The sequence below is a fragment of the Takifugu flavidus genome, chromosome 20, assembly GCF_003711565.1.
Source record: "Takifugu flavidus isolate HTHZ2018 chromosome 20, ASM371156v2, whole genome shotgun sequence".
Taxonomy (NCBI): Eukaryota; Metazoa; Chordata; class Actinopteri; order Tetraodontiformes; family Tetraodontidae; genus Takifugu; species Takifugu flavidus.
In genome coordinates, this window is record NC_079539.1 from 2,149,768 (window position 1) to 2,283,712 (window position 133,945).

The 133,945-nt window shown below is 43.1% G+C and overlaps 18 protein-coding genes, 2 long non-coding RNA genes and 2 other non-coding genes across 37 annotated transcripts in view; 10 read left to right on the forward strand and 12 right to left on the reverse strand.

Annotated features, from left to right (window-relative positions):
• Positions 1 to 6,216: 6,216 nt before the first annotated feature.
• Positions 6,217 to 12,402, reverse strand: actr1b (actin related protein 1B). The gene is made up of 11 exons (XM_057019123.1): positions 12,171 to 12,402; positions 11,175 to 11,239; positions 10,765 to 10,840; positions 10,221 to 10,346; positions 10,000 to 10,124; positions 8,774 to 8,990; positions 8,604 to 8,696; positions 8,344 to 8,518; positions 8,169 to 8,230; positions 7,977 to 8,017; positions 6,217 to 7,897 (listed from the first exon to the last, which is right to left on the reverse strand). The coding sequence occupies exons 1-11, from the start codon at positions 12,216 to 12,218 to the stop codon at positions 7,795 to 7,797; spliced, it is 1,131 nt and encodes a 376-aa protein (XP_056875103.1). The 5' UTR covers positions 12,219 to 12,402; the 3' UTR covers positions 6,217 to 7,794.
• A 342-nt stretch (positions 12,403 to 12,744) lies between these two features.
• marchf5l (membrane-associated ring finger (C3HC4) 5, like) lies at positions 12,745 to 16,527 on the forward strand. The gene is made up of 7 exons (XM_057019136.1): positions 12,745 to 12,880; positions 13,395 to 13,486; positions 13,956 to 14,158; positions 14,243 to 14,373; positions 14,455 to 14,615; positions 14,935 to 15,097; positions 15,420 to 16,527. The coding sequence occupies exons 2-7, from the start codon at positions 13,458 to 13,460 to the stop codon at positions 15,606 to 15,608; spliced, it is 876 nt and encodes a 291-aa protein (XP_056875116.1). The 5' UTR covers positions 12,745 to 12,880; positions 13,395 to 13,457; the 3' UTR covers positions 15,609 to 16,527.
• A 290-nt stretch (positions 16,528 to 16,817) lies between these two features.
• On the forward strand, positions 16,818 to 21,476 carry kctd9b (potassium channel tetramerization domain containing 9b). Its single transcript, XM_057019135.1, has 12 exons — positions 16,818 to 16,987; positions 17,168 to 17,289; positions 17,569 to 17,612; positions 17,873 to 17,966; positions 18,046 to 18,104; positions 18,184 to 18,312; positions 19,085 to 19,152; positions 19,243 to 19,338; positions 19,557 to 19,706; positions 19,789 to 19,894; positions 19,992 to 20,125; positions 20,209 to 21,476. Exons 1-12 carry the CDS (start codon positions 16,940 to 16,942, stop codon positions 20,323 to 20,325), a joined length of 1,167 nt encoding a protein of 388 aa, XP_056875115.1. The 5' UTR covers positions 16,818 to 16,939; the 3' UTR covers positions 20,326 to 21,476.
• Positions 21,477 to 25,546: 4,070 nt separating this feature from the next.
• On the forward strand, positions 25,547 to 36,708 carry LOC130517404 (fibroblast growth factor receptor 1-A-like). Of its 3 annotated transcripts, none has more exons than XM_057019252.1 (18): positions 25,547 to 25,774; positions 26,033 to 26,138; positions 29,939 to 30,092; positions 32,151 to 32,252; positions 32,361 to 32,533; positions 32,606 to 32,729; positions 32,812 to 33,002; positions 33,663 to 33,807; positions 33,905 to 34,095; positions 34,176 to 34,321; positions 34,431 to 34,552; positions 34,651 to 34,761; positions 34,836 to 35,026; positions 35,117 to 35,239; positions 35,332 to 35,402; positions 35,475 to 35,612; positions 35,736 to 35,841; positions 35,920 to 36,708. In XM_057019252.1, the coding sequence occupies exons 3-18, from the start codon at positions 29,984 to 29,986 to the stop codon at positions 36,001 to 36,003; spliced, it is 2,127 nt and encodes a 708-aa protein (XP_056875232.1). In that variant the 5' UTR covers positions 25,547 to 25,774; positions 26,033 to 26,138; positions 29,939 to 29,983; the 3' UTR covers positions 36,004 to 36,708. The 3 variants fall into 3 exon arrangements, with proteins under 3 accessions (XP_056875232.1, XP_056875233.1, XP_056875231.1); XM_057019253.1 differs by having other exon boundaries at positions 25,550 to 25,774; positions 25,950 to 26,138; XM_057019251.1 differs by lacking the exons at positions 25,547 to 25,774; positions 26,033 to 26,138 and adding an exon at positions 27,103 to 27,437.
• Positions 26,186 to 26,259, forward strand: trnai-aau (transfer RNA isoleucine (anticodon AAU)). Its single transcript has one exon. It is a non-coding gene; the product is annotated as a tRNA-Ile (tRNA).
• On the reverse strand, positions 26,471 to 26,544 carry trnai-aau (transfer RNA isoleucine (anticodon AAU)). Its single transcript has one exon. It is a non-coding gene; the product is annotated as a tRNA-Ile (tRNA).
• A 2,047-nt stretch (positions 36,709 to 38,755) lies between the features above and the next one.
• Positions 38,756 to 40,965, reverse strand: LOC130517241 (stanniocalcin-like). The gene is made up of 5 exons (XM_057019023.1): positions 40,767 to 40,965; positions 39,965 to 40,107; positions 39,775 to 39,882; positions 39,594 to 39,697; positions 38,756 to 39,454 (listed from the first exon to the last, which is right to left on the reverse strand). Exons 1-5 carry the CDS (start codon positions 40,882 to 40,884, stop codon positions 39,163 to 39,165), a joined length of 765 nt encoding a protein of 254 aa, XP_056875003.1. The 5' UTR covers positions 40,885 to 40,965; the 3' UTR covers positions 38,756 to 39,162.
• Positions 40,966 to 41,588: 623 nt separating this feature from the next.
• Positions 41,589 to 51,264, reverse strand: LOC130517212 (cGMP-dependent protein kinase 1-like). Its single transcript, XM_057018967.1, has 21 exons — positions 51,060 to 51,264; positions 50,521 to 50,746; positions 49,945 to 50,080; positions 49,798 to 49,864; positions 49,627 to 49,726; positions 48,666 to 48,779; positions 46,468 to 46,573; positions 46,332 to 46,395; positions 46,089 to 46,166; positions 44,858 to 44,952; positions 44,717 to 44,782; positions 44,507 to 44,581; positions 44,321 to 44,417; positions 44,109 to 44,248; positions 43,801 to 43,890; positions 43,591 to 43,732; positions 43,353 to 43,516; positions 43,153 to 43,275; positions 43,011 to 43,073; positions 42,872 to 42,938; positions 41,589 to 42,807 (listed from the first exon to the last, which is right to left on the reverse strand). Exons 2-21 carry the CDS (start codon positions 50,735 to 50,737, stop codon positions 42,709 to 42,711), a joined length of 2,103 nt encoding a protein of 700 aa, XP_056874947.1. The 5' UTR covers positions 50,738 to 50,746; positions 51,060 to 51,264; the 3' UTR covers positions 41,589 to 42,708.
• Positions 48,280 to 49,875, forward strand: LOC130517263 (uncharacterized). The gene is made up of 3 exons (XR_008947669.1): positions 48,280 to 49,073; positions 49,300 to 49,383; positions 49,611 to 49,875. It is a non-coding gene; the product is annotated as an uncharacterized LOC130517263 (long non-coding RNA).
• LOC130517257 (EKC/KEOPS complex subunit LAGE3) lies at positions 50,973 to 52,875 on the forward strand. Its single transcript, XM_057019040.1, has 4 exons — positions 50,973 to 50,988; positions 51,700 to 51,842; positions 52,233 to 52,361; positions 52,442 to 52,875. The coding sequence occupies exons 2-4, from the start codon at positions 51,793 to 51,795 to the stop codon at positions 52,554 to 52,556; spliced, it is 294 nt and encodes a 97-aa protein (XP_056875020.1). The 5' UTR covers positions 50,973 to 50,988; positions 51,700 to 51,792; the 3' UTR covers positions 52,557 to 52,875.
• Positions 52,876 to 52,879: 4 nt separating this feature from the next.
• LOC130517246 (dual specificity protein phosphatase 26) lies at positions 52,880 to 57,293 on the reverse strand. 2 transcript variants are annotated; one of them, XM_057019028.1, is made up of 5 exons: positions 56,998 to 57,293; positions 56,614 to 56,794; positions 56,088 to 56,299; positions 55,772 to 55,960; positions 52,880 to 55,361 (listed from the first exon to the last, which is right to left on the reverse strand). In XM_057019028.1, the coding sequence occupies exons 2-5, from the start codon at positions 56,790 to 56,792 to the stop codon at positions 55,300 to 55,302; spliced, it is 642 nt and encodes a 213-aa protein (XP_056875008.1). In that variant the 5' UTR covers positions 56,793 to 56,794; positions 56,998 to 57,293; the 3' UTR covers positions 52,880 to 55,299. The 2 variants fall into 2 exon arrangements, with proteins under 2 accessions (XP_056875008.1, XP_056875007.1); XM_057019027.1 differs by having other exon boundaries at positions 56,614 to 56,797; positions 56,998 to 57,292.
• Positions 57,294 to 57,664: 371 nt separating this feature from the next.
• On the forward strand, positions 57,665 to 61,687 carry ddx56 (DEAD (Asp-Glu-Ala-Asp) box helicase 56). Its single transcript, XM_057018973.1, is given in 15 exon segments — positions 57,665 to 57,807; positions 58,227 to 58,388; positions 58,538 to 58,692; positions 58,778 to 58,948; positions 59,158 to 59,248; positions 59,447 to 59,688; positions 59,788 to 59,940; positions 60,119 to 60,159; positions 60,162 to 60,231; positions 60,333 to 60,427; positions 60,530 to 60,603; positions 60,733 to 60,822; positions 60,903 to 61,008; positions 61,089 to 61,189; positions 61,354 to 61,687. Coding segments are annotated over 15 exon segments (1,689 nt in total). The 5' UTR covers positions 57,665 to 57,750; the 3' UTR covers positions 61,435 to 61,687.
• An 86-nt stretch (positions 61,688 to 61,773) lies between these two features.
• aebp1a (AE binding protein 1a) lies at positions 61,774 to 69,733 on the reverse strand. Its single transcript, XM_057018948.1, has 21 exons — positions 69,405 to 69,733; positions 69,087 to 69,332; positions 66,969 to 67,208; positions 66,747 to 66,812; positions 66,550 to 66,603; positions 66,397 to 66,456; positions 66,232 to 66,291; positions 65,866 to 65,943; positions 65,681 to 65,790; positions 65,413 to 65,552; positions 65,227 to 65,311; positions 65,005 to 65,149; positions 64,846 to 64,925; positions 64,644 to 64,767; positions 64,269 to 64,465; positions 63,899 to 64,072; positions 63,694 to 63,819; positions 63,366 to 63,612; positions 63,123 to 63,262; positions 62,793 to 62,892; positions 61,774 to 62,662 (listed from the first exon to the last, which is right to left on the reverse strand). The coding sequence occupies exons 2-21, from the start codon at positions 69,313 to 69,315 to the stop codon at positions 62,103 to 62,105; spliced, it is 3,015 nt and encodes a 1,004-aa protein (XP_056874928.1). The 5' UTR covers positions 69,316 to 69,332; positions 69,405 to 69,733; the 3' UTR covers positions 61,774 to 62,102.
• Positions 69,734 to 72,586: 2,853 nt separating this feature from the next.
• On the reverse strand, positions 72,587 to 73,597 carry pnx (posterior neuron-specific homeobox). Its single transcript, XM_057019024.1, has 2 exons — positions 73,275 to 73,597; positions 72,587 to 73,178 (listed from the first exon to the last, which is right to left on the reverse strand). The coding sequence occupies exons 1-2, from the start codon at positions 73,483 to 73,485 to the stop codon at positions 72,667 to 72,669; spliced, it is 723 nt and encodes a 240-aa protein (XP_056875004.1). The 5' UTR covers positions 73,486 to 73,597; the 3' UTR covers positions 72,587 to 72,666.
• Positions 73,598 to 74,595: 998 nt separating this feature from the next.
• On the forward strand, positions 74,596 to 82,180 carry ash2l (ash2 like, histone lysine methyltransferase complex subunit). Of its 2 annotated transcripts, XM_057018969.1 has the most exons (18): positions 74,596 to 74,619; positions 76,392 to 76,450; positions 76,912 to 76,978; positions 77,064 to 77,209; positions 77,312 to 77,400; positions 77,477 to 77,571; positions 77,873 to 77,968; positions 78,063 to 78,158; positions 78,228 to 78,303; positions 78,501 to 78,518; positions 79,769 to 79,868; positions 79,980 to 80,197; positions 80,273 to 80,440; positions 80,876 to 81,069; positions 81,147 to 81,239; positions 81,321 to 81,419; positions 81,483 to 81,542; positions 81,624 to 82,180. In XM_057018969.1, exons 1-18 carry the CDS (start codon positions 74,611 to 74,613, stop codon positions 81,729 to 81,731), a joined length of 1,791 nt encoding a protein of 596 aa, XP_056874949.1. In that variant the 5' UTR covers positions 74,596 to 74,610; the 3' UTR covers positions 81,732 to 82,180. The 2 variants fall into 2 exon arrangements, with proteins under 2 accessions (XP_056874949.1, XP_056874950.1); XM_057018970.1 differs by lacking the exon at positions 78,501 to 78,518.
• A 341-nt stretch (positions 82,181 to 82,521) lies between these two features.
• grk5 (G protein-coupled receptor kinase 5) lies at positions 82,522 to 88,091 on the reverse strand. Of its 2 annotated transcripts, none has more exons than XM_057018972.1 (16): positions 87,860 to 88,091; positions 86,928 to 87,017; positions 86,739 to 86,851; positions 86,107 to 86,184; positions 85,702 to 85,799; positions 85,513 to 85,605; positions 85,356 to 85,419; positions 85,145 to 85,285; positions 84,683 to 84,873; positions 84,552 to 84,589; positions 84,046 to 84,135; positions 83,764 to 83,972; positions 83,551 to 83,688; positions 83,285 to 83,422; positions 83,092 to 83,223; positions 82,522 to 83,014 (listed from the first exon to the last, which is right to left on the reverse strand). In XM_057018972.1, the coding sequence occupies exons 1-16, from the start codon at positions 87,909 to 87,911 to the stop codon at positions 82,952 to 82,954; spliced, it is 1,728 nt and encodes a 575-aa protein (XP_056874952.1). In that variant the 5' UTR covers positions 87,912 to 88,091; the 3' UTR covers positions 82,522 to 82,951. The 2 variants fall into 2 exon arrangements, 1 of the variants encoding a protein (XP_056874952.1); XR_008947660.1 differs by having other exon boundaries at positions 82,991 to 83,014; positions 83,285 to 83,417.
• A 4,010-nt stretch (positions 88,092 to 92,101) lies between these two features.
• scarb1 (scavenger receptor class B, member 1) lies at positions 92,102 to 102,458 on the forward strand. Of its 4 annotated transcripts, none has more exons than XM_057018991.1 (14): positions 92,102 to 92,308; positions 93,929 to 94,089; positions 95,103 to 95,244; positions 95,327 to 95,530; positions 95,707 to 95,802; positions 95,884 to 95,999; positions 96,080 to 96,246; positions 96,327 to 96,445; positions 98,746 to 98,819; positions 98,897 to 98,948; positions 99,126 to 99,272; positions 99,835 to 99,882; positions 101,043 to 101,115; positions 101,588 to 102,458. In XM_057018991.1, exons 1-14 carry the CDS (start codon positions 92,189 to 92,191, stop codon positions 101,593 to 101,595), a joined length of 1,527 nt encoding a protein of 508 aa, XP_056874971.1. In that variant the 5' UTR covers positions 92,102 to 92,188; the 3' UTR covers positions 101,596 to 102,458. The 4 variants fall into 4 exon arrangements, with proteins under 4 accessions (XP_056874971.1, XP_056874970.1, XP_056874973.1 ...); XM_057018990.1 differs by lacking the exon at positions 92,102 to 92,308 and adding an exon at positions 92,791 to 93,121; XM_057018993.1 differs by lacking the exons at positions 92,102 to 92,308; positions 99,835 to 99,882 and adding an exon at positions 92,792 to 93,121.
• An 844-nt stretch (positions 102,459 to 103,302) lies between these two features.
• Positions 103,303 to 108,228, reverse strand: LOC130517230 (substance-P receptor-like). 4 transcript variants are annotated; one of them, XM_057019006.1, is made up of 8 exons: positions 107,806 to 108,227; positions 106,810 to 106,985; positions 106,502 to 106,696; positions 105,896 to 106,046; positions 105,522 to 105,718; positions 105,272 to 105,368; positions 105,123 to 105,196; positions 104,660 to 104,779 (listed from the first exon to the last, which is right to left on the reverse strand). In XM_057019006.1, exons 1-7 carry the CDS (start codon positions 108,028 to 108,030, stop codon positions 105,131 to 105,133), a joined length of 1,107 nt encoding a protein of 368 aa, XP_056874986.1. In that variant the 5' UTR covers positions 108,031 to 108,227; the 3' UTR covers positions 104,660 to 104,779; positions 105,123 to 105,130. The 4 variants fall into 4 exon arrangements, with proteins under 4 accessions (XP_056874983.1, XP_056874985.1, XP_056874986.1 ...); XM_057019003.1 differs by lacking the exon at positions 105,123 to 105,196 and having other exon boundaries at positions 103,303 to 104,779; positions 107,806 to 108,226; XM_057019005.1 differs by having other exon boundaries at positions 104,652 to 105,196.
• On the forward strand, positions 106,705 to 126,114 carry slc4a5b (solute carrier family 4 member 5b). Of its 4 annotated transcripts, none has more exons than XM_057018940.1 (28): positions 106,705 to 106,996; positions 110,387 to 110,437; positions 111,713 to 111,827; positions 112,246 to 112,464; positions 115,222 to 115,351; positions 115,447 to 115,607; positions 115,708 to 115,863; positions 116,024 to 116,131; positions 117,449 to 117,504; positions 118,057 to 118,214; positions 118,290 to 118,377; positions 118,451 to 118,605; positions 119,038 to 119,163; positions 119,242 to 119,416; positions 119,506 to 119,639; positions 119,710 to 119,890; positions 120,051 to 120,141; positions 120,550 to 120,608; positions 120,873 to 121,058; positions 121,682 to 121,795; positions 122,486 to 122,647; positions 122,735 to 122,913; positions 122,991 to 123,063; positions 123,236 to 123,304; positions 123,457 to 123,630; positions 123,954 to 124,115; positions 124,919 to 125,019; positions 125,458 to 126,114. In XM_057018940.1, exons 3-27 carry the CDS (start codon positions 111,761 to 111,763, stop codon positions 125,015 to 125,017), a joined length of 3,282 nt encoding a protein of 1,093 aa, XP_056874920.1. In that variant the 5' UTR covers positions 106,705 to 106,996; positions 110,387 to 110,437; positions 111,713 to 111,760; the 3' UTR covers positions 125,018 to 125,019; positions 125,458 to 126,114. The 4 variants fall into 4 exon arrangements, with proteins under 4 accessions (XP_056874920.1, XP_056874919.1, XP_056874921.1 ...); XM_057018939.1 differs by lacking the exon at positions 121,682 to 121,795 and adding an exon at positions 122,053 to 122,166; XM_057018941.1 differs by lacking the exons at positions 106,705 to 106,996; positions 110,387 to 110,437; positions 121,682 to 121,795 and adding exons at positions 110,494 to 110,659; positions 122,053 to 122,166.
• A 1,657-nt stretch (positions 126,115 to 127,771) lies between these two features.
• Positions 127,772 to 130,490, reverse strand: LOC130517232 (polyubiquitin-B-like). Its single transcript, XM_057019009.1, has 3 exons — positions 130,215 to 130,490; positions 129,127 to 129,199; positions 127,772 to 129,005 (listed from the first exon to the last, which is right to left on the reverse strand). The coding sequence occupies exons 1-3, from the start codon at positions 130,297 to 130,299 to the stop codon at positions 128,015 to 128,017; spliced, it is 1,149 nt and encodes a 382-aa protein (XP_056874989.1). The 5' UTR covers positions 130,300 to 130,490; the 3' UTR covers positions 127,772 to 128,014.
• A 938-nt stretch (positions 130,491 to 131,428) lies between these two features.
• On the reverse strand, positions 131,429 to 132,100 carry LOC130517264 (uncharacterized). The gene is made up of 2 exons (XR_008947670.1): positions 131,983 to 132,100; positions 131,429 to 131,698 (listed from the first exon to the last, which is right to left on the reverse strand). It is a non-coding gene; the product is annotated as an uncharacterized LOC130517264 (long non-coding RNA).
• A 932-nt stretch (positions 132,101 to 133,032) lies between these two features.
• Positions 133,033 to 133,945, reverse strand: part of LOC130517207 (seizure 6-like protein) — a 31,581-nt gene continuing 30,668 nt past the window's right edge. For both annotated transcript variants that reach the window (XM_057018952.1, XM_057018951.1), the window contains one exon: positions 133,033 to 133,945. This exon is cut by the window's right edge and continues 1,253 nt beyond it. The gene's annotated coding sequence lies outside the window, so the exon portion shown is untranslated.

Here is a 133,945-nt window from a genome sequence, read left to right on the forward strand (position 1 = left end):
GACTCCCAAGGAACGAGACCTTCAACCTGCTAAATGTTCCATGACTTGCAGCAGCTCCCCTGTGAAAGTGGTTCCACTAAAATACCGATGAGAAAGAACCAACCGACTGAAGCCGTAGCTGTGGAACAAAGTCCACTCTTAATGTCCATCAAAGGAAGCAGAGCTGCAGCCAACGAGTTGATGCGAGTTCCTTTACTATCAAAGACATTTTTGATGCTAAATCTAAATCACTGCTGCATACAAACCGACCGAGTCGGTTTGTATGCAGAATCTAAATATCAAGGGAGTGAAAAAGGAAGTGATGTAATGTTTCCTTGTGTTTCCTGCTGTCAGACGTCTCCTCTCTTTCTGTCACACCCCACGGCTACACAAACACTGAGAGAAACAGAATGTCATCACCATTAAAGAAAATGTCATGGTCAATCAATGGCAGCCGCCGGTGTACCAGGGAGAGCAGAGTAGCATTAAACACTTCCACTTAGATCAGCGTGTGTCCGCGCTGATGAACCGACTCTTTCACGTAATGAAGCGATGGAGCCTGTAACACCACACTCAGGTGGCAAATTGAAATTGTGAGATCAAAAGGAGTAAAAGACAAAAGCCTGAATGATACCGAGAAAAAAGTAGACATTTTATTTATTGCTGTTTTCTTGTGTTTTCGTCAGTTTTTTGTCTGCTTTTGTCTCTCATGTCTTCCCTCCAGCTTTCTGCTTATTGTCCTTCTGCTCTGTCAATGGGAGCACTGGGAATACTTTAGAAGGTGGAAACTTCGCCACGCCCTGAAGGCCGGCGTTATTCAGATTTGTGAGGGGCAGAAACAATGAGGCCCAGAGTTATCAGGCCATTCAGCCAGAAAATTCCATTCAGCTTCATTTATAAAGTGTCTGTTGCAGCTAGGAGTTTAGAGATGGTTTAAATAAACCCAGAGCCTGACTCCCTGAGCAACAGTGAGGAAGAAAGAAAAGTTCTGCCTTTAACAGGGAGAAACCTTGTACAGGACCATGTGGTTCGTCCTGGTGATGCCCAACCAGATGAGAGGAGGTCTGATATTATGGAACCTAAACAAAGAAGCAACTAAACCAAAGTAATAAAACAAATACAATACCAAAGCGACTCCATATCAACCAAACTGAGCTTGGATCCTTCCGCCTTTTAGCTTCACAAACTAGTTCCTCACAGTTGCTTTCAAGTCCCATCATCTGCTAGCAGGTGCCTCTTTCCCTCTTAGACAGATTTTAATGCGACACTGGATGAGAATCCCCAGTCGGCCCCGGTAGGACCACAGGCGCTGAACCGCTGAACACAAACCAAACAGGGTCTACACGGATGTTGTCAGGGGCTTACAGGGACAAGAAATCGCTGCAAGATAACTTGTTTTTCTCCTCTCAACAGTCTTTCCAAAATGAAAAGCATTCATGGCTGATACTTAGATGCAATGTTGAGGTTTTAATGAATTTGAACCCACTTCTTGCACCAACAATGTTTGTTTGAAGAGCAATCGCATCCTAGAGGTCAAAAAAAGCTGTTTCACCTCAGCATTTATTATTCCTCACATTCTCTTTCCATATCACATTAAAAAGCTCTCCATCTTTTTTTATTTTTTTTTATTTTTGTGAAAATTGAGTTTCATTTTGACAGATAGGGCCGCTGACCGGGCTGATATTTTTGACACGCTGAAAATGAGTCGGTCACCACAACAACTATCTGATATATTTCTGTCAACAGAGCCATTACTCTGACAGCAACGCAGGCGCCTCTAATGAAGGACTGAGCACTCCAGCGGTAGAGATCTCCCTCGTCGCTGTCGTGAGGATGTGCCTCTTCGCTGAGGTTCTTTGTTTGCCCATCTTCCACGGTTGAGGGAAGTGCACGCTGACATTAAAATGTAGCTCCTCTAATGCGCACCCCTTTTTTCCCTCTGGTTGAATAAAATATTTTCATTACTGAGCTGAAGACCGCCGTGCGCACACACACACATGTGTGCACAGAAAACACGGAGAGTCTTAGAAAGCCAATTTAAGATGGAGGAGCAGAAAGTAATGATGAGTGATAATCAGAAGCAGGTCCCAGAAGGCCGAATATCTCACCAGGAACTGAACCCTCTGAAGAGCCTCAAGAGATCCTTGTAGAACTCTATTCCTAATATATTTCAAGTAGAATTAATTCAATGTTGAATTATGATGATAATTAGAACAATTTTTATGCAATGTTATTTTCGATGGAAACAGGTTGTTCTCCTTTTAAGCAATGAAGCTCACAGCAGCACCCAGCACATCGTGTCCGTTAGCCTCCCACAGCTACAAGTCATTCTTTCCCCTTCGTAAAGTTGTATCTCTTGTTGAGTTTGCACCATTGAATGTTCCGGTACATCCTGAAACTGCACAATTTAATGAGGGGTTAGTTGTCTCACAAAGTGCAACAATGGGAATGATTTCTTTTTTGGTGTTTGACAGTGTGTTTTATTTTTCTTAAAGAACTTGAACTGGAGGTTAAATTTTGCAAATCCACTTAAACCAAAGGTTCTATTATCTTACGATAATCCCTGTTCTACAACTACAGATGGAGCCTGACAACGGTGGCCTTGAAGTACACAAACCACTTAAGCCTTTCAGAAGGAGACTGCTGTGGGGCATCTCACCTTTGGAATCCATCAAACCGAGCCTGGAAGCTGTTGAATACCTCATAAATGCACAAATGCAGGATAAATAAAAGCCAGCAAACTGAAAACATGGCTCGAATTGATCATGTGGAATCTGCACATCATTTCCCTTTATTCTACTATTTCAAGCAGGATGAGGTGTATAGTTCGAAGAGATCTGAGGGATAATGAGGAACAGGATCGCGACCTTTGTGGGAGGAGTTTGCAGGAGACGGGATTTGACTGGGAGCCAGCGAGTGATGACGATGGTCGGGGTTGATGTGCTGCAGGCTTTGGATGAGAACTCTCGCTTCAGAATTCTTGGCTTTGCTGGAACTGCCAGGCAGGATTCAGCTGCAGTGTTCGAGGTCAGAGGTGGAAGCCATCTGAGATGCACAATTGGAGTCTGGAGATGTTCTCGAGGTGAAAGAAGGCACTTGTTCTTGATGTGAGGCTGGCAAATGTGGGCGGAATCATCTTCAATCGACTTTAAGGGATGAGGTAATTGAACAGCCATCGACATCTAATGATGGCCGGCTCCATATTATTATCTTTTTTTATTCTACTTTCCTTTTAATTTTCAGTTTATGGTGCACTCAATCTTGCTCACTCTTATCACCCTCACATATCATCATGCACAAGGTCAATTTATGCCATTACATTTGTCCAGGAAAGGGGATTTTTCTTCAGAGAACGACATCTCAATTCCACAAAATGACAGAGCAAATTTGCTAAATGCGTTAAAAAACACATATTGAGCTCCTTTATCCTGCAGTTGCAGCACCTTTGGCAGCACTTGCAGCCTCCAGTCTGCTGGGATGTGATGCCATGAGCTCAGATTGGGGAATATTTTCTTCTCTGCGGAGCCTGAGTCTGTCAGGTTGGACGGTTAGGGTTTGAGGCTGAAACTGTAGCAAACGGGGAAATGGTGAAGTTGTCTCTACTCTTTCTGCACTTATACACGCTGTAAAATCAATTCTCAGGGAGCATGAAGAAGCATCAGCTTAACCTTTAACCTTCACCTTTTATATGCTTTCGAAACAGCACTTTACAAATGACTTTGTCCTTCCTGAAAACATGCGTGATTATTCTGAAAAGGGTTTTTATCATGCGGCTTTGGTCCATTTCAGTCTTTTCTGACCTCAATTTGTGTCAATAAGCCACTCAGGCTGCTTAGAAAACCTTTGTCGTCCTCCTTTTCTCTCTTTTTTACCGCTCAGTCAGTGCTGTCTCTCTCTCTTTTCCACGAACTGAATGGCCCATGACGGAGACGCTCTCAGTCCTCTTCATTCGGCTCAGGCTTAACAGAGTAACAGCGTTGTTTGCCTTCTATTGGAAACGAGACGCTCAGTTAATTGCTAATGCCACAACTGGGGATGAATGTGTACGTGCTGATGAGTGCACTCTCATTTACGTTACAGACACACACACACACACACACACGCACACACAGCTATTACTTTAACCTCTGTGAGGAATTCCATTGGCATAATGCGTTAACCAGCTCTTTACCCTAACCCCAACCATCCCAACGACATCTTAACCCTAACTTGACCTTGACTTGGTGCTCATTTTTTAACAAAAACACACACACACACTCCTAATGCCTAATTTGGGTCCTCTGTAAGGGAGCATTCTAGTCACAGAGGATTTTAGTGAACACCATGACTGAGTGTTTTTAAAGCTCTGCAGAAGTATTTGCCTAGAAGCCCTTTGCTGCCTGCACTACCTGTGGCACAGTGAAGCATCCGTGGCTTGTGCCTGTGTGGTTCGTTTAGGGTTTTCAAGGCCGTGACGCATTGCATCTTTGCACTACTTTATCTTCAGTGGCTGCGTGGGACTTTGGGAATCCATTTGAGGATATATTTATCAGTTATCATTTATCTGCAGAGCTGCCAGGTTTCAAGGGCGCGCCTCCAGGTGTGATAAGACAGCCGCGTCATGGTCAACATGCCAACCCATATCCGATCAAGTCTACACACTGTATGATAAAATATTGACACAGTGGAACTTATTAAACATCTATCTCGGGGCATGTGTGTGCTGACCTGCTGACCTTCTGAGCTCACCTGTCTTTCTCACCAGGCCTCATGGGTTACCTGGAGCCTGTGGTTATTCCTTACAGATTCTACTATTCATCTCTGCACATATCCATAATTCATCTCATTGTTTTACCCTGTAAAATAGCAGCAGTAAATGTACTTAATATTCCACCAGAAAACCCAAGACAGAATCTGAAATCAGCCTGTGGTGACATTCTTTAATCAATGACCTCAGAATTCCTTTGTTGAATATAAGCAGTTGGTTCACTGATGCAGCATCGTCCTTAAATACACTCAGAGTTCAACTCTTGGGAGAAAATCATGCAGAAATATTTCTGAGGGATGAGGTAGAATCCCCACAGATTTGGAATTTCATGAAGGCTGTTGTCAGGTCACATAGGATAACACTGGTTTATTCCCTCACAAAATACAGAGATTAGACTGTAACATTTTGACAGCCATTTTTGTGTTTTTGTTTTGTATTTACGGGAAACATGTTCACGGCTCAATTAGCCTAATTTAGCACCCGTGAGGTGAAAAGCTAAACCAAAAAGGGCCGACGTGTCACCCAGTTTGCTTTATACGTAAAGGATGAGGGCATAAGTGTCAAATCAAAAGTGGAGGCAGAGCATTAGATGTACACATAGAAATCAGAGGATTAATGGAGTTACTGTCAAAGTGATTCTGGATTAACGCTGAGGAGCCTCGAACAAATGTGGGAGCTTATTCTCAGTTTTTGTTCTGTCATGACTTTTTTTTGGTCACACTTGACAGAGATCCCAATACACTGTAAGTTTTGATGTCAAATTAAGGTCAACTCAACAATAACAGCCAGTTAATATGGCCCGGCTTCTGTACTGGTCGGCTGCTCTTATACCCTTGGAGCGATGTCTCAGTTTAACAAGACTCACAACATCATACATTGAGTCTCAGTAAAGTCAGAGATTATACATGGCATGCTGTGTATTTCTACTGAGTCATATGGTTGTAATCATAAATCTGATTATTAGAAGAGACACTGTGGGTTGGGCTGCCTAAAAACGTTGATTAGACTGACATCTAGCGGCCGACGTGCATATCGCAGCCTATTAAAGGATCTGTTTAACTGACTGCGGCCTGTTGGGATTTGCTATCACGCGCTATCACAAATAATATTAGAGATTGCTTTCAAATTATCTGCCTTCTGTATGTTTAAACTGTTTTCCCAAGCCATGGGTCAAAGGTTTTTTCTCACCACAGCTTCATTCCCACCCTTTGCTTATGAATGCAGTACCTCAGAAGCATTTATACATTTTAAAAAGTCCCCCCAACCCATGAACATCACTCATTTCAGTGTACAAGCTTCCCAAAACAGCACCTTATGGAAACTATGAATACAATAGTTTCTATCATAGCTCTTCTTGAATTCACTCAAACTCAGCAGTGATCAATGATTCAAATGCCTTCAAGGGTTTGATAATTAAATAACAAAATTAAGGTTAACAATTGATAATGTTTTTTTGTTTTGTTTTTTAAAAGGAGAGACCCCAGCACGGCAGCCATTAACTTATTTATTATACTGAATTTACGAAAAGTAAAAGCAAACACTTGATAAACAATATAGTACAGTTTTTTTTAGTCTGTTATTCTGTTGCAACGTGGTGGTTGTTTCTTGAAAAGCATTCCACTGTACACAAGGCTGATGACATTTTACAACTTGTTTCCTTCAACAACAACAAAAAAAAGAGCAGACAGGGACGCCCCAGCGCTGACGCTCTGGAGTAAGGCTGCAACGAGTGTGGACACGACCCTTCACTGTCAGTGAGAAGCAGGAAAATTAGATTTGCTATGAAAGAGAGGAGGAGGGGATGCAGAGAAGATCATCTGAACTCAGCCTCCGTGGAGGGTGGAGATCTCTGCAGGGAGCTGACTGACATGCGTCTGGGTCAGGAGTGGGGCTATTTTATCATGACGTGTGAATATATTCAATAAAAAAGTTCTATTTTCAAAGAATTTTATATTCGCATGACTGAATAGAGCATAACTCACAGATCTTTTTAAACTTTGTACAACTCTAAATCTCTAAATTTGACAGTGATCAACCACTTCCTTTTGGCTTTGTGTGCAATTTCATTACCTAACAGTAGAATTTAGAAGCACATTTCAGTATATCTGGAATAACAACATCTGGGAGTGGCTTTTTTTATCCCCATTTAACTGTTTAAAAGCCAAAGGAGAGAATTTCTTAGCTGATGTGGAAATGAGAAAGCAGTTATTGGAGCTTATTTTAAAACTGGCATCTTATTTTGAAAAGGTTTTGGAGCCGGTTTCCTGTGATGTATGCCGCTGTGGGTGATGCCAATCACACAATGGCAGACAAACACAACACATTTCCAATCAAATGCAGAAAAAGGGGTTTATAAAAACAGAAAGAAAAATAAAATTCAAGGCATTTCTTCTTACTTTAATGATGTCTACTGACACAGAGCTGATGGGCGTAAAAGCATCGGTGACAACAGGTCAATCAGCTGAAGGATAAATAAATTTACTCTTACAGTAAATGTGCAGTTTGGGCCAGATATATAACACAGTGGTTAAATTAACCTTTGCACCTGCTAAAAGATGCTAGCAGTGTGCGTTAACCCTCTGTCCTGTACGGGATGATTCCCGCCAGAAACAGCAAAGAAATCAACAAGTGGACATTAAATAAAAACTATTCGGTCTGGAATGGAAACGGTGACAGTATCAAAAGAAAAAAAAAACTTTTTACACCTTGCAGGGCTTTTGTAGGCAAGAGAGCAAAACCAATACTTCACTGTGGACTAATTAAAGACGCGTCGTTGTCCACGGTGCCAACCACTGCCCTCTCACACGTCCTGACGGCCCCCTGCATGTGTTTTTGGAGTCGGTTGGGTGGGTGATGTCCTACATCGGTGGGGGGAGGGGATAAAAAGGAGGCTATCATGGAAACTGACACACACGTTAAGTGTGAGTTTCTGAAGTGTGAGAAGAAAAGCAGAAGGCTGACAGGAAGTTGATGACGCAGAGGTACCCGGACATGACAGGGGCAGGAGTCTCCGACAACGGTGGGGGCGGGGGCGTTTGAGGACAGTCCTGGGGGAGTTCTGTCCCCGACTAGAAGGTCTTCCTGTGGATGGCACGTGCTCTGTCTTCTTCATATTCCCGCTTTGACACCCACATCTTCTTAAAGGTGTCCAGTGACGCCAGGATGGAGCCGCTGCAGAGAGGACAGTCGGCTCAATCACACCTTTCTTCACACATTCTGCTCAAACAAGCCGGGACAAATGAATTCTTACCCGATCCATGTGGAGTAGACCCTCTCTTGGGGAGCAGAAATCTAAGTGACAGAAGAAAAAAAGGAACAAAATAAAGTAAAACCATTCTCCACATTTAAAATTTACAGTCTGTTGCCTGTTTCGAATGGAGTAAATAATTTTAGACATCGGCAGAGTGAACGATGGACGGACAGATCTCCTAACTCAACCTACCTTGATCTTCACGTCTTTGGGTGCCAGCTTCTTGACTTCTGTTAGTAGTCTTTCCCCAAAACCTAGAAGAAAGAGGGTAAATTGAGCAGATTGACACCAGAGATAAAATCCCTAGAGGATAAAGAAAAACCTCTCGTATCCGAAAAAACCTATGAAAAGATGCAGAGCCACCGACCTTTGATAAGGGTCGATCCCCCACATAATACAATGGTCGAGAAGAGTGTGCGGCGAAGGTCCATGTCTGACTTCTGGATGGCGTAAGCTAGAACCTCGTGGATGCCCGAGCTTTCGTCTCCTATCAGGTCAGGTCTGAACAGCAGCTCCGGAGCCCGGAATCTGGCTGGACCGATCTGAAAATGGAAGAAAATCGGAATTTGTGCCAGGAGAACAACAGGAAAACACAGAGCATGTGTCCAATCCCTCCTTTGACCTTACATTTAAAGTGCTTCCATCTGGGAGGACATACTGAGCCTTCTCAGTTTCTAAAGTCTCATCCTTTTGTGGGTTGAGAGAGAGGTAACAGGCTCTCTGCAATGAGAGACAGACTTATTATTTATTAGATAAAGGAACGACTGTTGTAACAAACAGTCCTTCAGCACTCTCACCTCTTTGATGGTACGAACGACCTCAAACTCAGCTGAGGTGTTGAAGTTGTAACCTTCCTTACGCAGCAGCAGACGCAGGTACCGCGAGACGTCTCGTCCCGCAATGTCCACGCGCATGATGGAGTGTGGGATGGCAAAACCTTCGTAGATGGGCACGATGTGGGTCACGCCGTCCCCGGAGTCCAACACCACGCCGGTGGTGCGACCTGTGGCGTACCTGCAGAAAACAGAGGCCGGGGAAATTTCATTTACAGGCCAGCATCCAGCTTCTCTGAATTTTGTCGCTAATCTTCTGTGTATAAAAATATATCAAAATAAATATGTCCCACTCCTAAGGGATGGCCGTAAAGCACATAAACTTCTATCAGGTTTTAAAAGCTAAAGGAGAACAGAAAGGCCTCTTAGATGGCTGCTGTGTCCAAGTTACAAGGATAATTCATTAGAATATTTGCACTTTTATGCTATGATGCTTTGTCATCTGTCTTTTTCGAACCTCACACACTTTGCCAACAACCACAGAACCTCCTGACATCTGATTGCAACTGTAAACAAGTGGATCACTGTGTCTGAACCGGGGATACAACATCTCTCCTTTATACTCGAGCACCAGAACAGACAGCAACAGAAACATACAAAACAAAGATATGGAATCAGTGCTAAGGAGGACCCCCGGGGAGGCCCCCAGGAAGACCCAGGACACGTTGAAGAGACTATGTCTCTCGACTGGTCTGGGAACGCCTGGGGATCCCCCGGATGAGCTGGAAGAAGTAGCTGGGGAGAGGGAAGTCTGGGTTTCTCTCCTTAGGCTGCTGCCCCCGCGACCCAACCCCGGATAAGCGGTGGATGGATGGATGGATGGATGGATGGATGGATGGATGGATGGATGGATGGATGGATGGATGGATGGATGGATAGATGGATGGATGGATGGATGGATGGATGGATGGATGGATGGATGGATGGATGGATGGATGGATGGATGGATTCAGTGCTAAACTATATCTCCTCGCGGTAATAAACACCCAGATCTCAAAATCCAAAGCAGAAACTCTTGCTTTCTTCTTGGTGCATGTCCCACATTGCAGCTATTTCTGGCACCGTCACAATAATAACCAGCTAACAAGAAGAGGAATTTCACTATTTGGAGCAGAAAAAGCCACCAGCTGATATCAAAGAGGAGCAGGGAGAGAGGATCAATTACTCAACACAGATTGAGATGTACTTACAAGCTTAGGACAGCCTGCATGGAGATGAAGAGAGCAGGAACGTTGAAGGTCTCAAAGAAAATCTCAGCAGCCTTTTCCCTGTTCTTGCTGGGGTTCAGCGGCGCTTCAGTCAGCAGCACGGGATGCTACCAAAGGAGGAGCAGGGTTCATAGGAGTAGTGCTGATCAAAAAAGGAATAACGTCTAATGCCAACATCATGAGGGCGGATGAAAGGAGCTCACCTCCTCTGAGAACGTCTGCAGTTGCTCTTTGGAGTAAACGTACTGCCAAATTCTCTCCATGTCGTTCCAGTCGTTCACAATCCCGTGCTCCATCGGGTAGCGAACCGACAACAAGCCCCTGTGCTCCTAATCACCAGAGGTTGAGTTAGAGATGATAGGATTTCGATGTTTTAGCGTCGACATAGATGGCTGCCAGTTTCTGCTTCATCGCTCAATAAGGTCACATGTTAACCAGACTGCTGTCTTAGTGTAAAAAAAAACTGTAAAGCAAACCTCAATTGTCTGTGTGTAACAGCTGTCTATGCCAGAAAAAGTGGCAAAAACAGCTACTACTTTTAAAAAAAACTTGACACATCAGCTACTTATTTGCCTGTTTCAAAAGAGTAGTCTACACACGACACACTCTGAGACACCGTAAACACAGGTCAGAGCAGTGGCACATGGGGGAGCTGCATTTCTCTAACTTTATGTGTAATAAACCCCTGTATACCATCCTGGAATAAAGATCTCAAGAGCTTCCAGGAGACCCAGAAATGTGTCTCACCTCTGCCTTAGGTCCAATGAAGAGGTCTCCCTCTAGAGCACCAGCCATCACACGGACATGTTTGGGACGACCGACGCTGTAACAAAAGCAAAGGAATATGTTCATACAAGTGAAGGACCAAAAATGTAATAAAACCTGGATTTTTTTCTGCAAGTTTCAGAAGTCTCATTCAACTGATTCAGTCCTTGATCAAAATATTGAAAAAATAATTCCTAAGCTGCATTTTTAGTGAATAGATGTGCATACATGATTGTTCCAAATTCCTAATAGGTTATTCTTCTATTCGTAAATGCAAGGTGAAAACAGACTTAATAAGTGGTCAAGGATGACCAGAAAAGTATGCTATAAATCCAGTACATAAAAATCCCCTTTATTCAAACACTAGAGGATAAGGTTATGGGAATACTTACTAGTTAGGGAAGCAATATTTTGGGATCTGGTCACCTGCAAATCCAGCCTTGATAACCCCTGAACCCTGGAGAAAAGAGATAAAGTATTTAGACCCAACACTATGTTGTTGATGAATTACAGTCTGCAACCTTTAAGCAATGTGCGTTTAAAAGGGAAAGGGTGATCATGAGACACAGCCTGGAGCCACCAGCAGTCATCTGCTAATAAACCAGTCCATAAATGCCATAATCCAGTCCATTTTCTGCCTGAAAAACTACTGTCCAAAACTGAGACAGCTGGGAAGCCAATAAAAGTCCCCAAAGTACTTATTATATCATATTTCCCCCGATGTGTGAAATATATATATTTATATATGCAGGCTTGTATATACTTTGTGAATGGATTACAATTCATCATTTGGATCTTACAAGATATGAATTAACTGCAACAGCGGAATGGCATACAATTGTAATACGTGTTTATAACGAATCAAAACCGTTATTATCCTAAAACTCAGTTATTCGAATTCGGCACTGACAAAGTCGGTGATGTCCTGTTTGTATGCAATGCTAAGGCTAAAGCACCGGCGCCGTTTGTGATATAAAGGAGGAGGCAAATACTGCAGATATAATCGCTCCTTATCTTACTAAAGCCGACAGCTCAATCCACTGCGTTAGCTACTTAGCATTGCGACCTACATGCTAAAGTGAAATGATACAGCTACAGTCTCAAAGACAGTTCATGAATAAGATCGTGCAAGACACAGCTAGCCGGTTAGCTCCGTAGCTAGCTAGATGTAGCTAGCATTTGCCTGGGTTTTAATAAAAGAGAGAGTGTGGATATAGTAACTAGTACAATACAATTAAGCATATGCAGTAACCCGTGCCAATTTAATATCAGCGACCATGTTCTGAAAACATTATCTGTGACACAAGTGTTAACCAAGCTAGGAATTAGCAAACGTTCTCGACAGCGGCCTTGGTTTGGGTGTGGATGAATGACATCATCATACTCACATTATCAATCACAACGGGCTGATTAGCTAAAATGTCATAGGACTCCATGACGGACTGAGTATCTAAAGATTGCTTCTATAAAACCGTATATGTTTTCCTCACGGTGTAGTGTTTTAATCATGAAAAAGATAACGCCCTGTCACTGTGCACCCTGCCGACTCGACGCCGCCACCGCTCCGTCCGTGTTGCTGCCGCTGCAGACGGTTGGCCCGCCTCCCGGCAATAACAACAATGCGGAATTGGTTTGACAAGCAGAAGAATCAACCAATCACGATGGCTAATTTTAACAGACTGATCACCTGACAATTCACAGTCCACCGAGTAGCCACGCGTTTTAGGACACTGCTTCTGTCATGTGAAAAAGCAGCGGCTCTTAAACCCATTGTAAGAGCAATGATTCGTTTATGGGTTTTCGTGTGCTTAAAAATAAACAAAATCAAAACATAAATAAAACACATGTGTAGGATGGTGTAAATGACCAAAATAACGAACGCTGATCGACGTGAAATCGTCGTCTTTATATGTTTTCCAGCTGGTGCTCTGGTTTCCTACAACTCCAAACGCAGCAAATAGCGTCACACTTATTAACCAATCACGGTGCCGTTAGCCTCTTCTCCTAGCCATAATGACAACTACATAAGTGAAACGAAACATTTTGAGGCGAGTAGAGGAGTAAAAACAATCTTTTCATCGATATATAACCATTCTAGGTAAGTTAACGTATTAAAGCGCCACTTTATGGTGTCTTTTGTCTGACTGACACTCAACCAAATGACATATTGTTCCTTATATCGTTGCCTTTGCTGCTGTTACTAGCTTGACGTGAGGTTGATTTCCAAGTGCATAGACGCTCAAATACACATGTGCACGAACGACCTCAATATTAGTTAAATTAAGAGCCATTATTCTAATCCCAATTGTGACATTTCGTAGCCTTTACCAGTAGATATCAATACGAGGCAGGTGGATCTGTGGGAAATGTAAAGGCAGTAAACATTTTGGGGGTAAACTTATAACGTCCGTCTTCAAGGCCCAGATGGTGATACTCTTTAGTTACAGCTTTAGCCCATGACAAAATAAGTCAAAAGTTGTAGAACTATGAATGATACAGATGATATAGGGTATAATGTTTTTATTTAGTGTATAGGTGAAAGCACTCTGTTGTCAAGCTCATATGTTCGAATTTCTCTGTTGACTCAGTTGATCATTAAATGCTAATTTTAGGTCCCCCGCACGGTTCTGATGTCCACATGAGAGGTTTCAGCAGAAAATAGCCTTTTCATCACAATGGCACTTGTAGAAGAGCAGCCTGAGAAGTAAGAACACACCTGACTTCCTCCATGTCTTCTGTTATTATTAAAATTCTAAATCAGAGTTATTTGTATAACTACCTCCTGTTATATTTCAATTTTTTTAGCATCTATGTTGCCACAGAGTCTGGGTAAAGGAGTAAACTCCTTAATTACTCATCACACCGCACCTTCCTGCTGTCCCCAGGCACATACTTTTACATAGAATCAGAACTTCTCCTGTTCTCTTTGTGCCAACACACCGTCTAGTCAGGTGTCCAACAACCATGGTGTGATTGGTCACAAATTGGAAGTGGGTATGGTTATTGCAGAAAAGCTGAAATGTTAATATCAATCCGGCTTTGCACGGGTATGAACATTGTATGTCAGTGGATAGTTTAGGGAAACACCTGGCCAAGGTAGTAAGGAAGTACAATATTTCTGTACAGTACAGTGGAAGTCGACTGTTAATCCTTTGTACATATACACTCTTTAGACACTGTTGGGTATGCTTTGCTACTGAGAGAGATGACTACAGCGCAGAATGGGTGAGTCCATGCAGGTGTAAAGGTTGCACTAAATGGATCCACCAGTCCTGTCTACAGCGCTGGCTGGATGAGAAGCAGAAGGGAAACAGCGAAGGTGCAGTCAGTTGTCCACAGTGTGGCACTGAATATCAAATCACCTTCCCCAAGATGGGTAATAATTCTAGATTATTAATACAATGAGTGAAATCAGTCAAACGTAGATGTGAATGTAACCTTTAGTCTTTTTGTTCCTCAGGCCCATTGGTGCATTTTCTCCAGCAGGTAGACGGAGCCCTATCACGAGCCAGTCCCTTCGCTGCTGTGGGAGTGGTGGTTGGGACTGTCTACTGGTCCGCAGTCACATACGGAGCTGTAACTGTCATGCAGGTCTGGTTATCTACGGACAATAGTTGTTAAAATGGAGTCAGCAAGACCCAGACCTTTAGCTCTGTCTGTCTTCGTTTTTAGGTTGTAGGACATAAGAAGGGTCTGTATGTGATGGAGCGAGCGGACCCTCTCTTTCTGCTGATGGGTCTCCCTGCCATTCCTGTTGTTTTGGTCCTTGGAAAGATGATCCACTGGGAGGATTATATTGTGAGACTGTGGCAGAAACTCTACTACAGAGGAAAGTTCCCTCTTGTTGCCCATTGGTTTTCTCCCTCGCTGCATCTCTTATCCCTCCATCCACTTCTAAATGTATAGAACTTATTATATAATGTTGTGGCTGTATTGAACACACAAGTATCAGTGATAAACTTCTGTGTAAATAATATCAAATTGCAGAACATTTATGTATTTAAATGACTTATTTACATACACAAGTTTTATATAGGTTTATAGTAGTGAGAGCTACCTGATTTGTACATTTGATATAATCATATCTTTGTTTTACAGATTTTGATGGATATTATTAAATTATTTTTCCATTCTATACTTTCCTGCAGGTAGTGGTGGTTATCTGCCACGCGTAGCTGGAGATGGGCGTATCGCAAGGGATCACTTCCCTGTGTCCAGGACCCTGTGCGGCGCTCTCATCTTCCCCTCCATCGCCAGCCTGGTAGGGCGTCTGCTCTTTAGACAGATGCCCTCGAATCTTCAGCGCACTATACTGGTGAGTGTACGTTACAGCCCCATTTAAATGTAGAGTACTGGATTCTCATATTGGCTGATAACGGGACCAGGTTCATAAAAATAAGGAATTTCCTTGTTTGTTGTTATCATTACTGCCATTCTGTTGGTTAAAAACACGTATTTACAGTAGTTAGATGGCGCACTTGTAACTCTTACGTCTGTGCAGCTCGAACTAGAGCTTATTTCATTTGATGATATCACAAATACATGAAATAGTTTGAGCTTCTTCTGCAGGATTTCTGATGTCAGGTTAAGAGGCCAGCGCACCTCTAACTGCATCTCGTTCCCTTCTGTCTCTACAGGGTGGCATCGCATTTGTTTTGATGAAAGGAGCACTGAAGGTGTATTTCAAACAGCAGCAGTTCATCAGTCAGGTCAACCGGCAGATTCTAAACTACCCAGAGAGAAGGGGAGACGGTGAGAGTGATGATGGAGAGATGGATATGGAGGACAGTGGGAATGAATACGATAGATTTATTAACTTGAACTGAGGCAACAAAAAAGAGAATGTGAGCGGAGGTGCTGGTGTGACAAATGTTAACCTTACTCTGCTGCAGTGTGGGTGTTTGACATGAGATGAGTGCCTAACAATGTTCAAATGTTGGAATGATCTGTCCTTAACATGAACAATATTAATTGAGGATTTCCAGAACACGGTATGTTTCATCTTGACTTAAACAATGCTGGGATGGTGAACCTCTGCAGTCACATTTTGTTGATAAAGTTCTCGGGGTATCCTGGAGTCAAAGAGCCTGTTAAAGCAAAGAGTCAATGAAATCTCTCCAGCACTCTTAAATATGAAGCCTTAACTTGGTGAAAATCACTGTCTTCCTCGTCATGTGCCTTATTTAAATCACCTCTGCAAAATCATTAACACGTTTTGGTTCATGCGCAGGTCAAATGTTTCCTCTTTCAGTTCTCCAGTTATGATCCCTCCAAAATGATCAATTATGATTTGATACACAGACTGTTTCCCATTGCTTAAATTCACCTGCTGTCTTTTTCATGCAAATCATTTTCACATATTAATTCTAATGGATGGGGAACAGGTTTCTTATTTACGTTGTTGGCGGTTTCATTTTAGTTTTGTGTTTTATTCTGCCATTACTTCAACACTTTTGAGATGCAGCGTCCTCCAGATAACAATCAAGGCATTTCGATGATGGTTTTCACCTGTTGTACAGTAAAATTATATTTGTGAGTATATTTGAAAAAGATTATATGTTGAGATTATCTGTTTCTTTTAAAAAATGTAAAGGAGCTGAATAGATTGTTTAAATGTCGGCATTAAAATAGAGATTAGATTAAAATTTTGCTTTTGAAACCTGTTTCTTTGGAATTGTAATGTTTGTTAAGGATTGTTTTTAATTTTTGGTGAAAATTAGTAAAATAAATGTCTTTATGAAACAAGTACCGATTCTTTATTCTATTTTTTTAAAATATTTTTTACAGTAGTAATTATTTGCTGTGCTCCAAGCATGCAGAAATTGGAAAATAAATTCAAATAAATTATTATTTGCATCATGCAGATACTTGTACAACAACAGACGACATAGGAATGACTGAAATTAACCTGAAATACCAAATAAACCAACATAAATGTATTTCTTTAAATTCAAAGTTGTAGTGTGACGTCGTAGCCCCGCCTTTCCTTGTCGTTGATTGGCCACTGTCTTTCTTCCGACCAGCTGATTGGCTGATTTCGCCTCCCTCGGGTTTCAGCGGTGTCAGGAAAAAGAAAGGAAATGGGTTGTAGCCAAAGACCTTAATGTCATTTTATGATATTAAACTCGACAAAAGACGTGACTGAGGGCGTTTTATCATGCGAAGAGTTACGCTGTTTGTCAACGGAACCACCACGAACGGAAGGGTAGGAGGAGATGCGACTGACTGTGTGTCTGGAAGCATGTTGTGTTGGTGCTAAGATAAAGGGCTAATTAAGGTTGCTCACCTTCGCTATTGTTCCGAGCTCATGTCCTATTTATTATTTATGTATAGAAGTTAATCTCTTACACTGTGAGCTGGTGTGTTTTGATGTGTTATCATACAGGTGGTGGCTGTGTACGGTTCTCTAGACGATTTACTGTCTGTGGCCAGTTCCAAACTGGGAATAAGAGCCTCTAGTGTTTATAACGGGAACGGCGGCCTCATCGACGACATTTCATTAATCAGGTGAAAAACGGAGAGATTTTTACTTTTTATCTGCGGAATTTTATGGGCTGATGTGCAGTTGCATGTACTTAGAAGAGCAGGAGCTCCCCTTCGAGTTTAGCATCTTTACTGGTAAATTTCTCATGTGATTTACTTGAATTCTTAAAATATAGACTATCAGTAGTTCACTATCAGCTATTAAGGGGTCTGGAAATATTTTAAGCCCATTTAGCTTAATAAATAAAGTTATTCTTTTGCACCATCAGACATGAATCATGAAATCTGAATTTTTACCTGCAGGGATGATGATGTGCTGTTCATATCAGAAGGAGAGTTATGTGAGGGTAAGTTTGAGGCATTAGTGGAGATACAGTATTACGATTGTTTTTGTCAAAAAATAAAGCATTTATGGTCTGGTAGTCATGTGTGAATGTGGCTGGAACGAAACCTGTGGTGGGTGCTGTTTTTAGCCACAGCAGTAGAGGATTTATCTGTTGTACAGTCCGATTATTTTCCTCATTACCTAAAATCCATAAGTAGAGATGAACAATCAGTTGACAATCCAAATGTAAAGTCATTTTAAAACTGTATCATCTTTGTTCAGAGCCCCAGGAAGACCTCAGTGGCCCTGAGAAGAGCCAGACACACACTGATTGGCTGACGCTTAATGTTGGCGGCCGTTGCTTCACCACCACAAGGTACACCTGACACGTCGTAGCTCACAAAATTGCACAAATAAGCAGCCGAGGACTGAATTTGCAAGATTTTTTTTTGTAGGAGCACGCTGGTCAGTCAAGAGCCTGAAAGTATGCTGGCTCACATGTTCAAAGAAAAAGGTGACAAAACTCCAAACCAAAATTCTCATGAATGCAGTAGGTTGTTCCTGACCGCTAATTCATATCATATTTAACTCAGATGTTTGGGGGAACAAGCAGGACTCTCAGGGGGCTTATCTGATCGACCGGAGTCCAGATTACTTTGAACCCATTCTGAATTATCTGAGACACGGTCAGCTGATCATCAACGAAGGGATCAACCCTCTGGGTGAGATAAAAACCTTCAAGGGTGTGTACAGTGATCCCTCGTTATCGCGGAGTTACGTTCCAAAAGTAACACGCGAAAAGGGAAATCCGCGAAGTAGCAACTTTATTTTTTTAAATTTTTTACAATGCAATACGAACAGTAGAATGAAACCAAACATCAAAACATGTTTTAAAGACCAAACTTTGTTTAAAACAATAATTTTAATATAGTAATACTGTACAAGATTGGAAACATTGTCACTCGCGTATTTCCCAGTCCCAGCTGTGCCTCTTCGTCCTGACTCCGCTCCGCTGGAGCGTCTGTTTCTACGGAAGGCGCAGGAGTCTTTCTCCGAGAGAAGAACATTGTTATAGGCAGTTGTTGGCGCTCTTTCTTTTTCTGGGCAAGAAGATTTTTATAAACGGATATGCCACCTTCAATTATATTTGAGAACTGCAATGAACGCTCATCAAAGGGTCCCATTCTTGTGCCGTGCGCTGAAGTTCAGTGGCCATTCTCACCATGGTTGCTAAGCGACCAAGTGCAAACGTAAAGTTGGCAGAATGTACAGAAACGAAAACTGTTGACAAGTGAAAAATCAATACAGTACAGCGTCAATTTTTATTTCTAGACAACAGTAAAGCCCCTGAGCCAATCAGGATTCAGAGGCACTGTAAAAAAAAAAAAAAAAAAAATCCGCGAAGCCGCGAAAGATGAACCGCGATATAGCGAGGGATCACTGTACAGCAAAACCAACCTCACACATTGTCCTGACAGTCGGTCTCCTCTGTAGGCGTGCTGGAAGAGGCTCGTTTCTTCGGTATAGAACAACTCGCCGAACAACTGGAGACTCTCATAAAGGTGCACAAGAAACAGACTGTATTGGTCTGGTCCCATCATGAGTTTTTTGTGTCTGTCATATATATTGTCATATTTATTTGCATTGTTCAGTCCTCTCAGCCCCCCGATGATCATTCCCCTTTGACTCGGAAGGAGTTTATTCGATTTCTGTTGGCCACCACAACCAAGTCAGAGCTGCGTTGTCAGGTATGAAACACAAACTCATTAACCCACTAAATATGCTTTAGATTTAGTGGACAATGCAATAACAGTCAGCCATTATTATTTTGAAATAATTACTTATATACTGCAAAAGAAATGAGATTATGAAATAAAGACTTCATCTCAATATAGAAACTTCTTCTACCACATGCATAGAATATGACATAATAAATGTCTTTTACATGGAATTTGGTGTTTTTCAGGGTCTCAACTTTACTGGTGCAGATTTGTCTCGCCTGGATCTGCGCTACATCAACTTTAAGATGGCCAACCTGAGAGGAGCGAACCTGAGCCACGCTAACCTGAGTGGGGCCAACCTGGAGAGGGCAGACCTGTCCATGGCGTGTCTGGATGTCAGCTCGGTTTTTAGTCATCTCCAAATTTCTGAACGCATAGAAAGACGATTCAAGTAACCTTTTCCCGCTCGTCTCTCAGGCAGCTAACCTGCAGGGTGTGAAGATGCTGTGCACCAATGCAGAAGGAGCCTCCCTGAGAGGTTGTAATTTTGAAGATCCTGCTGGAATCAAAGCCAATTTGGAGGGTGAAAAGCTGATCTTATTACTTTAAACCAGCCTTTAAGGGTGTGCTTATTGTAAAAACTCATATTAAAGTGTGTGTGTGTGTGTGTGTGTGTGTAGGAGCCAATCTTAAGGGTGTGGACATGGAGGGAAGTCAGATGACAGGAATCAACCTGAGAGTGGCCACGTTGAAAAACGCCAAACTGAAGAACTGCAACCTGAGAGGGGCCACGCTCGCTGGCACAGACCTGGAGGTGCGTCCACACCGAGTCGTGCTGACCTACCTTAGTCAGCCTGCAAACCTGTGATACATTCCCGTGTTGTTTGTTTTTCCCAGAACTGTGACCTTTCAGGATGCGACCTTCAGGAGGCCAACCTGAGGGGCTCCAATGTGAAGGGGGCCATATTTGAGGAGATGCTGACTCCCCTGCACATGTCTCAGAGCGTGCGGTAAAAAAACAAACTAGCATCCTCCATCTATTTTTTCCTCTGTATTGACCAGTGCAGCAGTGAAATAATCCACAGGACAAATCCCTCACTTGCTCTGCTGCTCTTGTGACTTGTGCATGACTGATGCCTCATAATGGCCCAGTTCTGTTCCGGGCTGGGTCGAGTGTTTCATTCCTGGCCTTCTCCGCATGCCTCCAGCTCTTTAATTATAATAGAACAAACACGTAACAGTAATTTTATAATGAACCTTTTGCAGTCTGATCATTTCAGTTGGTGAACAGTTTGTCTTTCTAAATATGTGTGATATTTATACGCCTTATCTTAAAACAGATTTTTCATCAGTATTGTGACCTAGTCTCTGTCATAATGACAAATGCCAAACTTTTTTTCAACCAAATGTAAGAACTACCTTTTTTCAAACCCGTGTCGTTGGGAGTAAACAAGCAACAAATTGATTGTGCAGAAAGGGTTTTTTCTGTTTAGGATGAACACTTTATTGACATTCATAAGTTATTTTTGGTTACTTTTCAAATAGACTGCAGGAAAATAATGAGCGCAAACTGCTGAGGAGAAGGGAAACTATATTATCAGAGATTGAAATGCACGCAGTTAAAAACCGAAAGGAGGATATAATAACAGACACCTAAAGTGTCCATGGGCAAATAAAGGTTGGTTAGAAGCACTTTCAGCTTTTGTTTTGTTTGAGTTCAACATGGTTAAAAAATATATTTTTAAAATTTCAGTTGATTTCCTTCAACAAGATTAATCAAATGGATGTAAATACGTACTAAACCAATAACTTGAACATGTACATTTGTGGTCTTTGGCACAAGTTCCACCTCAGTCGTATTACCTCTGGTCAGAGTTTTACTGATGTTCTACCTGAGTAACGGTCTCAGATCCATCGCTCACAGACAAAAGGGAACTGCATCTTTACAGTATAGAAGTAAAAATGGCTGTACTCCTGTTTTACTGCTGTAATCTTTGGGCTTTGTAATGTATTAGCAGCAGGGAAATGTATTTTTCGTAAATGTGGTGAATATCATGTTGCATGCAAACTGATGTGACGTGAAGTCTCTGGTGCTGAATCTGATCTGTCTCTTCTGCTGTGTAGACCTATTTTATGATGTAAAATAAATGTCTTTTTAATATATATATATATATATATATGTTTGAGTGTAGTATTTATTATGTAACAATTCATATTACTTCATTTTCTACTTTATTGCTTGAGTTTCAGGATTTTCACTCCACCGTGAAAACATTGTAGGTTAATACCCTGATATGGTAATGATCATTGATATCATAATATGATTTAGTGGTGTTTAGTAACAACTGAATGTAACGTTTTTGAAATTTTGAAAAGCGCTGTTCTGTTAATGATTCACTAGGGGGCGATGTTGGCTTAAATTGAGTTAATGTCCTGCCATGAGATTTCACTATTTAACGTGTCAATATTTAAACTCTATTTAAATTCTGATCACTGCAGCGATTTCCCCTGTAGCTGTATCCCTGGCAGCCAGCACTGTGGTTGTGAGGAGCAGGCATAAACATACTGGTTTGGAGTCCACAAATGGTCCCACTCTTTTCCGCTCTAGTGTTGATAGAAAAGACCACAGTGGATTTACATCCAAACCTCCAGATCCAAAAGCTGATATCAAGACCATCATTTCATTTGTAACTTGGGAGATGGACATCCTCCTGCGGGCTGGACTTGCACACACACACCCTGGACTGTAAACACCAGAACATAAAATAGCCAACCCCCCCCCCCCCCCCAAAACACACCAACGTATGTCAACAGTCACCCTGAGCTCCTCAGTTAAAGGTCATGATGGATCTGTTTGCATTGTTCAGCCATATCTGTTATCTTTTAGGTGGCCATAATGGTGTGGTGTGTTTAACGAGGCTGTGGGTGGAGGGGCTTGATTGGTGGCTTGCGGTTAAGCAGCAACATTATTTTTGAAACAGTCATCATCCTGTTCCTCCTGTGGAAGTGGGCTCATCATCACTGTCCCATGTGAACGACCCCTATTTTGGACTATCCCATCATCCTAATCGACTGTGAGCTGTGCTGTGACTTGGCCGATGTGCACGTCCCAGCAGCAGCCAATTACAACACTTCCGTGCTTTACTCACTAATAGGAAACCGGTGGGTGTATGTTCCAACACGCTTCACTTCTTCAGTGGTCAGGCTGAGGTCTGGTCTCCAAAGGAGGGAAAAAATACACGACTGTGGGCTGTAAGTGTTTATGCTGAAGCGGCCGGTCTCTGCACACCTTACGGCTGTGTGTTTCAACACTGCAGGGTTTTCAGGCGCTCTGGTGTTTGCAGAGACCAGTTTGTATTACCGGCGGAGAAAAATACACATCCTGTTATAAAAAATAGTTTAGAGTTTCAAACCAGTATGCTTCCCACTTCTAACAAACGAGCTCTGAAAGCACGACATTATATACTGTATGTGTTGCCCACTTGAGAAGAGAGTCCACGACAGCTGTTATCATGAGGCATTAAAGATACGGAAAGACAATTCCCGCAAACTCCGAGTGAACCAAAACCACACTCAGGTGTCCATCTTGCCTGGTTCTGTAACTGATACAGCCTCCACACTGACTCAGTGTTCACATCTGCTCTCCTGACGTCACAGGAACTGATACTAAAACTGCGTCAACAAGAATAATCTGATCATATTTAACTCACAAGAGTAACACAGCTGAAGCCGTCTGCCCCCTGTATTACTGAACATTAAAATATTTAATAGTGACCCGAAGATTCGCCTTTTCTTTGTCTTCATGGAAGCACAGACACATGCATGACTCTACCACATGCATCCATGTGAGGAAGACCCCCATTAATGATCTCTGCAGATCTCCCAGAAAACTTTGCTTCATCCTGCACATCCACTGTAAAATAATAAATCTTAATTACAGCCGGTTTTAATTTAGACGTATGATTTGTGAGTGGGTGTTTTACGAGTTGTACTCTTTAAGTGGGTGTGTGTCTGTGTGTGAGTGTGGGATGTGGCTTTCTGAAGTCAATGGGGAGGCGTTTTTCTTCATGCCGAATAAAACGGCCTATGTAAAGGCCGCATTCCTGAGTTTGTGGTGTTGCTGTCTCAGACTCGCTCTTTCTTTTATGGAGGGAGGAGACGGAGACAGTGGAGGACCAGGGATCGACAGTGAGGTTCACACACACGCACAAACACACACTCTGCTTACTTCTTCTTCTTCTGTTTTGAGCATCATTGACAGTCACGTGCACTAACCATGACACGCAACAAAACTGTCGGATTTGTGAAAATACAGCATTCCCCTGCTCTTTGTTCCGCCCAGGAACCCTGAAAACCGCTGACCGGCTCCACAAGTGTCCCTGTGGCTGCAACCTCTTTGACCCCGTCAGTGATGCGTTCATCACGCACACTAAAAAGACACGGTGCGCGTGCATGCAGATGTGCAAGAGCAGGCATGTGTGCACCAAAAGGCTCCACAGGATGTTGTAGCCCTTTAGAGTATTGATTAGAAGCAGGTCTTTTGCACACATGCGGCATCAGACTGTATTATCGTATCACCCAGACTGGTGCATTAGAGAGCAGCTTAGGTCCCTAAATTACACACTTTCCTTGCTGAAAGCCTTCAGGATGTTCCTGTGCAGTGGGGTGTAACCCTGGCGAGGAAACAGAAAAGGACACAAAGGGAGGAGACGCAGAGGGTCATGGCCTTCAGGTCATGTCAGCTTCAGTTTGCTTCAAGGTTTTCTGCTGTTTAAGTAGCGTCTAAAGGCTACAAAAAGGCCAAAAGGGTCAGACTGACGGTTATTTATTCCGGTTGTTAAATGTATGCCGAATGCAGTCCGTGATGGATCTACTTGTTTGCCTGCTGCCAGGACCTTGATGAGAAGACAAAGAATGTGCTCTTCTCTGACTCCAGCTCTCTGTTTGTTCTGCTCTTCTCTACCATCTGTCCAGAATATGGGGTTTGGCTGTGGCTCCAGGTTTGGGTGGTTCCAGACTGGTCTGACTGTGCGGTTGAACTGGGTCAATAGTTAGTTGGGCTGGGGCTGGGGCCCTCTGTGGCTCACCAAGTCACAGAGACCTCTGCTTTTAAAAAGGAACCCTCAAAATGACAAACTAGGACTTGAAATCACGTCCGTATATGCTGTAAATTGGTAAATAAGCAGGCCAGGCTTTCATGTCAATAACATGTGTGTCAAAGATGTTTTTGAGATGTTTTCTGTGTTATGCTTTCTGCTTTTCATCTAAAGTTGCACCACTTTTTTATGCACATACTTATACATGTAGTAACAATTTGTCGACCTTTCTTTTATAATTGGCATCTTAAGATCACAAGAGCAGGGCCACTCTGTGCTGTTGATTGCTTTATATGGTTTCACTGAATGTGCTATATTTACTTTTACGTTACATTTATTGTGCATTTTTGCTAATAACAGGACAAATACCAGCATAAAACATGTTATTTAAACATGCTATCAACCTTGTGTTGTAGAATAACTTAATGCAGAAAATAATAAGTCATTTGCAGTCCTAATTAAAGGGCAGCCACTGCTGTCTAACTACAATGTCTTCACAAGTAGAAGAGAAGCATAAAACATGTCTCTGCCTTCTTATTGAGGAAAGTGGAGATGCCTTCAGCTGCACAAGACCGAAAGCTGTTGAAAAATAACACAGAGCAACGGCAGAAGCCAGAGTTAACAGGAAACGAGCCCACATCCTCGTGGACAACAGCATGTTTTTTATCATCCACTGATTCACCACAGTGATGAAATAATATTCCCAGTATTAAATACAGCCTTTACTTCAGAGTGACGGAACAATCGCTGACTTTGACCTTTTCGTGGCGTCTCTCAGTGCCCTTTCCGGCATGTAACATTTACAGATTCCTCAAAGTTCCTAAAACCTCACTTACAGTTGTCGACAGCAGAATTATAATTTTGTATAAAACAGTGGGGGGCGGCAATTAACGCTTCAATTTGTATTATTAGAGTTCCCCATAAGTTTGCTGTGTTTCAACATTTGGCTAAATGAAAGATTAACAAGACAAAAGCGTCTGTTTGATGCCACTAAAGCGAACAATAGGCGTCTTGTCTCAGCCCTCTGAGGACAACCACATACCCCAGATCCAGATAGGAACATTCAGATGCATTGTTCACACTATGCTAATGTCTCTCTCTACGTGCATGTTACGTATTGAGGGCCAGAATATGCGCTTCTTCTGTGAGGAAAAAGACATTTTTGGGAAGTGAGGACACTTTGGTCGTCACACTGTTGATGAGGCTTTTGAGGATTAAGACTTAATATTTTAGGATTGGAAGGTTTTAAGATTAATGTTATGTTTGTGTTTTAGTTAAAGATAGGGTAAGAGTCAGGGTGAGGGGTAGTTGGAAGACGAAGAAGTGGAGACTGATGAGGTTTTTGGTCTAAAAAAGGACAAATAAGGGTGAGGACATCCAGATCAAACTCGGTACTCAGCTCTAATATAAGCTTTATATTTCAGGAAATGTAGTGGATCTTTATTGTAACTATTGTATGTCTCATTAGACCATTGTAATATAATCTGAAGACCAAAATGTTAACTATTCCAAATGTTTATCCGCTCCATATTTGCACTTAAGGACCTGCACATCCAATACTGATGTATGAATGTGTGAAGAACATTGGAGCAGAATTAAAAATACTTTTTGGTGATCTTCACCAGGGTGAAAGTTCTGAAGATCGAAACTGCTGAAAAAGTACCAGAGTGTGGAGAAGAAGCAAGTGGAGGTGGTGCAGGAGCTACTGGTGGGAGGCGGATCAGCTTCAGAGTGAGTATCACCCATCAACTGAGAGACGGGGGTATACTGAGTCCCACGGCCGGTTAGCTCAGTTGGTTAGAGCGTGGTGCTAATAACGCCAAGGTCGCGGGTTCGATCCCCGTACGGGCCAGGTCAAGTTTTTGGCAGCATTTTATCCAAATGACACCTTTATCTTTAAATATCTATCCAAGATAAAGGTTTCTCGCTCCTTCTCTCTCAAATCATTGAAGAGCTTCAACTGTCCATAAAGTAACTTTTAATGTGCCTTGACGACAAGAATTTTAACCTGTTGAAGAAGCGTTTTTCGGATGCTTGACGTCGACAGAACGAAAAAAACCAAGTGGCCCGTACGGGGATCGAACCCGCGACCTTGGCGTTATTAGCACCACGCTCTAACCAACTGAGCTAACCGGCCACGAGTGCCCCGACGCCGAGTATTTAGCCACTTCCGGTTTGTGGACCCATCGCTAATGGGTTATTTTGTATGATTCAGTACCAACTCTTTTAGAGATAATTAATGTTTTGACTGCAACGTGAAATGATGAACGCGATCCGACTGGACAAAATGTACCGTCATGAAACACAAAATCTTTCATTCTCAGTGTTGAGCTTTAATAATTCATGGTGTAAAAACCTGAGGGAACAGATCTTTATTTTGATCTTTGATTTTGAGTACATGTCCACTGTAGAGATTTAACGTAAATAGCTCAGCTGGTTAAAAAACAAAATCTATTTTTTGATGATTGTGGATCACATTGATGGAAAAGATAGTTTTCGAAAAACAATTTGGAACAGTTAAGTTCATCAGACCATGAAGATCCTGCACAGAGAGGAAATCGGTGAGATAAAGAGGGGGAGGTGAATACACACACACACACACACACACACACACCACACACACCACACACACCACACACACCACACACACACACACACACACACACACACCACACACACACACACTCTCCTGGGGGAGGTCCTGGCATGCAGCTTGATTGCTCTAACTGAGGAAACTGGAGTGATTGTCGGCGCAGAGAGACGGGGGTATTAATGGAAAGGGGGGGCACTTTTCCCAAGTTTTTTCTGAGACTCTTGTTGGAGTCCTGCAGGAGTGCAGTAGTTTCGGGAACCCGAGCGAGTTTAAAAGGCTGACTCCTAAATGGTAAATGTCTGGGGGCTGGTGCAGTTGTTGAGACAGGAGGAGAGAAGAAAAGTTTCCCTCAGTCTGGGAGTCTGAACCCAGCCAGCAGCAGAACCGCTAACGCTGTTAGCCAACCTTAGATTCCTGGATAAAAGAGCCAGACTGAGGTATGGACACACTTACCTTCAGATTCACCTCCAATGTCATGTTTGTGCTACAGTTGCATGACTTTTGCTGGTGTTTTAACCTGCAAGGATGTGCGTGTTTGCGGCAGGGACTGCTTTATGTCTTGGATTGCTGTGTCTTTTGTTGCCTACAATTTACAAGTATTCTTCCAGGCTAGGCTAACTTACTGAGAGCTAAGAGGCTAAGCTAGGAAATTAAACCAAATATGTGATTACGAGTCAATACCGCAAGTTTATTTAATGTCAAAGTACAGAAAGCGACATGTTCTTCGGAATTTGGAAGGTAATTAACTTTAAAACATAAACAGGTTTTATTATTTTGTATTTAATGCACATTATCTAAGTTTCTACAATATATTATGCTGGAAGAATCCAGTAATCAGTAAGATACGTATATAATCTTTAATGTTTATATCATGTTACCAAAGCAGCATGTGTCCATCAAATATACAGTTGGAAAAACTGCATTGAACGTTTGGTTAAAGCCCAAGAACTACTGAAGCATTTTGATTTTATTTCTTGCTACAAAAAACAATGTAAAGCACATTTTCACAGTGTAGAACACCTGTCATATGGTCTAATGTAAACAGGTTTGGGCAGTTCAAAACCACACTCTTCAAAATCAGCGCTGAGCAATTGAATAGTCAATTCAAAATACACGGTTTCATAATATCAACCCCCCATAATAACCACCCACTGATCATCGTTTGTCCCTCTTATTTGCTGCACCTTTTGCTTGCAGGATTCCTTAATAAGCAATAAAACAATAACCAGTAATAGATTGCTTTGGAGTTAATTAACAGTTTATGGCTGCTGTGACTGCAGGATGATTCTCTAAGTTCAGTTAATATGTGCTTACTCAGACATCACAGCACTGCAGTCCCTTTAGCCCTTACTTCACATTTATTTTCCTCGCGCTTACCTCCGAATCAGCACGGTACCTTCCTGTTTGGAACTGGCTGAATGTTGTTTTCCAGCTCAGATGGGAGACTGGTTGCTGAATCAGGCCTGTAGTTGCTGTGTCGGTATAACAGCTATTTGGAGTTTGCATAATCTGGTGTGTAGGTAGCTCGGGATGTTCAAGAGCAGGAGGGGAATTAGATTTTCCAACGGCGGTGGTTGATCTTCAGAAATAATAGAAAATAATTTCCACAACGTTCCAACGCATCTCCCGAGTGGTCAGAGCGACGCTGTGAGCTGACATGATTCATGGCAATGGAAACACTGGATCATTGTTGCTCGAGTGATGGGTCCCTGTCAACCAGTCCGGGCTCACTGTGACATGCCAACAGTCCTGGTACACACAGAAGTGTGTGTGTTAAACTAAAACTGCTACTTAGTTAAAAATCTGAACACTTGACAGACTGCAGCGAGTACATTAGCATGCAAAATCTACTGTCTTCAAAGTACATGTTGATGAATTATGGGAGATTTTACATTCAAATCTCAGCAGAGTCCCAGAAAAGTATAAGAAAGTGCAAGTTAGTGTCGTCACCGCACCACAAATGTCAACATTGTGTGTTTGTGTGTTAATGTGTGGGAGGGAAGAGAATTTTCCACCTTTCCCTTTCAATGTGCTCTTCACTTTTGAGCCCGAGCGAAAAACGTTTTCAAGGTTTGGAGTGGAGCGTTTCACAGCAATCCATCGAGCCATCAAACGCTCGTATAAAAGCTAATAAAAAAGCTGCCTGAGTAATAAACACATATTAATCACGATATCATAAAAAGGTTTTACATGCATCATTTGTATGCAGTGGTGCCGCCTCCTGCGTCCTCCTCACGTGCTTAAATGTGCAGAGTGAAGCTGAAGGACAGACTGGTGTCGATGGTTGACGATGATTTCAGGGTTTTAGTGGCAGCTCACCGAGTCCTTGACTTAATGAAGCTGGTGTATATCTCCTTTATGAAGTTAGCATGATGAGGAGTGACCTGCTGGAATGAATGTCCTTACGGCTCCCCCGTGACTAAGTTAACCATCTATGAATGCGATCGTTATATTTATATGCATGGCAATTGCCAAAAATTCCTCATCCCCCCGACCAGAGATAATGCGTTTACCAGTCAGAGTAGTTTAACAGTGCTGTGGGGACACATGCAGCAAATGGTGTTTGGTTTAGGGTGTGTGTGCGTGTGTGTGAGACCGAGAGAGGGATTTAATAGATGTGCTGCTTTGTTTGGCACTTGACAGATATTTAGCAGGCACAGGTGAACTGGGGGGTGGAGGTCAGGAGGTGCTAAAAGCTGATGGATGGTTCTTCAGCCCCACATTCTCACCTACGCTGACAAACAGCTGCACGAGTGTGTGAGAGAGTGTTGGCCTCCAACTGCTGCTCTTCTTCATCCACACCGCATTTGAATATGCTGACCGAGGCGAATTCAGGGTGACAAAACTGGGAATATTTGTGTTGTGATTGTCATAAGAGGGAGAAATCTAAAAAGGATTGATGGAATCCCCCACGTCTGATTTTCTTCTTCATTTCCAGGGTGATCTAAGTCGAAGTTGCCGTGAATTTTCCAGCCAGGACGCCATGTTTCCCTTCCGCCGCTCCCAGCTGCTGCTGTCGTGCATCCTGCTGGTTGCGCTGGTCCAGCTTCCTCGGTCTGAGTCCAGGCCGGCCACAGAGAGGACAGACACTGGTGAGACACTTCACAGATGTCGGCCAATAAAACTGGCCGGCGAAAATATTAAAATGTGGTTTTTGGTCACCGCCACAGTCCTGATTTAAAAAAGAAAAGCCCTCTGAACAAAACCAGATGTCTACAGATTCTGGAGCATCTGATGGGGCTTAGTTCACTTCAGGATTTAATATATGTGAGCTCTGGGTTGCTGTTTAGATGAGTCAGGAATCCAAAGACGTCACCTGGGCTTGTGTGTGTACACAGATGTCACCACACTTGCTCGAAGCCGTGTTTCCTGTGTACTCGTACAAATGGCAGACCAGGACTGTGGTCACAGCAGGACACCGTTGGAGGATGTCTTACTGAAACGGATCGATTTTCAGTCAAAAATGTGCATGTTTACGGAGTGAATCTCACCGGTGCATGGTTTTGGACCATTCCATCACGACCGTTTGGCTAACTGAAACACTGTATTTGCCTGAAATGAGTAAATCGGGTTATATTTATATTTGAATTTCTTCACCTAAACGGCGTTGAGGCAGAGATGGGGTCTCTAATCCAGCTGTAGACATTTTAGATAATTGCGCTACACAATGGTTGATTAGGTGACTTCACGCTAGAACCAAAAGAAAAAAATTTAGTAGCTTTCAGTTGAGTTTTCTTACAAAACCGTGAAAAATCAGTAGCTCAATATTTTCAAGCGAAAGCGTCTTTCTGTCCTTTCTGTTCCGTTTGTCCCTCTGCCTCTGTAGACAGTTAAATACAGTTCCAAGCGTTTTGGGCTCTTTTTTTTCAAATTGGCACGTCTGGGTCAGGCTTTTCTTCTGCTCTTTTGTTTCAGAACACTTTCATGTCTGTGGTTATGATGTTTCAGGCCCCTGAGCTATATAAAAACGCTTATAAAAGCGTCCAATTACTAAATGTCTTTAATAGGAAAGTGACTTTTTCGAGGCTTGATGCTTTTCAAACATCTGAAACTGGTTAAAGCGAGTTTCATGGCGTAACCAAAGCGTTGGCTCCGAGGGCGCTGGTTACGGTCTGTGTATCCTGTCCAGACGCTGCAACACAGTCTGCAGTGTTACAGCGGCAGCTCAAGAAAGCAACGCGTTCGCACTCATTCCTGTTTATCTTTACATGCACAGGTGTGTATATATTCCATAGCTGCTTGTGCCAGACACTCATCTATACGCTGTGGTTATTTCCAGCCATCTGGACAGCAGCTGAGCATATGTGATACTGCTGTATTGGAGCCCATAAATTCTTGTTGTTTTTTTTTCCCTCAACAAAGAGCACATTAAAATTAGCCTTTCTTTTCATAAACAAAGGCTGCTTTCAATTTCCCACCAGGCCGTTGTATTCTTTCAAGCGATGGTCTTTGGGAAGCAAACCGCTCCCTTCTTGTAGGCTCTCGCCGTCTGAGGAGAAAACCAGTTAAATACTCCTGTGAGTGCCAGTTCTTGTAAAAACCCTGCCCTGTCTAACGAGACAACATAGTCTGTCCACAAATGTAGAAGAATATTAAACTTTCATTTGTTACTTAAAATTTAGAGCTATATTTATGTAGAGAAATACTCAGAATTCCTCCGCCAGGCCTTGTAGATACCATTTAATAATGAATGGTGTTTTTTTTAGGACAGAAGATATTCTAATGATGAATTATTATGTAGCTTGTTACTCCGAGTCTATAATAAAAGGGATTATTTTGGTAATAGCTGGGATTTTTCCTTTCACAATTGTTCAAAGGAAAAGCAGCCCGCTTGTCAGAAACTAAAGGGGGGGTGGGGGGGGTACGCGTGTGGTGTTTGCATGCTGTTAATAACTGCGGCAGAGAGGGAGGAGGTCTCTGAAGTTCAGGAAGTGGTTGCATGGCGCAGCGCTGTGGCGACGGCTCCTCTCTGCCTGGCAGCGGAGTCGGACTCAACGGCAGAGCCGGGGTCAGGCGTCAGAGGTTAATCCACTAACCGGTTAAATGTCTGCCAAAGGGGAAGCTGAGACTCCCATTAAGAAGATCTGACATCCTGTGTGCACACAACTGGGTTTGCGCCACAGCTTTAAAACATCTGACTTCTTTCGCAGCTGATGTAGTTAAATCCTCGGAAGATGAAGACGACGATGAGTCATCCTCGGAGGAAAATAAATTATCCAGCGAGCTGTCGACCAGCAATGAAAAGCTCAACTGTAAGCCTCTGTTGCCTTTTCGGCATGTTTATTTCTTTTGCTGCTGCCTTGATTAAAGGCCCTGCAGGAAGAACATACACTAACTCTGATCTTCGCCTCATTCACCAGCTCCGGCGCTGCAGTGGGTGATGCCGGAAAAGATGGAAAAGCAACTCCACGCCGTTCCTGTCGGTAAGACCGTAAAATTAAGATGCCAGGCCATCGGAAGCCCCGTCCCCTCTCTGCGCTGGTACAAGAATGGAAAAGAGTTCAGGAAGGACCAGAGAATTGGAGGTTTCAAGGTGCGATTTTATCTAAACCAAGAGACCCCCCCCATCAAACTAGATGTTTTAATTTAATTTTGTGCCTTTCAGGTCAGAGGCCAAACTTGGACTCTAATAATGGAGTCAGTGATTCCTTCTGATAAAGGGAACTACACCTGCGTGGTGGAGAATGAGTACGGGAGACTGCAGCACACCTACGTGCTGGACGTAGTCGGTAAGAAAACGACCTCGTTAATAAAAGCAAACACGGCTTCCACGCAGACGTGGACCTCAGGTGTTTATTCTTGGTCTTCCAGAGCGCTCTCCTCACAGGCCGTTCCTGCAGTTCGGTCTGCCCGCCAACCAAACCGCAGTCGTTGGCAGCGATGTGGCGTTTGTGTGCCGCGTGTTCAGCGACGCGCAGCCGCACATCCAGTGGCTCAAACACATCACGGTCAATGGCAGCACAGTGGGACCAGACGGACTCCCACATATCCATGTTCTCAAGGTTTGTGCACGTGAATCTTTGCACTAGTTATAACATAAGTTGGTCACTTTTACACTTAACAGCCGGCTGTGGATCAACAGCTGCTAGATTTTCTTCATTTATTAGCTTTCTTGGTCGCAGTTCCATGGACATGTTATTATTGGACCCCACAGAATTCTTAAATTGGCAAAGTGTGCGTACTTCATCCTTGTTCTCATTAGCATGCATCCATGTGTTTTAATAGCAACTCTGTGCCATATAAAATCTGTTTTTATTCAGCGAGCGCACTGATCTTCCTGTTTGAAGCAGTCCCTGTTTGTTCCCTGTCCGACAGAGGAAAAACACATCTGTGATGTATTATTGCACCATGATGAAAGACACGGGCTCTGCGCTCCGTCACGTCTGGAGTGGAGCCACAAGCCATTCATCTATTACCTGAATACAGTTCGGTGTACTTGAATCTCAGTTATTCACCAACATAGATATTGGACGGTCTAGATATGAGTTTACGTGGCATAGAACACAGTTGCCTACAGACATTAATGAATCTCTCTACAAATGGACTCCTGTATTTGGTTGGTCATTTTAACGTTTATGTCCTCGCTAGAAACCAAAGAACCAGACCACAGAAATGTGACCGGAAAGAGTGTTTCTGATTTCTCCTCCCAATTCTCTGTTCAGACGGCAGGCTTGAACACCACAGACAAAGACATGGAAGTATTGACGCTGAGGAACGTGTCTCTGAACGATTCCGGGGAGTACACCTGCCTGGCTGGGAACTCCATCGGAGTCTCTCATCATTCTGCCTGGCTCACCGTGGTCGACGGTGCGTTACATTTTCATTTCGTCCTCTCCAGTATGAGAGTGAGACCAAGAGCGTGACCCTGTCCTGGTCCTAACTGTGCTCTCATGTCTTGCCCCAGATGCTCCGCCCTCTGTGCTGCCCTCTCAGACATACTTGGAGATCTTCATCTACTGCCTTGGCTTTTTCCTTGTGATGATCCTCACAGCCACAGCTGTCCTCTGCAGACTCTGTTGTGCCCCAAAGAAGAGTGACTTTAGCAGCCAGATCGCTGTGCAGAAGCTAGCTAAGAGTATTCCTCTAAAGAGACAGGTAACCAGTTATTGATCAGATGATGCTCTATAATGACCCTATAAAGAAACACAGCTCATATGGTTGTTCTTCGTTTGTAGGTGTCAGTTGAGTCCTCTTCCTCTCTTCAGTCTGGGGCGTGTTTGATTCGCCAGTCTCGTCTTCCCAGTGCAGCCACCACCATCCTGATGGGAGTGTCTGAGTGCGAACTTCCCTACGATCCGATTTGGGAGCTGCCACGTGAAAGGTAGCCATTTTGAGACAGAGCTCTGTTGCTCAGCATACTTGTAGTGGTGTAGCTAAGAGTGCAAACGCTGTTGGTAATCGTGACCGTCTGCTGCTTGTGCAAACGTCAGGCTGACGCTGGGGAAGCCTCTCGGGGAAGGGTGCTTCGGCCAGGTGGTTCTGGCCGAGGCTGTTGGGCTCGACAAAAACAAACCCACACGTCTCACAAAGGTGGCTGTAAAAATGCTCAAAGGTGAGAAACAAAGAACCCCCCCCCAACTTATTTTTCCTGCTAATGTACCACAATAAAACATTCGTATGAAGCTGATGTCATGTGACCTTGTTGTGCAGCGGATGCCACAGAGAAGGACCGGGCTGACCTCATCTCTGAAATGGAAATGATGAAGATGATCGGCAAACATAAGAACATCATTAACCTGCTGGGAGCGTGCACACAGGATGGTGAGCCGGTCACGTGCGTGTGCGGCGGCAGCCGTGCGGGATGAGCAGACGCTAACCCTCACCTGTGTCTCCAGGGCCCCTGTATGTGCTTGTGGAGTACGCCTCAAAGGGGAACCTGCGGGATTACCTCCGCGCTCGTAGACCAGCCGGGCTGGAGTACTGGAGCAGCTCCAGGCCAGTTTCTCTGGCCAGTTTGGAGATCATGGAGCTGGTTTCTGCTGCTTACCAGGTGGCCAGAGGAATGGCTTACCTAGCATCAAAGAAGGTCCGCTTCCATGTCTGATTCTGCCGCAGCCGGTCGTTCAGCATCACTGATGCATGTTGCAAGTTGACGTGCACCTTCTTTGTTGTGCAGTGCATCCACAGAGACCTGGCAGCCAGGAACGTGCTGGTCACAGAAGATAATGTGATGAAGATCGCCGACTTCGGTCTGGCCCGGGATGTCCACCACATCGACTACTACAAGAAGACCACAAATGTGAAATATGGGCTTATACAAAAAAGATTATAAATTCCAAACATGGACTCGGGCATGTTGTTGGTCTGACTGACATTTCCATGCTGCCGCAGGGTCGTCTGCCTGTGAAGTGGATGGCACCAGAAGCTTTATTCGACCGCATCTACACCCACCAGAGTGATGTGTGAGTGTTCAGCATTGGTGTGCAGCCATTTTGTGATTCATCACTAATCTGAGAATGCTGATCATGTTGCAGATGGTCATTTGGGGTTTTGCTGTGGGAGATCTTTACCCTTGGGGGGTCCCCATACCCCGGAGTCCCTGTGGAGGAACTGTTCAAGCTGCTAAAAGAGGGACATCGCATGGAAAAACCTGCCACCTCCACTCAGGAATTGTGAGTAAATCAACACACTCCAATTTAATCTACCGGTAATCTCCCATCCAATCAGAATCTTGATGATGATGTTCTGTACTGAATAACTTATCTTGCTTAACCTCTAACGTTGTGTCTGATCAGGTACCTGATGATGAGGGACTGCTGGCATGCTGTTCCATCCCGCAGACCAACGTTCCAGCAGCTGGTTGAAGATTTAGACCGCATGCTTTCTCTCATGGCTAACCAGGTAAAGGCATTTTAGAATTTAGATTCAATTGTTTGTTATATTTGAATGGCCTCTCTGAGCCTCTGTCGTCCTTTTCAGGAGTACCTGGACCTGGCCGTTCCCATGGTTCAGTACTCAGAGGTCAACCCCTCTGCTTCGGTTGGTTTTTTCAACACCACATAGACGGGCCCAGGACCTGTTCTGTCACTTTCTTCCTGTTTCCTCTCCCGATGGCAGTCGCAGATGCAGCCGGGCTCTCGGAGACGAGCAGCTTTACCCTCGTCTGTCAGCAACGGCCTGATGTTAGAAACAGCTGGACTGGGCTGGACTCCGCAGCAAGGCTTCGTTCAGCAAGCTGCTTATCTAGCGTTGCGCCCATTTAGGGCGTGAAGATTGAGTTCACCCACTGACAGAGACTGTGAGAGGGATTCACTTCTTTTGGAATGTTAATATGTGAATATTGTAAATAAGATACATACTGAATACAAAGCTGGACTTAAGAGGGAAATATGGAACGAACAACAAAGGAAAAATCGACAACAATCTCTAAATACAACGATAAACGTGCGAAAGAAACCACATTCATGTTAATGTTACCCGCAGTCTTTTATTGCTCCGAGGGAAACATATTTATAGATATTTTTTTTTGCATTTTATTCATGTATTTATTTTCATTACCCATCCTTGATTTGTATATTTGTATATTTCTCAGTCCACTTATGTCCTTAGTCCTTTAGTAATGTTTTGCTGCCAAAAACTCTACCAGTGTACAGTTTTAACATTGCACTTATTCTGCTGCTTACAGCCAACCGGTTGCAAAAAAAGCTTTCAGTTGAATGTGTAAAACAACTGTTTAACAGTATTAAATCTCTTTTTTCATACTTTTAATCTAGTATTTGACGTTTTGTGAGGTTTAAAGCGGCGATTTGAAATAATCGGAGGTGGAATTTGGGCCATAAAGTCCACTGAGAGAAAAAGTTGAGTGAACAAAACATGAGGCCGAAGTATGTCTTGTATTTCCAACCACATCAGCCTTCACAGCATATAAAACTAAGAAAAAAGAGTGGTTAAAGAGGTATAAATAGAAAGAGAAGTCTCCAAACTAAACAGAAATCACATGTTCACGATCCTGTGTATTAATTATGTGGATTAATGTCCCAGAGTTTATTCATGCGCCACAGGTTTCGCTCAAATGCATCATCCTGAACCAAAGATGGAGAAATAAGCCTCAGAAACATGTCAACTTTTAATATTGCTCCTCGATGGTGGCATGTCTCCAGCAGGAAACATCCGCTTGTTGCATCGTCCTGAATGAAAAATGGTGGGAAGAGAAATCCCAATGCTCCATTTATAACACACACACACAGACACACACAGGCTGGTGTTTTTCTACAACACTTTCTTCCCACAGAGAGGAAATGTTGCATTAAGTCTGATGTTCCATACCCCATGTGTTTCTGTCCTGGACATTTTATTCCCCGTGTAGCCGCTGGCTGACTTTACATCACCGGGGCTTTGGTGTATTTCGTTGCTCAGTAATACCATCTGTTTCCCCCAGAGAGATCTCTGACATTCCGTGAGCTCTTTTTTTTTCTTTCCAGGAAATCTTCCTCCTGCAGATACACTCTGAACAGGCTGGGTAAAAGTCCCCAGAAACTTTTCCAACAGCAGCAATAATGATGTGAGCTCGCTGGTCTGTTGACATTTGCTCTAAAACTGCTCGTTGAGCTTTTTCTGTGAGCTGCAGAGTCAGAACACCTCGTTGGTTTTTGCAGATTCGGATGCGCTCACAGAAAACAGCTGTAATTCATTGGGGATGGGGGTCTTTCACACCTGCCCACTCAGCTGTCAGCAGGGACAACCCCGGTGCCTGCTGGAGATAAACAACCCTGAAGCGGGGGAAGCTGAGCATCCCTCTGTCAGTGCCTGATGGGAGTTAATGGGTCATAACGCAGAGGTGAGGAGCCGTTGTGGGTCAGTCTACGTGGTGACAGATGGCCGGGTGAGGAGTTATTGTGGTGTCACCTATCACCTCCACCTCAGAGCCAACAAGCCCGGACAAACACAGGACAAACACAGGACAAACACAGGACAGTGATGAAGTGTTCTGCTTTTCTTTCCAGCTCTGCACAGTGAGGGAGAAGTTCCCCAGCAGAAATATGTGATGTACCGTGGCCACACTGTGCTCTCCTTGTTGCCTAAACATGTGATTTCTTTTCCTAAATCTAAGCAATTTGTTAGTGTCGTATCATTAATATTTATGATAGATGGATGAATGATGGATGATGTAAACAAAAAGAAAATGTGAAGCAGTTATGACTGTAGCAATACAGTAATAAATGAGAAAATTAGTATTTAACATATTCAAAGAGGCAAACATAAGTAGAATCAAACTTCTTGATGCGATCTGCACAAAAGCTCCATTGATGTTTCCCATACTGGCATTTTTAAGGAGGGGCTCCTCAGTGATGTCAATAAAACAAACAGTATGTGCAGCTCCATGCACACACTGAATTTGCACGATAAACCATAAGTGCACAGATATGCAAACTCTGTACCAGTGTTAATAACATATGAATGACTGAAATGTAATAACGAGGATACAATCTGGACTTTGTGTGTGCCAAACCCTCAGATTTTAACTTTAGTTGGTTCTTTATCGCCACCTAGTGGCATTTTATATTTTATTGCGTGTAAGTATTATTTACTGCACTATTTACTATTAATTTTAGTGGAAGAGAGTAATATTACATTACATCAGTGCTATATGATCTAAGGCTACCAAAGGGTTATTTCAATGTTATATCATTAACAGAATTGTTTCATTTGCAGTTTATTTTTAACATTTCAGTTCCATCGATTAAACTTTAGCCGTTTTACTTGAACGATTCTCATTGCGGACTTTATTGAAAAAAGAAATACACCAAACCCCAAATCAGCCATGTAACATTTATTCTTTACAGCACATTTAAATTTAAGACGCCGTCTAATAAAGTGATCTCAAACCAGTAACATGGCCCTGAACAGGAGTCACAAAATGCTCCATGACCAGCATAGAAGCACCTTGGGTCCTCCACAATCTGCTCTTCATACACTATATTAAATATAGCAGCATGTCTGCTGCATAAATTAACTAATTTCTTTCATCACTAAATAAATATATCATATTCAATCATATTGTTTTTAACAGGTTTCTACATAAATATTGTTGGAGTTTCAGGCTGATCAAATGATTATTATAACAAGCCTAAATTTCAGAACTTAAAATCATCTAAAGCTTTTGCTGCCAGTGTTCATTTGTGGAAAAGTGATAAAAGGTTGCGTGTCTCCATCTATACGTGTCTAGTTCTCAGATTTGAACCCTTTCTCCACGTCATCCACGGACCTCCTGGCAAACAAGTGGGTGGGGTCTCGGCCTCTGAAGCCGGGCTGGATGTTAAACACGGGCATGTTTCTCCAGCTGGCTGGGTTGTCGTACGTGTTGGAGCCGGAGTCGGCATTGCAGGGTTTGTTCTGGACGAGCTGGAGGAAGGTCTCCATGTCGGGCCCCAGCCTGGCGACCAGGCCAGCCCTCACGGCCGCCACCGTCTGCTCATCGCAGCCCTGAAGGGTCTGCAGCAGGGTGCTGTAATACCTTCAGAGACAGGATACAGGTGTTTTAAAAGGCTGCGTCTGTTTCCGTTCGGTCTGAGCTAAGATTATGCTTGTGCTAATTAGCAACGATTAGCACAGCATCAATACAGTGGTATCATGATGCTCAGGATGTTCCTGACCTGTTGGGGAAGTGTGTGGGCACCTGCACCACATCTCCGATGGTGTCGGGGTTGGTCCGTGCCACGGTGCAGATGTCGAGGCTGGTGTAACACTCTTCCTGCACCTTTAAACGGGGCAGAGAGCCGTGAGTACGAGAACGTCAACGGAGCAACCTGCTGCGGGTCGGTCTCCGATACTGACCTCCGCGATCATCCTCTGGAAGATGTTGCAGCGGCGGATGGTCTGGAAAACCTTCGAGGAGATTCCCTGCGAGATGCACTGCAGGCTTCTCTTCACAAAGGTCTTTCCCTGCAGAGGAACAGCACAGTGGGACGCCGAAGGGGGGAAAGAGATGGGCCGTTTGGGCCGATGGACAGAACGCGGCACTCACCTCAGTGTTGAAAGTAGCAGCCGTGTGCAGGAAGAGTTCGCAGATTTCGTGCATTCCGTCGGTGTCGCAGGTTGAGTTTTCCAGGCAGGAGAAAAATCCGCAGCCCACGGCCACGGCGCCATTCAAACATCTGGCCACATCAGCTGCACACAAACACAAAACATTTGCAAATGTGGAGCCAGGAAGTGCGTTTATTAGCTCCTCCATCCCTGCAATAATTGATTAAGTGATAAATCTTTTTAACCCGGAGCAAAATCCAATATTTGTGGGTTTTAGGGGAGGCCCAAGAGGGAACAAATGTACAGTTCTACAGAGTAACTCCTCAAGAACAGATGTGTTGGTCTGGAGTCAAAAATCTAATCCTGCACAACTCGTGTCAGATTGATTTCACAGTATGGGATATTATTTGCAGAACTCATTCTACATTTTACTTAACGGACTCAGAATGTTCCTTGTATCCAGCGACATCTGTTGCATTGAATAGTAAAAAAAACAAAAACAAACCAATCGTTTTTATACATGAATATAAATCCTGGCTGGTATTTTGAAAATGATAGTATGAGTTTGCTAAGCAGCATTTTATTTTTTTTAAAAGAATAAAAAAAATCTCAGAGTCAGTTGAATACAGAAGCTTGCTGTAAATGAATAATACTAGTGCACAGTGTGAAATATAACATATCTTCAAATTAATTGTAAACAACTATTTGATACAATTCATTACTTTTCACAGTGAACAGTAAAAGAAAGCAAGTAAAGTTTAAAATACTAAAAGAGATTTTGATGACCTGGAACCAGAACTCACTCGGGCTGTTGGCAGAGAATCGTGCCCGGCGGGGGGCGCCTTCCTCCGGCGGCAGCTCGAAGCAGGCGGCGGTGCTGAGGCCGAGGAGCAGGAGGAGCGGAGCGGAGCCTGGCAGCATGACGTCTCTCTGGGCTGGAGGTGGATGGATGGATGAGGTGGCTCTGGTTCGGGAGGTCACGGCTCGGGTCTGTCCTTCCGCCCAGTCCTCACCTGCTATTTCAATCAATCCTGGCCAATCAGAGGGCGCCTCGCGCTCATGGTTTATTCATGATGTCATTAAGGTGCGCGGCTAATTAAATGTTTCCACGCGCACTTGCACGCGTGGAATTTCCGACTTTTCATCAGACCGTGTCTTTTTGGTTGTTAAATCACGAAGATTCCAGACTACCGTAACCTAAAGTTGTATTTAATATGCGGTGAGTCACGAAGAACATATGTTACTTTTATTTTGTTTCCTTTCTTTTCTTGCCTTGATAATGCTTTTTTCTTGTTACCATGACCAGTTTTCTAAAAATAGTCAAACAATGAAAACGAGATGAACTCATTTACAATTCTAGTCACGACTGATGTTTGAAGTGGTTCAGTAGATGACAAAGAAGGTGGTGAGAAACACACACGCGCACATACACGCGCGCACACACAGGAAATAAAGGTAGCATGTTTTCTTCGCGATTCACTGGATATTCATTAGTTCTTATTTTTTCTGAGAAGAAAAATCTGAAGCAACTGTTTAATTAAACATGAATCTATATTTAAAGAACAGTCTTCAGAGATTTATCTGGCAGAAATTGCAGAATTATAACTGATAAGAAGCACTTTGGAGCCAGTTTTCATTGATTTATTCACATTATTTACAGCAGTAATCAGGTTTACACAGGAAGAGTGATGACCTTGCAAATAAAATGCTGTTAACGTACAAATCACTACAACTACTAACACATCATCAATATCCTATTAATTAACCAATAAAGCATTTAACACAGCAAGATTGATTCAATAATAAATATCATTAGTAATTATTGTACATGAACCAGATAAGCATTCCCATCAACCCACTGAATAATTAGGCTAATGTTAGCTCAGATCCTTCCGCCCTCTGGTATTTTTGCAGGAAGTGTGGGAAGAATCTGTGTTTCTTATCTGGACGTCAGTCAGCAGAGGCAATGGACAGCGGAGGCAGCCGTGTTTCCATCACGGACTGGTTTACCGTAGGAACCAGTGCAGCCCACACCACTCTGCTGACTTTAATAGCCTGCAGGTCACCAGTGGCTGATAACCATCTGTGAGCTTTAGCTCGTGTTAACTTCACCCTCCAGCACCCACTCAAGTCTCCGAAACCAGCAATGGTGGGGTGGGAACCAGTTCACAGTGGGAGGAAAAGTGTTTAAGTCTGTCCCTGATAAACCAATAAATAAATAAATACATACACACACACACACACACAAAAAGCGCATCGGTTATTACACTTAAGACGTTGCAAATTACACAATCACTGGTGTGATTTTACACCTTTTTTACCCTGGGATTATATATTTTAACGGTAATGTGTAGATTTATATATATTTTCTTAAATCTAAAAGTTTGATTTTAGTTGTAGATTAGATGTTTAGTCACTAATTTCATGATCATCCACATTATGGTGGTTGGACTACTGGACCTGCTGAAGCCGTTACTCAAGATTTAGGGAATGCAAGAGAAGTTTTTCTGAAACTGTAAATGTCTAAAAGCATCACAGCACTGTTTTATTCAGTGTTGATCTCATAATTTCATTACAAATACACTGTAAACAATTCTTATAAAGACTGCTGTGAAATAAATCTGCTTTCTTTTTGGAATTGAGGCAAAAATCCCACATAAAATGACACTTTTCCTTCTTGAGATGTGAATATTATTTGGGTTTTTTTCCCCTTTTTTCCAGCTTTGAGGTCCACAGTCCTACCCGCTAAAACTCAAGGTCCCAGCCAGACTCTTCGTCAGGAGGAGGGCCGTCTGTTTCCAAAGGGAAGTAGTCAAAGTTGCTGTTGTCCAGTGGTCCGTCCACCTGACAGAACAGAGGGCGTAAACACGCTGATGCGGCAGACAGACGGACGCTGAGGAATACTCACGGTCGGCGTGTACGGAGGGTCTATGTTCCCCTGACGGAGGCCTTCCCAGTTGAAGCCCTCGAACCACCTGCGGGACAAATAGACGGTTGCCATGACTACCATGTAAGCTCTCAGAATGAGCGTGAAGCGCCGCTCTTACTTGTGCTTTTGAATATCCTTCACTCCGTTTTTCTGATTTCCAATCCTCTCCGAAGGATTGTCCCTGAGAATCGCCCACAAGGAAAGGGTTGTGAAAAGAGCCACAATTTCAACTGAGATGTCGAATATGGACGATGGACAACCTGCAGAGTCTTTTGATGAGGGTCGCGGCGCTCTTGGTGATCTTCTTGGGGAACTCGATCATGTCGATGCCTCTGAGGATGATGTTGTAGGTCATCATGGGATCGGAGCCGGAAAATGGAGGGCTGCAGACAGGAAGTGGAAAAGCTGTTTCACACAGAGTCCTAAAGCAGACTGATCTGGCACAATAGTCCTGCTGTACCTGCCACTGAGCAGCTCAAAGATCAATATTCCCAGAGACCAGCAGTCAGCTGAACTGTCGTGACCTTTGTTCAGGATGATCTCGGGAGCAACGTACTCAGGGGTTCCACAAAAGGTCCACGTCTTCTTACCCAGACCCACCTTTTTGGCAAATCCAAAGTCCACCTGCAGGAACACACATGCCATATGTTCAGATTTTCTCCCTGAAACCCCCGAGTCTTTAGGATTAATCTGTCTACCAGCTTGGCGTAGCCTCGGTTGTCCAGTATGATGTTCTCAGGTTTGAGGTCTCTGTAGATGATTCCTCTGGTGTGCAGGAAGGCCAGAGCTTCGATGACGCAGCCGGTGTAGAAGCGAGTGGTGCTGTCATCAAACGACCCCCTGAAAATCAGAATAACAGCGACAGTGGCTATTTTCATACTTTTATTCATAAACATGCTTTGACTCACTTGTCCCGCAGCAGCGTCCATAATTCTCCTCCCAGGCAGGCCTCCAGTAGCATGTAGAGAAATTTGGAGTCTTTGAAGGTCCGATACAACCTGCAGAAACACAGGATCCAATACATCATCTAAGTCCTGATCCTGGTGCAACCTGGGGTCACACGGAACGCATTTTCTGTCTGGTAGGACAGAAAACCCGGATGGACGGACCGGTTCTCTCGTCGCTTTTTATCTGCTGTTTGTACAAAGCTTGGTTAAACGCCACATGTCACCATTTGGGGCACAATTTATTGCCCTCCGCCACCTGTGCGCCTGACCTGACGATGAACGGGCTGTGAGCCTCCATCATGATGTGGCGCTCCGACAGGATGTGACCCTGCTGGCTGGTGTCCACAATGTGGCGCTTCTTCAGCACTTTGAGGGCGAAGGATCGATTGGTCTCGTTCTTCAGCTGCACCTGAACGCAACGCATGTAAAACCCCTCAGTAGTGGAGGCTTCAGAGCGCCGTCACGCCTAAAGTCCACTCACCAGCTCCACTCGACTGAAGCCCCCCATCCCCAGGGTGCAGATGGTGTTGAAATCGTTCAGGGACACACTGGAGAAGAAATCTGCCTCTGCCTGCAGCCTGGATGAGGTCAGAGCAATATTAATAATCGAGTTTTATCTCAATTGATAGGGAAATGTGATTTGGTTCAAAGCAACCAATTGACTCACTTTTCCTTGACCTCGTTGTTTTCGCACTGCTTTTTTTTGACATCATCCAGTCCCCCAATCAGCTGTTTGAAAGATCTGGGTCGACATGAATGCACGTAAGACAACAGACAGGAGCACAAAAGTGCCTTCATAGAGCAAAGCTAAGACTTTCACCACCATGTTAAACCTGATATTTATGGTTAATGAAGCTAACAAAGATCCCCTTCTCACTCTCTGTCGATGACCAGGCATGTGACGTCTCCCACGGCCGTGTAACTGGCTGTGCGCACGTCCTCCCTGCCAGAGATACAAAAGCTAAGTGGAGGTGCCAAAAGCGTGAGAGAAACCCCTGAATTGGTGCTCAAGCGTCACCCTTTTAGAGCCTGTTCGCCAAACCAGTCGCCCTTGGACAGAGTGGTCACGGTCACCTGCTCGTCACTGGGAGAGTTCTGCTGTGAGACTTTTACCTGCGGACATCACAGGAAACAGCTTTTCAGATTTTCCATTTATGAAGCGGATGTACCGGTAAGGAAGCACCCTCGCCCTGTCATTTTGGGATTATCTTCCATCACGCTCATTTTTCCCCACTGTAGTTAGCCACCACCTTCCAATATGACTGAAAGTAACACTTGCCGGTAAAATGAACCTGAGTATTTGTTTACACTTATTACATCACGAGGACAGTTAAAAACAATATCTTTTGGTTAGCCACGTCAAAGCTAAAGCTAACGGTCGCCTCAAGAAAAAAAACACATCGCGGAGGAGGCTGAAAGTTAAATGATGATCCATTTATGGTGCATTTATAACTCGTCTATTCTCTTTATTAAGCAGCTGCGAGGCAAAAGGGATCTGTTCAAGGCTGTTGCAGGCCGAGACAAGCCACGTGTCCACCGGGTTTTGCAAACCATTGTGCCCAAAGAAATCGTTTCAGCAAGTGCATTTGAGCAGAGGTTCGTGCCGGAGTATTAACTAACACGTTTGTGAATCCTGCTGCTGAAGATGTAGCAACATGAGGCCTATTTTCATCCCTACGTGGCGTTTAAATTATGCGCTTGTCTCTGTGGAGACATGCAGCCCCCGTTTGAGGACTTCGGCACATTAACAAAGAAGAAAACATTCAGAATCAAACTGAAAAAATGTACCATTGAAAACATTTCCACAAAATTGATGTTTTCTTTTTGACAGTTACAAGCTGAGCATGTTTTCCTATTATTGCTGGCCTTCAGTTTCTGTGTAGGGAGCTTTGATTGAATTCTGGCGGAGCACACGCGTTATTGTTCAGCCCTGAACTCAGTCCTCCAATGAGACCACTTTATTTTTTTATGAAACCGAAAAACATATTTGAGCTCAAGTTTGTTGGGTCAATAAGTAACGGTCAAAGCACTGAAAACAGGCGAATATTATCTCTGAAAAATACTCAAACTCATAAAATACACAAGAAATGACTCATAAACTCAAGGGAACCAGTGAAAATGAGGAGCTTCATATGGATTTAAGGGCTGCTGCAGATTTCAGTCCAATTATCACCCCCCTCTTCTCTGCTAATTCTGATCTTTACACCTCTTGCTAAGCCTTTCACTCCTACGTCATCCTTCTTCCTCACCTGCCCTTCGCTGATGATGAAGAATGTGTCTCCGGTGGCGCCCTGACGAATAATGTAATCAGAGTCGCCATAATGAGTCTGAAGGGGAGAGAGAGCAGAGGCGAGATGTGAACCATCTGATAGGATGCGTCACATCACTGAGCAGAATGTTTCTCGCCGTTCACATGGATGAACAGATGGGAGGGTCCGATATAGCGCGACAGCCAGGGTTCATAATGGAAGAGGTGTGAAGGAAAACGTCACCTCCTCCAAAACATCTGCTAGTTTGCTGAGGCCGTCCTCAGGTAGCGACTGGAAGGAGGGAATGCTGGGAGGAGAGAGGTCACAGTGAGCGGGACGAGTCGGGGGTCAGAGCTCGAGGCGGCGAGCCAAGCTGTACCTGCGGAGGAAGTCCATGTACTGGGAATGCTTGATCACGCCGCTTCTCATCATGATGGTCTGGAAATTCTGCCGGTCAATGGCCCACAGCTTGATGTCAGTCAGCGCTGGAAGACACATGAGAACTGAACAAAAGAGCCCAAACAACACAACAAATGGGGCAACTCATTGGAACGATGTCAGTTAAGGCTATTTGGGGTAATTGGATCTCATGGGGAGAGAGCACTGCAGTAGCTTAGGGTCCAGATTTTATATATATGTTCCTTATTTTACTTTTTCTAAAGGATACCTCTGCTGCTGAAAACTGCCATCGTTCATTCCGATCCGTGCTCCCATTCAGATGGTGTCAGAAAGCTGCCGATAAAAGGCCGCCGATAAAGAAGCAGAAGGGGAAGCAGCAGGATTGGCTGAATGGCGTATCGAAGGGCTGACCTCGACCGCCTGGGCCCCGGCAGAGGGCGAAAACAGAAATGATGGAAGCTGACCTCGACCACCTCAAATGTGGCCTGCGCTTTCAGACTTTGCTAAAGCTGAAGAAACAAACAGTGACCTCCAGACCATCAGCAAGCCTGGGCTGGATCCAGTCCAGAGGGAGTTTTAGTACGTAACAGCAATTAGTACATAGTTCTCAGGAGAGGGTCCTTGGGGGGCTGTGGAGGCAAGATATAGATTAGTTTTAGATGCACATCCATCCTAACAAACCGGAATTAAAAGACCGCGATTAAATGTCTTTGTAATTGTGATAATTCAAATATACAATCTTAAATGAAATAGTTTAGCCTTCTGACATTGAACTGAAGCTCGGAAGGGGTCATTTTATTGTCCATATAGAGGCAAATTCAAACTAATATCAATACGTTTGTGTAACTGTCCGATATAGCGGACCAGCAAATAGGTGTGGGCAGAAATGATCAATAAAATGGCCAAAACTGAAGCACACACTCACACTTACACACGTGCACTCACTCCTAACTGTTATCTCCTTTACTTTCCAGCCTTTTCTCATCCATCTGCTTTGTTTCCTGGTGGAAACCAGGACACGCTGTTACATAACACTCATCTGAAGTGTTTAGAACTGCAGCAGCAAAATGATTTGCTCTGACTCTCAAATTGTGTCTCCCTAGCAAATATTTATTGTATCGCCCCCCCCACCGCCACTTTCATTATCATCTGCACGGTCAAGTGTACAGATGATGTCAAGCGTACAGCATGGAGCTTTTCATCTGCGGCGAATCTCGAATCTGGAGTGTTTTTCAAGCTGCGCGTTCGAAAATAAGCGGTTGGTCAAGACCTCTCTGGCGTTTTCACAGTCGGGAACTCGCAGAGCGCCGATGCCCATGTGAACCTTTGGATGGATTCACACTCGGAGTGATTATTTTTGAAAAACAGCTTAGCACGACTCATTTTGTATTCATGATTTGGGTTGTCCTCGGGTCTGTTATGACAACGATGCTTGTTCAAGCAAGTTCAGGTGAAGTTTTAAATATGTGCATTAAATTTGCTCAAGGTGGCACCGGAATTGACGGAACAGCGGAACACGACGGAAAGAAGAGCCAAAATGACAAATGGAAGGAACTTGCTGCGGGTTCGAGGCTGATTCTCAGACCTCTTACGGAGGAGCGTTGGTGTGCCGGGAAGAAAACAAAACACGTTTTGTCAGTCATGAGCGGCAGAACGGTTCGCCGTTACGTTTAAAACCCACTCCATCATCTGGCGTCAGGCCAGCAGAAGATGAAGGATTGATGGAGGCTTTGTTCTTCTCCTGCCAGCACACTGGCACAGCTGGTTTGACATGCAGGGAATCATGAGGGAATCAGAACTTGCTTGTCAGTGTCCTTGAACATTATGTTCTGTGCAGATCCAGGCCCGTCGATGCCGCAAATGAAAACACGCCAGGTTTAAGCTGTAACCTCTGTTTTTAAATAAGCATGAAAATAAAAAAACAACCCAAATCAAACAAACCAGTAATAATTCCTGGAATCAGAGCAGAAACATTTATCCCACCGCAGCTGATGCAAGCAGACCCCCTTATTGTCCCCCCCCGACAGATGTCAGCCTTTTAAGGGGAAGGTCAAACATCTGTCGCCCAGCAACGAAATTGCCTTTTCTCCGAACCCGGCATTGCGAGATAATCACGGCTCGTTCCTGGAAGTGCTCTCGCTTCCATCATTTCCAAACTCCCCGAGCGGGTTTGTTTACCTGTGACGGACGCCGTGCGAGTGCAGTTGTACAGGATCGCCAGCTCTCCAAAGACCTTTCCCGGACCGATGGTGCATAATGTCTTGCCCTGTTTGGTGACCTCGACCATCCCCTCTGTGGACAAACACCAGAAACATTCAACCGAGTCGCCTAAATTATGGCTGGAGGAAGAAGCCGTAAAATAGGATGAGACAGAGGTTTGTGTTTGGGAAGGGAAGGGAAGCGGACGATCATCAGGGGCTCTTTTAACGCTTCTTCTGCAGACAGTTTGCAGGCAGCAGCGTGACGACGCAGTGCAGACTTTCAGTCAAAGCGTGTGAAAGACTGACTGTCCTTGAGACCGAGCAACAGGCAGACGGACGAGAGAGGAGCGAAGGTGTCGGGAGCATATGAGCTGAACTCACACAGGTTTCTGTCTCTAAATCTACGCTTCCAGACAATGACTTCACCATGATGTCACTTTAGAACCCAGCACCATGTTTCATCTTAATGTCTCTTCCAATTATTTCCCCCTCAACACACACCCGTCTCTAATGGAGCCTCTCTTTACTTTGGCATGTGTTGGTGCAAGAGTCCAAAGGACAAAAAAAAATGTTGTTCATTCATGTTTATGGAAATTTCTGCATGTTCTCAGAAATAATCTACATAAACTCTGTCTGCAACCACCCCAGCTGCCAGCTTTCCCCACTGTGTGTGACAGGCGGAAGCCTATATTCAGGTTTGACCCAGTTACTTCTTGAAGACATGACCCAACTTACTTATTCCACTTGCAACCTAGAAAAAATATAGCGTTTAGTATTCTAGTGGTGGCTGCTGAGTTACCATGTCGACCAAACTACACTATATATAGACGTGTAAACTACACATGTAGTTTAATTAATGGGACACTACCACCTGTTTGGTTACCAACCTGTTTGCTTGATAACTTCCCACCTTTACCCCTAGTCTAGGCCAGCCTTACCCTCAAGGACGTAGACGGTGGAGCCATCGTCTCCCTCCTGGATGACGCAGCAGCCTTTAGACAGGGTGGTGGGATACATGCAGTCCATGATGGTGAGAATCTGCAAGCAGGAGCGGATCAATGAGCAGCTTCGAAGCGTGAGAAGGACGAGCGTCGCGGTTGTGTCATCACCTGCCCGTGTTCCAGATGTTTCATGAAGTCGTTGTTCATTAAAGCCTTCTGGATCAGCTCACCAGACCTGCAAATACACTCCAATGTCACCACCTTCCCTGTGTGTGTGTGTGTGTGTGTGTATGTCTGTGTGTTTTGTTTTCTTACTCCTTTGTCTTGAGATAGCTGGTCAGCGTGACGTCAGTGAGCTTGGCGGGGTCCAGACCTGACGGTTCGGCCGAGATGGCCTGTCTCTTGATGCGCTGGGGTTCGTCGGAGGCGAACTGCGTCTGGTCGGCCGCTCCTTCAAGACACACCCAGAGAGATGTGTCATGTGATGTGTGAGATGTGTTGAACTCTATCCCTTAGCTATCTCGCAGCCATGTTCCTCACATCCTGGCTGGATCTCAACCAACATCCGGATAGACGTTTGAGTAAAAAAGTAGAAATCATGATCATCTAGTTGTCACAAATAGAGTAAAATTCTCATGTTTGCACCAAAATAGTGAAGTAATGGTCTTTCCAGCCAGAACACAAAGCTGCTCCTTAACTCAAAGTTGCCCAGAGGGGAGGGAATAGAGAATGTTCTCCATTATCTTTGCAGCCAGTGACTGTTAAATAAGCTCATTTAAGTCAGCGTCCCAATAGTTAATGTGGAAAATGGAGCCTCTTAAAGAGCACTGTGGACCTTGGAGGTGATGCTAGTGCAACTAGTGGATGCAAGGTGTAACTTCACTGACATACCTGTGTTTGCTGTCTCCTGGGAGCTGAGAGCTTGCTGGGACGAGCTGCGGTACCGGTCCAGCTCTATCTGCAGCTGCCTGATTAGATCATCCTTGGTGTCGAGCTCCAGTTCCAGCTCATCGATAAGCGCGTCTCTCTGTCGCAGCTCCTCGATCTTCAACTGCAGGGCCAGCTGAAGGTCTCTGAGGGTGCCGGTGCACTTAGACACCGTCGCCATGGAACAAAACTGGAGGAGGAAGAAACAAACTCAGTAGACTGAGATACAGTCGACAGTGGAATGTTGCTTCTACACATGTACGATCCTTTACAGCGATTGCTCAGCTGGTTTTGGATGCTTGGTTATTCCTTCAAAATACACAGGAATCAAGGAGCCTGATTCAACAATAAAGCTTATTAATCCGAAACTAAATAGTAGTACGGGTTACAAAATATGTCTCCTTCTGTTCTTCCTGCAGCTTCCAGGAAAACGTAAGTATTTCTGCTTTTATGTTGGAATAGTTATCCCGTCTCCGATATGTCCCACTTCAACGTGCACTCACTTGAATGAAAGCCGCAGCAATGGAAAGAGAAGTCAGTCGTCGCTCCCCGAAAACCCGAACTGGCTACATAAAAGACAGTCTTCACTCGATTCTTAACACAGGCGCTTTCATCGACGGAGACAGCGATGAAGCGGTTGGACAGACAGACAGACAGATAGACAGAGACCTTTTGGATGAAGCGACGCACAGCTGAGTTTGACAGCGCTACTACAAAATAAAAGTCTAGCGGTGCGGGGCGGAGATTAAAGTAAAAAAGTCTGACATTAAATTGTTCTTTAGAAATATTCAACAGTTCGAAAAAAATTGCTTTTGATGCAGAAATGACACTTTTAAAATAAATATGTAATTTAAATAGTGATTTGTTAAGATTTAAGGAGAATGTTGTTCAAAAACCTGCATTTTTTTCAGTACGGTGGAAAACGAGAGAATCGTCAAATCATAATATAAAAAATTAATTTAAGAATAATCCTAAATAACACTTTGTTATTTGACATTGTTAGCTTGTGTATTACCCTTTATCAATGTCAAAAAAGATATCATGACATTGTGATAGTTTTAATTAATTTACTTTAAAAAAAGAAAAGATTGACCGTTAACGTTATGTTGTCGATAACAATTGCTTTACTACTTCCCTCCACAGGGGGGCAGGAGCGCAACCTCACAGTGGCACAGACAACCGGAAGCTCTTCTTCTTCTTCTCCGGAAACATCATATTCTTTAAACATCAGTTGCGATGGCGGCGATAGAGGGAGAAGTAAAGAATGAATCGGGAAAACTGGAATTGTATCCTTTAATAAGAGCTCAGGCGATTTATCATTGAGAGTTATTTGCGTTTTTATGAACTTGTAGTTTAGTTCTCATGTATGACAAACACCATAAAATGAAAAAAGCGTTGTCAAATCTGAGGCTTCTCACTTCTCATATTCAACTGAAAGATAAAGATTTGTGGACTTATTGCAGTTGTTAGTTTAGTCTTCAGTGGCAATCTTACACACAGACGCATATCTACATACATACACATATGCTCTCAGTTGAGCTTCATGCAATTTAAAGATAGACACAGAATAGACAAAAATAATAAAAACCCCACACAACAACCGCTCTATGGGTGGGTAAGCCACACAAAAAGCTACTGTTTTGAAATGGAAGATTTGTCCTTGACCCTTTTTACAGCTCTCTGGACGTTCCCTTCCCATCCTCCCGTGAGGCCGTCATCGCCCTGCGTTCGCTGTCACCAGACAGGGAGCCGAGGAAAGGTGGCATAGAAAAGGAGCTGACACTGTCTGGCAGCACCCTTTCTGTGTAAGGAACCCATTTTTGTTCCTCCTTGAACTATAAACACGCCAGTGACCTTTGCTACGCTGCTGCTCTGTGCGTTTCAGGAGGTGGCGAGCAGATGAAGCGCGGATCCTCCGAGTGTCAGTCAACTCATTCCTGGATCATCTTTCTCTAGTTCTGGAAACCATGGAGATGTTTGGACCCCCTGTTTCTCAGTGAAACTTGACATGGCTCAGGACGTGTTTGAAAGTCGGCTTGGTTGATTCAAACTTTCCCATAAGCGTAACATCAAATCCAGATGAGTTGATCTGAGATGAAAATGTCAGCATATTTTATGTGGTGTTTATGTGTTGTTTATGTTACTTTTCCTCATGAAGGTAAAAAAAAATCAAAACAAAAAAGTTATTGATTTTTACTTCAAGGTGTTAAACACCTAATTTCAAAATTCTATGTATAGGTATATGTAATATCTGCATTTTCTATTATTTTTTTCTATATATTTCAAGGATTGTTATCATTACTAAAACTGAAAAAAACAGTGCTGGAAGTATTTTCTTTATTTACGACTGAGTACAGACATTCAATAAATACTGAATTCACCGTTAAAACAAATTTGTAGAGACAAAAAGTAAAAGTCGACAGATTAAGGCATAGTCTCCTTTAAAGAAATTCAGAGTACAGAGTTAGAAAAAGAAATGTAAAACAACAAAAAAACCTTTCTGTAAAAAAAATTCATATAATATCAACAGGAAACTTGACAGAAAAGTAAAACCACAGAAACAAAACATAAATCCAAAAATGCTGTTTTGTTTTAACTAGTGAAGATTAGCAAAAGGAATCAGAAGAGTTCTGATCAGTTGAGACTTTACAGGACGTTAAAGTGTGACTAAACAGTTTCACCAAAACATAAAGTCAGTATTATTTTGGAATGTTGCGGAGAATGTCTCTGTTATCTCTGACGCTCTGACTCAGAGTGGTTTTCTGAATGACTGCTTGGTCCCAAAGCCAGCTTAAATGCAACAGTTAAAGCACAATAGTAACAGAGTTATAAATCATACGATGGGTGTTGACTGTGCACAACACCACAGACGGTATAAAAGAAATCGAGGGGACATAGTTGCTTTCACTCTCTTCAGTCAATGTTCAGGACAGACTGCTGCTATTTTTGTTTACCCAGAATCCATTGCTGTGTTTACATTTCGACGGTTTCCGGTTTTGGCCCCCATCTAGCGGCAGAGGTGAGAAATGCAGCTCGTTTTCAATTCAATCCTTTAATAATTCCCATTACGTAAGTGACACCTTCTTGTAATTGTCTGCTATTATTACAAAATAGGATAATCCACAATTTTCAAAACCTGCTTAAATTAATCTTTTGGCTGCCAAATAGCTAAAATAAAGTGTCCAATAACTTGTTAAATGTCATAGTTTGACATGAGACTGCAACAATACAATGACTCCTGAAAATCCCTGAAAGTGACAGAGCAAACCTTAGCTTTTAATTTACGTTCTTTTTAATATAAGTTATAAGTTCAGGTCTCACCCTATTCACAAGTATATCACGGTGGCGGCATTAAAACTGCACAGACACAGAACACAAAAAATACACGATACTTGAGGTAATCATCGATACACAGGATTTTTTTGTTGTTTTTTTTTTAAGGAAAAAAATGGTTTTAAATCTCAGCATCTGATCCTGTATCATTTGTCACTTGAGAAAAATAGCACAGACTGTAAGATCCGTGCACAGCACTGCTCATGCTCTCCTGACACCCAGGCAGTTTGTAGCTTTTGCAACGGCACATTTGTGGTATTTTCTCCCACTGCTGAACTGAACTGAAGAGCTCTGGTGCTGGTATACTGGATTATTAGAGTTCTACTCTAAATAGCTAACAGTCACTGCAACATTGACATGATATACCAGACTGGAAGTTGTTTAAATGCCTTAAAGGACGACTCTAAAGAACCTCTGAATATAAAATGCATAACTTATACAGTTATGTTTTGACATTTGCTAAGATATAACTCGGAGGAGTGTAGCTCCAGCTCAGATCTACCTCAGTTTTTGCATCTGAAACAAAGACACAGGGAGTCTTTTAGCCTCCCTTTGTTATGCTAATCCCGTCCAAATGGTCTTCAGAATAGCTGCATCTACAGGCTGAATTTCACATGATCACAAACGATACCTATTACAAAAAAAAGGTTTAAAAAAATCCAATACTCAATATATTTGATCGCGAAGCATCCAGTTCAGGCGTCGCAGAACTGAGGAAACAGTAGTTGGGATTTTACTGGTAGTCGTCTAGGGCAGTGGGAAAACTGTAGGAAGACCCGTCCAGCCTGTTGGTCCTTAAACCCAGTTTTAGAAAAGACATTTTACACAAATCATCCACTTAAAAAACTGGCGTGTTGTGAGTACACCGAGTGTGCACGCACGCTGGCAGGGGGCCTGAGGAGCCAAATGTGGAGAGAGTCAATCCTTCGCTGTTTGGGAAGCTTGAATGTAAATGAGGAGACGTTTGTTTTAAAGGGGATCGGGAGATCAAACCGATGACCCGAAGACAAAAACCTCGTTCAAGTGACGACAAGAGGAAGAGTTTTGCTTCTAAAAGAGAAGAGAGAGTCCTGAAGAAGATCCACAACATCTTCTGAGGATCTTGAAGTTAATCTGACTCCAGTTTTAAAATGGCATACTTTCAGGTATCAAATATAACATCGATATTCCTTTGGTTATGTGCAATAACCGTAATAATGACTGTTTTCATTCATCTGGGAGGTGAGATTTATATAACACTACCAATGCAGACGCCCCATATTTGTGCTATATTGATGCTCTTCCAGAAAAAAGATGATATTCTCAATAAACACTAATAATCTCCCATGAATGTCTGCATGGATAATAATGCATTCATCAGCTAACAAGTTCACTGGTGAAGTGGTTATTAGATACCTTGTGGCTGCTGAGCTAGCCTGCAGTGGCTAACTCGATTAGCTCAGAATCACAGGAAATACTTCTGTTGTCGGACGCTGAGGAGGATAAAAGGCTTAATAAGCTGTCCAAGCTTGCTACAAAGTATTTGATCACCATTTGTATCATAATAAAAAACCACCTGAATACTGGATCTGCTAACTTGTGTCTAATAAACTCTTCTTTTACTGGCAGTTTAGGCTCTGACACTAAAAAAATGTTGCAATAGATCGAAACAACCATAAATATGCATGTTGTCAAGTTGGATTTAGGGTTATTTAAATGAGCAAACCCATCGACCGCGGTGCTTCAACTGATGTAAATAGGTTTTTTGCAACATTCTGTAATTTAGCTCCACCTACAGTGTTAAAAACAGACCCCTAAACTGACCCCAGAATGTTACAAGGTACCACCGGGGGGGTTGTGTTGTTTTTTTTGTTTTTTTCTTAGCTCTGCTGTGACATCTTACGGCTCTCTCTCAGGATGCCGTCCAGGCCGTTGAGCTGGCGGAGGAAACCCCGGTTGGGGATGACGCCTCTGTGGTCCTTCACAGTTTTGATGGCCTCCACCAGGGTCAGGTTTTGCCTGATCATCAGGTAGGCCAGCACCAGCGTTGCTGAACGGCTCACTCCCACTGTGCAGTGGACCAACACTTTCCCTGGACACACACACCAAATATGCTGCTTCAGTCTTTACATAATATTTATTATGCTTCTGCTTTCATTCTATGAAATGAGGCTGGTTTCACGAGATCCAGCTCCCAGTGGTGTCGTTTAAGGTCTAACCTCCGCTAGTGAGAGCTTTGTGGATGAACTCAGCGGCAGGATAGAAGTTGACACTCATGTCAAAGGTGGGGGAGTCGTGGGCCTCGATGCCGTGATAGGTGATGTTCATCCCCGCGTAATGCTCCGCTCCGCCGCGCCATTTGCTCTGGGCGCAGTTGAGGATATGCGTGATGCCGAGTTTGGTCAGCTCACGTCGGTCTGAGGCGATGTCTCTGCAGAGATTTTAATCGGATCACACACAAACAGACGCTCAATCTTTCAAATTAGGCTTAAACTTTGGAATCTGCACTGTCGTCTCAGGCCAAACACGTAAAATGACAGTAGCAACTTTACGCACGCGTAAAAGATGCCTGCCAGGGGAAAGAATTGGGTTTTGTTTTCAATCAATATCTGAGGAAAGTCATTAGCTAATAGGTTTGGGGCGTTGGCTCCTTTATTGCAAGACGAATCTGAGATAAAGTTCTGCTTTCTGTTAAAACTTTCATAGTTTTTTCTACGTCTATAATCGATGTTAATGCATACTCACTGATCTCCGATATAGAGCCTCGGCCACACTTCATCTGCGTGGTTACAGGCGGTTTTTCCCGTGCACAGCAGCCGCTCCAGTTCGGACACGGTCAGGGTCGGCGAGGCGCGCTCGTTGTCCTTTCGGTTCGGAGACCTGGAGCTGCTCCGGGACCGAGAGAACCGGGACATAAACGCCATTTCTACTGAAAACAGAGACCCAAATAAAACGCCAATGAACAAAACGGGAGAAAAATATGTAGTATCACTAGTAAAAATTTACCTGTGGCTTTGTTTTGGTTAACAGTATAACATGTTTTTGTTTTTTTTAATACAGGCAAATATAGGCAATTATATTAAAATCGCAGACGTGCAGAATTGTATCCGAATGTGTTTTTTTATTTACCTGTGATTTTTTAATTTTTTTCTGTGTCTCGGTGATGTTACAAGGCGAGTAGCTCCGCGGCCATGTTGATTCTTTTATTCGCTATAGGAGGATGGATGAGAGGGTGAGGAGCATCCACCGTGCAGACGCGTTCATCTCCACCCGCCGCTCAACAAGTCCTCAACGAGACGCATGTTTCCGCAAACTGGGCTTTATATATAGAAAAAATAATAAAGTTTAACTCGTGTGGCTTTTGTCTAGGCAGCACCAAGAGGTCGATCGCCTACAATAACCCCCTTGATTATTTTTATATTTAATCACGGTTTGTGTGACGTTGGGGTTTGAACATTTGAGCGCTTTGTCGCCATCTCGTGGAAGACTTTGGTTAGTACCATATGCGATCTAAACTCATTATCATTATTGTTATTTTTATTGTCGCTTCTAGTGGACAGTTTATTATTTTGTTCGGTAAATTAAGTAATGTTCTAAACTACTATTTTAAACCCCAGTTATGCTGTAATATAGCCGAGCTAGAATCATGAGAATTAGTTTAAATGCTTTAAATACGTGCAAATCTTTGAACGGTAAATACTTTTAAAAATATGGATTAATGTCAGTCATCAAAATGTCTGAAATTATTTCAAATTATTTCTGTTAATGTTGCAGACACTCGAATGGAACTGTGAAGTAAAATAACAGAGCGCCTCATTCGTGGTCCGTGAACTCACCATGACGCAAAAATTGTGCGACACACGTGTGCGTGTGGACTGAGAGATGGCTTCCGAGAGGCTACAGTTTCACGAAATGGGCATAGATGACCGTCTTTTAAAGGTAACCGACTGTTATACGTTGACAATTGATCTTAAATAAACCTGTGGGGGCATGATAAAACAGCATCCGAAGACTGAACAGCAAAGATAAATGAGAAGAGTTCGACAGAATTATAGACTACGTTAGTGCGTGTTTACAGTATGACAAAAGTCTCGGAATATTATAAACGTTGTTTATCAAACGAGTCCATGTTTTTCTCTAACTTTTAATTGCCATTGGAAATGGAATTCTGATTTATTGGAAGTAATGGAAATTATCATTATTATGCAGAAACTAATAATAACAATTACAAAGTAACCGCTGTCAAATGTCATTTCACCCATTGACTCTCAAATAACATAAAATTTGGAAATGCTGGATGCTTTTGAATTAAAAGACTTTGTGATACTGAAGAAAGGTTGACCTTGTCCCCACTGAAGGCGGTCGCGGATCTTGGTTGGTCCCAGCCCACTCTGATCCAGGAGAAAGCCATCCCTTTAGCCCTGGAAGGGAAAGACCTGTTGGCCCGTGCCAGGACCGGATCTGGAAAGACAGCGGCTTATGCTGTACCTGTCATACAGCGCATCCTGGCCTCCAAACAGGTGAGCAAACCAACAACACTGATTAGAAAAGTGAATTTCTATTCTTCAGGTATCAGAATATGAATCAGAGGGTTGGGGTCTGTCTGGTGTGCATACTGCAGCCAGCTGTTTATTTTCTTTACCACTTTCTTTGTGTTTGGGGTCTTCAGAGTGTCCGTGAGCAGGATGTTAAAGCACTGATCCTGGTACCAACCAAAGAACTGGGTCAGCAGGTTCAGACCATGATCAGACAGTTAACGGCATTCTGCTCCAGGGATGTCCGAGTGGCCGACGTCTCTGGAAAAGCTGATGTTTCAACACAGAGGTAATTTTTAAAAAAAAATTAGTTAATTCAATTACAGTTTTTGCGTGCCTTTTTTTTGTTGATTCTCTCTATTGTATTAAACCAGGCCAATCTTAATGGAGAAGCCTGACATCGTGGTGGGGACCCCATCCCGGATCCTGGCCCACCTGAATGCTCAGAACCTCCTCCTACATTCATCCCTGGAGATGCTGGTAGTGGATGAGGCTGACCTTCTCTTTTCTTTTGGCTTTGAGGCAGATTTGAAGAACCTGCTGTGGTGAGAACGTAACCACCGATTTAGAACACTTTTATTTACGTCCAAGCTGCACCATTGAACACCACATAAATTCTTTTGTCCTAATATTTTTGTGCCGTTCATTGCTGACGTCATGACATCACCATTTTGGGGGATACACAGACTGAGTTTGATTGAAGGACTCTTGTTTTTATTTCTTTCTCTTTAACGTCCATCTGTTGTCTTTACAGCCATTTGCCAAAGATCTACCAGTCCTTCCTGATGTCGGCTACTCTGTCTGAGGACGTTCAATCCTTAAAGGAGCTGCTGCTACACAATCCTGTAATTTAATTTTCCACATTTCTAGCCTTCCAGAGCTTCACGCCTTTAATTTTAACTGGTTTCGCTATTCTTTAAGTAACCATAAATGGGCCTTTCTAAATATAAATGCATCAGGTTGAACATCAGTGAGTGCAAAACTGTTTTTATGCTTCAGCCTTCTTGTTGAAAATTCTTTGGTCTGGCTCCATTTCCACTCAGGTAATCCTCAAGCTGCAGGGCTCTCAGCTGCCTGACAGCAGCCAGCTGCAGCAGTACAGCATCAACTGCGAGGAGGAGGACAAGTTCCTGCTCATCTACACGCTGCTGAAGCTGCGGCTGGTTCAGGGTAAGACCCTGCTGTTCGTGGGAGCCGTGGACAGGAGCTACCGGCTCAAGCTCTTCCTGGAGCAGTTCGGCATTCCCACCTGCGTTTTAAACTCTGAGCTGCCAGTGGGGTCCAGGTGAGGCCAACCTCTCGGTATATCGGTGAGGTATTTCCATTGTGTACGTGTGTTTCATGAGCGAACAGGTTAGTTGAGCTTTTTCACGCCTGTCTGCAGGTGTCACATCATCTCGCAGTTCAATCAGGGATTTTACGATTACATCATCGCGGCAGACGAGGAGAGTTTGGCCGTTCCGGCTGAGGGCGCTGCTTCCGCTGAGGCGGCTGCAGGCAAAGGGAAGAAAAAGAAGAATTCGGAGAAGGCAGGAAAGTGAGTGGACTGGGATCTGGAAAATGGGGTCATTTTCAGAACAGTATAAAATTGTTCAGTCAGTAGCATACAAAAGGTGCATTTTAACACCTAATGTAGCCTAGTTGAACCCTTTAGGTATGAAAAACAATAATAGTTAATGTGTCAAATAAGTCAACTCACAATGTTGTTATTTAAGGAGCAAGGACAAAGAGTTTGGAGTCTCCAGAGGCGTCGATTTCCAAACGTCTCCAATGTCATCAACTTTGATTTCCCCACAACTGTAGAATCGTACATTCATCGAGTTGGAAGGTAAGTTATTCAGCCCTGTCCTCGGCCCGTCTGCTCTTGGCTGTGTTGCTGCCTCAGTCTGGCTCTGATCCTCCGGGTGGTTTGTCTGTGGGGTCCTGCAGAACGGCGCGAGCGGACAACCCCGGCACGGCTCTGTCCTTCATATCTCACAAAGAGGTCGCTTTGCTGTCAGACGTGGAGGAAGCTCTCACTGGAGGTAAGGCTGAAAGTTGAGCATGTGTTTTTTAGTGAGGAAACTGGGTTTTGTGTTTTGTTTTTAAATCAAAGCATGTCTTTCATCACTCTGGGTTCTTTGTAGATCACTCTGGCAGCGTGCTGAAACCTTATAAGTTCAAGATGGAAGAGATTGAAGGCTTCAGGTACAGGTGCAGGGTGAGTGTTCCCCATCAGGAGCTGTCTGTCCTCAGTCAGAATGTGGTCAAATGAGCATTGATTTCCTGGCACTGGTTTTGTTAAGCTGACAGGGCTGTGAAGCTGAACCTGTGCTCTGTCTGTGTCCAGGACGCCATGCGCTCGGTGACCAAGCAGGCAGTGAGGGAGGCCAGGCTGAAGGAGATCAAGCAGGAGCTGCTAAACTCCGAAAAACTCAAAGTAAGTGACGGCTGCTCGTCTGCCGAGACCTTCCGGGAGACGCAAACCTTTCCTGATCGAATGTCGCTGCTGTCACTCAGACGTATTTTGAGGACAATCCCAGAGATCTGCAGCTACTCCGACATGACAAAGACCTCCATCCCGCTGTGGTCAAACCGCACCTGAGGAACCTGCCTGATTACCTGAGTGAGACGGGCTCACAAACGCACCACTTATACACCAAATCTGAGTCACCAAGCAATAACTCTGACATCCATTTGCTGCAGTTCCAGACACGCTGAGGAATGTGATAAACCCACTGTCGTGCAAAAATAGAAGGAAAAGGAAAGAAAAACCAAAACTAGGAGTCGTGAAGACAAGTTTCAAGGTGAGACTTTGATGGTGTGTTCACTAAAATGTGAAGACATAAAAGACCTGCTAGCCTACATATTGTTTGGAGTGACTGATTATTTATTTTGATGCCTAAAGTAATTAAAATTTCAGTTGAACGATCAGCGATCGGACTGTTTGAGTGTTGTCTTGATCTTCCAGAACACCCGGGGGAAGGACCCACTCAAGAGTTTCCGTTACACCAGAGGAAAGAACAGAAAAGGCAAAGCAGCCCAGTCGTAGCTGCTGCCGCTGCTGCGGCGTGCACAACGTGCACGGCGCGTGCCTCAGCCCTCGCTGGTCTCACCCTGCCAAGGACTTCGAGCAGGACTTCATCTTTGGTGCCGACCTGCACCAGTGAATATGTATGGACTCTATGGGATGGATGGAATGGAATGAGGATGATGATGGATGGAATAAGAATGTATACTGAAGGATTCAGTTAACTTTCCCTCAGAGTTGTCTTATTTTTAATAAATCTGTTTTGACAAATGTACATATTTGTTGCAGTTCTGTTTTTTTAATATCTCTGTTAAGTGCAACACAATGTTCCACATTCAGCCACAAAATAACAGTCTAATGGACATTCAGAAAATAATCTTTTATTCAGATGCATCGTGAACATTCACTGACAGCAGTAACTATTGTAAAGCCATTAAAATCATCCATACATAATTAAGGATGTATCTCGTTTGCATTGTGGCCTAAAGGATCAGTACAGGTATCGATGTATCTGCTCAGCAGATCAGTCCTCTGCAAATTTATCAAAAACAACACACACTTTCCTTTATAACTGCATTTGTGGTCAGAATTTACCCAACAAGTTGCAACTATGTGTCTAATAACCTTTGTGTTATGAAGTTTAATCACTGTTGTAACTATTTGTGATAATGTACATGTGTTTGTAATAATCAGTCAATAGTGTATTCAAAAGGATAATCCTGTGTGGGCTCCGAGATCAGGTTGATGCTGTCAAATGGGTTTTCGGTGAACCAGCTGTCTACTGGGAACCAGGAGTCGTACCAGGAAGTTGTCCTCTCTGTTTCCGGTGGTGTTGTTGGGGCCATCGTGGTGGTGGTGGTGGTGGTGGTTGTCGTAGTGGGAGTGGTGCTCTGTCTGGCTCGGAACCGCTGCTCACGCAGCCTCCGTAGGCGGAGGATCCGGAGCCGCCTGCGCCGCTCGGCCCGCTGCATGCTGGCGTGGCTCTCCGTGGTGGTGGCGACCACGCTGCTGGCAGGGGTTGTTCTTACCACTTTCGCCCTGGTGACGATTCGGATCGGCCTCTTACCGTTGAGAGCCATGATCTGCTTGATGCGGTCCCAGTTGGACTTCGCTAAGGTGAAGCTGCACGGCGTGGCCCCTGAGTCGTAGCCCACCATGCAGAGTCGGGTCTGCGGGGTGTGGCCATCGGCCTTCGCTGTCACCTTGTACTCTCCGGGATTCAACAGCCGCCAGTAATCTCCCCCAGCGGCTAGATTGAATTAAACAGTTTGGGAGAATGCAAAGTTTCAATGGATCAGCCATTCATAAAGAAGTGATAATACATTATTAGCTTATCTAAAACACACGCGATGAGCCTTTGTACGCTGTACCCAACATACCAGTTTTGACATCGTGCCATATTCCTTCCACAGATATGGTGGCATTAGCCAGCGGGTTTCCCTCCACGTCCCTCACTACTCCCTTGATCCCTCGATGTACCTCGGTTTCAAAAAGACAACGTGGATGCTTTAGGATGACACTCTCAGTCCCAAAGTCAGTTCAGCACAAAAAGAAGCTCCCAGAATGATTCAAACCACCAAATCGCCTGATTGGCAAGGATCAGTTATATGTTTGCCCAGTATCCACGATGCAGGAGCGAATAAGCCGTCCTGTCTAACTCTAAATGGGGTTCTGTGCCTCAGTTCTCCTACTTGGAGCTCAGTTCGTACTTGCTCAATGAAAGCCAGCAGGGACTCCTTGTTGTTCTCCCACTCGAGAGGAAGTTCACTTTCATGGGGAAACTTGTCACAGCCCAGGAAGATGGACAGCTCGAAGCAGTTGGTGTGCAGGTAGCTGAAATCGTTCATACCTGTGGAGAGCTTTTCACTGATCAGTTGTTCCTGGTTTCATAGTTTCATATTGACAGATCTGTGTCACTCCTTGTTGAGCTCTTTATTGTTTCTGACACTTACTGCCCACTACTGGTTTCCAGCTGGCTCTGTTGACGATACCCTGGCCTGTCGTCACATCGTCGCCGTGGCAGGAGCCTCGGTAGGTCTCCGTCATGGTCAGGTGGCTGTGGGCGTATGCCATGGCCAACCACCGGAACATGGCGTCATCGGGCGTCTCCCGGAGGGCTCCCTCGTTCTGGCGCTGAATGCGAGCCCAAGTCTCCTCGTTCATGTCATTATTGCCTCTCCAACGCCGGGTATCAGCGAACTTAAACATCAAGGGTTGAGAGGATAGTTGGTTAATGGTGCTATTATTGATGGGCAGTTTATCTTTGGAACACACACCCACCGATTGTGGTTGGCGCTGCATGTCAAAAGGGTACGCAACCAGTTTTTCGCCCCCTTGTAAATTGGCTCCCAGCACAAATGGGGTGCGCTCCATCCAGGAAATGATAGCTTTTGTCTCCACAGCGAGCTGTGTGAGCGAGAAGCACACAAATGCTTTTGTGCCACGGTGGAGGGATGACCACACGGTAAATGTGCAACACACTCACAGAGGTGTTGAAGATGTTTTCCGGCAGGGGGATGTGGTGATTGGGCACGATGCGTGGGACCCATCCTCTGTCCTGAGCTCCCCACAAGACGCTGTTGAGGTCTGGAAAGTTCAGGAAGATGTCATAACCTTCCTCTGTCCAGTGGCCCAGTTCCCAGTTCCCCATCTCTGAGCCCTGTGGGCAAAATGGGACAACTATCTCCTCTGAATCCAATAATTTCAAACTGCTGATATAATGAAGGCCGAAGTGTCTTGAGTTCTTTTATCTCACAAATCTCTTCTCCGTCGCCTGTTTGTAATATTAGTTGTTAAAATTTTGATTTGGTCTGATTGGAAACACCTCATAGCTTTATGGCAAAGGCCTTTCATACCATCTCAAACGCCATCTCGTAGGCATCAGGATTCAGAGACGGCACCAGGTGTATTCTCACTCCGTCCACCAGGCGGCGCACTCTGGGATTTCCATCATTGTACTCCTTGCACAGAAATTGCATCAGCAGCAGAAGAAGCTCTCGGCCCAGTGCTTCATTACCATGGAGACCGGCGGTGTAACGGAATTCCGGCTCACCTGTTGACAGGTAAACACAGGTAGCATCAGAAACGTGGTAAAAACCAGATTTCTGCTCTGTGGTGAACTGTTTGGGAACCAGGTTGAGGAAGAGGAGCTTGGAGCTCATTGACCATAAAAATGTTGTTATTTTGTGGTCCATCTCTGTTGTCATGGTAACACACAGGCCACCGTGTACCTGTCTCATGCTCTCCAGGGTTGTCAGAGATTTCCATGGCATACATCTTCAGGCCTTGGTAGCTTTTTCCAATGTTGTAGATCCTGGTGATGTTGGGGCACTCTTCATTTATCACCTTCATCATCTGGACGGCAGAAAGGAGGAAAACACTTGGATGATGGATAACATTTATTTTTCATCTTGCTGCGGATGAAATGCAGACCTGTCTCATGTCTTTATAGTTGTGGTGTCTGAAGTCCAGTTCATCTGTTGGAGTCACTTCATTCTCACTGTGGTAGGTGCCTGGAAGATGGAAAAAATAGTAAATAAAATAATTACAAGCCATAAATTGGTGTAACATAATGTTAACTGTATGACTGACTGGGGAGTTGGCAGGCCAGGACTTCAGCTCTCAGGCACAAGCTGCCGTTCCAGCTCTGGGGAAGGATGCGGAGGTAACGCGCCACGATGGGCGTGAAAAACTGGTTCATTACTGGGGTGTTCCTGTCCACGTTGCCGTAGAACAACTGGAAGGGACGATTGCACGGAGTTAAACTAAAATGTTTGGCAGACTGACGTGCGCTCCATTTTAAACACCACTCACCCATTCGGCATAACCATCGTGCAGCGTCGTCCAGTCACGACTGTCGTTACTGAAGGCCACAAAGTAGGAGGACATGAAGTCATCCCTGGGAAGAAAGTCATTTTCACTTTTTTGGATTAAACCTTTCCAAAAAAACAGACACTGACATTACTGCCATAAAGGATTAAGGGTTAAGGATGGACTCACTGCGTCTCTGAGTTTCTTCCTTGAGTTATGACCCCGGTAAACTCCACCTCTCTGCGGGCGTCCACCTGGAACCAGTGGTTAGTCTCCTCTGGCTCTGCGCACCACGCACCACCGTACAGGTCATCGTCGTTTTCAGAACCCTGCAGTTGACCACAGCTCTTTTTAGAACCAGTTTGTCATCCTGACTTGAGAACAAATTTGGACCACAACCCCGCCATTATCCCAATTTTCCAAACCAGTGCTAGGCGAGGTGGAAGGTTATGTTTACCTGCATGTTGAGTCGCCCCCGCTGAGCTGAAAATCCATGTTGGGACTGAGAGGAAGCCAGCAGCTGGTCCTCCTCCAACCGATGGGACTCCAGGCCAAGCGGAGGACAGTCTTGGAAGAACAAAATGTGCTTTGACCTTAATATACTAAACACATATTTTGACTACTGTTGATGTATTCTTTTACCTTTCGGTTTAGCAGGCACAGATGTCTGCTTCAGCCTCTCCTCTTCCTCCTCCTCCCACTGCTTCTTCAACCGCTCGGCTTCCCGGCATAATGAGAAAACAACATGGGTAAAAGTCTATGTTTCAGACAGGCAGTAAATATTTCCATATGGAGCCTTCACACTCACTCGTGTGTGTTTTGTGTTTGCTCAAACATCCGTCAGTGTTAAATCATGTGACACACAGACCGTTTCAGTCACAACTCTCACTGCCAGCTGACGTCATCATTACTGAATCAGCCTGAAGTCTTTTAGGCAGCTCTCAGTCTTGGTCAGATCCAAGCGATTCAATAAAAAACAGCAATAAAAACCCCTAAAAATTCAAACACCTTTTTCTGCCTTTTCTTTGCGAGCTCTCTCCTCCTCTTCCTCCTTTTTCTTTGCAGCCACTGGGAATAAATCAGACAGAAAACACTCAGATGGGACAGTCAGCATCTGTAGCACAGGTGCCACATGAAGCTCCTCTGATGGGAAAAGATCTAATGGTGACGTACGGTCGGAGTAATCGTATTCTTCATACCAGGGGACGAGAAATGGGACGGGTGTGGTTTCCTCTGAAACACAAGTAGATATAACATATTATAAACATGATTTACAATCTATATCAAGCAATAAACCTTAGAAACCTATAGGTTTGACCGAAATACCTGGTATATACATGACCTCAGGGGTCGTGACCTCTTTCTTATCAGCCCAGACATCTGTCAAAAACACAGACCAGAAGGCTCAATGAAACAGCCAAGATGATTTTATACCGATTCAGTTGTTCTTTTCATGAAAGTCGCAACATTTATTGCTTTGTTCCTCATTGCTTTGTTCAGTTCCAGTCTCAGGGTTCACTGACCTATGGAAGGCTCGGGCAGGCCGGGCTCAACAGGTTCCTCAAACGGCTTTAGAGTCACTGGTTGAACTGATAAAAAGATCAGAGTAAGGATCGAGTTTCTGGATAAAAATGGCAACTTTTGCCAATACTTCTGCAGACGTAACGATTGCATTTGATTAAATCTGCAATATTCAACAATGCAAATGCCTGTTTGTGGCATCACTGCGCCAACTGAAGACCTACATGTATCCAGTTCTGTCAAAATCTTCTCCTCTTCCTTAATTACAGTGGGGGGCTGGGTGTGCGGCAGCGAGGTGGTCGTTGTCTTTGGTTTCTTGGTGGGTTTGGGTGCCTTCGGCTTCTTTGTTGGTTTGGGTGGTTTGGGTTTTTTGGTGGGTTTCGGGGGCTTTGGCTTCTTTGTGGGCTTCGGGGCGCTCTGTTTTTTTGCTTTGGCCTCTTTCTCTGCTGCTTTCTTAGCTTTAGCTTCAGAGAGAGATAGAGAGAGAGAGAAAGAAAGAGAGAGAAAAGTATTAGAGACAGGATAACAAATTGGAACAGTTTTCTCAGGTTGTTTTCATTTTGTGATCTATAGAATCTGTTTCGATGAAGCAATCAGAAGCTCCAGGTGAAGTCCTCCCAACCAATGTTAACATCCAGAAAATTGTTTTTCATTTACTGATTTGCTTTACTGTGGACCCAGAGGAGGAAAAAGACCGTATTATTATTGTATTTAACTGGTGTCGAGGCAACATTAGAGTGAAATTTATCAGGAAGGATGCTTAAAAACTCTCTGAAGTGTATTAACGAACTGGTTATTTCTTCTTGCCACCAAATAAAGGCAGCTTTACTTCAATTTTGTGAAACAAAAATGTCCTGCATGTCCAGTAACACCGACGGATGGACGCTTTCGTGGTGAACTGCGTGGAATATTACAGAGAGAAGCAGCTTCATTATGTCAGCTTTTAAAAAAATAAATAAAATCTACCATTATGTAACCATCATCAAACTCCTCTGTAGAAACACGGCGGCTTGTTTTTGTTAGCTGGACGCGTTCCACCCTGACTAAACATAACATTTCCTCACATCCAGCCAGTCCATAACTCAGCTTCGATGCTCATGGGAGCCACTTTTCACCGTCTCTCACCTCTGCTGTGACCATGCACAGGCGATCCGAGCCGTGGAACGCTCTGGAATTCTCTTGCTTCAGATCTAGTGTTGGGAATTGTTGTGCTTTTTATTCAGATGCAATTGTGGTTTCATGAAATGCGATTTCTCCTGAGGATGAGTGCCTGCACTCTCACAGCTCTTTCAGAAGCAGAATTTCACAGGCTGATTTTTCTAGTGTGTTATTGGCTGGAGAACATGAAAATAGTTACGTGTCAATGACCTAATTAGTGCATACTTGGTTATCAGTGCAAATATTTGAGCCTCTCACAGGCAAAGTACTTCAGACATTTCAAAAAGTTATTTTTTCTTTTAAAAAGTACATGAATGAATGCAGAAATAATATATTATTTTGTACTGAGGTTGTTCAGTACTGAGTTCCCAGGAACACACATCTCATGGACAATTTGTGGGAGAAATGAGTCCATCATGACAACAATAACTGAAAGAGGATTCTATGGATAAACACTGCTTGAAAGTATTTGAAAAGAATTTGGTTTCTTAATTATGGCCTCCTTTTGTAACCTAAATCCAAACCTTTGGCCGCCATCTCTGTGGTTTTCCCTTACACAGCGGAAAGTTACCGTTCCGAACATCAGTGAAATGGCAGTGGCGCTATTGAAAATGGGTCTCCATAAAAATCTGTCTCCCCACTTCATGGAAATAGTAGTGGAAACATTTCTGCTGGTGCCCAGACTGTGTTTTTCATCTGTGTATCACCTGAGGCGCCTCCGTCATGGTAAAGCCTTGTTCTATCTGCAAAACAACAGCTTTTACAGTCGCAAACCAGACCCTGATTCCTGGCAGCGAGAGCGGGTCATGTAAGCAGTGGTGCGGACACGCTGCCAAGAAACCGTCAACCACCAGCTGAACCAGTGCGAGCGTGTGCTCCGCCATCTCTGAATCACTGAGAGGTTTTAATCAAAACAAAATTCCCAGGCTCCTCTGCTGCGCTGATTAGAAAAACACTCTTGGTTTGGGTAACACGCGGGGGCTTGTGCGAGCACATGAATGCAGGCGCAAGGAATTCTCTGGATGGCATTAGAGGCAGGACTAGATAACAGCTGAAAGCCGCTAATCTCCTGCAGCCTGGCTGACATCTCCAGCGGCCGCGCTTTCCGATTGAAAGTTGAGATGAGAAAAGGTTTTAAATGTGTTCCCATGAAAAGTTCAAATCCACGCGGAGCATCTACATACCTGCTTCTATTTCTTCAGGTGTTTTCTTCTTCTTTGGTTTTGGCTTGTCAATTTCCACATCTCTAGCAGGATCATCAGACATTTCAACATCCCGTTGGTCCACCTGTCTCCCGTCCTCTAGTCCTCGCCTTCGCCCCACCTGAACTTCCCCCTCTGCATCTTCTCGTGCGCAGACCACGACCCAACACAGGGTCAAACCCAGCCAAATGACCAGCACCTCTGCCCTCATGCCTCCTGAAGGGAACACTGACAAAGATGAAGCAGAGTAGGTGTGAGTCTCAAGCTAGCAGCAGAAGTAGCAATTATCCAACATCTGACCTGCAGATGCAAAGATTCAGCTGTCTGGAGTCGCTCTGACACCCTTGTGGGGTCTCAGTAGAACATGAAAGGACTCTGGAGAGAAAAAAGGATGGGCTTGTGGAGGTCTGGAGTTCTTCCTCTTCTGTGAAAGCGAGACAGTGTGGAGAGAGGAAAAGCAACAAAAAAGAGAAAAAAAAAGCCTGAGCTGGAAGATTTAAAGCAGCCTCCCAGTCATGCTGGAGTGGAGGAAGTGCATCTGTCTGGAGTGGATTTTCTCCAGCAGGAGCAGCAGAGCAGCACGCCTCCTCCTCTTCCTCTTCCTGCTATCCCACATTCTCCTCAGTCACATCTCTCCCTTATGGCCCTTCACCCCCTTTACCCCTCACCCATCCCTGTGCAGAGGGGAGGAGCATCTCCACATGTGACATTCCTACTCAGGAGAGAGGGAGAGCGAGAGAGAGAGAGAGAGGAAGAAAGAAAGAAAGAAAGAGAAAAAGAGACAGATTGAAAGTTCACACAGACGAAACAAAATGCAGAAACTTCTGCAGCGTTGCTCAGTCTGGACAGAACATCAGTTCACATATGTTTTTCGTTTGTGGAGGTGATAAGGTCGCGATGGGAAATGCGTTTTGAGAAGTCTGGCGGGAATTCTTGTTCTAAGTCAAATTGTGTTTTGTTTTTTATGAAGGTCACAATAAAATGTTGGGTCAACAGATCTGATTCAAATGCTTTGCTCCTTAAAATGCATAAATGATCTGAGTTCTGCTGATGTAATTTACAGCTAAACTGATTCCCCCGATGCCATCAAACTTGTTTACATCTGTATATCTATATTGCAATTATCCTGGTAAAATCTCTATAATTAGGATTCTCATGTGTGGGTAATAACTGTGTGTATCTGGACAATACCAAGAATTATTAACCATCCAGTCAACCTCATTGTGCTTTCTTTGGATTAAAATAAAGAAAAAAGACCAGGGTCTCTGGGAGCACCAGACGGTCGACCTTCTGGAAATGGTTATCTTCCTGGAACGGTCGGTATTCTCGGTCCTATTGCAGTCACATCCCATTGAATAAACCCTCACTCTGACCTTCTTGTTTCATCAACCTTTTTGAAAAAAACCAAAAAAAAAAAGTCTGGTTTCAATAAGTTTTAAATATCCCATAATTCCCCCTTATTTACTGGAAGCAATTCATAATTTTCCCGCTCTCTCCTTCCTCTCAGCATCATTAATTCTCACGTTTGAGCCACATGGGCATCCTTTACCTTGACCCTTATTAGTGGAGTTAAAAAAATAGAATAGAACTTACCGAGCATGGCTTTGGTGACGTTTAATGTCAAAGAGTTGCCTAAGATGTGACAGAAAGTTAATGTTTGTGCTTAATCATTGCATTAGAATAAGCTTTATTGATATAAAGTCTTTATGTAAGTACAACTATGACCTGAAACTCTTTTGACCCACAATAAGCAAATCAAAGGTTTTGTGTTTGGCTGATGAGAAATAACAACCCGTTAGGATGGGTTTCAAACCTCTGACCTCCTCACTGGGAGGCCATGGTGCGAACCAACCTGCTTTGCAGTGATCCATGCTTGAACGTAGTTTGGTTGTGTTCTGCAGACCGAGACAGGGACAGAGAGCGTGGAAGGAGGATGTTCCTGTCAGCAGTACCAGAACAGTCCAAAAGAACTGTTCCTTTTAAAAAATCTCCAGCCACTAAATGAGTAATACAGTGATGCATAGAGGAGGAATTTCTTTCTTATTCTGTTCTGAGTCTTAACAGATGCAGGCTTGTGTGTGCGTGTGTGTGGGTGTAATTACCTTCTTTATTTAAATTTGGATGCTGCAGGCTTTACTTTTTAAGATTATACGGTAAATGTATTTTTGAGTAAATGCCTTATTATTTAACCGAAACTATTGGATGAACTATTGGAAATAGTTATTTAAAAAACAACTAACGGCAGGTCATTAATCACAGGAGACATCTGTGTATTTACACTATTTCGTAGTTTGATTTTTGCTTACATTTTAATGAGACAGCAATGTCACATCAACTAGGTTATTTCAGCACTATCATATTATTTTATTAACATGTGTCTTGAGCTTCAGTTTGTTTTTAGAAATGTGATAAAAGTGATCAAATCCCAGATGACTTGTGTCTGTGCAGCAGATCGACAGCATCCGCTCCCTAAACTCTGCTCAGATTAGCTGTGAGTTTCATCCTTCCACTCATCAATCTCAGCCTGTTATTGTTGATGAACAAACCTTCCACAGTGAAATTTCAATATTGGCCAGGCTTCAGGGGTCTAACAACAGCCTCCATTAACTCCACTAGCTTTGTTTTGCTGCCATCTGTTCCTAATATACTTCAGTGGATTCAGCTGGGTTTTGCTACAAGCAGTCAGCAAACAATAGCTGATGACTACATATCAGCTCTTTTTCATCATTATCATAATTCAACTTACACGTGTTGCAAAAAGAATAATAATTCAATGATTTAGGTCCTGTTTTAAAGTGTACACAACACTGTATTTTGCACTGACTTTGTGGTCTCCTTAACTATAACAGATGGAGTTCAGTTGTGAAGGCTGAGGATAAGATATGCTCTTTATTACATACAGCTGTGCTCAAGGGGGGAGGGGGTGTACGAAGCTGAGAGAGGTTCTTATGTTATCTGTCCAGCTCTGAGGTCATTACATGATGCTTCCTTTCTCTCTCTTTCTCTCTTTTTAGGCAATGAAACCCTTGATTCAGGGGATAACTATGCAGGCTCGTGCCATTATATAATATTTCGTCACAGAATCCAGAGAAGTGTGGAAAAAGTCTGAAGAAGCTGGTCAATTCTCTGGCCAGCCACAACTTTCCTTTTCAAATTCTTCAAATCAAGCAGCGTCACCTCAGTGATAAAATCGCAGTTGAACAAATATATTGCTTAAATTTAATCATTTGTTTGTCGCCGTGTTAAAATGTTTTAAGCACTAAGTTTCCTTTTTTAAAATCTATTTTTTTAGCTTTCTAAAAAATGTTTGAGAAATGCATTTAGTACTCCACCACCAATCTTTATGCTTTGTTTTACTAAGATGCGTTTAAGAGGCAAATTTAGTAATATGTCTTGTTTTAGCTCGATTTCTTGCTTAATACAATTTGGCAAGTAGACTGAAGATAAACTTGAAGATAGTGAATAACTCGAAGCGCTTTTCTATAAAGTGTTTTAATCCAAAATAAGTTATAATATAATTACATTACAAACAATTAAAAACGCTTTGTCCCTTGAAAGAGGGTCATATTCCACACAAAAACAGCGCATCTTTCTCCATTTGTGCGTAGTCACTCTGTGCGCTTTTACGCATTACGTAATGGTGATAAGGCGCCACCAGCTGGAGCGTCGTGCGCTGCTGACAGTAGAGGGGACTGGAGGTCAGAGGGTAGCAGACATGAGTGTGCGATGACAAGTGTGATGTGAAAAAGCTCTGCTCCTCCTCGACCTCCTTTCCCTGCGACTGGCGCTCCTTCTTCCACTTGGTGCGCCTGTTCTGGAACCAGATCTTCACCTGAGTCTCGGAGAGGCGCAGGGCCGAAGCGATGCTGTGCCGCTCCAGCACTGACAGGTAGTGGCACCTCTGGAAGCTGTGCTCCAGCATCTGCAGCTGCTCCAGAGTAAAGGCGGTGCGGATCCGACGCCTCTTGGCCTTGGTGGCACCCTGCTTCCCTCGGCATGGAGCCTTCTTCTGCGGCCTGCAGCTTCCACCTGCTGCTGGAGGGTGCGCCACCGATTCGTCTCCGGAGGAATCTCCTGAAAACGCAATTCATAGACAATTGACCGTTTTGCCCCATAAGACATCAACCACACCTCTCTCTATCGGTCCTCTGCGAGTCTGACCTGTCCTACCTGTCGGGCTGATTCTCTTTGTGAATTTTGTGGGATCCAAAATATCCTCCACGGAAAACGGTGTTCTGTGGACGCGCGGTAATTTGACTGCAAGCGGCTGCATGTCACCTCTCTGGGCCGACCACGACGCAACTGTCTGCGTCTGTCCTTCCCTCAGCTTTATATACACACCCCGTGCACACGTCGCCGCACGCGTGAATTTGCATCTCATTGAAATTTGTTGCCTGAAAAGTTGCGGGGACAAACGCAGGCTCAGTGTTTCCTGCGCTGACACGCAGACACGCTCCGGTCCCGTGGGGCCCCCCTGCCTGGCTACTTCCAAATGTAAATGTCCGCTCTCAGCTGGGGGCCACAGAGCCTGCTATTTATTGCAGGGCATCTGGTTAAAATGTGCCCCCTTTCATTCACTCGTGTTTCTTTTTGTGCTTTCACTTGTTATTATTTGCAAATGGGAGATGTTACGCTGGTAGGACACGTGAACCACCTCCTCTGCGTCCTTGTGATGCTAATTTATGGAGTCGTTAAAAGCTAAGTTTGCCACTTTTCTCTTCCTTGACCCCCCACCACCCTTTCCCCAGGGTTCACCACAAAGCTTTGAAGCCCACCAACAATTTTATGAAGCAGAATGCAGAGCTGAGGTAAGACAAGAAAATCCGTGCAGCAAAGTTTTTATATCAAGAAATGAATTAAAAAGGCTGACACATCATTATAATTGATTTAGGTTAAAAGGATAAAAGAGACCACTGTGGAATAGTTATTTACCCAAGGTTATTAATCATGAATAATTTGTTACATTATAGTAATTTAAATTATGACTATGGTACTCTGTTTAAATTGTATATTAGCACAGCTAAATATGCATCTTCTGGGATTATTATAGGCGTTGAGAGGATGTGACACTTCTTTTATACAGGGTGTCATAAGTAAAAATGCTTAATATCATTGGTTGTTCGATTATTTGATTCCTAAAAGGCAGTAAAAGGAAATAATCAGTGAAAATTATTCCTAACTGAAACTATAAAATCACGTTCTTAAATGCCCCTTTAAGCATCTTGTGTTTGAATTGTTCCATTAATGTGTCTGCCTCCAACGGCTTCATTAACTTCACAATTCTGGTAAGTGTCCCATTTTTAAACCCACATTATCACTTGCAGTTTTCCAACCCCCAGAGTGGTCATTCGTCCTAATATGAAGAAGCGTCCAGGGGAGGATGGTTAATGATCCTGTGCAGGTTCAGCGTGACGCCAGCATCTGCCTGTGTAGTTCTATACAGACACCTACAGAGCTGCTGGTATTGAAGGAGCAAGAGGGGCCGGCTCATCAGGACAATTAGCAGATGTCACAAGTGAGCCTGACCCCTCCTGACCCTGGGCTTTGTTTGCAGTATGTTAAGGCCAAAAAAACAAAAATTACCTGGAAACCAATAATGAAGATCAGTCAAAATTAGATCCTTTTTAGACGGTGAACCTCAAGGAAATTTGACAAGCGTGCCTAAACAATGAAAAAAGTCACTGACAATAAAGTCTGAACTGCCTATGATTTTAAAGCATATTCTGTTAATAAATGCTCTTAAGTATGGAGAGATAAGGAACTAAATACGACACAACTTTAGATGGCTTAATATGTCTTTAAATAACAATAATTAATGTATTTTAATTGCCCTCTTGGGTCACGTGTAGCATGCAAATGTAACTAATATATACTATTGATACGAATACTGATCATTGGAAAAATTAATGACAAAGAGTACAAATCAGTTTAAGACTCATATTTAAATGGGAAAAGCTCCCAAAAATATACACATAGTGATACAGTAGGACTGTGAGGGACAATCATTTTTCTAAAAATGTAACAAAATCAGCTGCGATTTAAACTGAAGCATCACTGGTGTGTTTTCATCCCTCCCTGTGATCCCAACACCACAGATGTGTCTTCAGTGCAGGAGGAACAGGGAGGAGAAAACACAACTATTATTGTCTTTACAATGCCTTGAAAGCATTTATTGCAACACTCAGGGGTCCTCTCAGCATTCTTCGCCTCTTTTGAGGGCTGTTTGCTGGCACACTTGTCTTTGTGCTTGACGTATCGTTACCGGTGCACGAACAACCCACGCAAATTCTTTAGGCGAAGGAAGACTTTCAAAATATACGTGGGGTGGTCTCTCCTTAAAACAAAAGCCTTTTTTACAACGTTCTTCCACTGTGTAAACATGGAGAGGACACGTTCAAGACATTAGCATATCCAAACACTTGAGAAATCATTTGATATAGATTTTGGTGCTGTTATATCGTGGAAATGTATTCACATTAACACAGATTTTGTGACTTTGTTTTCCACTTAAATTTGCGTTCAATTAGAGCATTTTTCTGTAAGTTTCAGGTGAAATGATTAGACAACTTGTCAGTGACGACTATTCTCTTAACGAAAAATAAACTCATCAGCTCTTCAAATGAATAACTTCATTGATGCAAAAAATTCTTATTCTGCTAAATACATTGAAAATTCAGATTAATGTTAAGATATTTTAAGACATTGCTTTCTACTTTTTTTCGATGCATGATTGTGTGAATAACGAGACGACCTAATTTCCATGCAACTTAAAGCATTTTTTTATTGTATATTCAGCAGTATCAGATTTTAGCCCAAACCGCTGGCTGCTCTTTCTGTCTCACCACACATAAATCATTGGGGAAAATTCCAGTAGCCAAATCCAAACATCATAATCTCCATAAGTAAGTGTCCACTGTTACATATAAACATTAAACATTAAATATCAATAACACTAAAGGTCACAGTTGGTTTTTCAGTCACATTTTCCAAATGCGTATCATTCTGACATATAATTTAAATGGTATGAATAGTCAATTCCATATTTCTCTCTTGGTTTTCTCCCATCTTAAATAGGACTGACATCCTTTTTTTCAGATTTTTTGCAGTAGTCATCTAAATTCGTCGTCAGTTCTTGAAGTCTCATGTTGACCGGGACAATTGCTTAAAAGGTGCAACGCATCATTTAAACGCGGGGTGTCGCTGTTGCGCGGAATCAGAAACAGTAACCCGGAAGTTGTTTCTCAACTACGCTCTCGCGATGCCTTTTTGTTTTCATTGATTCGAAAGATGGCGTCTGAAGGAGAGGCGGGCAGTGCGGCTGCAACCGAAGCGGAGCCCGGAGAAGGGTATGGCTCCTTTGTAGCTCGATCTTATTTTTACATTCCTATATGGGACTTTATTGAATATTATGTTCATGTGTCGGAAGAAAAATCTCATGGCAGTACGAAATGCTATGAGCCAGCTGGCATGCTAACGTTAGCGCTCAGCAGACAAACCAAGCGAACCACATTAAGTTGTAACTTAAGATTCAGTTCAACTGAGAAAAATAAACGTATCGTTAAACATGTCTAGGATAGTGTTATTCTGTCCCCCTACAAACTTACGAAGTAAGCATAGACTCATTTAGACGTCATGGCTTTCTTTACTTCTTTATTGCCCTATCACCTAAGTGTTTAGTCTGACATTTTCAGAAAGATCTGTCATGAAATGCTACCTTGAGTAAATGGCAGTCGGAATTGTGAATACTTTCCATTGACAATAACTATGAAATACATGTAGATTTTTATTTCATTTAATGTCATTTCAGAGATGCTGCATTTGGGGAACTACCCACCAGCATGGACACCGAATCATCAAATGGCAAAGAAGGAGTGGTAACAGTGCTGATTTGTTGCTTGCATGCTTTTCACAAACTTACTATGAATTGTGATTTTATGAGCGGATCTCCTCATGTGTTAGGAGACGACTGCTGAAGGCTCCGAGGCTGCTGACACTCTGACTGGATCTGGTGATGAAGACAATGGGAGACAGCTTGGAGAGGTGGAGTTGCAATGTGCTCTGTGTATGAAGTGGTTCACTGCGGACACGTTTGGCATTGACACTGCGTATGTATCCTCGTGTTTTTTAAGACACAGATGTCTAGGATTTTTGCCAGCACACTGGATTATTTTATTTTTACCCTCAATATTTACCCTTCTGCTCTACAGGACTTGTCTGCCCTTCATGACTAATTATGTGTTTCACTGCAACATCTGCCACCACAGTGGCAACACATACTTCCTTAGAAAACAAGCAAGTAAGTGTTCCATGCTATGAAAAACTAGAATATGCAATAAAGCATTTTTTTTAGCAGACGTTCCTTTTGTTTTAAGACTTGAAGGAGATGTGCCTCACGGCCCTGGCAAACCTCACATGGAGGTCAAGAACTCATGATGAACACCCAAAGACGATGTTCTCTAAAGATAAGGTTATAAACGCTTGTTCTCAAACACTTAAATGTTCTGGTGCTTTATCTTTAAAACCTCTCATTATCATCTCAGTATTACCTGACTTGAAATAAGGCCGCAATCTGTGGTAGTAGTATTTTAAAAATTCTCATAATTTCTGCAATAGTTGCTGCAATAGCAATATGTTTTAACATATTTTGTATTTATTGTCGTTTAACTCCGCACATTCAAAGTAAAAACACGATAATAAACATTTACTGCCGCTTGTCCTCTCAGCACGACTGTCTTTAATTTGTCGATGGTTTCCATTTCTCTCTGCAGGATATCATACCATTCATCGACAAGTACTGGGAGTGTATGACAACTCGTCAGAGGCCAGGAAAGGTCACTTGGCCCAACAACATTGTAAAAACAATGGTAATATTCTGGGGCAGACGAGTAATGTTATGGTTCTCTTGAAGTGTGATTTTAATGAATGAATTTCATTTTTATCTGTTTTTTCTGGCTCCAGAGTAAAGAGCGTGATGTTTTTCTGGTGAAAGAACGACCTGATCCTGGAAGTAAAGACCCAGAGGAGGAATACCCCAAGTTTGGCCTTTTGGATCAGGTATTGACCATTTATGGGCTGTATGTCACTTATTCCTGTTATATTTGTGTGATTTTAATTCATCTGTAGGACCTGGGAACCATTGGACCCTCATATGACACACAGAAACAAACAACTGCTGCACCCACTGCTGGGGGACTGAATGGTAAGGACATAAAACACTAAAATATAAATTAAATGAAACACCCATATAAAGTTGCATGGATAAAACATTAAGCTCCACTAGTTGACCCTGTAACCACAACGACCAGGAGGAGAGACATCGCAGGCTTGATTAAACTCCTCCAAAGAGTAATGTAAAATATAATGACCATCATGGCAATTTTGTGCACTGTGTTCCAGGTGGATCTCTTTTCTCAGGTGAATATGTAAATGTGGTATTTGGAGCCTTTTTTTATGTCTGTATGCCTTTGGATAGAAGTTGGCCCTCAGGTTAAAATTTAGTTTGTCCTCATCACAAACCAAAATCAATCAAGAAGACAACAAAACCATCTTGTGGGCAACTTCATCCACGTAATTGCAACCTCCCTGTCTGCTCTCTGCATCTGTCTGGTGCCCCGTTCCTTTGAAAAGCTTTGCCCGCTTTGGTCAATGAACACACCTTCCTTGTCTCTGGCTTGCTGCTTATAAGCTATGAAATCCAAAACCTCTCCTCACTAAAATGACACTCTGCCCTTCACATCAAAGTATGAAGGTAAAGTGTCATTTTTTTTAATAAAGTTTGAAGTTGGGTTTCATCCAATGCTGATTAGCCTCACGTCCATTTGTTTAAAAAAAACAGCACGCTGGACACAATGGAAATAATCCAGCACATTAAGCATATATTTCAACTCTGCTCCCACAGTATTGTGAAGTTAAAATTCAACTTCAGTTTGATATAAATAAACAAAATTTAGACTGTGAGGTTTTTGCTAAAACATTGAGCATTGAGTGTGTGTAATGAGATAACTCAAAGACAAACTATTTGATTAAGAAATTGGCAACACGTCATTTAACGTACTCAATTTAAACCAATTAACACCTAAAAGATGGTTTTAAGTAACAGTATTGGGCTTTTTTTTAGCAACTTAATTTTTGAATTTGTAATGAAATATTAGATGGAGACCTAGAGCTTCAGAAACAAGAATTTAGTTTTACATTATGAAGAAAGTAAAGGGGACGGAATAAATCATCTTACAAGAGGCTGATAGTGTATGGAAAATGCAGCGTGAACTAATTCCTACCTTTTTTGCCCGCTGGCTCCCTATGTACACCAAATGCCTAATAACCTCACTTTTTGTGTAAATGTATGTTTGTGTGTCCAGTGGCATTGCTGGTTTAGCTGCAAAAGTAGTTGCCTTTTTTACCCAGTTAAACCAGTGCTTGGGTTTATCTGCACTGACCAATGACCCATTTTTAACAGCGGTCCTGTTATATTTGATGAAGGTGGTAGTCAAACTTGGATTAACAATCTGAAACCACTTTGGCTGTCGTCCTCATTACTTCTGTGTGAAACATTTAAAAGCAACACAGGCTCGCTCCTTTTGACCTTTGCCACTGGTGCGCCTATGTTGGCATCTATGTGTTTCTCTGCTGGTATACTTCATCTAACTAGTCTTGTACTTCATAAGGTGCGTTGGCTCCTGGTCCAGGAAAGGGAAGAGGGGCCAAACGTAAACAGCAGCAGCAGCAAGAGGGTAGTGCTGCAGGAGCCACTAAAAGAACCAGAAGGTATAAGAACTGTCGACCAACGCAGTCTGGTTGTGGCGTGGAGTTATATTAGGATTGTCTGGAATATCTGCAGACTTTAAAACCTTGTGCTTGTTGCCTCTTTTATCACAGTGACCCGCTGTTTTCTGCCCAGCGCTTGCCTCCTCATGGTTATCCTCTAGAGCATCCCTTCAATAAAGACGGCTACCGTTACATCCTGGCGGAACCAGATCCTCATGCTCCAGACCCCGAGAAGCTGGAACTAGACTGCTGGGCTGGGAAACCCATCCCTGGGGACCTGTACAGGGCCTGCTTGTACGAGAGAGTACTGCTGGCCTTACATGACAGAGGTAAATGAAAACAGATTTCAGGAGACCAACGGCTCTTTTTAAAATTGTTTTACAACTAATGAATTATTGTTTCAGCACCTCAGCTGAAGATCTCTGACGACCGTCTGACAGTGACTGGTGAGAAGGGTTATTCCATGGTGCGGGCGTCCCACGGTGTACGGAAGGGGGCTTGGTTCTTTGAAGTTACTGTTGATGACATGCCTCCAGACACTGCAGCCAGGCTTGGCTGGTCTCAACCACTGGGTAGGCAGCGCTTCCCTATTTGTGACTCAAGAGCTTATATTCTCATTATCTTTGGTCACTACTGCTGGCCCCTGATAGGGCAAGCATCATTTCCTCTATGCGTATCATATGGTTGGAACATTTGACTGTAGATTAAAGGAATATTTTTTAGTGGTTTGCGGAGCTTTTAAAAAAACGTCTAATGTGTGATACAGAATGTTATCACTAGATGGTGCCAGTGTCCCAGGAGCACCCGCAACATGAGAACTAGTGTAATGTCACAATATGTTTTACAAGTATAATATTCAGCTTAGTGGGGATTGGAACTGTCAATATTCTGTTTATTATAAACTAAAGTAACATTTAAAGCTGCCTGCAGCTAACCCCCCCCCCCCCTTTTTTTTTTTTTTTTTTTATAAAAATGTAAGTTATGTCAATTTCTTGATAATCTTTTAGGTAACCTGCAGGCACCGCTTGGCTATGACAAATTCAGCTACTCATGGCGTAGCAAGAAAGGCACCAAGTTCCATCAGTCAATGGGCAAACATTACTCCTCAGGCTACAGTCAAGGAGACACTCTGGGCTTTTTCATAGAGCTACCTGACGCTACAGAAACGGCCCGGTCGCTTCCTGATACATACAAGGATAAGGTAACGTGGCATGATGTGGAACTACACTGACCTTGCAGGTGTGCTTAGTCTGATGCTGTAAATCTGATCCCTTTTAGGCTCTAATTAAGTTCAAAAGCTACTTGTACTTTGAAGAAAAGGACTATGTAGACAAAGCAGAGAAAAATCTGAAGGCGGTGAGCCCCAGCAAGGTGAGAAAAGCTCTACAAAATTACAGAGGGACCAAAACTTTACCCTTGACTGTTGCTAACTTGTATATCCTTTTTATTTAGATGATATTCTTTAAAAATGGAATAAGTCAAGGCATTGCCTTTGAGAACCTGTTTGAAGGCCTCTACTTTCCTGCAATCTCCCTTTACAAGAGCTGCACAGTGAGTAGAACATATTTTAAGATTTCATTATTTTCCTCCTTCGATAATCATCTCTCTTTTTAGGTATCTGTCAATTTTGGGCCACATTTTAAACATCCCCCGAAGGACCTAAAGTACCAGCCGGTGAGTTGGTGCAGAGAAGATTCTGATTCCCAAATGTCTCCTGACTTAGTGTTTAATCCGTGTGTGTGTTTTCCCTGTCAGATGAGTGACATGGGCTGGGGAGCCGTCATCGAGCACACACTGGCCGACATGCTGTACCACGTGGAGACAGACGTGGACGGAAGACGAAGCCCTCCGTGGGAAGGGTAAAGTCAGGACACACCCCTGCTGCGAGACGCAACATTTCCCATGAAGCATCAGATCCACGGTGAACGAAACAGCTTCTGTTAAATATCTGGTAGGATCAGAGCTGGAACAGCAGGAAGTTGAAACGGAATCAAAGTAACCTAAAAAAGTACAGACGAGTTTATAAATGGCTCCGTGGCAGCGTTGGTTAACAGACCATTAGCTGGCACCGGTCTCCAAAACATTTGGAAACGAAGCAATTTTTGGTGCTCTGTTGTAAAGACAATATTTCTTTTTTAATTTCTTGTGACATTAATGACCTCCGTGTTGTTACAGGTAACAGACTCAATTTCACTCATTTTTTAGTTAATTCTGCAGACTTTAGGTGTGAAAATTATTTTGCTCGTTGTCTTTTATAATGTCAGTTATTTGCTGTTTTATACTCTGGGTTAAATAAAAATGTGACTAAATAATTCTCAAATCTCTTCATTACCCCTGGATAAGGAACATTTTCTCTCTTTTTTGCTTTTCAAACCTTGCTGAAAATGGCCTCGGCTGCACTTCCTGTGCCTTATCTTGTCAACAACACTCACAAATCACCTTTGAGAATAACAAGACGTTCAAGAATCTTAACACTTTCACCTCCGAACAGAACACAGTTTCTCTGCCCGTTCCAGTCCTCTAATCTTTGGTTTTCAGCCAGAGCAGCTCTACAAAAACAACCTTGCGCTTCACGTAAGGAAGGAAGGAAGCTTTATTTTACTGACTTTTTTCACTGGATTGTTAAGTTCAAATAAATGACAAGTACTCAAGATCAACAAGATCACAAAACAACAATGGCTCTTTAAAGGAAATAAAAAAAGTGAATACATAAGCATCACACACTTATTATAAAACATTTCATTCATTTCAAATACATCGCTTTTTACAAATCTTAAAAACATGCTCCCCTTCAGTGTTGAGCTGCTAACAAAACAACTATAAAACAGGTCCAGATTTTTTTGCCTCCAAGGTTAATAAAGCAGTTCTTTAATTGTTAGCATCAGGGTCCACAAAGCTGACCACCAAACCATTCACCTGCACAAATGTGAAAATCTCACATGGTTTTGAAGGAACATCAACACCCGAGCAATGATGCGGTTCTTTTGAAGACCCTCTTGAGCTTGGGTGCACTGTCGGTTGTCCTCACATGTCTTTGCTGCAGGTATTGTGTGCTGGGATGTTCCTCAGAGAAGAGTTTTTATTTATGTGTTGGCTTCGTCAGTCACCAGCTCCTGTCGGCTTTCATCTGCAGCATCTGGATGATGCTGAAGAAAAGGAGAAGCCCTCAGCCTCTACATGAACTACACAGACCCCCCCTCACAATACAGAAAGCTGCATTTACGTGTCTGCGGAAGATTCGGTGGAGCAGTTTACGTCTGGGGCTGTTGGGGGACTGACACCTGTCCAGGTCAGGTGAGCGAGACCCGTTGGCGCCAAAGACATTCAGCTCCTCGAAGCATCCGGTGTCTATTATCTACAGAAGAGGACAACTGAGGTTCTGTTGAGGCTAGAGGAGCAAATCTTTATGGAAGTACCTCATTTTGCCAGGTGATGGGAACGCTGCCTGTGTTGAATTTGGCGTAGAAGTATTTGTCCGTCTGGTCCAGAGTGACGCCTCTCAGCGTGGAAAACTCATCGATGTCCAGCACGTCGCTGCAGTACACGTGCCTGGGCTTCACAAGCAAAAATCACAACACACGGTGCAAAAGGATGGAGCCAAAGTTCACTTTAACATCATTTGAAAAAACAAAAACAATCAAGTCAAAGAGAGGAGCCGACTGTCAGGCGGGCTGGTACTCACGTCAGGTTTGAATGGAGGCTCCACCAGTCCCGCCTCCAGCATCCTGAAATTGATTTTCTTGAAAAAAGGATGCGACTGTACGTCTTTCCCTCCTGAACTCTGGCAGCCCAGCCTGTGATTTGGCTTTTTGGTCAGTAGCTGCAGTAGTAAAAAGCCATGTCCCTGTCATGTCCTCATAGGTTTCCTTCTCTATCACATCCGACTTGAACTCACCAGTGAACAGATTTGTTTCACGTCGAGGCTGAACTTTTCTCCATACTCCTCCTGGTCCGACAGGATCCTCCGCTCCATCTCTGACGTGCTGTGATGCTCTCCGTGGGCTCGGAACGGAGGCTTTCCTGCCGTCATTTCATAAATCAGGCAGCCGAGGCCCCACCAGTCAGCGCTCACCCCGTAATGCTTGCGGCCGATCACCTCAGGAGCTGAAATCACAGTAGTGTGATGGCGCACTTCTGGAATCAGCGCAGTGACACCACATCTGTGTTCCATACACACCCATGTATCCCAGCGTGCCCACCCTGCCATGCACCAGCTTCCCATCCGTCAGTCTGACAGCCAGGCCCAGGTCAGAGATGCGGATGTGTCCTTTCCGGAAAAAAATAGGCCCAAAAACAAACCTTAGACCAGTTGGGTAGTGTGACAGCTACGTTGCAACAGGAACCTCAAGACAAACTATGAGTGATGGCACGAATTTGCCCTTGTCACTGCGCGCAAATGATTGCGTCATTCCTTCAGTGGTGTGAGACGGGAAGGAGCAGCTGGAGAGATTAAATAGTTACCAAACTCCCAGGCGCAAGTGTTTTGTCAGTTATTTGCCACGCCTTTGTCTCTAGTATTTCCAAAACATCCTCGGCACCATTTCCTCCTCAGCGTTCTAATTACCTGAAGCTCTTGTCTGGTTAACAATTTATGTTGTTTTCTGAGCTAAAAATTGACCAGCAGTGAGATTTTATTCCACCCTCTATAGAACTTTTTATCCAGCTTTTACTTAAACTACCTACCGTTGTCATCCAACAAAATGTTTTCTGGTTTTAGATCCCTGAAGGGGAAAAAAAGATGATTTAATAACTTATAAAACCCACAAACTGTAAGCTAATCTTTAAAAAAAAAATACAGGTAGAGGAAGACTGACCTGTATAATATCGACTCATTGTGGAGGTGCATGAGGCCACAGCAGACCTGTGCAGCGTAGAACTGGACTCGGTCTTCGCTCAGTCCAGGCTCGCCGATGTTATAAATGTGGAAATTCAAGTCGCCGCCGCTCATCATGGTCAGAACCATACAGAGGGCATGTTTGGTCTCGTAGGCATACGCCAGGTTCACCTAGGAGGATGTAGGAGCACGGCAGTGAACAAAAAGACCAAATACACAAGGGCATGGAACTCACTTCCTACTGCTCAAACAGCATGAAATGGAATATTTGGAAGGGAACTATTGCCTCTGTCGCCTCTTCTACATTAGCTTATTGCTAACGGGGCTTTATGTATTAATGTGTTAGTGCCAAAAATAAGGAGACATCTTTGGAATTCAGTCAAAACAAGCGACGTGCGTTTGTGGTTGGAATTTGTTCCGTGGTCGTTGGTATGTTCCTCACCACAAACCGGCTGCTCAGCCCTTCCAGTATCTGTTTCTCATTGAGAGCCATGGCTTCTCCTCCCCTCTTCTTTATGTGAGTCTTCTCCAGCTTTTTGCAGGCGTACATCATCCCGGTGGCTCGGACCTGACAAGCCCACACCTGTTGAAAAAAACATTTAAAAAAAATAAACACGGAGCACTGATATTTATAATAGAATCCAATCTGTTACCTCGCCAAATCCTCCTTTCCCCAGGACCCTGTACTGTCTGAATCCATGCTTGGTGATGGGCTGCCTTGAGGAGAAAGATGATGCACAGTTGCAAATACAACATCTGTGAGCTGGACTGTGACCGACGGTAAACGTAGAGGCCAAAATGCTCGCTGACCTCTCCACCATCTTCCATTGTAGAAACCGGTCAAAATACATGCTGTTCTGGTACTGACTGAAGGGCTCTCCTCTGAGGTACTTGTGAAGCGCTCTTGTTCAAGATAAGGGAAGCCATTGGTTATTGACACACACACACACACACACACACACTCACAAACACACATGTGGAGAGAACAGGCTGACGTACTCCCTGCAGGCCTGAAAGACATCTGAGCAGGGATCAGCCTCCAGACTGTGGCTGCAACTCTGCTCATGGCTCAGCAGGGTGGACACACACTGATTGGACTGAGAGAGCACAGATTAAAGCAGGGACATCCAGACCCAGTGCTCAGTGGCCACAATCCGGCCAGTGTTTCTGTCCGACCAGGCAGAAAATGCTTTCACCGAGGAAAGTGGGATCCCAGGTGAGGGCTTCGTCTACCTGGTCGGACAGGAACCCGGTAGGATTGCAGCCCTCAATGTCTGGGTGTGGACCACCCTGGATTAAAGCATTCTGAGGGAGGCTCATGGTGTGTTTGGATGATGTGTATGTGTAGGTCATTTGGGATTATGGAAAAATGGAGTTTTGATGTGTTCTGTGTAAATTCCAAACCTCGCTGTTGAGGAACCGTTTAATTATTCGAATGCCAAACTCTCTCCTCTCCTCATCTGATTTTCTTTCAAAGTCTTCCTAAAGAAAGAGGACCGGGGGAAATTATCATCACATGTTTGTTTAAATGCATTCAGTATGTGCAGCTAAAGGACAGTTTATCTTAAAATTAAATGTGCACAGTTCTGGAATGTGAATTGCACTGTTTTGGCACTGCAACGTCTGACTGAAGGGCACGTGTTGCATCGCTATTCAAGTCGGTCTGGAGTCTGTGGTGATTGAGTCATCATTAAAGTAGTTCATTCTAAGTCACATATGAAGTTTTACTATAACTGTTTTGTTTTTTTCTAAAGATAACAATCTTTAACTGATGAAGTATCTAAGGTGACCTTTGTTATAAAACAAGCTGTCAGAAATCAGGACACTCTGGAGAAGTCACTTCCTGTCTTGGTCACATGACTGTCACCTGCTCACCACACCTGGGGGTTTAGCACATGTTGCTCAGGGAGTTAAGTCAAACTTAAAGCTGGATAAGGTGGAGTTGAGGGTATTTAAAGTGTTTGTGAACCCTGTTTTTAGTTATTTGGCATGTAAAACACTCATTTATTATTTTGTGTTAGTTTAACATGCTGTACCAATGCATCCAGGAGGGATATGTAGTTCTGCAGATCGGGTCGAGTCTGGCAGAAGAGCTTAAAGAGTTTCTTTCCAATTGGCTGTTTCACGCACAGGCTCTGGTATTCCCTCTCTGGAGGTGAAACATACAAAGAAACATTAAACTTGCGTCTTGAGGCTGCATCGCCGTATGAAACACTCATATGCACCTATGCTGGCAGCTAGCTCTGCACACTGACTGATGGAAGGAAACCGGAGCATCTCCTTCCACCTCCCGCTTCGGCCTTTGCTGCCTCCGCCTGTGGAGAACGTGAAAAGGAGAAGAACACGGTAAGTTGCCTGCAGCAGCAAACAAATTAATCTGTTTCCTAATGCCTGGAAACACAATTGCTTGTGTGCTTAATTTAGCACTAAACTTACTGTCACACCTCCTGTGACGCCACGGTTTGCGAACATGCACGAGTGACCTGTCAGGTTTCAGACAAAGGTACGCTCTGCATACAGCGAAGGAGCTATTAATAGCTCTGAGGTAAGCAGAGCCTGTGGGACCACATTGCTCTGCAACGTACGTTCAAGCAGAAATGTCTCAATTTTCTTAATGGGCATTTATTTGCCAAACAGAAAGTGTGATTCCGCGATTTTGTGAGGGTGGAGGAGCAGAAATGTGAGGCGGAAAAAGCACCAATCATGCAGCCAATATTTAACTCTCTCATCTGTCTCACAAAGCTCCTTAAATGGCTCAATCAAGACATGATGGGAACAACACACACATTTCAGTCATGTAATCTTGTAAGGAAACACTGCTAGGAAACACTGGTATTATGGGAGTCCACCAGTGATACTCCAGCATTGACCTGTTGGGACACAAGAGCCTGCAAAGAGCAGGATTCCTTTAACTTTACTGCAGATTCTCTACTAATTTTCTGAAATTCATCCTCAGGAGAGGACATCATGATACACACATTGACATGTATTGCCTTTAATTTGATTTTATTCATTTAGATATGATGAATTAAATGAGAATAAATAATGCATCCTACTAAATATCCTAATTTCCCACTCGTTTAAGGCTTCTTGGATCTTCGCTGACGTCCCTAAACATGTCAGTATAAGAGAAATGAATCCATACAAAAGTGCTTACCTTCTCTGGCTCGAATCAGAGCGCTGTTTGCTGCAATGCTTTCAATCTCCATGGAGGAGTGTGTGTGTTTGGCCTAAAGGCTGTGTGTGTCCAATTGTCCAACACTGAGTTACATCCAGATTTTATGCACCCACTGTATTAAAATAAGGCCTCATTGTCAACGACGAGCTTCCAGCCGTTGGAGCTTTGGTGGAACCTGCTGCACCGTTTGCTTCACTGATGAATGAAGGTGCAGATCCTTGACACATTTATGACGATGGTGCAGCCCCAAGGCAGGACACTCCCTCCTGACTGAGGCAGGGCCACGCAGATCAGATATTCAGCCAGAGCCTGACGGCAGCTCAGTCAGCTCCAGTTTCATCATCAGCTCTGTGCACTAAACTTTGGTTCACCTACCACTGTGGAGAATTTGAGATTTACAAGCCACTAATACAATCAAACCTCCACAGTGTACAGAAATTCTGTATTTGTTACATTATATGTATAAAAAAATCTTGTGATCTTATTTGATTGGAATATTTAATTTAAACTAGATTTGCAAGGCTCATACATTGATAATGATTTCAATTTAAATGCTTTCCTGTGATTTAACCCTCATTTACAATCAATTTTTACATATTTGGCCGCTGAGGAGCAAAATAAAGTATCAGCAAAGTTCCAAATAACACTAGTGTAGAGTGAGAGATCTGACCCAACCTCTTTCTACCTGTGTAATGTGGAAGGAGAATATGGGAATGACCTTATCTGCTGTACCTGAAGACATTCAAGTCTATTTGTGTCAAAAACATATATTTTTATTGCTTTTTTTCTTCGATTTCTTCCATGCTATTCTAAGTTGGTTATGTATTTTTCTGCCGCCTCAACATTTTAAATGATCTGAACATTTATTAAGTTGAATACTCAAAAAGAGTAGTAATACCGACATCTAGAGGACAAAGGATACTACTGCAGCCTATGTAGCGCATTATTGGTACAATGCTGTGCCAGGAGGCTCCTATCAATACGTGTTTTTAGTTTTTATTAATAGACACAACCTCTGTGATTCCATTCGGTGTCATTAAAAGGCTACGTGTGCTGATCTAAATCTCAGTAAAATCATAAAGGCTCAGCAAATAAGTTTTCAATGTTCTCATTCACTTTGAGGATTTCAGGAGAGATTCAAGGATCTCACAGTTTATATGAGGTAAATAAGCAATAAAATGATTTCAATACTTGACCGAAGGTTTATTCAGTGCCCTACAGACAGTGGCAGGAGGAAGTTTGGGTGCATGCAACAAAGCACATGTCTTCGTGCTGATTAAGACAAAACTGTAGAGGTAAGGTCAACATCACCAACTCTGTGTCAGACTTTTGATTGTTTTAATGTGAAATCACTGCACAGTCAGATATTTTGCCCTTTTTATTTTCAATCAAAATAAAGTTATTATTATGGAGATATTTTTACACAGAGCCTGAATTCTGGTGGTACAAGGACACATTTGAGAGTTTATATCAGCAGAAGCATGGATGGATGGATGGATGGATGGATGGATGGATGGATGGATGGATGGATGGAGAGAACATAAAGTACATAAAAATACCTCATACACAATATAACATTGTCAAAGATTGAATTTTGTTCGGAAAACTCACCTCTGCTGCTCTCAACATTATGAAAACATCTTACAAAATATTTACATAAAAAATGAGAAATTTATTGATAATGTTTATTTTAACATGCTTACTTTTGCAATTTCCATCTAAAAGAATATGTTGCCTGTTTTCCTCCTGAATATGAACTAATGAATGCCACAGAGATCAACAGTTAACTATAAAAAGATGGTTTCTCACAAATGATTTTGTTACCAATGCAAAAATAAAATTCTATTTTGTAACGTTTTATGCATCTCAACAACAAAACTACTGGCACAGTCCTGTGAATCAAGTTAATGACTTAACTTTCTTAGTTTCATTTCAGGGCCCAAACTGCAGTAAACTTTAGTTTTACCACTCACTCTGCAGGCGGAGGGGCCCCTGGATTGGAATTCCAAGGCCAACGCCAGGCTCAGTTCCACAGTTCTGGGGTAAGATGGTGATTTTTCTCTTTGCTGAAGTCTTGCACCACATCATTAAATGAAATCTGACATCGTGGCTCTCAGGGCCCCTGGTCCACTAAAAGATCTATTTTTTTCACTTGCACTTGCTCTGATAATAGTAATAATATAAATGTTCTTGTTGTGTTTCTGATGTCCTGTTTAAAGACACTTTTGTTGCTCTGGACATCTAAGAAAAACAAATAGACAAGGAATCTATGACAATAGTCTATGGTTGATGCTAAGCAAGTCAGCCTCCAAAGTCAATAAAAGTTACGAAATCTGTTTGACAAGTATGATTTCTCGTCCATCGTGGACAGAAATGGTGTCATAAACACATGACCACTATGTTGAAAACAGGCTGTACAATAGAGCTCAAGGCTGCTCCAAAAGAGTTCCTCTTTCTGAAATGCCAGCATCAGCATCGAGGAAGGAAGACATGCAAATAAACTCTCCCACTGTTCCAATTCAGGAACACAAATATTCCGTTTGATGCCGGAGGCGATGCTGTGGATTACAGATTTCTCACAGCAGTCAGATGAGGGGCTGTGGTGGCTGCTGCTCTGAGCCTCTATGTCCCTCTAATAGCTATGAAGCCATCATGTGTACACCCAGAAAGAGAGCACCTCTTCATTGCCCAAATCCACCAAATCTGTGAATAAAGACATAAGACATTAATGAATAGACTTCACCATTATCCCTTGGAGTTACGTTTTAACTGTAAAACAACTATAAATTCACACGGACACGCTTGGTGGTGCCAGCGGAAAAAGGGTTGTACTCCTAAAAAATGCAGGATGCATGATTACATACCATAGGTTTGCTCCATGGCAGGTCATGAATCGTCTCGGTGTGACGCATGGGTCCGTAACATGTAACGTTTGACCTGGGCTGCAAAATCTGGTCACATCCTTGGCACCCGGTTATTTGCTCACAAGGACGTTCTGTAAAATAACAAAAGACAACCAGTTCGTCATTGTGGCATCCACGGCCTTCATCAGGTGCCAGCATGAGAGCCTTTGTACAACGGCCATGAGGAAGACAATTGGTGGAAATATAATGCAATGAAACAAAAATTTCACGAGCAGGCACTTCTGAAGCCTTTGAGACTTTTGGCGGAATTGTAATTTACGAGCCGATGTCATGTTCTCACAAACATCCCGGCCGTACAGTGGCGGCAGACAACTGAATGGCGGAGCTATTGCTTGAGCTCCTCACTCCTGGGACGTTGGTTCAGACTCAAACATACATAATCTTGTGTATTATCAGATTTCATCGCAAGCTGCTGAGAATGGTTTCACATCTGAGATTTACCACCAGATGAGAGGTTTCAATGTTGTGCCTGCCAGTTTTTGTGAGATCGTTTTTCCCCTCGTCCTAAAGGTGTAGCAGATCTAGTGGGAACTCATTCTGATGATCCACTTTTGTCTCCACTTCATTCAGGCCCACCACAGTCCTGCCACCCTCAGGCAGCAGAGGTGACTCAATACTGGAGGACTCCAGTATCAAACCTGTGCTGGAAGATACATAATCATTTTTTTTTTTTTTTTTTTGACAAAGTGGGTCAGATTAGTCTGAAGCTCAAAGGTGTACTGCTGCTGCAATAAAAATGGACAAGGGTGTAATTGTATCCTTGTCTGGCTGTCAGACTTCCACAAACAGTCATCGGCATGGAGCGCTCTACTTTCCTGCCCCGGAGCCTCGTACGAAGGCGGATGCTTTGCTCACATCTTCGGTTCATAGTCACCATGCTACTCGTTATTCTGCCTGCTGTCAGTCAAGCATGCTACAATTTATAGCTTACCCTGGCTGTGTGAGGGCAACCAGAAAGAAGGGTCATGGGGGTGTTCTCAAGGGAGCCCCCACAGTGGGACATTCTGTGCAGATGTGGTTGTTGGTGCTATAGGAAGGTCTTGGTATGGCATCCTAAAGAAGAACTCAATTTGATTAGCACCTAATGCCCAAATTTACAACAACTTATACCAGCTCACAACAAAAATCTAAACAATAATTTGCAGTGATGAGTATCTGGCTGCATGTGATTTTACAGCTTGAAAATTCAGCCCCACCCTTGGGGGGAAAAATGAAGGAAAAAAAGTTGCCCCTGAAGCTGACGAGAGGTGGGGTCTGCACAAAATATAAAAAGTGCCAACGACTTGCTGCAGCCTCTTTCAAACCTCCCTGACAAATATCCCCACATCATATTCGGAGTTGCAGACTCAGAGGAATTTTCCAATCCAAAAAGTTACCGATAATCATGACTATCGATAAAGCCAAAGTTGCGCTTGGATTTATAGTGGCGGGGGCGTTAACGTTGGTTTTTGGTGGGATTAGTGTGCTTATGGGGCCGACTGTGATGACCGACCAGGTAATAAAGGTAAGCTGGGCGCTGTTCTTGTTTTCGGTCTATGAAATGTAAATATGCATGGTCATCTATGAAAATGTTTTGTATAAAAAAATCACTATTGTAATTGGACTTGCATTTAATCATTGAATAATTGTCATTAAAATGGACTGATGTATGACTTATGTCTATTATTTTGTTCATTCTAAAATATTCGAGAAAGTCTATATCAATATATATATACACACATATATACATATATAAATATTATATATGAGAACACGTTCCGTATCAATAGGTCCCAAGGTCATGTGTTCACTGCTTCTGACAATTTTCCATTGTCAAATTAAGAAAACTTAAAATTTCATCTCGTAAATTTATGAAACTTTTCCTCTTTTATACTACTTTATTTTATTTCCTATTACTCGCACGTTCATTCAATCTGTCGCGGGTCTGCGAGCGCTGCAGCAAAAACTACATTTCCCAGAGTGCTCTGTCCTGCGACGGCGTGACGACTGCATTTAAACATGGGGACAGCACAAGCGGGTCAAAAACATCGAGCAGCGGCTTTAAAAGCCGGCTGGACCGCGGTCCTTGTCATTTAAACACCGGCGTTAATTGGGAGAGGTCATTGTTATCACTAGCAGTGATTCAGCCGTGTGTTTCTGCTGGTCTGTCGACACAAACAACACAGGAACACAAAGTACCGTCTGTCAGTAAGAAACTATGGCAATAAATAAATCTAAGGTCGCTGTCGGCTTTATAGTCGTCGGTGTCCTCACGGTTTTCTTTGGAACTCTTCTTACTTTTGTGGGACCACTAATTATCGACGACCAGGTGGTAAAGGTAGGATACCGTGCACATTTATTATGTTCAGTCATTACTTTGAAGAATTTATAGCATTTATTTGCAGCCCAAGTTTCAATCTGTGCGGTGAAAACGTAGATATCCTGTTGGTTTGTCTTCAGGTTAACTCATTTACAGGATAATGTTGTGTTCACAACGCGCAGAGGTCACCTTTTATATCTTCATTTTGTAATAAATGTTGCCCTTTATGTGTCGGCCTATCTAATCTTTTGATAGAGACCTGTTACTTTCTGAAAAGCTGTGAAAACTAAGTTATATGTAGAAGCTTTGGCACATTTACCCAAAATACATGTAAAACATTTGATAAGTAAGGATTATGATAATTCATTTATCTTCATGTTTTAAAGGAACAAATTAAAGCAGAGCTAGTTTAACACTTGAGGTAATTAAATTAATTTGCTCTTAATATCCTAATTAAATTATACACAGTCTTCAGTGATATATACTACGCTACATTACTGAGTATAAAGTATAAAATATTTTGATTTTATAAATGGTGCAACATTTTATAGGTTGCTTTACAGGCTAAATGTGCTGTGTAAAAGAGGATCTAAAGTGTGGGTTTATGCGTTGATATATGGTATAGATTCTATACTATAAAACAGAAGTGATTTTTTTATTTTTATTTTTTATTTTTTTAGCGCTCTTTGCACACACTGACATTTTTGAAATTTTGTAATGGGACCTGGTTTAATTTCTAATAAAGAATGATCCATCCATAATCTCAACATCTCTATATTAATATTTGTATATTGACTGAATTAAACAAAACTTTCTATCTCCTAGAACACAGTCATTGACCCCAAAAATGAGATGTCCTACACCATGTGGAGGGATGTGCCCGTACCATTCTTCATGTCTGTTTACTTCTTCCACGTCTTAAATCCGAAGGAGATTCTGGCTGGAGAGAAGCCCATGGTGGAGCAGAGGGGACCTTATGTGTACAGGTATGTTTGACTTCGTCGTTTTTGATTGAAACTGTTCAAGTTTAGGTGTTGGGTGATCTAGTATGGATGTATCAAAAATATGTCTGATTTTAAACTCTAGTTATTGTTTTTGTTGTCTCATTTACCTGAAATAAAAACCTATTAACTCATCAATTAAAATATTAGAACAAAGACCACCTCACTATTACCACCCCATGCTGATAGAAAAGTGACTGAAATTTCTACATTATTCTCAGTTCAGGAAATTCAGGTATCTGTGTGTTTTGTATATTAAGAAAAACAAGGTCTGCACCTTGTTTTTTAGAGAAGTTTTAAGACGATTCCTTTTTAAAAAAGTTAACAATCTGATTGTTTTAATAATTAGAGATAGTGTTCAAATAAAGGAACCTCGAATGCATCATGATGATAGTCCATATATCGCCATTCTTTACTCCATTTATGGGGCGCCATTTGGCATCAAAGTATGTTCAAAAAAGTGTTTTATTTTTTAAATGTGCATATTCGCTAAATGCTTAGTTTCACGTGAGACATTTAGATTTAAAAGTAAGGTTTAGATTTAGCATTCAGATCTAATAATTTAAGATTTAAATTCAACTTGAATTTAGATTTAACATTGAAATTTAACATTTGCATCTATCATTTAATATTTACACTGAACTATTTCATATTTACATTTAACTATTTCATATATATCTATGATAGTAAATCATAGAAAATATCCTAAAAAGTGATTTTAAAAAAATTCTCACCCAGTTAAATGTGAAAAAAGGGTTGCTGTGTTTGAGTTGCTTTACAATCGGCACCCCATGTGCAGTCTTACATGTTGGCATGTGCTTTCCGCTGAGCGTGCAAGCCTGAGCCTACATGCGGTCAGACACTGCATGTGATTAAAAAACAAAAAAACATAAGTGAACAACCTGGTTTTAATCATCAAAGCAGTCAGTCAGTTTATAAAGCCCAAATATGCAAACTGCTTAAAACCTAAGATTTTTCCCTCTTGAAATGTTCTTCAGAAAACGCATCCAGAAAGACAACATCACATTTCATCCCAACTCCACGGTGTCTTACAAGGAATACCGAAGCTACTACTTTGAACCGAGCATGTCTGTGGGGAACGAGTCCGATGTTCTCACCCTTCCAAACATGCTGGTGCTGGTGAGCCAATATTTTCTCCTTCTAAACTTTGCGATTAATTCAGTGACGGTCCTTCAGCGCTGAATCCCATCGGTGCCTCCAGGGTGCAGCAGTCATGTTGGAAAGCCTGCCCGCTCCTGTGCGCATGATCATCAGCATGGCATTCAAGACCTTCGATGAGGGACCGTTCTTGACAAAGACAGTGGGGGAGCTGATGTGGGGTTATGACAGCAAGCTGGTGAATTTCCTCAATAAATACCTGCCCGGCATGCTGCCCTCGTCTGGGAAGTTTGGCCTCTTCTCTGAAGTGAGTTATTAAAATGACTTCTAGCACTTTACGTTCACCTTCAATTGCTGCTACTAAAGCAAATAAATATTCACCTCGCTAGCATGCTATCTGTTAGATGCGTTGTTTAACCTTTGCTTTTAACGCTGAGGCCATGAACTGAATCGGAGAGAAGACGACATTAATCTGTCTTTTAGTTCAATAACTCCGACACTGGCCTGTTCACCATCCACACCGGGAAGGACGACATCAGGAACGTCCACAAAGTTGTCTCCTGGAATGGCCTGACAGAGGTTACTGAACACATCTTAACCACCACACAGGATTTTTTTTCCTTCCTCGTTCCTGTTTTTGACTTGTTGCTTCGTCTGCAGCTCTCTTACTGGCGGACCCCTCAGTGTAACATGATTAACGGCACAGCTGGACAGATGTGGCCTCCCTTCATGACTGAGGAGAGCACATTGCCCTTTTACAGCCCAGATGCCTGCAGGTAAAAAATCTTTTACTTTTCTCTCTGGTCCTAATTTCAGCAGATTTACAGATGTTTTACCCCCCCCCCCCCCTCCACAGATCTCTGGAGCTGGTTTACCAGCGCTCTGGCGAGATGAAGGGTATCCCTCTTTACCGCTTTGTTGCTCCTAAAACCCTGTTTGCCAATGGAACAGATTACTCCCCCAATGAAGGCTTCTGTCCCTGCAGACAGTCCGGCCTCCTGAATGTCAGCAGTTGCCGCCAAAGTGAGTCAAGACCCCCGTTTATCTGTGTAAACGTATTTCCATTGTCGTGCTTCACGCTGTTTTTGTTTGAATATCTCCAGACTCTCCGGTCTTCATCTCCCACCCTCACTTTTTCAACGCTGACCCTGTGCTGCTGGACTACGTGCATGGGCTCTCTCCAAATGAGGAAGACCACGGCCTCTTCATAGATATTCACCCAGTGAGCACAAACACACTCACACACGCACGCACATGCATATAACTGACCTGACCTGACCAGATTATAGCCTCAGTATAGTCCCATAAATTGTTGTGCTTCCATGCAGCTACGGTCATAATACATGCGCTCTTTGCTTTTGCTGATACTGACCTTCAGTTGATTAGTGATGTGTTATGTGACGGTGAGTCAGTGTTATGAGCATTTTAATTGCCAGCTGATGGAGAGAAGCAATAACCGTTCCAAATTATGAATCATGTCACACAGCTTGGGACAACTTCTGGAATACAGATGTCTTTGTTGGCCCGATCAGTGTCGGTACAACAGTCATGTTGAAGAACGTTATGAATGGATGTGTATTCGGTTTTACTATAATGTTGGACTTTTTTCCACTGAATGGTACTTGAGATAAATAAGAGTATGATTTTTATTTTAGGCTACCAGATTCACTTAAAAATCATTATTATATTCCTTCAGTAGGATTGTTATCACTGTCCTTGAGGTGATCTTGCAGTGGACTGATTAGATATGGACAACAGATAACATTATAATGAGTCATTTCTTTATACTTGTTCACAAATGTTACTTTATTTTCAGTAAAAAAAAATCAGGCTGTCATGCTAGTTATAGACCTGTTTTATGCAGAACTGGATAATCCTGATATTTAAAGGAAATTTACATGTTTTTATCATTTCAGAGTCAAGTTTGGTTGCATTAAAAGAATCAACACAGCTTTATATTTAATACAGATGAGCAGATCATTTGAGCAGCTTGTTGATGCCGTGTGCATCAGTCTTTTTCTTATCACTGTGTTTTATTATACTTTAACCTCTGCTGATAATAACCATAATTTTTGTGAGGAGGCCTGAATTCCTTTTTGTTTCTTTCTGGTAAAGCTGAATAAAATTTACTAAGAATGACTGAGAACAAGGTAATGACCAAAGGTGAGAATCGAATCGTTTCTTTTTAAATCCAAGCGATAAACACAGATCCATATTTAGTGCTGCGTTGCCACGTATCGTCACGTTCCAAAGCCGTTATGCAACTCTTCGGTGCGATTTGCTGAGCCCTAAGCTGTGATAAGGTGTTGTGATAAAGTGTAATTTGCTGTGTCCTTAGTTGTGATAAGGTAATTGGAAACTATCTCGGTGATTGCAGCTCTTTATTGAGAGTTAAGGTTTGTCAGACGTTGTCGCAGTAAAAACGCGACTCTCGCTGTTCTGATAGAAGCGCGTGTCCGCTGCAGGCTAGCAGAGCTTTCTGTGTCATTCAGATCTAGATTCATATCACAGGACATCTCAGTGCAGCGTTTGGTGAAGATGAAATGCAAATCAGCCTTTGATTTTTGTGGATAATAGCTTTTTGTTGTTTGAGAATGGGAGGCAGAATTTCCCCCAGTTGTTTCCTCTTAAACAGCTGCAGAAAAACAGTTGTCAAATTCAGAAATAATAAAATACAACCTTTAATTAGATTAGAAAGCATTTTAGAAAGTTCATCTTTGCAGCTTGTTGGTGTAAGCACAGCCCCTGAAACCATTAGCTGTAAAAAGAATTCTTAAAAACAACAATCTTTGTAGTAAATTATACATCTACTGCAGAACATTACTCGTGCTTTTTAGACTTTATCACATTACATATTATTTTCTTGGTAATGTGAACAACTTGAGTTTGGTTAAACTCTTGAATGAACACTTGAATTAATCCTGAAAGATAATGTCTTGGATGGATGGAAAAGAAAGTAGAGCCGCTGGATATGGGTCCGTCTGTTGCAACATCGCCGTGTTCCAAAACCGTTGGGCAACTTGTGTAAACTTTGGCAGCAGAACGGTTTTCTGAGGAGTGATAAGGTAATTGAGATGTGGGACTATCTCGGTAATTGCAGTTTTTTGTGAGTTAAGGGTTGTTTAAAACCATAAAAACACGTCGTTCCTTTTATTTATTTATTTTTTAACAACCAAACTGTGCTGACTAAAGCTACAGTGTATCTGGGGAAGGCCGCCAAAGCTTTTTCCAAATGCATATGAACTTCATGGAACTACCGCTATCATAAATCCTTCTAATATCAGATATAATTCTCTCTAGTCACTGTTAGGCGGGAAGAGTCGTACTTTGAGCGTACTGACTAAAAGCTACATGAAGAATTCTTTTTTGTATTGAAGTCTTGGGTTTCCTGAAACCGTTTTGCTCTTAGAACAATGACATTTTTGTTTATATTCTTCATATATTTACCTGCAAACTTTACAGCTAAAATCAGTTGTGCGTGGTATTTCCTCGCGTGAGAGCTGTTGATTTTCTTCCTTTCAGCTAACTGGTGTCCCGCTGAATGTGTCCATCCGCCTGCAGCTTAACCTCTACATGAAGAGAGTGAGAGGAATTACGTAAGGGAATTATTCTTTCAACTTTGTTGCCTCACAGACTTTCAGCTCATTAAACGAAGATCTTTTTGACCCATTAGAGAAACTGGGAAGATCTCTGAGGTGGTGATGCCGATGCTCTGGTTTGAAGAGGTAATTAACGTTTTTAGAACGCAATAGTGCAATTTACGACATTTTATCCTGCAGCGGCTCAATTACTGTTACTGTGCTGTCACATTATATTCAGTATGTTTTAAAAATCTCACACAAAAATAGCTGTAGCACAAAACGGGATGCACAGTTAATGGCTGTCTTCTTCCCCCTCTTCAGAGGGGATACATCGACGGCCCTATCCTCAACACATTCCACACCAACCTCGTTGTCCTTCCTGCTGTGATGGAGTACATGCAGTATGGAATGATCGCTCTCGGCCTGGCAACAATAATAATCGCCGCTTTTGTGCGTTACAGAGTCAAGGTAAGACTGCCCCCTACGCTTACAGGCGGCTGGGGTTTTAATGTATTTTAACTGCATGCTGCATTGTTCTGCATCTTGTCTGCTAACAGTTAAGGGTCTGGAGCAGGAGGGTCTGAAAAACTGTGATTTACATCTACCATAGGCCGTAAGAAGCCAGAGTCTAGTAGATAAAGCCTCTTTTGTGTGATTAATTAGCTGTGAGTATTGGAAATATGACCAGAACATTTATTTGAATAGTCTCCATGCAGACACTCTTGCTCCATTGTAGACGTGTCTGCATTCCAAAGCCAGACTTGATTTATCCACAAACTTTAACTCGGCCCCTTGTGACTGACTGCATGAAGCCAGCAAGTGTTAATACCTGTAGTGTATTATATATCAGTACTGTCAGATACTCTGATCAGATGCACATCACAATGGTCCTGCAGCTAGGAATCAGACTATTTCTTACAATCTGCTGTTTCGAAGGAAAGAAAGTTCTTCTTTTATATTTCACCCCATTGTCACGTGCAAAAATTCACAAGTGGTTGAGTGTCTTGTTTTTGATCTTTTGTGTTTGCAGAGGCAGGTCGAAAATGATACATTTAGTTCTACGGTATTTGAAAACGGGGTTCGTAAATATCTAAATATCTAAACGATCTGTCTTCAATCATCTCGTTTCCAAATTTTGTTTTGTTTGTTTGATTTTGGATATGAAGACTTCAGCCTCAATCACCAATTCATTCCAATCAGTGTTCAGATGACGCCTTAAAGATCTCCCCAGAGTCTTTGAGGCATGTTGATCTCAATCTGTTCTGAACAGGAAGTCATTTTTATAATCACTCTTAATCATTTTGTGGCCTTGGAAATAATACTACTTCAAATATTATGAAGGAAATCTACTGCTTTTTACCATATCAAAACCATTCCAGTGTTACTTTCTGTACAAGGACCGATCACTGGAGGAGTAATCAGTAAAATCTACCGTGTAGAGTTGAGATGTTATGGATCAGGAAGTTAATGAAAGTCAGGTACACAGAAGCTAGTCAGGAGGAGACCGGTAGAACTATTTAACAACTGACTGCACGGTTTCTGTGACGATTATCCTATTATTTACATCTGAGTTTTCATGGCAAATTGAATGACTTGATGACTCAAAGTCTGCTGCAAAAGCTGCTTGTAATAATTTGTTGTTTATATAAAAAAAACAAAAAAAAAGACATCAAAAACCACTGGCTTATTTCAACCCTACTCCAGGATGATCCTTACATATAATAATATTGATTTCTGATGGTTAAAATGCAGGGCCAGCTCTTAGCATGGGCGCCATCTGCTGGACGGGGGCGCCGCCTCAAGCCCTCCCTAAAAAATACACAAATAGCATGAAAATAAAAACACAAATGAGATTAAACAAACTCAGTGGTGCCATTTCCCCATGCTCGGTCTTCAAAATCTAAAAAAAAATAGAGGTGGGGTGGGGGGCTTGATCCGGCTCTGCTCAGACGTGCTGTTGGTGTAACAATATGAATGCCTCCCCCTGTGGCTGTGAATAATTGTAGGGAAGACTGTTAATTAACCAATCATGGCCCTTATAATTAACTGCATGACTGACTGGATCAACACCATTAAAAGCGACTCCCTGCATGAATCCCGCTGTCTCTAACGTTTCCACAATTTTTAAAATAAAATCCGGCGCTGCTCGCTCCACAACCCCAATCAAAGCAGCGGCCGATTTCCTTTTTTCGAAATTCTGATTGGATGACGCTGTGAACCTATTTGGTCGCCTTTTAGGTCTCAGACAAAGAACAGATAAAAGGTTCACGCGACCATGAAACACAGGAGAAATATATCATGACTAATTCAGGTGGGTGCGTGCATAAGAGCGGACACACGTTTCAATGTTTCTGTGCTATAATGCTGCAGCGTTAAACCCAATATTTGACATATTTATACCTGAAAAATGGACGACTCCTTCCTGCCTGCGTGCGATGTTTAAAACGGGAATGGCGATCCGTGTCAGGGACGCTTGGATTAATGCAATTTTGTTTCCTCTGTTACATCCTCAGCAGTATCCAGGTAGCACATGCATGCTTTTGAAAGTAGTTGTGCAATCTTTACAAGCATTAGGCATGAATAGTGTAACCAGGATACTAACCCCCGTGTCAGCATCCTCCATGGGGATTGGATCTGAAAAGACAGGTAACTGTGATGTGTGAAGAGGAAAAGCAGACCGCTTTTGTCTGAGGGTGTTTTTGTTGCACGCTGCGTCCAACCTTGTTCCCCGCACCTCCTTTGTCTCCCGAACACGTTTTAATGTTGAGCTCTTTGTTCTGCAGAGACATAAATGTGGAGGAGGCGCCACATCCGAGGGAGAGGCGAGCGCCTCGGCCGGGGAGAAAGACCCTCTACTGCAGGACGATGTGGACTGACACACATATTAACACGCACATCAACACAAACAATTGGTGTTGGGGATTTTACACTTTTACTAACATCACTCCAACTTATTCAATGGGGAGAAACACTGGCACTCTCTGTACAGCTTAGTGGCTGTGAATGATGCATCGTTCAAACAGTGACTCTTGATGGGCATGAACGTGTTTGAATTACCCAACTTCAGTCTCAAAATTTAGAGAGATGCATTTTTGTATTCAATTCTGTAAAATTTGCAATGCAGCATTTTCAGATGATGATCGACGACCTGTTCCACGCGTGTGCGGAGCACGCAGCAGGTTTTCTGTTGACTATTGGCTTTCGTCAAAGGCTTAAACATTTTGCCCCATTAATGCACGAGTGCTGACCTGAGAGGGCGTCGGCCTTGAGCGGGAGCCGTTAACGCAGATGGTGACACGGTGGTTTGCACCAGTCCTGGGTTTGTTTCCTCATCTGTCACTGTTGAATATGGATGTTTTCCCAGGTCCCAGTGGGATGCTGGCTGTTTGGCCTCCGCTTTAGATCGGCGTTACTCTGCAGGGGAACTAAAGCAGGGGCCGAGCAGTTATCTGAGGACCAGTGGGCCTTAATTAACTGTGATAGACTGGAAATATGTCGAGGCTCAAATGCAGAAAAATGTCAAACATTTCATCGTTGGATCCCCTTTACATTGTCCTTCATAAAAATGTGGATATATACTTGATGGTTCAGGCAGGTTTCTTTTAATGAATTGTGACGTGGCACCATGAAGAAATAAACAAGCCATCAATTGACGCTCATCTGGTCTTTTTTTTACATTTTCTTTTGCTGGTTTGCTGCCACACAGCAGCACCAACAAGAGAAAATGAATGAAAACTAACACATGAAACAGCAAATGAGATTTATTTGTCTTTATTTCTATATTTTTCCTACAAACATTTCTTCAATATTATTTATTTGACAGCTGTTTGCTGAAATATTAACAAAAGGCACTCGTCACCAACGTCGACCCCTTAACTCACACTATAGCACTCTCATCTAATTCATTCATTTAGTTATTGTAATTGCACCAATACACCAGTGAGAAATCACTCCTGCACTTGGAGGAAGTGTCACTTGCGCGCGTTGAGGTGATCGTCCTCCGATGAGGACACAGAGGAGTTTGACCTTTTTATCATCAGCCTTTATCGTGGGTGATAGCGGTGATAGTCAAGGTCTGGCAGAAGTCGTTCCTGTTTGAGGGTTTATTTATAAGCTTGTTATATCAGCTTGTCTGATTTATCAGTTACATAAGCCGGTGCACACCTGGACAGCAGGTATGTGTCCACCTCTGTCATCGCCCGTCCACTAACGAAAACCATAAACATTCATCGCTGCACAACGTGGTGCCTTTGCACTTTACTCTCTGATGTCAATTTATGCTCTTTCATTGTTTGTTTGTTATGCACTTAACCCATCCATACATTCTTTATTACTGTGAATCATAAAAAAAGTATTATAAAGTCTTCTGTATTTGCTTATATAGTATATTCCATATGTAACTTAATATTTTACAATATTAATATGGAAATTAGTAAGTAGTCAAAGACATTAGAATCATAAATATTGCACCGACACGACTGATGCTTCCATTATATGATGTGATATACATTTTAAATTCAGTATTATTTTATTATCTTTAAGCCGTGGTTTAGTTACGTGATCCTCCAGCTCGCCTCAAACAGAATCGTGACTTGAGTCATGTGACCCAACGCTTCCACAGAAGAGATGAAGAATCGGTGATAAATCAGCACTTGTGAAACCAAATCAATTGGTGTACATATGAATAACAACCAAAAACAAATGAGAAAAAAAAACAAGTGAGCTCTGCTGTTTGTTTTCTAATGACACCTGACTTTACGTATAATGGATATAAGGCACCACACTTGAGACACATTATTCATTGTATAATAATAATATTCAGTACTTAGATTTGGTCATGTTCAGGTAAAGGGTCCCAGTAAACTGCACTGACATTGTCTGACTGGATTTGCACAGCTGTTGTCTTTCATCCTTTACCGATGACATAGCAACTGACCCCCCCACCCCAGCCCACAGGTACCCCTTCCTCATGTTTTCCCATTCTTGTCCCTCCACTTTATTAGTTGCCACGCAGAGGTCGCTGTTCCACTGCTCCATTTTCTATCTATAGCTGACCTTTGACCTAAGTGCTGCATACTGAACCCATCCAACACTCACTCACTCACACACTCACTCACACACAAATACAAAGTGTCAAAACAAGGTCCAAAGCCTGTGCAACAGGTGCGAGAAGTACACACACACACACATACTGAACTTGTCCTCTTGTTTTCTGTGCTGCTCAAACGCAACATGACACCGCTGCCACGGGAAACCGTGCGTGTCCCATTGTTAAAAATGTGCACATATACATCAAACCTTAAACACACGGATACACTGAGAGAAGTGGAACCTTTAGTTCCAGCTTGATTACCTACAAAACCAAAAATGCTTGTGTACAACTTTACCATTAGGCATTTAGGTCCCCTTCATTGAGACAAAGCTGCAAATACTGAAAAATATTCATACTTCAAATATTAACTCCTAGTTGTCATAACATTTGAAATATGTGGGAAAAAATCACTCCACATAAATTTTGCAAAAAAAAAAAACTATTATGTAGCACGAATTGGAATTACCTCCAATCCCGCTGAAGGATGGAAGTGGTAGAAGATGGGTGACTGAATTGGAATTATTCAAGTCTCGAATGTGTCACTGAAGGTTACGTAACTTTTGTTGTTTTCCAGACTGGGCTCCAGTTAGGCAGGTAAGGCTAACGCACTAATGCACTTAAACAGAACAACGGTAGCATCTGAGCATCAACCATGAGATGATGGAGGTTTTCAGCGCTCCCCCCGCGTCCATGTCTGCTTGTTCTACTTTGGGGAGCTGCTCGGACTCTTCGTAAAGGTCTCTGAAACGCTCAAAGCGACTTCCTCAGGATGCTGGCTGTGAGGGCTACGAGGGGGCGATTCTGGACACTTTGGCTCCGATTCTGCAGGATGGACAACGGTGGACACGGCGGTCTCCATCCGACTAGCTCGGTAAAGGCTCACCTGAAAAAAAAAAACACAAAGTAAATACTGGATCATCAGCTAAATGATGGTGACTTGTTTTCACCATTAATTTCATAGCAACCACATTTTCTAAATGTTTGTATTCGATATTTCTGCTTTGGCGTGCAAGATTATATGTATTTAGCAACCTGTCCTGTACATTCGGTTCAATTTAACCTTATTTATGTTTCATATGTTCCCATTCAGATTGTTTCCAGGCACTTTACAGAAACCCATAACCCAAGAATGGCAGAAAAATCTCATAACAGGAAGAAACCTTGAGCAGCACCAGGCTTATATGGAGGGAAGGACCCTTGTTTTAATTCTATCCCTAAAGGTTAACCTTTAGAATCACATCCCTCGTGACCTCCCGGAGGTTTGGTGGAGCAGGTTAACGCTGACTGGTTGGGGTCTGTCCTGTTGAGACAATACATCTCTGCTTCCATGAGTTCCCACTGCACTTTTAACGACCACGCCGCGTCGGACACACACCTGGGTTTGCAGGTAACGCGGTGACTTGAGCTCTAGCTCCTCCTGGGCGACAGTGGGGGTGCAACAGACGAACACCTGCTGGAATCCTGCTCGGAACCTGCCGGATGGAGGATAAGTGATCATAAGGGGTTGGATTAAACAGGAATTACACTGCATGCAGCCGACTGGATTATAAACACAAATACAGATTACCAACACAAAAACAAAGCAAAACAAAGGGAGGCGTAGACGATGGGGGAGGAGATCTCACCTGCTGTTGAGGCAGTAGTAGATGATTGGGTTGTACATGGTGGAGCTCATGGCCAGCCACATGACGGCCAGGTAGACCTGCTGGATGTAGCGCTCCTCGAAGAGCTCGGGGAAGAACTGGTGCAGTAAGAAGTAGATGTGATAGGGCAGCCAGCAGATGGCGAACGTACACACCACCACGATCATCATCTTCACCACCTGCCCCAGATAGAAAACACAGCCGTTTTATCAAATCATCTCTTTTTAATTTTTGTTGTTGTGAGGGATTAAAAAGGCATTTAAGGAAAGTTTAATCCCTTGGAAAACTCTCGTCTATGTGTGTGTGTGTGTGTGTGTGTGTGTGTGTGTGTGTGTGTGTGTGTGTGTGTGTATCACCTTGCGTTTGGCAGTAAGCTGCTGTTTGTAATGTTCGGAGGAATCTCCAGGAATTGCACTTGCCCAGAGGGTGACGCCCACAGTTGTATAGGCCAATCCCATAATGCAAAGGGGCAGGAAGTAGATCAGCAGTGTCACACAGACGTAGTATCTGACACCAAAATATCCACACAAAAAAAGGCATTTAAATTTATTACGGGTATGTCATGTGCAAGCATTTTTGAAATCATAATGTTGAATTTGCAGTTATTCTAAACAGATGCATTTAATTATTATTTTTCCTCTCTTTCAGCAGCTGGAGATTTCCAACACAACCCAGGCAGAAGTGAAGATGATCCACGCAGACAGACGCTTCACCTGAACTCCCCCTCAGCAGCAGCTGGCTCCATTGTTGATAAACTCAAATATTCCCTCAGGAAAGACCTTTGAAGTAGCAAACACCAGCCTCTTTTCTAACAAAAGAAGTCCTAACCAGGAGCTTCTGCGGATCGAATCAACCTGCTTTCCCCCGCAGGAACAGCAAAGTACTGAGAGAACACTCCTAACGAACTCTCCTTTGGTCGGAAACCAGCTGCTGACGTTGCCGAACTGCTTGACGTGACTCACATCTTCTTGAAGTCCACAATGGTGTACTCGGGCCAGTCTATGTAGCAGACTGTGCGTCCAGGCAGCAGGGCCGTGGCGGAGTAGTAGTACTGGGGAAAGGCCAGGAGCAGAGCCAGCACCCAGACCACAGCGATCACCACCCGAGTCTCGGTGGAAGTCAGCCTCTGCTGCAGGGGGTGGATGATCGCCATGTATCTAAACACACAAGGGAGGACACGGGAGTGTGTGGGGATGTTTGCTCTTTTTGCTCTTGGTGCGTTTGTGTGCTTTCAGTGCACCGTCGTTCCAGTACCTGCCGACTCACGCACCTGTCGAGAGCGATGGCCGTCATGGAGTAAATGCTGGCAAATATGGCTGCGATGGGGAAGAAGTTGTGGAAGCGGCAGTACCCTGAACCAAAGTACCACTCGTTGTGAACGGCGTAGGCGAAGTTGATCACGGTGTTGAACGCCGACATGCTGGCTTCGGCAAAGGCAAGGTTCACCTGCAGGAGGGGTAATATGATGCTAATCAACCGCAACGCTTGAGTCCATGACAAGTAGAATGGTTCTCATCTGTCTTGTTCTCATCGGGAACAATAGAGCTGTTGCACTCTTTCCTTTTGTTTCAGGCCACATTCTTCTGCTAATTTGCATCATTGTGGAGATGAAGTCTGACAGCTGTAAACACCAAACATTTCCTTTCCTTCAATATCCTTTCCCATCCCCTCCCCTCCTCTCCTCTCCTCCTCTCCTCTCCTCTCCTCTCCTCTCCTCCCCACTCCTCTTCCTCTCCTCTCCTCTCCTCTCCTCTCCTCTCCTCTCCTCTCTCTCCTCTCCTCTCCCCTCCCCTCCCCTCCCCTCCCCTCCTCTCCTCTCCTCTCCTCTCCTCCTCTCCTCTCCTCCCTGAATGAGAGGTTAGATTTCAAATAAACTGTAAAAAAAACAACAACTGGAAAGCAAAAGAAGATTAAGCCTCTTAAACCTTACTCGAACGTAAGCCGCAAACAAACCACATGTCCGAGCGCCGAACCGCCGATGGGGTTTTAACTGTTATAATGAGCGCTTGGAAGGTCTGATAATTAATGGCTCCACTCATCTGATGACTGTCTGATCTTTGCGACACTAGGTTTTTTGGCAGGTAGTTCGATATCGGTCACGTACTTAAACGAAGCACCAAGTTATCCCAGAGTTCGAACCCCCCTACCCCCACCCCCACCCCCACCCCCACCCCGCCCTCTCAAAGAAAAAACACCCCAAAAAACCCGAAACAGACCCAACTGGAGTAAATCCAGAATGCAAACAGTTACTGTAAAGATCATTTACCAGAAAGTAGTTGGTGACGGTCCTCATGCGTTTATGCGCCAGGATAATCCAGATGACCACCAAGTTTCCAACCACAGACACCGCAACGATGCTGCAGTAGGCAGCAGCCCAGAGTGTGATCTGCCACACGGGCTGGACGAACTGGTTGAATTCTTCGCTGTAGTTAACGGGCATGTTTCTGTCGTTGGTGCCGTTCAGATCCGCGGTCTTGTAGAGAGGGTCCATTTTCCGTGCCTCGGTTTGTTTGGCGAGCCGGGGGTTAAAAATAGATGAGTGTAATGTTACTGCAGCGGATTCCAATGTAGGAAGAGGTGAGGTGGGGGCAAAACGTGGATAAAAGCGCAGTTTGGGCTTTGCGTCTTTACGCACCGCGTGAGTGGCGATAACCGCATCCAAACGCACACAGCCTTGGAGGGTTCCCAGACGGTGAGGTTCTTCGGGATTTTACCCCCCCATCCCCACGAACACCCACACCCCCACACACAACTCCTCCCTTCCCCAAAATGACCAAATGATCTGTTTTGTCTTGTCTGATTATTGCGAGTGGCGACATAACTCGGCGGGATAAATCCCTCGTCACAATTTGATGATATTGGTTTATATAATCCCCAATGTCAAAAACAGGTGTGTGTGTCCTATTAATACACAGTTTATAACACTAATGCTGCACCGAGCAGCGACCATGACAGTTTACAGGTGACTGAGGAGTGGAAAAACGCCAACAATTATGTCATTACTTTAATTACGTTTAACATATATTTACTTCACTATTATAATACCTTTAAATTTAAAACCTTTGCAGTGCCTTTTATAGTTACCTAACATTATGCACATCATCATTATGCATATCTAACCCCTCCAGTGTGAATGAAGGCTTTATTACAAGATGGGGTTGGATTGCATATCAGAGCATATCTTTGTCTGCAGACTGGAAGCTTTATGTGTTTGTTTTTTGGTCCCATCAGATCACAGCTTTTAAAAACCACTGAAGAAAAAGAGGAAATCCGTTTTGTTCCTCACCTGCTCCCTCCACAGTGGCTGCTTGTAATGCCCCATTGCAGATAGTGAAAGCTCGTGTCTGAACTGGAGATAAGGGAACAAGACAGGATGAACCCACCTGAGGACCACAAGCCATGTTCTTCATCGTGTAAAGCTGCCATCTGGTTTGATACTGAGACTTCAGTTTAATTGTCTGAGAAAGGATCTGACTTCTATTTCGCAGGAAAAGACAACAAACTGTCAGAGGGAATTACAGGACGGGGGAAGAATGTGCCAATGCGGGCAAAGATCTTGTAGACTCTAAGCACTGTGAAGTGGGGCTCACATTTTACTGCTGGATGTGTTGGACATTTAGATTATTATAAATCCTTCATACACATGTTTGCATCTGTGATTTAGGATGACAAAAGGACAAGGATCACATCTCTGGTTAGATTCTGTAAAGCCCTCCTCTGATTATGCGATTTTTTTCCACCACCTGGCACGAAATCTCCCTGGAAAACAAAGCTTAACTGATCATGTCAGGCTGCCGGCATGGAACAATTTCCATCTAATTCAATATCTCATTACAGAATAACCGGACGAATAATCTCGAGCCTGTGTCTTGTGTTGCTGGCAGCTGATACGCTCAGACAATCAGAAAGTGAAATGAGCAAGAACACCACAAACACAACAAAACAGGCTGGCATTTATTACAGGAGGTGCAGATTATTTTCTCTAAAAAAAATATCACCCGGAGTGTCAATCCATCAAACTTGTGATTTGTGTCTTGTGGGGAAGTAAGATCATAGATCAGATGATGCTGAATGCAGGCCAATGCAATCACTCTCACACAAACTTCCATGTGCTTGTTTGCCAAAAAAAGGAGGATATTTTGCTTTCGTTTTGGTCATTAGGCCTCATATGACTACAACAAGATGCACATTTGCATAGAATGATTTTAAACTACTGATTTCAGTACTTTAGTAATATGATTTATCAATGTCGTTTCTCCAAACCCTGTCTTGCCGAAACGCCCCATATTACGCACGCTGCCTCCCCCTTCTGGTAAAGTTAGAAATTGCGTGTATGTTAAACCGAGGAGCACGAACTGTAAAGTTATGAAAGTTTATATTTATCCCGTTTTGTGTGAATCAACCAGCCACTGTTATTTAATGGACACTGGCGATAAATATGGAAAACAGCAGCATTTACTATGTAGAAATGGATTAAGGCTTAAATTATCTAAATAAAACCACAACTTACCCCAAACAGGAAGAGGCCTAAATTACGCTTCATTCATGTGTGACAGTTCCAGAAGTCATTCAGTTATAAAGTACCTCCGATGTTCCTGAGAATCCGAGCTCAAGCTTACACAGTCAGAACATAAATGTCAACACATTCAGGAAATTGGAGACAAATATTTAGGCTCTGTGTTTATCAAGCATTAACATTAACACTGTGAATTCAACGCAGTGAATTCAATCATTTGCTTCGGTTAAAGTAAAAGGTGTTTTTCCACGTTGGTATGTTTTTATTGTTAACATTACAGATTCTATGTAAACTTCTCACCTAGTAATCTGCATTGTGTTTGCTTTTGTAGCTCAACTGGGACATCTAGTGGTGATGCTGTAGTAGTTCAAACCGAGGCGAGGTGAGAATCTGATCATGACCCAATGTTCAGCACCATGAAATGCACACACACACGCACACGCACCCACACACGGTAGAGATGATGAGTTGAAGCTCCTCTTCACAGTTTGTCTGTTGACTGAAGCAGTCAACTGGTGTTTAGTTGTCATATAACTGATTTGGTTCGTTTACGTTGGTCTAGTTTACATTGACTTGATTGTTTCTGCCTCAACTTTCGCATCAGGTAAATATCCACATCATTCTTTCTTTCAATGCAAAATCGACTTGATCCTGCTCTTTTTAGTACTCTATTCACTCTTGTCTTTGAACTTATTTTATGTGTGCATTGAGGTTTGGTTAATATAGCGAGTTTGACTTGTGCTGATTAGACTTAAAGTTTAGAAATTAATGGTATTTTCCCGGGATTAAAATGAAAAACCACCACAATGATGAGTAATTGAGTTGATCAATCAACTCAATTACTCATCGCTGTTGTGGTTAAAATTCTGTTAAAATTTGGTGTTTGTTTAGGTTCATGTAACACATTTAAAAAATTATGCAGTTTACTGTGTAATCGTAAAGAACAAAGTTCATCCTGAAATCACCCGATGGACACCTTTCCTCAGCATCAACGTCTCCTTGGCAACACTTAGATTTACAATGTCTCGTAGAATCTACGGTTGACAGGCTCCATTCAAATAGCAGAGAATTGTGAGTGTGTGTGTGTGTGTGTGTGTGTGTGTGTGTGTGTGTGTGCGTGTGTGTGTGTGTGACTGTGCTCATGTGACTGTCCTTCACAGTCAATGATCAGGCTTCAGAGCCTAAAACACAAATGACAGATGTCATGTATTGATTAGCCTACAAACCTCCCTAATTCACTGGTGTCGTGAGCGTGCAGGAAACAACAAATGACACTTTTAACCCTGAAAACTGACATTAGACTGACATTTGACAGGACTTGTGTCTTTAAGTAGAAAACATCTTCCTGCTACGTCTGAACTTCTCATGTTTCCTAGGCCGGTAACGTGTGTTGCAAACTTTTCCATCCGTATGTGGGAATTCCTCGTGTAGCAGCTTGCTTTTTTTTTCCATGCTTTGAGCTGCAGTCCAGTCCTGAAGGGCTGCTGGCTTCCATTGAGTTTTCCTCTTGTCATCCATCGATCCGTTGGGGGTGCCGGGGCACGTGTGTTGCCATGTAGCTCCACGTTGTCTCCTCACACCTCTGAGCCTGGAAATCACCGCAGAGCTCCTTCACCTTTGCATGAATGTCTTCTTTATTCTGTTGTCTCCCCATCAGAGTCCATTTTGGTTCAGAAAAGCGTGTCTCTGTGTGACTGTTTTCGGGATGGATCGTCACGACTGGCAGCGAGGAAAGAGTAGAGGCCACAGGCGCTATGATGACGATGATGACGGTGAGGAAACCTTTCAGGTAGACAAAAATGCAGATATTCTATAGCTGATGAACATTTATTATATACAGAGCAGGGATCATTTGTTATTATTCTTAGCGGGACTGATTATAAGAGAACTTTTGGTCCAATATCCAGAATTTTTCTCCCTCTCATAGAGACATAAACCCTCCGTGTGTTGAATCTAAATATTTATTGTGACCGTATTCCTGCATGATGGTATATAAAGTCCAGAATAATGCTGTCACAAGACTGGTATCGTATTAGTAGGACCTCTGTGTCAGGAGCCGTGACCTTCACTGACCTTGGCACATTACCATCTATAGTCTTTGATGCAATCTGTGAAGCTTTTTAATATTATCCAACAAAAACAGGAGCATGAGTCTGTTAAGTGCATTAAAGCCTCCTCGTCCTGTCTCAGAGGCGCAGCCCGTCTACATCGGCGTCCCGGCTGCACACAGACGGAAACGGCGCAGACACCATTCCTGTGCCGGTGACGCAGACAGGGAGTCCCGACACGCGCACTACGATCACCAAGTACACCGTGAACACTCGCACAGAGGATATTACCACGACAGAGAGGAGCACTATGACGATGAGGATGGTGGCGCGGCGCATCACGACTACATCGACCCCGCAGGTGAGATGCTTCCTGTTTCAGGAGTCTGACGCAAACATTTCATGAACATTTATGTAAACAAAACAAAAAATAATTAAAATATCAACATCATCAATAATAAAAACAGAAATTATAGTGAGGCACTTATATATTGTTGGTTTCTATGGCAACCGTCACATCTGGGTGAGGTAATTTCCTTTCTCGTTATCTTGAGACCAGAAATCTACTTTCACATTTTTCCTTGCTGATTTAATTAGCATTTAATTGATCAGAGAAACACGACGTGTTTCCTCTGCAGCTTTGCTGGACACGTGCACGCAGATGCTCAAGGGACGATGATGTTGATTGCTGTGAAATTCTGCTTAAATGTTTATTATTAGTTCCAGGCAATGAGCGTCTCTAACTTTTACTCCAGGTTCCATCTCTACTATTATAGCAATAGGTTCTACAATACAGATTCCTTAATCAACCAACAAAATCTTATTTTTTTCCTGAGTGATTCTACATGCAAATGTAGTTATTTCCAACAAGACGGCACGACAGTACTGATGCACAAGCTGAGCTCCAGCTACACGCAGCCCAGTTCACGCCACACTGCTGGTGAATGAATAAATGAAGGAACCGCCATCTTTCTTACTGGAGCAGCTCCTTTACCACCTGAGGCTTTAATCTGGGATTGGGGCCTGACTTTAATGAACTCAAGGAACGACAGCGAGTCTTGTTGTTGCTATGAATATCAGATTATGCTCGCGTTAAAGCGGAAAATAGAACAGCTACTCGTTGTCTGTTCTACACAATAGGGGCGCAGAAATGGATCACACAGCCTCAAGCACCAATTCACCCTTTCACACCCAGATCCCCACACTGCTCGTAGAATCACCCAACAGGATTTACCTATTGTGACTATCCAAACACTGAATTTGCAGCTTTGGGAGCTATTTTAAGAGTTTAGCTGCAGGGGTCAGGGATGGCACCAACAGCCTTCATATCGCTGGAGAAGCTGACGGAGAGTCTGAGGAGGTGGAAGATGGTAGTGTGAGTACTGTATGTGATTAATGTTTGGAGCCTGAGAGGCCATTAAATCTGAGGCCTTTAAGCTGATTAGAGCTGAGCAACTCCCAGCTATGTGTGTGTGTGTGTGTGTTATTTGGGGTCAATGTGAGTGTTTGGTATGTAGTAAGTTCTGCAGCTTTTACTGGTCTGTTCTGGGTTTCTCCTGAATTTTTGACCTTCATATTGTCACTTTGTCATCAGTACAACGGAGTAAAAGTGTGTTGATTCTGCGACGACGTCCTCACTTTGCTGCGTGCGTGCAAGTATGTAAGTATGGGGAGTATGCGTGCGTGGACTTCTGGGAGGAGAGTACTCGAGGGCCCTGTGGTGTGTGTCAACCCTCTTAAAGCCGCTGGCGTTTGCTGCTTTGGAGATTTCTGTGGATTTCGGCCGCAGCTTAGAGAAAACCTTTTTGTGGCGATAGATCGAACGGGCAGGTTTGACTCCGACCCAGGATACTTGAAATAGTCAACTCGGCCATGGACTAAAACTGGAACGAGTGTCCCCCAGATCAAGGGACGGTGAGCTCAGGACTGTCGACAGAAGCTTCTTTTCTCTCATTTTTGAAGCAAACTTGAGAAGATTCGGCAGCTATGCAGGAACCTGAGGGTTCCTTCTCCTCCAGTACAGGCTGGACCCTTCCTGGCATCAAAATAGGTAAAAACTAAATCTGGCAAATCTAGAAACCATTGGTAAAAATCTATGAATGTCAAATTTTTGTTTCTTTGCAAGCCGACTAAATGCAGAATGAGCCAATCCAGTTAAAACGGTTTGATTCAATTGGTCGAAACCAACTTGAAGGACGTCAGTGTGGTTTTCTGGGGCCAACAAACAATCTGAAAGAGTGCAACCTTTCCAATCTGCTGTGGAATGACCCCGGCTGGTTGGCGCTCAGACACACAAGTACTCCAAACACGGAAATGAGCCAGTCATGGAAAGAACAGCCAGGTCCCCTCCTGTCTTAGACACGTTGTGGAACATTCTATCGTATTGTAATTACATAATTGCTGATTGAGATCGCAAACGTCACGTAAAGCATGTGAGACTCGGAGCTTCACGAGTTCATGACAGTGCCTCAGTGATAATTGACTTTTTTTTGTGTTGGATTACAGACTGATAGAGGACACACACACACACACACACACACACACACACAACACACACACACACACACACACACACACACACACACACACAAATGAGAGTGCCTTCAGGCATGGATGTTAATGGGGATTGATTTTCTCTGGGTGAAATTAGAAAAAATGGTTGCAGCTGATCAGCTAATCATTAGTGGACCTGAAAGTGTTGCTGTTCAATTAAAAGAAAGATAATGGACTTTTTTGGTCACTGTTTCAGATGTGTGGAAGAATAAAACATTAGTCAAGCAAAGGTTTGGGGGGGGGTAAATGTACCTGAGAAAACATTAAAAGGGTTCAAGAAATGATTGACCACCAGGACGAAGGTGTGTAGTTTAGCTGCAGCGTTAAATATTCCTCCAGACCCTGAAGTATCTGGCTATAAGTTCTGAACCAACAGGTGTATCACAGAGCCAGCTGTCACAGTTATTGAGCCAGTCTGTGTTGGACTGCCCCTCTTTTCATAAATGTCTTCATTTTCACCAACAGTATTTCTTTTTATTGGTCTAATAACTGGAACCTGAGCGGTTTAAGGTGTGTGTATCATGTGTGATGTCGATTAATAAAGCGTGACTGTGTTGTGGTGTAGTGTCGCCTGCAGCAGAACGACTGCGCCACATTTTGGGAGACGATGATAACATGCCGACCCCCACAATCTTCACTGAAATGGACACGCTTCAGCACGAGGGGGGTGAATTGGAGTGGAAAGAGTCTGCCAGGTAAACACACAACCGTTCTAGGGCCAGTTTTCACGTGAATAACAACACTTGGGTGACGGGATTCCAGAGCTAATTAATTTTTAAAAAATTCATAGGTGGGTGAAGTTCGAAGAGAAAGTCGAGGAGGGAGGAGAACGGTGGAGCAAGCCTCACGTCTCCACGCTGACCCTCCACAGCTTGTTTGAGCTCAGGACCTGCCTGCAGACAGGGAGCATTCTGCTGGACCTGGAGGGTTACTCCCTGCCCCAGATCGTGGGTGAGCCCCCACTAGCTCTGCAGCCGAGCGGACGAAAGCTTCCCGTTTCAGAATGTTGAAATGTCTCCTGACAAATCTCCCACCCCGCTTTTCCTTCCAGACGATATTGTGGATCGGCAGATTGCCGACGGCCTCATTCCTCCAGAGCTGAAAGAGAAGATCAGCTTTGTGCTGTTGAGGAAGCACCGGCACCAGACCAAGAAGCCCATCCACCGCTCACTGGCTGATCTGGGAAAGTCCTCCAATGCTGCTTCAAGTACGTTTATGTGTCGTTTTCCTGCTTTTTCAAGTACCAATCAGTAGTCATCTTGGTAGTCCAACCTGCTATTGTCATGATGCTTCCTTGTTCTTTTGCCTGTCCTTATGAAATCACCTCTGCTCTTTTTGATCATTTCTCTTCTGCTGGGCCTTGTCAGACCGTAGCTCTCAGGCTAACCTGAATCGTATTACTAGTTCGCCTAGCGGGGTCCATCGCTCCACAGAAGATCTACGCTCCTGGCAGTCAAGCAGCCTTGGCCGACTGCGTGAGTCTGCACCCACAAACACATCTAAGATTTCACAGAAGTACCAGACAAGGCTTTCCATCGACCCAATGATACAATTCAAATGAGATGAAAATGTAATCAGGGTCCAGATCCAGGGAGCAGTAAGGTCACTAGCAGTTACCTCCAGCAGGTTCACATAAAGGGGACTAAAACCCCTCCATCCTGGCCTTGGTCTGAGTCTCCTCCCATCCAGACACGGCCAGAATGTGCGGAGTTCTGTGGACGTATCTCCCAATCGATACTGATATTGAATATAACTGTAATTCTCAATATTTTGTGTACACACTAGAATCTGATTACCCTACACATATTTCCTGCTGTCGAGCTGAGATGAAAGATAATATAGATAGACTTTATTTGAACCCTGGAGCGTTCTTTAAATTACACAGGCATCATATCATCACACACACTTGGGGGTTCAGTTTAAATTTGTTTTTTTATGGATTTCTGCAATTCCTCTTTGGGTTTTTATGCATGACTGAATGTTTGGTCTGTTTGTAGATTAGGATTTCTGCAAGCAAACCATATAATGAGATTATTAAAATGCCTGAATGAAGGTTTAAGCAGTAGGTCCCATTGTGTTTGACTTGTGACTTCTTGCAAAACAAAAATTGGTGCATTCGTGGAGTTGGCTCTGCACATAATTCATCACTTCCACCGCAGTGGATAACTGGATTTCTTCCCCAGAATTCCAATTAAAAAGACATTTTCTGTTGACAAATGCCCGACTCTAGTGTTGATCTGATGACTTCAGAGCGATGCGCCCCTCAGCTCAATCACAGGAGTCATTTAAACACACGAATCGTTCACGAGTGTGTGAAGTTGATGATCACTTCCTGTATTTTCTTTGTAAAAGAGAGTCCACACGTGCATGAGTGCAATAAGGCTCACATATTTTCTTCTAGAGCTTCTATTTCCTTTTCTCTGTTTCATTCCAGCTCACGTTGCTGCTACTAAAATCTTTCAATTAATATGAAAAGTTGCGTAATACGTGTTTTCTTTTCCTTCTGTGTGCTCCTTTGCTGATTTATTTTTTGTGAGTAGGATTATGAAAATATGCTTGATGCTTTGTCTGGAATGCTGTGAGCATGGAATTAAATGGAGTTATTCATTAAAAATAATAATGATACCAATAATCCACAGCAGAGAGTTGAGCAACATACAGCACCCGCTGCCCTAACTCTCTCAAATACATTTAATTTCCTTAAAAAAGAACAAAAACAAACACCGAAATATCTTAAATATAATCAAACTCTGTGAAATTCATCTTTATAGAAATGTTTGGTTCATTTGCAGATCATTCCCAGAGCCGAAGCTTGAATGATATTTCAGACACCCCGAGCACAGACCAGGTAACTTTAATAATGTTAAATAAATGATACTAATGTGTGTGTGTGTGTGTGTGTGTGTGTGTGTGTGTGTGTGTGTGTGTGTGTTAGTGTATCTGCGGTGACCCTAATATTTTAGTTGCTCTCACATCAATTCCAGCAATATTAAAATCACAACAAATCAAAAGTCATGATGCGTTTGAGTACATGGAAGGTGTGCAGACATCTGGCATATTCATTTGTGGCTGCACATGCTTTCACGCACTCTCGACCCCCATGCCGCCACCATGACAAATGCTTCCTGTGCTGGGGAGCAACAGGTTAGAGTTAGTTAGAGACTGAAACTGCTGGTTGGGAGACCAACTGCTGAATTGACTCCGAAAGCTGCATTAACAGATTACGAGGAGGTTTTAAATCAAGCACCCACCAGCGCTCTCCTGCCACGTGCTTCCCTGGTAAGGTGAAGGGGAGGGTTGCCCGTGCACGTGGCAAGAGTGATGCTTTCCTACCATCTACCAACGGGCCTCCACTCCTACTCACGCTGCCCTTCTTGCTGTCCCACCTCCTCTCCCACAGCTGAAAAACAAATTCATGAAGAAGATCCCTCGTGACGCAGAAGCCTCCAACGTTCTGATCGGTGAGGTGGATTTCCTGGAAAAGCCTTTCGTCTCTTTTGTGCGCCTGGCTCAGGCCACGACGCTGGGAGGCCTGACCGAGGTCCCGGTGCCGACGAGGTGCGTCCGTCCTTCGATCCCTCGTTAGTTCTGTGGTCTCTTTCATCTGCTGCAAGTGTCCTGTTACTCTGACAGGTTTCTCTTCATCCTGCTGGGTCCTCACGGCAAAACCAAGTCCTATAATGAGATTGGCAGGGCTATCGCTACCCTCATGGTGGATGACGTAAGCAGCCTGGCAGACTGCGCCCATTTTATACTTTTTATGTGTTTGATTCCATTTCTTCATTTCCTCTCAGCTGTTCAGTGACGTCGCCTATAAAGCCAGGGACCGGGAAGACCTGATCGCAGGTGTCGATGAGTTCCTGGATGAGGTCATTGTTCTGCCCCCAGGCGAATGGGACCCAAAAATACGCATCGAGCCTCCAAAGAAAGTCCCATCGGCAGAAATGAGGTATGTGAAATGATGGCACTTCCTCACCCCCATTTGAGTATTAACTGAACCACTGTTTTTAGCATCATATCATAAATATTTCGATTTGATTCGGGCTCTCATTCTCTTATGTATCATTTTTGAACAGTACAAAGATTGTTAGTACAGTATGAGGGGGTGATTGTGTTGGATATTTACCCTTTTCAGCTCTTTTTTTTTGGTTCTCACTAGAAAATAGGGATCTTAGTGGCCAATAAATGTAGTATTATGTTCACAGTACATCAATAGCTGTATCTGTAGATTTTATCTATAATTGTCTCTAAAATATGCACTATGAGTCCAGAAAGGGTGATGAGAAAGAGACTAAAGCAGCTGAAAGCCATTTTCACATCCAGCATAGCCTTCAGGCTTCCTGTTTAACTGATAAATGTTGATTCTGTCAATTCTGTGCAGGAAGTCGGTCATGAACCTGAACGAACTGGGTCAGATGAACGGCTCGGCCAGCGGGGCGGCCGGAGGGGAAGATGACGAACTTCCGGCTCCACACGAACTGGGGGAGGAGCTGAAATTCACCGGGAGGTGAGGTATTTGAGCCCGTCATGCACCGGACGGGCCTTTATGGCATACTCCTCAAGTAATACATTAAATCCTTTGCAGGGTTGGGGGTGGTTTGTGGCTGGACATCAAACGGAAGGTCCCTTGGTACTGTAGCGACATATATGATGGTTTCCATATCCAGTCCATCTCTGCTGTGGTCTTCATCTATCTGGGCTGCATCACCAATGCCATCACATTTGGAGGTCTGCTTGGGGATGCAACTGACAATTACCAGGTCTCCAGAACAGCAAAAACAGCCCAACCAGCGCTTGAATCTAACAAAATGAGCCCTAATCCACTGTCTGTTCCCTTCTCCTTCCCAAGGGAGTGATGGAGAGCTTCCTCGGCACTGCTTTGGCAGGAACCGTGTTCTGCGTTTTTGGTGGGCAGCCCCTCATCATCCTCAGCTCTACCGGTCCCATTCTCATATTTGAGAAACTGCTATATGAGTTCAGCAAGTAAGACCCAAATAAAAAAACGCACACAAAATGTGGGTGAAAGGCGTGAGCAGGCTCGCTCTCCTCACAGGTCCAACAGTATCGACTACATGGAGCTGCGTCTTTGGATCGGCCTTCACTCCTGTCTGCAGTGTTTTATCCTGGTCATCTCAGACGCCAGCTACATTATAAAATACATCACCCGCTTCACAGAGGAGGGCTTCTCCAGCCTCATCTCCTTCATCTTCATCTCCGACGCCATCAAGAAAATGGTTGGTAGTGCTCGACAATCATCGCACATTCAGACAGGCAGCGCAATATCATGGCCTGCAGGGTCCAAAACATGCGTTTTGCTTGTATCACAAAGGAACCCACAATACTTTGGTGGGTTTTTAAAAGAAAAGATGAGCGAAGCTGATCTGTTTCTCACAGGTTGGAGCACTGAAGTATTATCCAATCAACCGTGGATTCAAACCCGACTACATCACCTCCTACAAGTGTGACTGTGTTCCTCCAGATCAAGGTGAGTCTTTCAATTCTCTCTAATTCTGTCTCTCTAATGTAATGCCAAGTAAACAATCTTAGAGTTGATGTTAACTGAGTTTAGTTTAGAAAGAACCAAAACCAAAGAAAGATTCTGTCGTACTTGGATGTAAATATTGTGCTCTCAACACTGTTAATAACTGTGTTATCTGACCACGCCTCCGCTTGGATGCATTCTAAGTAAGTACATATCTGTAGTATCAAAATAAGATTTTGTATACAAGAAAATAAAGGATTTTATTTACCTGTAGTCTTAAAATGAAATGTCTAAATAAAGTATAAGCGCCATACAGAATAAAAGAAATGTGGATCTCGTGGACAGTCGGGGAGAGCAGATGCACCCTACACACTTTAACTTTCTTCTTCTGTGGTGTTTTTACCTCCACAGCATCTTTCCTGGCCTTGAATGTTTCAGCTCCTCTTTCAGATGATAACATGACTCTGCTGGTGAGTAACAGAACATAAGACAGAAATGCTAATAATTGCATCTATATTATTCTTTTTATTCTTTTTTTGTTTACTGGCTGGAGAATAATAAATGAGTATTCCCGTCACAGATGCTACATAATTCCGCTTTATATACCCATCTTTATAACATGAGCTGTTCGGGGCTCCCTGTCCTCTATTCCCTTTATTTTGTCTTTTCTTTCTTTTTTCCTCCCTCTTCTCCCTCCGTGTCCACTCCATCATCTTGTGTCCCTCCCTGTGTAGTTCAACCTGACAGACTGGAGTCAGATGAGTAAGAAAGAGTGTGTAAAGAACGGCGGTTTGCTGGTGGGGAACGCCTGTAAGTATGTTCCCGACCTGGCCCTCATGTCCTTCATCCTCTTCTTTGGTACCTACTCCATGACTGTCTCCCTCAAGAAGTTCAAGTTCAGCCGCTACTTCCCAACAAAGGTAAGAGAACAGGAAAGATCAGCATCAGTTCTTTCACTGGATTGATTTTGCCCTATTTGAAACATTGGGGGAGGTTTTAAGGAATTTAGGGACACTACAGATAGGTTAAAGGCACTGACATCCCTTTATTTGTTTTAAAATTAGTTCTATCTATATTAATTAGGCTGCCCATCATTACCTCCTGTATACTTACTGAAGTTAATAAATACCTCTGTGCTGATTACTGCTCATGTGTTCTACTAAATTTACTACAAGATCCTAGTGAAAGTTTTGTGTTGTTATCACATTACAATGTATGAAAGTTACTAATTCCAGAGGTTTTGCTGCATTTAGTACATTAGTTTTTTTTTCAAATAAACAATAGAAAGATAATCCTCTCCTCTCCTCTCCTCTCCTCTCCTCCTCTCCTCTCCTCCCCTCCCCTCCCCTCCCCTCCCCTCCCCTCCCCTCCCCTCCCCTCTCCTCTCCTCTCCTCTCCTCTCCTCTCCTCTCCTCTCCTCTCCTCTCCTCCCTCTCCTCTCCTCCCCTCCCCTCCTCTCCTCTCCTCCTCTCCTCTCCTCTCCTCTCCTCTCCTCTCCTCTCCTCTCCTCTCCTCTCCTCCCCTCCCCCCCCCTCTCCTCAAGCTCCGCTCCCTTATCAGTGATTTTGCCATCGTCATTTCCATCCTCCTCTTCTGTGGACTGGATTGCCTGTTGCAGCTGGACACCCCCAAACTGCATGTCCCCACTGAGCTCAAGGTCCACTTTTGCCCCAAACACACCTTTAGTCCCTCCACTCTTTTATGTTCCTTGATTGATAAATTTCTGTCCTACAGGAATCTGTTTTCATTTTGATTTGTGGATCAATGATTGTAATAATTCTTTTATCTGTTTTTACTTCCTCCTGTTGGTACCTTTCTTTTTTCTTCTGAACGTACGTCTCCTCTTCTTCACCATCTCACACATCATGTTTTTACCCTCTATGTTTTGTGTGTTTGTTCGTGTGGCTTGGTTAGCTGAGGAAGCTAATCAGTGATTTTTCCATCTTCCTGTCAATCATGTGCTTTGTGGGTCTGGATATGTTGATGGGGTTAGACACGCCCAAACTAATCGTGCCAACTGAGTTCAAGGTATTTAATTTCCTTCTATAACATCTGTTGAAACGCTCTGAGTTTTTAGAGTTTCATTTTTATATAATTACTTTGCTATCTTTAATAAGCTGAACAAGTCCTCCACCACTGCATGTTGGTCTGTCTCACTTTCACAATCAGCACCGATCGTGTTCAGTCTCTTTCTCGCCACATCTGCAATATTTATCATAATGATCAATTTATTGCATCCTAACATTAACATTCTGTGTGTGTGTGTGTGTGTGTGTGTGTGTGTGTGTGTGTGTGTGTGTGTGGTGTGTGTGTGTGTGTGTGTGTGTGTGTGTGTGTGCGTGATCAGCCTACACGTTTCGATCGTGGGTGGCTAGTGATGCCGTTTGGTAAAAACCCCTGGTGGTGGTATCTTGCCAGCTTTGTTCCAGCTCTCCTGGTCACCATCCTCATCTTCATGGACCAACAAATTAGTGCCGTCATTGTCAACCGCAAGGAAAACAAACTAAAGGTCTGGAAACAACAAACAATTATTTCTGTATTACATTAAGTTCTAGAACTACAGCATCACAACTTTTTCCATGCTGGGGTGTTGCAGAAAGGTTGCGGCTACCACTTGGACCTGTTGTGGGTGGGCATCTTGATGGCTGTGTGCTCCTTCATGGGCCTGCCCTGGTACGTGGCAGCTACGGTCATCTCCATCGCGCACATCGACTCCCTAAAGATGGAGAGCGAGAGCAGTGCCCCTGGGGAGCAGCCGCAGTTCCTTGGAGTCAGGTAAGGTCGCACCGTTTCGGCAACTGCACCCAAGGTTTGATTAAGCCTTGAATGAGCACGGCCCTGCGTTTTTACAGGGAACAGAGGCTGACAGGGATCCTGGTGTTTGTTCTGACTGGGCTGTCAGTCTTCCTCGCTCCTGTTCTTCAGGTACTTTCTGTTATTCTTCACGAAGACCTCTGGTGAGATCTACACTTTATATTACACATTTTAAGATAGCAAACCACAGCAGTTGCTTTTGAATATTGCAAACATTTAATAGTGTAATGTTTACTATAACTGGCCTCGAGCACGTTTCTAATGTGGTTTCTTTTACATTTAGTTCATCCCTATGCCCGTCCTGTATGGAGTGTTTCTCTACATGGGTGTGGCCTCATTGAGTGGCATCCAGGTAGCTTTAGCATGATGCTAAACAGCTTCCCCTTCTTTTGTTTGTTATTTATCCCTTTCTGTGCTGAAGAACCATAAAATCAATGCGATATTCAATTACTTTATATACAAAGTCAATACCTAATTTCTATCTATTGATCTTTCGTGGTCTAGTTTTGGGAGCGCATCAAGCTCTACCTGATGCCAGCCAAGCACCAGCCAGACTTCTCCTTCCTGCGGCACGTGCCTCTGCGACGGGTGCATCTGTTCACCCTCGTCCAGTTGGTCTGTTTGGCCGTCCTCTGGATCCTCAAATCCACCTTTCTCGCCATCATCTTCCCTGTAATGGTGAGTGTAAAATCAAAATAGGAAAATAACTGCACAGCCACGCCTGAAGCTAGCTACTAATTAGTCAAATCAAGTCTGTAGTGTAATTCATAAGGCCCTGGTAAATAAAAGTATACCCAAGCTTTTCAACATTTGTTTTGTAATCCCATTTCATTAGAGAGGCGGTCTGAATCAGATATTATGTGATGGCAACAAAGCTTGAATTTAAACAACAGGTTGGCGATAGGCAACATCAATGCAGTGACTGTATGCTATGTTGTTCATGATGGGTCACAGTGATGGTTTATTGGATTATTGATTAGCTGCCTTTTCATTTCCTGTAGATCCTGGGTCTGATGGTGGTACGGAAGATGCTGGATATGATGTTTTCTCAGCACGACCTGGCCTGGCTGGATGACATCCTACCAGACAAAGATAAAAAGAAGGAGGACGACAAGCGGAGGAAGAAGATGAAGAAGGTGGTGGAGGCCGAGAGTGACGAGGAGGTGAGGGAACCGACTCTAGACATGCATGCACGTGCAGCCACTCGTTAGTAATCAGTCTACATTTATGTGTGTCACTCCATCTGGTCTAGGTTTGTCAAACTGTTTTCTTGTTTTCTAATACTGTATGTTTCTCCTCTCTGTCCCACAGTGTTGCTGAAAAGGCACTGTTCAACACTTACGACTGTCTTTTTATGTCTGCCTCTCACTCGCTTCAAGTCTTTCGCATTAACCCTGTAGTGTGACGACAGCAGTACGAGAGGAAGGATAAGCTAACACTGTTCTATACTTTAGCCAGTAGATTCCTCAAGAACAGAAAGTAAAACTCAGCAATAATTACTGTCAGGATCAGTAACTCCCCACCTTTCACAGCAAAGTGTCAAAGGCTATGACACTTCAGTTCATGAGCTGAAGAAGCCTGATGCAATATTAAAATTATACAGATCATCTATTGTTATTGTAAAATAAAATCAATTTCCTGAATCCCAGTTTCACATTAGAGCCTGTCATTCTGTCAGCACAGAGTACTGAAGAACAGGCCTGCATGCACAGCTAAGCTTCATCTTTGCTATTTTTCTTTGCTAATCCATCATAAAAATCTAAACTGTAGTCAAATCACAAGATGCCGACTTGGGCAGTTATTTAATCTTCTTGCAATTAAGACTATAAATTCACTGGAAACACAGTGAATCCACAGGTTCGGTGCCGAGTTTGCAAAATAAAAAGTGTATAGAACATGTGTGGCTATATCCTTAAAAAACTCCTGCCTTCTCCCGCATGTTGCCCACTTCCTGTTTGCTGCTCAGCCCAAGCCTTCCACCCACTCCCCAGTGAAGATTCCCATGGAGGCACTAAAGGGTGAAACCGAGCCTCTCCCTTACTCACATGAACACTCCAGCCCCTGAGTGTGAGTACACTGACCCTTCCTTTCACCTCTTGTTGCGTCTGATTTGTTGGAGTTATTTCATTTTCTGATGCCATTTGCTGAATGTGACAGATGGAGTGTTTATAGGATTTTCATTAGACGTTGCATATGGGAACCATTTTCACATTCATTTCACATGCATGTATAAAATAAAATGTATTTATTGAAATGAACACTGACACAGTCTGTTCCAATCTTCCCTTCTGAACATAAGTCGTGTAATAAATATCAACATGTAGATCATTATGAAATCTATCATGTTGCAGCAAATTCTCCCTTTTTCTACTGGATTTCTTCATCCTCATGATCTCTGTGTCTGTGTGTGTGTTTGTGAACTGTGCATCTGTTTACACACTTGTGAATGCCTGTTCTGTTGTGGGCACATGTTCTCTTCGTGCGTCTTTGTGTGTTTCTTTCCAGGAGGCCAACCTGTACTCAACAGTTGCATCTGATCCCACCGAGTTAGACCGCAGGTACTGTGTGCTGCAGCTGAACGTGCCTTACAGCGCTCTGAAGTACTCACCTGACAAAAACACTGGCTGGGACAGCAGCACCTTCAGAAACACGCACTACGCTCATTTATAGCAGCTCATTTATAGCATTACTTGTATTTGTATGCAGGTTGAATGATTGTATTGTGTTATTTTAAGGGCTGCTTTTAATCTGCAGGTTCGTACGTTGATTGGAAATAATTCAGAACACTTCCATAGACAGTAATTTGTGGTACATGTGAGCATCTTGAGTTTAGATAAGAGGTTTTCAAAGTTGATGCTGCCCCCTTTGGAGAAACTGGGAACTACAACACAATGATGCCATGGATTCCTCCCATGCTAAATATACTGTAAGACGCGCTGGATTTTCCTCCCATGGCAAATATAACTAGAAGAAAAAGCCCTTGGTGATTGCAGACCTGCCCCAAGCATGTTATTCCCCACATATTCTGACCTGTAGTATAGTAAACAGTATATATTGGCACTAGTCATATAAGGTTACAAAATAGTATGTTGCTTTGAAGATAAAAGGGCAACCTTCCACTGGACATTCCTGAAAACTTCTTTAAAATCCATTTATAACTTTTTCAGTTATTCTGCTAACAAATGCCAGATGTCACGTGTCCTCTACGTGGAGGCAATAATGTTAGTCTGGTTTGTAAAAGCTAAAATTAGTTTTCAATGTGAAATTCCCAGTCAGGTTAAAACCTTTTGGACTTCCATGAGCTGCTCGTGCCTTTACCTTTAACTTCCTTTGCTTAATATGCGCCCTTCTTGGAAGACCTCTGCTCTCTGCTTCCTGTGGTCACCTGAATGATCAAACTATAAACCAGACATTTGTGTTACTGTAGCAGTGTCTCATCACGAGTAAACCAGGAGTTGTTTTATTTTCTACATTTTCTATTCAGTGTCTTAAAAATTACACTAGTAATTATACTACTTTTACTGTAATGTCATTGTTTTAAACAACCGAAATCCTCACAAATATTTTTTATGGAGATAGCCTCATCCAGTTTTGATTGTTTCTTCAGATTGATTTTAGTGGTTCGATCCCAGTTTAAGTATTTCTTTTTTCAGTGTTCCTGCATGGATATTAGCTTTGACGCCTTCATTTTGTTTCAATTTCCCTTAACATGCTTCCTGTCCCACCCCACCCCCGCTTCTAAACATCACTGCAATCAAAACCTGTCAGTACAAGTTCACATCTTTATATTTTGTATCCAGCTGTATGAGTTTATATTAACATAAATGCATTTTTAGGCTTAGGAAGATTCATTGCAGGTCTCTAGGGTAGCATATGAGGTCAGTCTTTGCACCTAAAACTGGATGAATGGGGGTTGATGGAGGAGTAAAGAGTTCCACCACTGTTTCTCAGCATCACTCTGCACCTGAAGATCTCCTGCCCCCCCTCGCCTGCCCACTCCCAGATGAGCCTCGACACCGGAGACCCTTCGCCACACCCGTCTCCGTGCCAGCCGGTTCCCGCCGTCAGCATCCAGGTGCAGTCAGTCAGTGAGGAGTCCAGCTCCTGCTCCACCCAACACTTCCTCTACCCTCCTCCTCACAACACGCCTTCATGCAGAGTTCACAGAGACCTTGAGAGAAAACTGCACGCTCACTTTGGTGACTCCTGTGCTGAGACTGTTCTCTAGGAAAGCAGGAAAATATCCCTGTTGCCCTGAAACCACCCAGAATTTGACTGTCTCTTAATATAATATGGACATTATGGTGAAACGGTTTGTACAGGAGGCCATTCATGTGTCCCATTAGTTAATCCCTTGAAACACAATAAAAGTTGACCTTAAATCTTCCATATTGTTACCATCGGGAAAATTAGGTGATTCCGATTAAACTTAAGGTAACATTGTATTGAAGGCAGTTGCAGACCAATAACACTATATTGAGGAAATTAATTCCAGTTTAATGGTTTGCTGTGGTGGTGCGAGTCCTAATCAGAGAGCGTTTGATCTACACACCAGTCCAAGGACTGAAGTCCCTTCTGCTCCCACCAAAACCAACTCTTTGCTTTCTTAACTGCATGGAGGGAAATAATTATAAATTTTGTGTGCTTTTGAATGTGTGCTTTATGACTACTGTAATATTGGAGGCTTACATGTAAATGACGTTACATTAACTTTCCTAATCCTGATTGCTCATCTGCAGACTCACTTATGGACTATAATGGAAAAGAATAGAATAGAATGAACCTTTATTGACATAATACAATTAATTGTGCAGTAAAATATAATGGACAGATGAAGGGTTCATCCTGAGCCCCTGCAGCTTCAGCCACGCTGCCATTGTGAATCAACCTCTCCTGGACTCTTTTTTGTGATGCAGCTAACAGCAACACTCAGATGGAACACAAGGTGGATGGTGAGCTCCTTAAAGAGAGGGTGCCACCATCCTCCAGTGGTTCATCAGCGAAGATCAGACATTGCGAGTGAGGGATGATCCCATTGGTCCCCTGGATCTTGACCTTGGCACTAATTGGTTTCATTTGATTCCACATCCAGAGTGCTGAGCCTGGTAGCCATAGGCATCACGACAATTTGCATACCACCGGACAAACGGAGCACAAGGTGGAGGGTGAACTCCTTCTGGATGTTGTAGTCAGAGAGGGTGTGGCCGTCCTGCAGCTGCTTGCCAGCAAAGATGAGACGCTGCTGATCAGGAGGGATCCCCTCCTTATCATGGATCTTGGCCTTGATATTCACAATGCTGTCATTGGGTTCCACATGCAGACTGATGGTCTTGTCAGTCAGGGTCTTCACAAATATCTGCATACCACCTGTCAAACGGAGCACAAGGTGGAGGGTGGATTCCTTCTGGATGTTGTAGTCAGAGAGGGAGCGGCCGTCCTCGAGCTGCTTACCAGCATAGATCAGACACTGCTGGTGAGGAGGGATCCCCTCCTTATCATGGATCTTGGCCTTGACATTCACAATGCTGTCATTGGGTTCCACATTCAGACTGATGGTCTTGCCAGTCAGGGTCTCCACAAATATCTGCATACCACGTGTCAAACGGAGCACAAGGTGGAGGGTGGACTTCATCTGGCTGTTGTAGGTGGAGAGGTCGCACCCATCCTCAAGCTGCCTGCCAGCATAGATCAGACACTGCTGGTCAGGAGGGATCCCCTCCTTATCCCAGATCATGGATTTGACATTCTCAACGCTGTCATTTGGTCTCACTCTCAGAGTGATGGTCTTGCCAGTCTGGGTCCTCACAAGGATTTTCAACGTAGGGTACATATGGATCAGAAGGTGGATGGTGGACTCCTTCTGGATGTTGTAGGTGGAGAGGTTGCCTCCATCCTCCAGCTGCTTAGTAGCAAAGATCAGACGCTGCAGGAAAGGAGGGATTCCCTCCTTATCGCAGATCTTGGCCTTGACATTCTCAATGCTGTCATTTGGTTCCACCTCCACGGTGATGGTCTTGCCAATGTAGGTCTTCACAAAGATCTGCATCGCCACACTTTAAAAAAAAGTGCATTCATTTAAAACAATGATTTGTTTTTAGCATAATCATTAACAATTTTCTGGAGTTCCAAAGTTACAAACATCTTGTAGCCATTTAAATAACAAATGCAACATACCTTTTTCCGTGATTTTCCTCTCTTCCATTCATTTTACAGTGTTTGCTGGGGTTCACTTGGATTGTTGGGTAAGCTTAAAGGACCAAAGGATTTTAGATGGAGTGTGTCAGGACAGATCAATCCTGAATAATTCAATTTCAAATAGTCTTGAGGTTGGTATGTCGATAGCCCACTGGTGGTTCATTAATAGCAGGCTGATGGGCTGTTGTAATTCAACATAACGCAGATGTTATATCGTGCACTATAGCTCAAAGCTCTGTTGTGCTTTGAACTTTGAAAGAGGAATTTTCAAAGCTGTGTAGTATATCATCATGCCTATCATCCATACATGTGTAGGGCCACATTTGTTCCAACTGAATGGAGAGACAGATAGATTTTAATTTTAGTAGCCCTAACACACCATCATCACCTGGATAAATTGGGACATGTTTGATTGGCCACATGGCCAAAGGTAATTGTTGGTACATTATTGTACATGACGTATGTTATTGGGCATCAATGCTGATGTAAAGGACTTTTGCTACTAAACAAAAGGTTTAAAGACAGAAAGTCTGGTTGCATAAATACGCTAATCAAGCGACAAGTGTACTGCCATTTAGGCACTTCTTATTTTATCAGACTTATTTTTGTTGCCAACTGTGAAAATAAAGGGATACATTACTTTTCAGGGATGGCCAACCGGATTATAAATTCGTCTTGAACCCGTTTCCATAGAAAATAAGTTATTCAACAATTGATGTTTTAATGCTAAGTAATAAAATTAATGGAATAAAACAGAAATCTGTTTGCTCAACGTAAAAGGGTTTAAAATAATAGAAAGCAGAACACTCCTGTAATGGTGCACATTTAGCCCAAATAAATAAGTGCAAACAGAAAGTCTGTGGAAAAGTAAATATAAATACTTTGTGCCTCAAAGGCTGTGACTGCATGAATAATTGAACTTAAAACTAAAGCGTATACTGCAAAGTAAGTTTAGGATTATGCAGGTATTTTGCATATTTTATCCCTCAGCTATGTTATTTTGTTCATAACCATCAAAAATACTGAAACATGGTATATCAATACACCAATAATTGTTTGCATATTACCTGGCAACCAGGTGAAGCCGCGTAGTGACCTTGGAGATGGGGGCTGGTTACATCCCAAATTGTCATGTGTGTTCCATGAGTCCATTAATCAAAATGTTTTCTTGTTTAGTGTGAGTTTTGGTAATCAGCTGGTCAACACGCTCAATGTGAATTAATGCTGTGTGCTGAGAATACTAAAGACTTATTTGTGGCGGTTGTGGAGGTTAAAATCGTCAAGCATCTGGTACAGGCTTCCTTAACGACTGAATTAACCACAGCAGGAAAGCCGGAGCATTATGTTCTTATTAGCATTCGGAATGGCAACAAAAAGAATAATTTAAACATTAAAACGTGTTGGCAGCAGGAAAACACGAAGAGGCAGGATTTGTTCCCCACCCACAGGGTGGAACTGCTCGACTGAAACACTCATCCAAGAAAAAAGGCTAAATTGAAGCCAGCTCCGCATGATTTGCTGGAAGAACTTGATGTTTCAAAGAAGCTGTTTATAATCCAGGCAATCCCCCCCCTTGTTTCTGTATTGATTGATTTTGGTTTGATTTATTGCGCTGTTAAGACCCTAAAACCAAAGGAGAGACACAAGTGAAAATAAAATAACGAGATCTTAATATTCAAATCGCAGAAAATCTTTTCTAAACTTAACTATATAAGATTTAAGAGCGTCAGCCAGCTACTCGTCTTTGTTGACTTCAGAAGTTTTACTTTGTGTGCTGGAATTTATCAAAAACTTAGGGCCCGATTCACCAATATGTTCTTACGAATCTTCTTAGATTCTTTCTTAAGTTGTCCTTAAGAAGTTTTTTAAGAAAACCCTACGTCGGATTCATCAACGCGTTCGTAAGCCCCAGAATTGTTCGCAGCTGTGTTCTTAGATTGATGAATGCCATCTGTTCGTAAGTTGAAAGCGCGTGCCAGGTGAGTCTAATTAACATACGATTAGCATAAGTCACCGCCCACTAATGCCCATAAAAGGAACTGCAGCAGGACCCTGTAGACAGAGCAGAAAGCAGCCAAATGCCCAAAGCGAAATGCCCAAAGCTTGCCTCTCCACGCCTGATTTCTGACGCCGTGTTGAACAATCAAGAAAGGATGGCTAACACGCTTGATAAAATTGCCTCAACCCTGATGACTATAGCCAACACGCTTAAAGAAATCAACGAGAATGTAAAAAAAAGAAGAATGTAAAAAAAAATAATCGTGTAAAAGCTGTGCTCGGATTGTGACAATAATGCATTTTATTCACAAACGGGCAATTAATCGCGCTCGAACGTGAACCGCGTGCCTGCAGTCTGGCCCCATCATTGCGTCAGGACGCACATCCTCACGGGGTTGTGGCTCTGTGTCCAAACACATCCAGCGCCCCTTTAACATGCCGATGGTGCGTTCAATGGTGGAGCGACTGCGCGCATGCATCTGATTGAATAAAACTCCTGTGGAGTCTGAGGGTTGGTCAGTGGTGTCAACAACCAGGGCATATCCTCGATCCCCTAATAAAATAAATCAAGATAAAATCAAATAAAAAGACAGTTTTGGCATGGTTTCCAATTTGGTTGATTAATGTTAAGTCATTGGCACATTTACGTAATTTTAAAATTCTCCGTAAATCACCAAAATAGGAAATAAACAAATAAATAAATAAATATGACAGAATTATCATTGTAATATTGAATTTTATTGAACTGCACAAGAGAAGAAAACACAACCATGCCAACATGTCGGCACTGAAATGTGCGCAAGAGTACTCCTGAGTGTTCGTAGGATTTGTTCTTACCTACGAATAAATCCAGGATAAGAAGAAATTGGTGAATGCCACAATCTTCGTCAACTGTTCGTAAGTGGGACTTAAGAACAAATTTGTTCGTAAGAACGCTTCGTGAATCTGGCCCTTAAATCCTAAGGCCCCGCGATCCCCACGGCCGGAAACAACCAGATTCTGACCAATCAGAGGTCAGATGTGCCGTGTCATGACCACTTGGCTCCGAATGACCACAACATAAACGGGGAGACCAAGCACTTTTAACAAAAAGGGATTTATTGAAAAGTAAAGTGAACAGTCAATGGTAACGGTGAAAGCAGTAGGGTGCAACAGGATATAATCAGAATCCAACGAGGGTAATCCCAACAAGGCTTTAACAACGGGACTGGCACTCTCCAGTGGACGCGTTCGGCAAGGTTTCCAATTTCGTTCGGCAGCAGCTGACCCTCGGCCATCACTGGTTCATCAGGTTAATGAGCCCCACCTGGAGTGGTGGCCTCCCAAACAGGTCCAGACAGCTCCATCTGCAGGCCAAGCACAACACCAGACCAGGCGCAGCCAAAGACACCATATCCCAAATATTAAACCCAGACGTGAGGCCACCTAGTGGGCCGTCACAGCCGTCAGGTGAGTTACAGATGGCAAAATCGACCGTCAATGCTGCGGGATTCAGTATCGCGTTATAACAAGAAACAATCATGTTATGGTGAGATAAGATGTTTTCACATCACGTGATTTTCAAATTAACCAAGATTAATGTGAGCTGATAGAAACAAGAGGCATGAGGCAAGAATTGTGTCTGGTTCCTTACCTCCGTTTATTCGCCTCACACTCATAGTACCGTTAATCATAATCCACTGTGCTCAATAACTGTAGTATGTCACAAAGTTTAAACCAGGCCCAGAGTGGAATTGACTTAAATGAATTTTTCAAACGTATTTCTAATTGCCAAGGTATGATGTTGCCTTACTGTGAATTTAATTAAAAATTATTTGAACTGTATGTTTTACTATTTGTGGATCAGTTTATTCCTGCTAATAAAGAACTCAACTAAATATCCTAAAATGTAGTTTTGTCTTTTTTATTGATTTTTTGCCTTTTATTTAGGGAAAATGTTAACATTTGTCTTCTTATTTAAAGAAAATGTACATTTATCAGTTTGCATAAAACATCACATATACAGTACATCAAAATAAATACATCATCTTTTGGGGTGATTGACCTTGCAATCAAAGATCGGTCATTGAAAGCAAATCTGAATCAATACATGGTCCTTTTCCAACAACTGGTACCAGACTGGGAGGAACTCCGAGGCCACAATAAGACAGTCATCGAACTAACTACATGTGAGAAGTAAGACATCAGTACAGTGCTGGCCCATGAGCCAGAGATTTAAATACCACTTTAAACTATTACTATATCCAGAACAGAACCAGCTGAAGTAAGAAGCCTTAAAGGTGACTGCGGGCAGATGGGACATGTAGGACAGGGGACAATTCTTCAGCCTGAGGAAGAAAATGAAGCCACTTACAATTATTCTGTTTTTGGTATGTTATCATTTTGTCACAGGAAACACTGAGTCATTAACATGGATGGTTAGAAAAAAAAGCAAAACATTTTAAGGTCAACACTGAAGAATCTCCAAGGCTCCTAAAGTTATAATCCTTAAATTTTGGCTGAAGCGGCGCCACCTGGTGGATAATTGCGGAGCCGCATCAGAAGTTTCTTATACACTATTAAGCTCGCTTTCTGTCCCAGACACATGATTGTCACCTGATCACCACACTGGATGCATAGTGTATGGTGCTCAGTGACTTAAATTAAGGTGAAAAATAAAGCTACATAAAGTAGAATTACAGCAAGGATGTTGGAACCCAATCCTCCAGGGCTGAAATCCCACCGGGCTTTCTGTCCTCACAGATGGAAAATTGTGGCTTTTACAAAGCTAAGTGGGAACAAGTTTTCCCACCTGAGAGGA

Coding starts and splice junctions, on each gene's coding strand:
- actr1b (XM_057019123.1), bottom strand. CDS start 12,218: ATGGAGTCCTATGACATTTTAGCTAATCAGCCCGTTGTGATTGATAAT. Junction 10,125..10,220: donor TGCAGACGTTCTCAGAGGAG/GTGAGCTCCTTT, acceptor CTCCTTTGGTAG/CATCCCGTGCTGCTGACTGA. Junction 8,231..8,343: donor GGGATCGACCCTTATCAAAG/GTCGGTGGCTCT, acceptor TCTTTCTTCTAG/GTTTTGGGGAAAGACTACTA.
- marchf5l (XM_057019136.1), top strand. CDS start 13,458: ATGGCACTTGTAGAAGAGCAGCCTGAGAA. Junction 13,487..13,955: donor GTAGAAGAGCAGCCTGAGAA/GTAAGAACACAC, acceptor TACACTCTTTAG/ACACTGTTGGGTATGCTTTG. Junction 14,159..14,242: donor AATCACCTTCCCCAAGATGG/GTAATAATTCTA, acceptor TTTGTTCCTCAG/GCCCATTGGTGCATTTTCTC.
- kctd9b (XM_057019135.1), top strand. CDS start 16,940: ATGCGAAGAGTTACGCTGTTTGTCAACGGAACCACCACGAACGGAAGG. Junction 18,105..18,183: donor TCACATGTTCAAAGAAAAAG/GTGACAAAACTC, acceptor TATTTAACTCAG/ATGTTTGGGGGAACAAGCAG. Junction 18,313..19,084: donor CGAAGGGATCAACCCTCTGG/GTGAGATAAAAA, acceptor TCTCCTCTGTAG/GCGTGCTGGAAGAGGCTCGT.
- LOC130517404 (XM_057019252.1), top strand. CDS start 29,984: ATGTTTCCCTTCCGCCGCTCCCAGCTGCTGCTGTCGTGCATCCTGCTG. Junction 34,322..34,430: donor TGGGAGCTGCCACGTGAAAG/GTAGCCATTTTG, acceptor TGCAAACGTCAG/GCTGACGCTGGGGAAGCCTC. Junction 35,403..35,474: donor TACACCCACCAGAGTGATGT/GTGAGTGTTCAG, acceptor ATCATGTTGCAG/ATGGTCATTTGGGGTTTTGC.
- LOC130517241 (XM_057019023.1), bottom strand. CDS start 40,884: ATGCTGCCAGGCTCCGCTCCGCTCCTCCTGCTCCTCGGCCTCAGCACC. Junction 39,698..39,774: donor TCCAGAGGATGATCGCGGAG/GTCAGTATCGGA, acceptor CCCCGTTTAAAG/GTGCAGGAAGAGTGTTACAC. Junction 39,455..39,593: donor CCCACACACTTCCCCAACAG/GTCAGGAACATC, acceptor CTGTCTCTGAAG/GTATTACAGCACCCTGCTGC.
- LOC130517212 (XM_057018967.1), bottom strand. CDS start 50,737: ATGGCGACGGTGTCTAAGTGCACCGGCACCCTCAGAGACCTTCAGCTG. Junction 49,727..49,797: donor AACATCTGGAACACGGGCAG/GTGATGACACAA, acceptor TCCTGCTTGCAG/ATTCTCACCATCATGGACTG. Junction 44,953..46,088: donor TCATCATCAGCGAAGGGCAG/GTGAGGAAGAAG, acceptor TGATGTCCGCAG/GTAAAAGTCTCACAGCAGAA.
- LOC130517257 (XM_057019040.1), top strand. CDS start 51,793: ATGGCGGCGATAGAGGGAGAAGTAAAGAATGAATCGGGAAAACTGGAA. Junction 51,843..52,232: donor GAATCGGGAAAACTGGAATT/GTATCCTTTAAT, acceptor CCCTTTTTACAG/CTCTCTGGACGTTCCCTTCC. Junction 52,362..52,441: donor TCTGGCAGCACCCTTTCTGT/GTAAGGAACCCA, acceptor TGTGCGTTTCAG/GAGGTGGCGAGCAGATGAAG.
- LOC130517246 (XM_057019028.1), bottom strand. CDS start 56,792: ATGGCGTTTATGTCCCGGTTCTCTCGGTCCCGGAGCAGCTCCAGGTCT. Junction 55,961..56,087: donor CAAAGCTCTCACTAGCGGAG/GTTAGACCTTAA, acceptor GTGTGTGTCCAG/GGAAAGTGTTGGTCCACTGC. Junction 55,362..55,771: donor CGGCATCCTGAGAGAGAGCC/GTAAGATGTCAC, acceptor TATCCTCCTCAG/CGTCCGACAACAGAAGTATT.
- aebp1a (XM_057018948.1), bottom strand. CDS start 69,315: ATGAGGGCAGAGGTGCTGGTCATTTGGCTGGGTTTGACCCTGTGTTGG. Junction 65,312..65,412: donor GGAAGAAACTCAGAGACGCA/GTGAGTCCATCC, acceptor CTTTCTTCCCAG/GGATGACTTCATGTCCTCCT. Junction 63,820..63,898: donor AAAACATCTTCAACACCTCT/GTGAGTGTGTTG, acceptor TCGCTCACACAG/CTCGCTGTGGAGACAAAAGC.
- pnx (XM_057019024.1), bottom strand. CDS start 73,485: ATGAGATGCAAATTCACGCGTGCGGCGACGTGTGCACGGGGTGTGTAT. Junction 73,179..73,274: donor AAAGAGAATCAGCCCGACAG/GTAGGACAGGTC, acceptor TTGCGTTTTCAG/GAGATTCCTCCGGAGACGAA.
- ash2l (XM_057018969.1), top strand. Junction 77,210..77,311: donor ACGTTTGGCATTGACACTGC/GTATGTATCCTC, acceptor TCTGCTCTACAG/GACTTGTCTGCCCTTCATGA. Junction 81,070..81,146: donor CTGATACATACAAGGATAAG/GTAACGTGGCAT, acceptor GATCCCTTTTAG/GCTCTAATTAAGTTCAAAAG.
- grk5 (XM_057018972.1), bottom strand. CDS start 87,911: ATGGAGATTGAAAGCATTGCAGCAAACAGCGCTCTGATTCGAGCCAGA. Junction 87,018..87,859: donor TCTGATTCGAGCCAGAGAAG/GTAAGCACTTTT, acceptor CGTTCTCCACAG/GCGGAGGCAGCAAAGGCCGA. Junction 83,689..83,763: donor TGAAACAAATCTGTTCACTG/GTGAGTTCAAGT, acceptor TTACTACTGCAG/CTACTGACCAAAAAGCCAAA.
- scarb1 (XM_057018991.1), top strand. CDS start 92,189: ATGACTATCGATAAAGCCAAAGTTGCGCTTGGATTTATAGTGGCGGGG. Junction 95,245..95,326: donor TTCCAAACATGCTGGTGCTG/GTGAGCCAATAT, acceptor CGGTGCCTCCAG/GGTGCAGCAGTCATGTTGGA. Junction 99,883..101,042: donor CTACGGTATTTGAAAACGGG/GTTCGTAAATAT, acceptor GTCGCCTTTTAG/GTCTCAGACAAAGAACAGAT.
- LOC130517230 (XM_057019003.1), bottom strand. CDS start 108,030: ATGGACCCTCTCTACAAGACCGCGGATCTGAACGGCACCAACGACAGA. Junction 105,719..105,895: donor AGCTTACTGCCAAACGCAAG/GTGATACACACA, acceptor TATCTGGGGCAG/GTGGTGAAGATGATGATCGT. Junction 104,780..105,271: donor CGCGTTACCTGCAAACCCAG/GTGTGTGTCCGA, acceptor TTTTTTTTTCAG/GTGAGCCTTTACCGAGCTAG.
- slc4a5b (XM_057018940.1), top strand. CDS start 111,761: ATGGATCGTCACGACTGGCAGCGAGGAAAGAGTAGAGGCCACAGGCGC. Junction 115,864..116,023: donor GTCCTCCAATGCTGCTTCAA/GTACGTTTATGT, acceptor GGGCCTTGTCAG/ACCGTAGCTCTCAGGCTAAC. Junction 118,215..118,289: donor GAGGTCCCGGTGCCGACGAG/GTGCGTCCGTCC, acceptor TTACTCTGACAG/GTTTCTCTTCATCCTGCTGG.
- LOC130517232 (XM_057019009.1), bottom strand. CDS start 130,299: ATGGACTCATGGAACACACATGACAATTTGGGATGTAACCAGCCCCCA. Junction 129,200..130,214: donor CGGCTTCACCTGGTTGCCAG/GTAATATGCAAA, acceptor TGGTCCTTTAAG/CTTACCCAACAATCCAAGTG. Junction 129,006..129,126: donor GAGGAAAATCACGGAAAAAG/GTATGTTGCATT, acceptor TTTTTTTTAAAG/TGTGGCGATGCAGATCTTTG.